A 131,183-nucleotide genomic window follows, 5' to 3' on the forward strand; every position below is an offset into this window, starting at 1 on the left:
AAAGATTTGAACTCCGAGCTCCTTTAGAGAAGAAGCTGGTGTGTACACGTTGTCAAAAGACCTTCCACCACTGAGCAGGATCAACATTTGTGGCACGCCATCCAGGCGCCGAGAACCAGAGGAAGGGGTGAAGACGTTGTCTCTCACATACTGGAGAGCCGCTCCAGTGTTGAGAGGTCTTCCCCCTTTGTGTCTCAGACCTCTCACCGTGTCAACAATATCTTGTTTCTTTTCGTACGTGTTCAGATAGAAATGAACCTCTGGTTCTCTACTGTACTGGACCACAGACACACGGTCTTTGTTCGCAGTGATGTTAAGCTTTTCCACTAGTCGTTGAATGAAATCCTTCATGGCTGGGAATCCATTCCGGGTTCCATCAGTGCCATCAAGCAGGAACACAACATCCTTTTTAGCCGTGGCAACTGGCACTGAAGAGGAAGTGATGTCATATTATTTAAGAAGGCTTGAGTAAGCACATCGTCTAATTAAATTTTCAAGCAAATATGAAAGGACTAACATGATTTTGCAAGAAAACGTGACTCTTAGTACTACTGTTTCCAGAAACATTTGCTTGGTTAAATTGAAGCTCAGACTAGACCAAGCACATTCACGCAATGAGATAACTGGCACATGGCTGGCTAGGAAAGTACATTAACAGTAGTTTGCTTTAAATGTCTCAATTTTTATGGAAATACCACTGCTTAATCCTGGACAACTAAAGCGACGCATGGAACATGGCATACGTAATAACATACCCAGAACAGTAGGTGTCTCCGGTCTGGTGGTAAAACCAGCCAAAACCAACAGTTGCTGCTGAACGTTGGGCAGATCAGTGAATTCAGAAACTGCGATGGCAGAGCTGGGGTCCTTGGAAATTCTTTGCAACTCAGTGCTGTCTGCATTTCTTGATCCAATTGTAAATATCTGCACTCCAAGGTCTCTCAGAGAAGTAGCTGGAGTGTACACGTTGTCAAAGGACCTTCCACCACTGAGCAGGATCAACATTTGTGGCACGCCATCCAGGCGCCTAGAGCCAGAGGACGGAGTAAAGACGTTGTCTCTCACATACTGGAGAGCTGCTCCGGTGTTGAGAGGTCTTCCTCCTTTGTGTGTCAAGCCTTTGACCGTGTCAAGGACATCTTGTTTTCGTTCATACGTGTTCAAATAGAAATGAACCTCTGGCTCCCTACTGTACTGGACCACAGCCACTCGGTCTTTGTCATCAATTACATTAAGCTTCTCCACTACTCTTTGAACAAAATCCTTCATTGATGGAAATCCATTCCTGGTTCCATCTGAACCATCAAGTAGGAAGACAACATCTTTTCTAGCGGTGGAAACTGGTACTGGGAATGAAAACAATAGCGTTTAAATCAATGCCATTTTGACCAAAAAACCTCTTTGGCAAACAAACATCACATCATGACGAAAAACATCTCACACACAAAGGTAATGTATCTGCTGTCATTCTCACAATCTAATGTGGAAAGACACCCAAAGAACATTGTACTGATAGGGTCAACTGGGTTTACTTTGCAGGTAATACGCAACTAACGGAACAAACTTGCTTACTAAGCTGTTTTAAATGCACCTCTACAATTTCCGTTAACCCTTTCTTTAAGACTAGATTGAAGCAGCAGAAATGCGCCTCTACAATTTCCGTTAACCCTTTCTTTAAGACTAGATTGAAGCAGCAGAAATAAAACAGACAGACATACCAAGAACAGTTGGGGTCTCTGGTTTGCTGGGGACTGCAACTGACTCAACTGCAGCTAAAAGCTGCTGCTGAACATTGGGGAGATCTGTAATTCGGAAACTGAGACTGCAGAACTGGGATCTTTCGAAATTCTCTGCAGTTCTGTGCTATCAGCACTTCTTGTTCCGATTGCAAAGATTTGAACTCCGAGCTCCTTTAGAGAAGAAGCTGGTGTGTACACGTTGTCAAAAGACCTTCCACCACTGAGCAGGATCAACATTTGTGGCACGCCATCCAGGCGCCGAGAACCAGAGGAAGGGGTGAAGACGTTGTCTCTCACATACTGGAGAGCCGCTCCAGTGTTGAGAGGTCTTCCCCCTTTGTGTCTCAGACCTCTCACCGTGTCAACAATATCTTGTTTCTTTTCGTACGTGTTCAGATAGAAATGAACCTCTGGTTCTCTACTGTACTGGACCACAGACACACGGTCTTTGTTCGCAGTGATGTTAAGCTTTTCCACTAGTCGTTGAATGAAATCCTTCATGGCTGGGAATCCATTCCGGGTTCCATCAGTGCCATCAAGCAGGAACACAACATCCTTTTTAGCCGTGGCAACTGGCACTGAAGAGGAAGTGATGTCATATTATTTAAGAAGGCTTGAGTAAGCACATCGTCTAATTAAATTTTCAAGCAAATATGACAAGGACTAACATGATTTTGCAAGAAAACGTGACTCTTAGTACTACTGTTTCCAGAAACATTTGCTTGGTTAAATTGAAGCTCAGACTAGACCAAGCACATTCACGCAATGAGATAACTGGCGCATGGCTGGCTAGGAAAGTACATTAACAGTAGTTTGCTTTAAATGTCTCAATTTTTATGGAAATACCACTGCTTAATCCTGGACAACTAAAGCGACGCATGGAACATGGCATACGTAATAACATACCCAGAACAGTAGGTGTCTCCGGTCTGGTGGTAAAACCAGCCAAAACCAACAGTTGCTGCTGAACGTTGGGCAGATCAGTGAATTCAGAAACTGCGATGGCAGAGCTGGGGTCCTTGGAAATTCTTTGCAACTCAGTGCTGTCTGCATTTCTTGATCCAATTGTAAATATCTGCACTCCAAGGTCTCTCAGAGAAGTAGCTGGTGTGTACACGTTGTCAAAGGACCTTCCACCACTGAGCAGGATCAACATTTGTGGCACGCCATCCAGGCGCCTAGAGCCAGAGGACGGAGTAAAGACGTTGTCTCTCACATACTGGAGAGCTGCTCCGGTGTTGAGAGGTCTTCCTCCTTTGTGTGTCAAGCCTTTGACCGTGTCAAGGACATCTTGTTTTCGTTCATACGTGTTCAAATAGAAATGAACCTCTGGCTCCCTACTGTACTGGACCACAGCCACTCGGTCTTTGTCATCAATTACATTAAGCTTCTCCACTACTCTTTGAACAAAATCCTTCATTGATGGAAATCCATTCCTGGTTCCATCTGAACCATCAAGTAGGAAGACAACATCTTTTCTAGCGGTGGAAACTGGTACTGGGAATGAAAACAATAGCGTTTAAATCAATGCCATTTTGACCAAAAAACCTCTTTGGCAAACAAACATCACATCATGACGAAAAACATCTCACACACAAAGGTAATGTATCTGCTGTCATTCTCACAATCTAATGTGGAAAGACACCCAAAGAACATTGTACTGATAGGGTCAACTGGGTTTACTTTGCAGGTAATACGCAACTAACGGAACAAACTTGCTTACTAAGCTGTTTTAAATGCACCTCTACAATTTCCGTTAACCCTTTCTTTAAGACTAGATTGAAGCAGCAGAAATGCGCCTCTACAATTTCCGTTAACCCTTTCTTTAAGACTAGATTGAAGCAGCAGAAATAAAACAGACAGACATACCAAGAACAGTTGGGGTCTCTGGTTTGCTGGGGACTGCAACTGACTCAACTGCAGCTAAAAGCTGCTGCTGAACATTGGGGAGATCTGTAAATTCGGAAACTGAGACTGCAGAACTGGGATCTTTCGAAATTCTCTGCAGTTCTGTGCTATCAGCACTTCTTGTTCCGATTGCAAAGATTTGAACTCCGAGCTCCTTTAGAGAAGAAGCTGGTGTGTACACGTTGTCAAAAGACCTTCCACCACTGAGCAGGATCAACATTTGTGGCACGCCATCCAGGCGCCGAGAACCAGAGGAAGGGGTGAAGACGTTGTCTCTCACATACTGGAGAGCCGCTCCAGTGTTGAGAGGTCTTCCCCCTTTGTGTCTCAGACCTCTCACCGTGTCAACAATATCTTGTTTCTTTTCGTACGTGTTCAGATAGAAATGAACCTCTGGTTCTCTACTGTACTGGACCACAGACACACGGTCTTTGTTCGCAGTGATGTTAAGCTTTTCCACTAGTCGTTGAATGAAATCCTTCATGGCTGGGAATCCATTCCGGGTTCCATCAGTGCCATCAAGCAGGAACACAACATCCTTTTTAGCCGTGGCAACTGGCACTGAAGAGGAAGTGATGTCATATTATTTAAGAAGGCTTGAGTAAGCACATCGTCTAATTAAATTTTCAAGCAAATATGACAAGGACTAACATGATTTTGCAAGAAAACGTGACTCTTAGTACTACTGTTTCCAGAAACATTTGCTTGGTTAAATTGAAGCTCAGACTAGACCAAGCACATTCACGCAATGAGATAACTGGCAGCATGGCTGGCTAGGAAAGTACATTAACAGTAGTTTGCTTTAAATGTCTCAATTTTTATGGAAATACCACTGCTTAATCCTGGACAACTAAAGCGACGCATGGAACATGGCATACGTAATAACATACCCAGAACAGTAGGTGTCTCCGGTCTGGTGGTAAAACCAGCCAAAACCAACAGTTGCTGCTGAACGTTGGGCAGATCAGTGAATTCAGAAACTGCGATGGCAGAGCTGGGGTCCTTGGAAATTCTTTGCAACTCAGTGCTGTCTGCATTTCTTGATCCAATTGTAAATATCTGCACTCCAAGGTCTCTCAGAGAAGTAGCTGGTGTGTACACGTTGTCAAAGGACCTTCCACCACTGAGCAGGATCAACATTTGTGGCACGCCATCCAGGCGCCTAGAGCCAGAGGACGGAGTAAAGACGTTGTCTCTCACATACTGGAGAGCTGCTCCGGTGTTGAGAGGTCTTCCTCCTTTGTGTGTCAAGCCTTTGACCGTGTCAAGGACATCTTGTTTTCGTTCATACGTGTTCAAATAGAAATGAACCTCTGGCTCCCTACTGTACTGGACCACAGCCACTCGGTCTTTGTCATCAATTACATTAAGCTTCTCCACTACTCTTTGAACAAAATCCTTCATTGATGGAAATCCATTCCTGGTTCCATCTGAACCATCAAGTAGGAAGACAACATCTTTTCTAGCGGTGGAAACTGGTACTGGGAATGAAAACAATAGCGTTTAAATCAATGCCATTTTGACCAAAAAACCTCTTTGGCAAACAAACATCACATCATGACGAAAAACATCTCACACACAAAGGTAATGTATCTGCTGTCATTCTCACAATCTAATGTGGAAAGACACCCAAAGAACATTGTACTGATAGGGTCAACTGGGTTTACTTTGCAGGTAATACGCAACTAACGGAACAAACTTGCTTACTAAGCTGTTTTAAATGCACCTCTACAATTTCCGTTAACCCTTTCTTTAAGACTAGATTGAAGCAGCAGAAATGCGCCTCTACAATTTCCGTTAACCCTTTCTTTAAGACTAGATTGAAGCAGCAGAAATAAAACAGACAGACATACCAAGAACAGTTGGGGTCTCTGGTTTGCTGGGGACTGCAACTGACTCAACTGCAGCTAAAAGCTGCTGCTGAACATTGGGGAGATCTGTAAATTCGGAAACTGAGACTGCAGAACTGGGATCTTTCGAAATTCTCTGCAGTTCTGTGCTATCAGCACTTCTTGTTCCGATTGCAAAGATTTGAACTCCGAGCTCCTTTAGAGAAGAAGCTGGTGTGTACACGTTGTCAAAAGACCTTCCACCACTGAGCAGGATCAACATTTGTGGCACGCCATCCAGGCGCCGAGAACCAGAGGAAGGGGTGAAGACGTTGTCTCTCACATACTGGAGAGCCGCTCCAGTGTTGAGAGGTCTTCCCCCTTTGTGTCTCAGACCTCTCACCGTGTCAACAATATCTTGTTTCTTTTCGTACGTGTTCAGATAGAAATGAACCTCTGGTTCTCTACTGTACTGGACCACAGACACACGGTCTTTGTTCGCAGTGATGTTAAGCTTTTCCACTAGTCGTTGAATGAAATCCTTCATGGCTGGGAATCCATTCCGGGTTCCATCAGTGCCATCAAGCAGGAACACAACATCCTTTTTAGCCGTGGCAACTGGCACTGAAGAGGAAGTGATGTCATATTATTTAAGAAGGCTTGAGTAAGCACATCGTCTAATTAAATTTTCAAGCAAATATGACAAGGACTAACATGATTTTGCAAGAAAACGTGACTCTTAGTACTACTGTTTCCAGAAACATTTGCTTGGTTAAATTGAAGCTCAGACTAGACCAAGCACATTCACGCAATGAGATAACTGGCGCATGGCTGGCTAGGAAAGTACATTAACAGTAGTTTGCTTTAAATGTCTCAATTTTTATGGAAATACCACTGCTTAATCCTGGACAACTAAAGCGACGCATGGAACATGGCATACGTAATAACATACCCAGAACAGTAGGTGTCTCCGGTCTGGTGGTAAAACCAGCCAAAACCAACAGTTGCTGCTGAACGTTGGGCAGATCAGTGAATTCAGAAACTGCGATGGCAGAGCTGGGGTCCTTGGAAATTCTTTGCAACTCAGTGCTGTCTGCATTTCTTGATCCAATTGTAAATATCTGCACTCCAAGGTCTCTCAGAGAAGTAGCTGGTGTGTACACGTTGTCAAAGGACCTTCCACCACTGAGCAGGATCAACATTTGTGGCACGCCATCCAGGCGCCTAGAGCCAGAGGACGGAGTAAAGACGTTGTCTCTCACATACTGGAGAGCTGCTCCGGTGTTGAGAGGTCTTCCTCCTTTGTGTGTCAAGCCTTTGACCGTGTCAAGGACATCTTGTTTTCGTTCATACGTGTTCAAATAGAAATGAACCTCTGGCTCCCTACTGTACTGGACCACAGCCACTCGGTCTTTGTCATCAATTACATTAAGCTTCTCCACTACTCTTTGAACAAAATCCTTCATTGATGGAAATCCATTCCTGGTTCCATCTGAACCATCAAGTAGGAAGACAACATCTTTTCTAGCGGTGGAAACTGGTACTGGGAATGAAAACAATAGCGTTTAAATCAATGCCATTTTGACCAAAAAACCTCTTTGGCAAACAAACATCACATCATGACGAAAAACATCTCACACACAAAGGTAATGTATCTGCTGTCATTCTCACAATCTAATGTGGAAAGACACCCAAAGAACATTGTACTGATAGGGTCAACTGGGTTTACTTTGCAGGTAATACGCAACTAACGGAACAAACTTGCTTACTAAGCTGTTTTAAATGCGCCTCTACAATTTCCGTTAACCCTTTCTTTAAGACTAGATTGAAGCAGCAGAAATGCGCCTCTACAATTTCCGTTAAACCTTTCTTTAAGACTAGATTGAAGCAGCAGAAATAAAACAGAAAGACATACCAAGAACAGTTGGGGTCTCTGGTTTGCTGGGGACTGCAACTGACTCAACTGCAGCTAAAAGCTGCTGCTGAACATTGGGGAGATCTGTAAATTCGGAAACTGAGACTGCAGAACTGGGATCTTTCGAAATTCTCTGCAGTTCTGTGCTATCAGCACTTCTTGTTCCGATTGCAAAGATTTGAACTCCGAGCTCCTTTAGAGAAGAAGCTGGTGTGTACACGTTGTCAAAAGACCTTCCACCACTGAGCAGGATCAACATTTGTGGCACGCCATCCAGGCGCCGAGAACCAGAGGAAGGGGTGAAGACGTTGTCTCTCACATACTGGAGAGCCGCTCCAGTGTTGAGAGGTCTTCCCCCTTTGTGTCTCAGACCTCTCACCGTGTCAACAATATCTTGTTTCTTTTCGTACGTGTTCAGATAGAAATGAACCTCTGGTTCTCTACTGTACTGGACCACAGACACACGGTCTTTGTTCGCAGTGATGTTAAGCTTTTCCACTAGTCGTTGAATGAAATCCTTCATGGCTGGGAATCCATTCCGGGTTCCATCAGTGCCATCAAGCAGGAACACAACATCCTTTTTAGCCGTGGCAACTGGCACTGAAGAGGAAGTGATGTCATATTATTTAAGAAGGCTTGAGTAAGCACATCGTCTAATTAAATTTTCAAGCAAATATGACAAGGACTAACATGATTTTGCAAGAAAACGTGACTCTTAGTACTACTGTTTCCAGAAACATTTGCTTGGTTAAATTGAAGCTCAGACTAGACCAAGCACATTCACGCAATGAGATAACTGGCACATGGCTGGCTAGGAAAGTACATTAACAGTAGTTTGCTTTAAATGTCTCAATTTTTATGGAAATACCACTGCTTAATCCTGGACAACTAAAGCGACGCATGGAACATGGCATACGTAATAACATACCCAGAACAGTAGGTGTCTCCGGTCTGGTGGTAAAACCAGCCAAAACCAACAGTTGCTGCTGAACGTTGGGCAGATCAGTGAATTCAGAAACTGCGATGGCAGAGCTGGGGTCCTTGGAAATTCTTTGCAACTCAGTGCTGTCTGCATTTCTTGATCCAATTGTAAATATCTGCACTCCAAGGTCTCTCAGAGAAGTAGCTGGTGTGTACACGTTGTCAAAGGACCTTCCACCACTGAGCAGGATCAACATTTGTGGCACGCCATCCAGGCGCCTAGAGCCAGAGGACGGAGTAAAGACGTTGTCTCTCACATACTGGAGAGCTGCTCCGGTGTTGAGAGGTCTTCCTCCTTTGTGTGTCAAGCCTTTGACCGTGTCAAGGACATCTTGTTTTCGTTCATACGTGTTCAAATAGAAATGAACCTCTGGCTCCCTACTGTACTGGACCACAGCCACTCGGTCTTTGTCATCAATTACATTAAGCTTCTCCACTACTCTTTGAACAAAATCCTTCATTGATGGAAATCCATTCCTGGTTCCATCTGAACCATCAAGTAGGAAGACAACATCTTTTCTAGCGGTGGAAACTGGTACTGGGAATGAAAACAATAGCGTTTAAATCAATGCCATTTTGACCAAAAAAACTCTTTGGCAAACAAACATCACATCATGACGAAAAACATCTCACACACAAAGGTAATGTATCTGCTGTCATTCTCACAATCTAATGTGGAAAGACACCCAAAGAACATTGTACTGATAGGGTCAACTGGGTTTACTTTGCAGGTAATACGCAACTAACGGAACAAACTTGCTTACTAAGCTGTTTTAAATGCACCTCTACAATTTCCGTTAACCCTTTCTTTAAGACTAGATTGAAGCAGCAGAAATGCGCCTCTACAATTTCCGTTAACCCTTTCTTTAAGACTAGATTGAAGCAGCAGAAATAAAACAGACAGACATACCAAGAACAGTTGGGGTCTCTGGTTTGCTGGGGACTGCAACTGACTCAACTGCAGCTAAAAGCTGCTGCTGAACATTGGGGAGATCTGTGAATTCGGAAACTGAGACTGCAGAACTGGGATCTTTCGAAATTCTCTGCAGTTCTGTGCTATCAGCACTTCTTGTTCCGATTGCAAAGATTTGAACTCCAAGCTCCTTCAGAGAAGAAGCTGGTGTGTACACGTTGTCAAAAGACCTTCCACCACTGAGCAGGATCAACATTTGTGGCACGCCATCCAGACGCCGAGAACCAGAGGAAGGGGTGAAGACGTTGTCTCTCACATACTGGAGAGCTGCTCCAGTGTTGAGAGGTCTTCCCCCTTTGTGTCTCAGACCTCTCACCGTGTCAACAATATCTTGTTTCCTTTCGTACGTGTTCAGATAGAAATGAACCTCTGGTTCTCTACTGTACTGGACCACAGACACACGGTCTTTGTTCGCAGTGATGTTAAGCTTTTCCACTAGTCGTTGAATGAAATCCTTCATGGCTGGGAATCCATTCCGGGTTCCATCAGTGCCATCAAGCAGGAACACAACATCCTTTTTAGCCGTGGCAACTGGCACTGAAGAGGAAGTGATGTCATATTATTTAAGAAGGCTTGAGTAAGCACATCGTCTAATTAAATTTTCAAGCAAATATGACAAGGACTAACATGATTTTGCAAGAAAACGTGACTCTTAGTACTACTGTTTCCAGAAACATTTGCTTGGTTAAATTGAAGCTCAGACTAGACCAAGCACATTCACGCAATGAGATAACTGGCGCATGGCTGGCTAGGAAGGTACATTAACAGTAGTTTGCTTTAAATGTCTAAATTTTTATGGAAATACCACTGCTTAATCCTGGACAACTAAAGCGACGCATGGAACATGGCATACGTAATAACATACCCAGAACAGTAGGTGTCTCCGGTCTGGTGGTAAAACCAGCCAAAACCAACAGTTGCTGCTGAACGTTGGGCAGATCAGTGAATTCAGAAACTGCGATGGCAGAGCTGGGGTCCTTGGAAATTCTTTGCAACTCAGTGCTGTCTGCATTTCTTGATCCAATTGTAAATATCTGCACTCCAAGGTCTCTCAGAGAAGTAGCTGGTGTGTACACGTTGTCAAAGGACCTTCCACCACTGAGCAGGATCAACATTTGTGGCACGCCATCCAGGCGCCTAGAGCCAGAGGACGGAGTAAAGACGTTGTCTCTCACATACTGGAGAGCTGCTCCGGTGTTGAGAGGTCTTCCTCCTTTGTGTGTCAAGCCTTTGACCGTGTCAAGGACATCTTGTTTTCGTTCATACGTGTTCAAATAGAAATGCACCTCTGGCTCCCTACTGTACTGGACCACAGCCACTCGGTCTTTGTCATCAATTACATTAAGCTTCTCCACTACTCTTTGAACAAAATCCTTCATTGATGGAAATCCATTCCTGGTTCCATCTGAACCATCAAGTAGGAAGACAACATCTTTTCTAGCTGTGGAAACTGGTACTGGGAATGAAAACAATAGCGTTTAAATCAATGCCATTTTGACCAAAAAACCTCTTTGGCAAACAAACATCACATCATGACGAAAAACATCTCACACACAAAGGTAATGTATCTGCTGTCATTCTCACAATCTAATGTGGAAAGACACCCAAAGAACATTGTACTGATAGGGTCAACTGGGTTTACTTTGCAGGTAATACGCAACTAACGGAACAAACTTGCTTAATAAGCTGTTTTAAATGCACCTCTATAATTTCCGTTAACCCTTTCTTTAAGACTAGATTGAAGCAGCAGAAATGCGCCTCTACAATTTCCGTTAACCCTTTCTTTAAGACTAGATTGAAGCAGCAGAAATAAAACAGACAGACATACCAAGAACAGTTGGGGTCTCTGGTTTGCTGGGGACTGCAACTGACTCAACTGCAGCTAAAAGCTGCTGCTGAACATTGGGGAGATCTGTGAATTCGGAAACTGAGACTGCAGAACTGGGATCTTTCGAAATTCTCTGCAGTTCTGTGCTATCAGCACTTCTTGTTCCGATTGCAAAGATTTGAACTCCGAGCTCCTTTAGAGAAGAAGCTGGTGTGTACACGTTGTCAAAAGACCTTCCACCACTGAGCAGGATCAACATTTGTGGCACGCCATCCAGGCGCCGAGAACCAGAGGAAGGGGTGAAGACGTTGTCTCTCACATACTGGAGAGCCGCTCCAGTGTTGAGAGGTCTTCCCCCTTTGTGTCTCAGACCTCTCACCGTGTCAACAATATCTTGTTTCCTTTCGTACGTGTTCAGATAGAAATGAACCTCTGGTTCTCTACTGTACTGGACCACAGACACACGGTCTTTGTTCGCAGTGATGTTAAGCTTTTCCACTAGTCGTTGAACGAAATCTTTCATGGCTGGGAATCCATTCCGGGTTCCATCAGTGCCATCAAGCAGGAACACAACATCCTTTTTAGATGTTTTTACTGGGACTGGAGAGAAAATTATGTTGTTTAAAATACATTTTGCTTTAGCACATTGTCTTGGAACCTTATCATTATTAAGAAACATAACTTCATATTTTTCCTTATCATAAAAAAATAATAATTTCAACAAAAATCCTATTCTTTTTTTTTTTACATGTCTTTTCTGATCAGTTAATCAGAATGTATGCAAAATTCAAAACTGAATGTACGCAACCAGCTTTATAAATCTTGAATTATTTTGGTCCAGAATTTAAGATGGAATATTTTTCAAATAAACTTTGAATGTTTATTGGAATAAATATGTTGTTTTTTTTTCTTACCTATTACTGTTTGTGTTTTTCTTTCCATTGTTACAGTATTTATTGCAGAGAGAAGCTGCTCCTGTATAAGTGGAAGGTCATTCAGTTCAGACACAGCTAGTGTAAAACTTGAGTCAAATGAAATGTTTTGCAGTTCTCTTTTGTCAGAGAGTCTTGTTCCTACTGGAAAAATCTGCACGCCAATGTCTTTTAGAGCAGATAGTGGTTCATCAATGGTATCCTTGGATCTGCCACTGCTTACTAAAACCAGTATTTGTGGAACTTTTTCTTTGTATCTGCTTCCAGAAGATGCAGTGAAAATATTGTTTTTCACAAACTGAAGTGCTTTTCCAGTGTTCAAGGGTCTTCCCCCTTTATGGTTGAGCCCTTTAATGGAATTTAATACATCTTCCTTTTTCGTGAATGAATTAAGGTAAAAATTCGCAACAGCCACATTACTGAACTGAATTACAGATATGCGGTCTTTTGCACTTTCCACATTGAGTTTTCCTGCAACACTGTACAGGAAGTCTCGAATGGCTTGGAATCCATTCCTTGTATTGTCAGAGCCATCCACAAGAAAAACAATATCCCTTTTTGACAAATCAGGTTGCTCTGAAATTGAATTGAAGATAGCAAAGCAATTTAACACAATATTACAGTCTAATATTCAGGAATTCCATTTCAGACCTTGTACTTCAATTCTATTGTATAGTAACTGCACTTTAATTGCACTCTGTCTAGAAATCTATAAAATATTAAATTCATCACACACTCAATTGTACATTAATTAATGCATTTTATTAAATATACAAGGTCTAATTATATAGGATAATACAATTTTTTAAATTCCTTACCATCAAATGTTACTTTTTCCTGAGGCTGTACTTGAGAAAGTTTTGTCAATAAATTCTGTTGAATGTTCTTCAACTTTTGAAGGTCAGTTATTGTGAATGCATTATCGGTCTGTGACGCAATTCCTTGAATTTCTGCATTGTCAGTCAACCCAATGGCAAAAGTCATCACTCCCATTGTTTGTAAAGCACTAGCTGGACCATGAACAGATTCTCTAGATCTACCACCAACAACCACTATGAGAATTTGATAGGCCCCATCCAGGTGTCGACTTCCAGCATTTTGAGTGAAGACATTGTCTTTCACAAACTTTAGGGCTGTACCAGTATAATACGGTCTTCCTCCCTTTGGTTTCAGATTCCTTATGGCATTTGATAAACTTTCTCTTGATGTATGAGTGTTTAGGTAGAAGTCAACCGCTGGAGTGCTGCTAAACTGGACAACAGAAACTTGATCTTTCCCCTGATCCACATGAAAAGCCTCAACCATGCTGCCAACAAACTCACGTATCGCAGCAAATTTATTTCTCATATCGTCTGAGCCATCAATAAGAAACACAATGTCTCGTCTAATGCTTGAGTCTGGAACTGACATGAAGAAAAGAAGACCAACAAAGAGACCATCAAAGAAAATGTAACATCCAAAAATTGCATTGTGAGATGTCTACATGTGCAATAATAGTTCCATTCAGATGAATAATTGTGTATACAATGTTTTTTCGGTGCAGTGTAATGTTTATTTTGTTTCTCAATTCCTATCACAAAAATCAAACTGCCAAAATGAGCAAATGTAATAAGTCTTACCAAAGTCTGTAGGCAGAATTTCTGAGGGTCCTTCAGTATGTGCAATTAGAGTTGTTATTTTCCCTACAACACTTTCAAGACTCTGGAAATCACGAACAGAAGCAGCATGTGCTGGTGTACTGGACATAGTTTGTAATTCCAGGGTGTCAGCATTCTGGGTCCCGATAACAACAGCTTTGATCTTTCTTCTCCTAAGTGCTTGTGAAATAGCTCTGACGTCATCAGCTGATCTTTCGCCACTGAATATAAGTAGAATCTGTGGGACGCCTTCCGAACTCCTGCCTCCAGATGAGGCAGTAAGCACTTGATCTCTTACAAATTCCAGAGCTGCCCCAGTCTTGAGGGGGCGTCCGCTTTTATGTTGCAATAATTTGATTGAATTAAGAGCATCAGCCTTTGTTGAGTATGAGTTTAGGTAGAAATTTGCAGTGGCATCACGACTGTACTGAACAAGTGCAACTCTGTCACCGTCTTCGTCAATATTAAGATTTTCTATTAATTTAAACAAAAAGCCACGGATTCCTTCAAAACCAGTTTTAGAATCGTCAGAGCCATCAATTACAAATACAATGTCCCTTTTGGCAAAATCTGAAAAGGGCAGAAAGTTCAAATGTTGAATAATAATTTAAAGTGAGTCATGTTTCATTTATCATCTTCACAAAAATAGACACACATACAGACACACTGCCTCTTACCAAGTACATGTGGTGTCATTGTTGGTCCTTTTTGAGGTGACATTCTTTTAACTAAAGACAAAACACTCTCTTCAACGGCAGGGAGGTCTTCTGAATCATTTATCATGAAAAAGTAGTTTGGTTTATGAGAAATGGTCTGTAGCTCAAGGGTGTCAGAGCCCACAGTGCCAATGCTGATTGGGATCACTCCAGTCCTTTTCAGCTCTGCCGCTGGGCCTCTGATATCATCCCTGGACCTTCCTCCATTCAGAAGAATCAGTATCTGTGGAACACCCTCAAGGTGCCTACTTCCAGTAGCCTCATCAAATGTGTTGTTAACAACGTACTGAAGAGCTGCCCCCGTGTTAAGGGGCCCCCCACCTTTTTTGGTTAGAGTTCTTACGTTATGAATGATGTCGTCCTTCTTTAAGTGTGTATTGAGAAAAAAGTCTGCGGCTGCTTCGCGACTGTACTGGACCACTGCAACCTGATTCTTGTTTGACCCAAAGTCAAGGTTTTTTACCACTCTTTCAATGAAATTCTGCATTAATTCAAAATTCCTTGATTGGTCAGAGGCATCAATTAAAAACACAATGTCACTTTTTCCAACATCTGTTATAAGAGACATGGACAGGGTATTGGAAAAAGTAGAGAAAAAGTGCAGTAGTCATGTAGTCATCGAAGTCATGTCATATACACATCTGATGCATTCATTGAAATTAGTCCTTTATTTTAAAGTAGAATGAATCTTACCTATAACAGATGACGAATGCAATCTTGGCTGGCGAGGCGTATGCTTTAAAAATGACACAAGTGTCTGCTGAATGTTTTGAAGGTCCTCAAATTCAGATATAGATACTGTGTAGCTAGGCATATGTGCAACAGTTTGAAGTTGAATAATATCTGCCTTTTTTGTCCCAATTGTGAAAGACAAAATATTTTCTTGTTTAAGACTAGAAGCGGGGTGTCTGATGTCGTCCTGGGACCTTCCACCAGTCAGCACTATAAGAATCTGAGGTACACCGTCCAGGCGTCTGCTTCCAGAGGAAGTGACAAAAACATTTTTTCTAACATAGTCTAGAGCCATCCCCAAGTTTTGGGGTCTTCCCCCTTTCAATCGAAGACTCCTGATTGCATTCAGCACATCTTGCTTTGCTGAATATGTATTCAGATGGAAATACACTTGGGGGTCACTGCTGTACTGGACCACAGACACCTGGTCACTGTTGGGGTTCACGGTGAGTTTTTCCACCACATTTTCAACAAACTGACACATAGCTGGGAATCCATCCCTAGTGTCCTCAGAGCCATCCAGGAGAAAAACTATGTCTCTTTGTGCTGCATCCAGTTCAACTAAAACACAGGTAAGGTAACTATCAGTAACAGAAAGACATTCATGGAGGAAATTCAATGTTACATACATACATTTTGCTATTAATATTTTCAGGGATACTTTGGTGTAGTAGTGGTAACTAGTTTTGAAAGTCAAAAGAAGCAGTTTGGAACACTGCAAGACGGATTCTAGATAAAAGATATGTTACCTCTGTAGGCTGAAAATGCAGGAATCCGTTTTATTTTTAAGAAAACGGCAATGATCAAGAAATCATTGGCTCAAGGAAGAGCAAAAGCTGAAAATCAAATCTTGGTGCTGAAGGGTCCTCATGGAGAGAACAAGCAAAAGCAGAGCAAACTTCCTCACTGTAACATTATGGAAGCTTGGTTTCAAATAGCAAGAAAAGGTATTTTGAAGTAAGCAAATCTGACTTTGGCTTCAAGTCGTATTAAAGCTCAGTTTCACATAAGATGAACAGGGAAGGCTTAAATGCAGACAGGAAAGCCAAGTTAATAAGTTGGTGGTAGTTCTTACCAACAACGGTAGGAGGCTCCTTCTCCATTTTAGATTGGAAAAATGTGAGAATGTCCGATTGAATGGATAAGAGTTCACCAAACGAAGGTAGATTGAAAAGAAACCTAGCGGAATATGCAATCTTTCTGAGCTCCTTTTCCTCTGCGTTCTTCATGCCAATGGCAAACGTCAGAATTCCAAGTCTTCTGAGATCAGCGGCAGGGCCTGCAACGTCATCGCTGGATTTTCTACCAGTCAGCACAAGAAGCACCTGTGGAACACCCATGTGATGTCGATTGCCAGAAGTGGGGACGAAAACATGGTCTCTAACGTACTGCAAGGCTGCCCCAGTATTGAGGGACCCTCCTCCTTTGGGTCGAAGACTTCTTACTGCATAGATAACGTCTTTCTTGGTTTTGTGTGTAGTAAACAGGAAGTGTGGCACAGCGTTATCACTGTACTGCACAACAGCAACTCGGATCATCTCCCCATCGATGTCAAGCTCGTCGGTTATTCTTCGTATAAATTCTCGGATGGCAGGCAATCCATTTCTAGACTCGTCCGAACCGTCAAGAAGAAAAACTATATCTCTTCTGACATCTGTAGTGTTAACTAAGACGTCAGAGAAAACAGAAATGACAGACAGGGATTTTTACCATTGACTGTGACTGATTTAAGGACACTTTAAATGCTGACCAATAAAATGTAGAAAGATGGTTGAAGCAAAGAGGAAATCGTTACAATATTAGTTTGCCAAAGCAAAGCTGGGAGGACAAATTAAAACATCTTTTCATGGGAAAAGATGTGAATGTTTACAAGGAATAAAAAGGACCAAGCGTCAGAAAGAGTTATTTCACTTGCCGAAACAAACGTATGAGTTTTATTTTGCCCAACGTACTATTCTTCATTTCTGCATTCATCTTAATAAACTGTTATATGACTGTATCAAATCACTTATAGCGTTCTTTATGAGCTATGAGCCAAACAAAGGAAATGCAAACAAATGAAGATGCCTATATTTATGGTCCAGAAGATTGTATCTCCAGCCATCTATATTTTTAAAAGCTTATAAGCTGAGAAGCAAGCTGTGTCACAGTGAAGCATAGATCAGGGAACCCAACAACCTTGTACGCAGGACAAGGATGGTAGAAAAGTCATCTTTCAGTGCCTCGGCAGGCCAGTCATTGTAAAAGAGTCCAATTATCAAAGTCAAGATGTGAATATATTGTGTCTCCTCCATTCAGAACAGCATTTAGTTACGGTAAGTATTGAAATGCTATTTGAGCAAACGTGGACATCAATCATAAGATTTTCCACTTTCCATCCGGCAAGAAGACAACATCGTTCCCTGTGTCAGCGGAGTGAGCCGACAGCGGTCAGAAACAGCGCAGGCCGAGAAAGAGCAGACGTATTTTGCCTTACCTTGCACCAGAATTTCTTCTAGCTGTTCATTTGGAAGGCTGACGAAGTTATTCAGTCTCTGATGCACCGCACTGAGCTGGCTGAATTCTTTCACGTTAAACGCAAAAGATGGGTTGTGGGAAATCGCCGCAATCTGCTTTGGGTCGGCGTCTTTTACTCCAACCCCGAAAGGTACCACTCCTTGTGTCTTTAAAGCACCAGCTGGATCCCTTACATTGTCCTGTGATTTGCTGGCAGTCAGAAAAATCAAGAACTGTGGAACGTTTTCTCCTGCTCTACTGCCATATGTTGGGGACAGGATGGTGTCCTTCATGAATTTCAGAGCAGCACCAGAGTTCAGATTCTGTCCCCCAGCAAGGGTCAGACCATTGACAGCCCTCAGCACTTCCTCTTTGGTTCGGTATGAGTTCAGGTAAAAACTTGGCTTTGGTGTCTCACTGTGCTGGACAACTGAGATTCGAATCTTGTCAAGGCCAATATCAAGGGGCTGTATGACCTTAATGAGGAAGTCCCTTATAAAATTAAAGTCTGATCTGACGGCATCAGAGCCATCGATCAAGAATGCAACATCTCTTTTCAATCCATCTTCTTCCACTGAAAAAGATGACAAAGGAGTGTTAACTCACTACAGTGAATCATTATTAAAAATGTCTTTGTTATATGCATCCTACTCAATGACTATATAGAGCACATACTTATCTGTCCCACTCTACACCGAGTAAAAATATTCCATTTATAATGTAATATACAGTAAATCTGCCTCTCTCCAAGGATGTCCAAAATGTCCTGCCATTTGTGTATGTACTCTGCATTCCGATATTAATGGCAGGATTGTGTCTCTGGAGATCCACTGTTCTCATCCCACACTGTTTTCAACCTTCAACACTTATTATTAGCCTATTAAGGATCTGCATTTAATTCAAGTCAGGATCTATTAAAAAATATTCTGGCATTCTTAAATAATAGCATTAAAGCATTTATACAAAATGCCAATATTATTAATATGATAATTTGATGTGTAAAGTCAGAGAAACTTGTCAACCATCTACTTTTCTTTAAAAAAATACATATATATACTTACCAATTATTTCCGGTGCAACTTGATCTGTATCTCCTACCACGGTGATCAAAGGTGTCATAATGCGTTCAACGACAGTAGATAGTCCACTAAAACTCTTCTCATGGTAAGCCAGAGTTGGGACAAATGCAATGGTGCGCAGGAAGCTTTCCTCCACCTGGCCTGCACCAACTGTAAAAGTCAGGACTCCAGCCAGCGCTATTCTGTCTGCCACTCTTTTGACCTCATCTTGCGATGGACCTCCAGTGACCAGGACAAGTACCTGCTGAACGCCCTGTCTGATGCGGGACCCAGCAGATGCCTGGAAGTGGTTGGCAAGGGCATACTGTAGCGCGGCACCAGTGTTCAAGACATTTCCTCCCACCAACTGCAGCCGTGCGATGTTGGCTAGGACCTCTTGTTTGGTGCTGTGGGTGTTGAGATAAAACTCTGTCTTTGATCTCTCAGCGAACTGCATCAGGCCAATGCGCACACGCTCGGGTCGTACGTCTAACCGATTTACCACCTCTGAGATGAAATTTTGGACAGCTGGAAGGTTTGCATTCCCAACATAGTTTGAGCCGTCCACTAGGAATACAATATCTCGGATTACCCTCTGCGTCTGGACTGTAGTCACCTCAGTCACTGTGAAAGAGAGAAGAGGAGACAGATTTGTTCTATTGGTTCTAATCACAATGAACCCTCACTCCCCCTTCATGGGCAAATCAAAATGATCTATAAATTAAATAGTGGTTGGTTTTACCTGTCTCTGTGGGTTCCTCTGAGATAATAACTCCAGTCAGTGTTGTAAGTGGGGAAACAATCTGTTTTAGATTGTTATTAAAAGAACGGATGTCCTTGGCCATGAACACCAAACTTTCATCGAAGGCAATCTTCTTCAGCTCCTCTTCATCCGCTGCTCTAATACCTGCTGCCACGGTCAAGACACCCATCTTTTGAAGGGCCTTGGCTGGTTGGTCTGTGCTGTCACTTGACCTCTTGCTAGTCATCAGCAGCACCAGCTGGGGCACACCTTCGCTTATCCGGCTACCCTTGTCTTGTCTCAACATGTTGATTCGCACAAAGTCCAGAGCAGCTCCAATGTTCACAGTTTGTGACGGTCTGGGGCGAAGTCTGCCCAGTGAAGCAAGAAGTTGTTCCCCGGAGCTGAATGTGTTCAGGTCATTTAAGGAACCAGCGGTGGTGGTAAACTGTGCCAAACCGACTTGCACCTGGTCGGGTCCTATTGGCACGGAATCAATAAATTTTTTGATGAACTCACGGATTCCATTAACAACGCCGGTACTCATACTGATGTCAACGAGAAAAATGATGTCCCTCTTCCCAACTGCCAGAACTGAAATGTAAATACACAAGAATTTAATTCACACAGTGATTCCCAAATAATGTATGATTGAGCACTGTAAAATGTTCTTATTGAGACAAAAAACTGGAATGAATATTGAATGAATATCTAAACCAATGGCAAACGTCCAGCATTTTTTGTATTGTAAGTAATTATTGAACATTAAATGCCAAACGTATTCATATTTTGTGACATTGTAGATCTTTTATTGATTAAAAAAAATATGTGGTGGAAGTAGCTTAGCGTAACACACTCGCCTATGAACCAGAAGACCCAGGTTCAAATGCCACGTCTGATAAATGCTGTAAATGTGAAATATAACAGTCTATAATAACCAATATAATAATAATGGTTGTGACTAAAATGACGCTGTGCAGCTCATCAACCATAATCCAAATTGTACACTAAAGATAGAACCACATAAAAACACATCCAATGTATGATTGAATTTAATCATAATATGTTACATTCACATGTGCACTGTGTATATAGATATTTTAAATGTGTATATAAAATATGACATCATACATATGTCACTGTTTTTTATTTGTATAGACTGATGTTTAATATTTTTAGCTTTATAGTATTTCTTTTTATCATTTTATGCATAAAGTTGAGGTGGCTCTGAGAATTTCATTACAGTAACAATGTTGCACTGAATTTGTATATGACAATAAAATTGAACTTAAATATGCTCAAATGCAGAATTAAGTATGATATCATACACCATTCTAGGGCCAGTGTTCTTGCCTTTTTTTAGGCTTAGTGGCTCAAACCCAGATGTGAGGAACCAGAAGTGTTTTTAAAAAAAATGTATATACACATACAATGTTACACCACTGCATTAGGAAATAAACGTAATGGACATGTCAGAATCAGGAAGCAGAAGTCCACACTAGGATTCCGTTTAAAAAATCCCAGGGGTTCCAAATCCTGGTTTAGAGCAGCCCCTTGCAGAATTTTGAAAGCATTGAGGGTTTAAATTGAACTTTCTGCCCCTGCTTAGCTGAGACAAATTCTGACTTCACACACTATCATAATGTGAGGTCAGTATAAATATGTAAGACCTAATTTAATTTAGAATGATTTCCTCCTTAGTAAAAATGCTAATTTTAAAGGACAATAAAACTTAATTTCTATAATATAAACATAACATATGAATGTGAAAAGCAATTATGTACCATGACTGTTCTGATATTTGAGGTCATTGGATATTGTTTTGTGTTTATTTATTTTAACATGTCAGTGATGACAAGCTATTTCTAATTTTTTGTAGATAGTTACTATCACATTAATCGTAAAGTAGCATGGATTCATTGCGCAAAAGTAAGTATAAGTGTAATCAGATGATAATTAGAGAGTCGTATGGGTACCCCGACCTATGAAAGGCTGTGATGGACAAATGGTCAATTCTCAAATAAACTCTACCCCTGTGTTCATTTAAAAGTCAAGCATGTGATATGTACATACCTTCAGAAATTTCCCTTTGCAGAGTAATGGTGCCCTGGATAACCCCTCTAACATATGGCAGCAGTTGGTCACGCATGCTGGCCACATTTGTCAGATCAGGAGTTTTTAATACGAAGCTTGAATCAGATACGACTGCCTCCAAACTCGCTGCTGCCTCGTCACCAATGGCAACCCCAAAGGTGTAGATATTTGCCTCTCTCACCGACCTTTCTCCTTCACTGAAATCATCAGTGGACTGCCCTGCACTGATTACCACAAGAATCTGGTTCACCCCCTCCTCTGCTCTGCCTCCTGCGTTTGAACTCAGTGTGCTTTGAACCACCTCCACCAAGGCAGCACCCAAATTTGCCTCATCTCCCCCGGGGAACCCGAGCACTTTCACTGCATTCAGGACGGACCGCTTGTCACTACTGAGATAATGTGTGATCTCAGGGGCGTCACTATACAGCACCACTGCCACCCGGATGGCGTCCCTGCCCAGGTCGAGCCCTTCGATCACTCTCAGGGCCAAATCACGGGCGCGAGGGAAGTTGGCAGCTCCAATGTTCTCTGATCCATCAATTAAGAATACAAGGTCAGCGGACTCTTGTGCTTTAGGAAGAGAGGAGAGGGAGATAAACAGAACGTGAGTGTTAAAACACAGACAGAGAAAGAGAGAGAGAGAGCAGATATGTAATTTGTTGGAGAAACAAACACATCAATACAAGGATTTTTCATTCTGCATGTATAGAAAACCAAGGAAGATGCCGTCCAGTCTCATGCTCATTCATTAATGACCTAAGATTCTGGCGTGACCATCTTCATCTTGGGTTTCATCACATGCAGACTCGTGTTACAGAAAACAGTGATAACAGTACCAGTCATGACTCTGTGTCTCATCCATGTTGCCAGATTTAGTACCTTTTGAACTACATTGGTCTAAGCATCAACACTTCAAAAGTGTCATATAGATAGATCCTCCATATTGGTTATACTTTCATGTTTCATATTGCATATCATGCATGCAAAATTTAAATGCATGCATTCATTATTTCAATTCTACTTATATCATTCATGTAAATTGATGTAAATGAAGTCAATTACAGTAGAGCTTATACAAATTTCCTGTAGTGTGAGGCAACATTGCAAAGATGAGTCCAATCAGGTTCATCACCGTATAAATTATAAAATGCTATACACAGATTTTGTATAGATCCATCAACATTCAAAAACAAGACACACTGTGTTCACGTATGCAAGCAACGGTGGGAAGTTAAAAGCTTAGAGTGTTGTGAAATGCCTTGTATGATTAAATGTGCTTGTAATATATACACTACAGGCCAAAAGTTTGGACACACCTTCTCATTCAATGTGTTTTCTTTCTTTTCATGACCATTTACATTGGTAGATTCTCACTGAAGGCATCAAAACTATGAATGAACACATGTGGAGTTATGTACTTAACAAAAAGTGAAGACCTGGCCTCCACAGTCATTGGACCTGAACCCAACTGAGATGGTTTGGGGTGAGCTAGACCAACAAGTGCTAAACACCTCTGGGAACTCCTTCAAGACTGTTGGAGAACCATTTCAGGTGACGACCTCTTGAAGCTCATCGAGAGAATGCCAAGAGTGTGCAAAGCAGTAATCAGAGCAAAGAAACTAGAATATAAAACATGTTTTCAGTTATTTCACCTTTTTTGTTAAGTACATAACTCCACATGTGTTCATTCATAGTTTTGATGCCTTCAGTGAGAGTCTACCAACGTAAATGGTCATGAAAATAAAGAAAACATATTGAATGAGAAGGTGTGTCCAAACCTTTGGCCTGTACTGTACACTGAATGCATATAGGCAAATGTTGTGTGTCAAATATGAAACATGTAGACCCTCTGGCTAATCTGAAAAGTGTTATGAAGTAACATAAATCTATAATGAAGCTAATGCAAATCCCACTATTCTTGTAACACTAATGTATTTGTTAATCTGTTAACAAACATGCAACATGAATGGTTTCATGGTGTGGCCATGAAAACGATGGCTGGTGAAGCAGCGGTGAATAGTTAGGAAGGGTCATTTCTGTGTAGCCATTGTGTTTAATGATCTTAATTGTTAAAAAAAGACAGAGTGCTGAAATTAGTATGTCGTTCATGGAGGGCTTTTTGTGGTACCTTTTAAAAATCCTGTGAAAACAGTCCCAGGACTGACAGCAGGATATCAAAGCCTGAGAGCTACTGTTACAGTCATAGACTAGAGAAAGTGTCTGTGCTGCAATGGCAATGAATGAGGGTATAACATCAACACAAACTATGTAGGTTATGAACTGAGAGGAACAGTTCCAGGTCTCAAATCTGTGTACATCTGAGTCACATCTATGTCTTATAAGGCCTGTCTGTGTATCAACAGCATTTTTCTTTCAAAATAAAATGAATTCCTGCAAACCATCAAATTAGTCGACCTTTAAATAATGGAAGTTTAAGTTTTCAGAACCCTTAAAAAAAAGACCCTTAAAAATCCTTAAAAACTAAAAATGAAATGTTATGGGTACGCATAGTAATAAACTGGAGGTTTACATACAAACACATAAAATACACAATGTTCTCTAACAATGTTCTGGATTTTTAATTTATCCATTTTGTAAAGAATTGGATTCAGATTTTCAGTCAGATGGGTTTTGCTGAAAATGACCGTGATATACCCTAGGGAAAGAAAGTCATGCAGGATCTTACCTTCCTGAGCAGAGAGTCTTGGGGGCAAATCTGAACATATCAGAAGAACTCCGACAAGGGTGCACAGTGGCAACAAGCGAAGTTTTCCCATTGTTGCTATAGCGCCAGGTGATACACCTGAAATCAAAAGACAACACAGAATTATTTTTATTCAGTGTTTAATGATTAAGACATGATTAACAATGTATCAGATAATGCAGAATCAGGGTTAAATGGATGTCGATAGTATCGGAGGTCTCTGTTGGTACTATTACCAGTGGTGGACAGTAACAAAGTAAGTCACAACTGTACTGTACTTTTTTCATGTACTTGTACTTTACTAAAGTATTTCCCTTTGGAGAGACATTTTACTTTAACTCCACTAAATTTCAAATAACAATAATAATGTGTTATTTCTTACATGCAATCTGCACTGCTCTGTATCCAATTTGTGACTATTAAATGGATCATGAAAATAGGCAGAACGAAAAAAAAGACAGCACAACTATAACACATCTCTTCATGTTTAGCAGGTAACACCTACAAACACAGCAAACCCCACCCTATGACATCATCTATTTCTCTTACTTCTGAATCTATACAAACTTTTGTTTAATTTTTACAAACTTTTGTTTACTTTTTTTCAGTGCATCCGTACAGTGTAAAAAGTGAACACTGGCTAAACTTTAAAGAATTGAAGTAATCTGTCGCACTTAAATAAAACTCAACAATGTCAAGCCAGTGTGTCTCTCCCTTCTCCCCGTTCCATGGCATTACATGCAAAGGATCATTTGAATGAATATCAGACAAATGAAAGACATCCTGTTAAAACATAGTCATGCCAGAAGTGACGTTTCATCTAAAATGAGTTGATTAAGCGATACCTCTCTTACAAAAACTAATAATAAAACATTAGAACCTCAATAAATTGCTAGTGTGCTATTCGATGACTGCAACTGCGGTTCACACAAACTGTTCCAAATGCTAACTTTACTCACACAGCGAGACGAACAGACCAACAGACACGTGCACTTAGCACAGTCAAGATAAATATCCAGACCTGCAGTATCACAAATTGTTTAATACTGTGTTAAATATTGCACCATTCCTTTCTTGTTACCTTACTTCACCTTTTTGGTAATGTTACATCACCAGAAATGTCTTTGAAAAAACACAAACACTTGATATACTTCTAGTGGCGGTTTCTGCTATGGGCGACATGGGTGGTTGTCCCAGGGCAGCATTGTGGCAGGGCGCCCATGCTGCCCTGCTATCACGATTGCATGGCCACTGATCGGTTTTCTATCCCCTGTTTGCGGGGAGTAAGGGCGCCTAAGGACTGGCTGGCGCTCACAAAGTAAAACACAATGAGGAATTTAGCTCCTTATTCCAATATCAGTTCCACCTTAAATACTGCTCGGCAGGCTGCAATAGCTGTATTGCGCCTGTAGGGGGTAAAGTTCAGTGAGGCTTACAGCCAGGAAATCTGTTTCAGAAATGAAGAATGTTTTAAATCTGTATATGGTGATGATCTCTGTGCCCACTCCACATCCTGAACTATTAGAAATGGTATCATTTCTAATGGATTTATGATGAATATGGACAATTCAGTGTAAAATAACTAGTATTGCGGGCAGCAAAACTAGTTTTGAATAAGGAGCTGTAAATAACGGGCTAACTTCGGCGTCTTTGTATACTCTAAATTCTATACTTCTAAATGTGTATTGATTTACATTCGGGTGATCCTTGGTTTACAGTAAAATATTTCTAAATGTTCTAAATATGTTTTATATTGCTATGTGTGTGTTTGGTCTTGCGGGGAGTGCCAGAGGGGAAGTTCGCCCAGGGCACCAAACAGGCTAGGACCGCCCCTGCATACTTCATTTGTAAAAGCTGATTAGATCTTTACTTTGTAAAAACTGGGAGGAAAAGTGTATAAATGCTTCACTGAAATCCAATCCAATTAAGCCAACATGCATTACAAAATGCACATGCATTAAAAAATTCACCAGAACTGATATGCAAAATATGTTCTCTTAAATTTAAAAGGGGACAACTGATAGACAGCACGTGACAGGAGGAGAGAGGTCTTAAATGAAAGGTATGTGAAGGTCAATCACCCCTAATTCACAAAGGTCACTGACATTTTTGTTTCTGTGTAAAAAAATCAGTTAAAATAGAAAATAAGGGTTAGGGCATGTATAATAATAAAAATTTTCAATTTTGTAAAATTTGCTGTGCATTGTGTCTCTTCTTTATTTTGAGGGCAACCCTAATTCTAACACTAACCTATAACAAGAAAAATATGTGTAACCCTAAAATATGTGTAACCCTAAAACCTCTTCTGCAAAATGACTCTTTCAGCTTATGCTGGTATCAACCACGGGCTTCCTCATAATTCCAAAATCTTTCATAACCCGCACCCCTGAATTTATTTACATTTACAGCATTTAGCAGACGCCCTTATCCAGAGTGACTTAAAGTCAGTAGTGACACTCAGGGTTAAGTGTCTTGCTCAGGGACACAATGGTAGTAAGTGATGTTTGAATCTACCACCCAAGACCCACATTTGACCTGCCTGCTGATATGATTACTATGATATGCTATAGTACACTTCATTGCCATAGGCTGTTAAATTAATGGCATTTTCTCTTCTTCTTTAACATGACTGTACAGAGAACGGTAGAGGTGAACAGCTTTTTTTATGTAGTGACATAATTCATAAAACTCACAGTTCGTTTAGGAACAGTTCATTAATCTGTAACTGCTCACGATTTGTGCCTTGACTTTGTTTCCTGTCCACAATTGTTGGATCATATCTGGATGTAATCAATCAAACACAATGGAATACAATATTATCTAATACACCAATATACCTGATTAAAAAAATTCAGGTTTACTTAATCAAACTTAACAAAATTATGCAAACAGTGCAATGCCCCATTTGGCTTACACAAAAAAAGGTTAATGACTGATGTTGTTTCAGGCCATTCTAAATGTTCTCTGATGCATTCAAAGTATGGTTTGTTAATTCCAATCATTCTCACTTCCGCTTGATTTATTTCTATGCTTCAAATAGAGTCATAATGTTTAATGGGCCTGATGGGTTAGAGATGAACCAGGAGACCACAAAGTCCCAAGTTCAAACCCCACATTGTCTTAAGCAAGACACTTAACCGTGAGTGTCTCCAGGGAGACTGTCCCTCTCATTAGTGACTAGAAAAAACTCTCTGGACAATGGTGTCTGATAAATGCCATAACTGTTATGATATGTAATATGGTATTTGGTGGTCAAATTATTAATTGTCATATTATTGTAATTGTTCCGGATATAACGTTTCTCTGTGCCGGTTCTCTATATAACGGTTCTCTGTTTCTCTGTATGCTGTTGCATCTTGTAATCTAGAGTAGGTCTCCACCTGCTGGTGCAAAAATAATACTGCATAATGTGCTGCAGATGTTGAGACCAATGAGTCAGAAATGAGCCAAATCCATCAATCCAGTGCTTAATTGATTGGCTCCATTTGTTGCTAATTATAAATGCATTTTTTGCTCAATTTTCTGCCTAGTGGGTATGAAAGAAAGAAAGTCACAGACACATGTCACAACCAGTCTTGTCCTGGAACCCTCTGGCTCGGAGGAGAAGTAGAATGGCTTTTACCTGCGAGCACATTTGTCCAGGTTGGCCATAAATGTGGAAAACCTTCCTCAGCTCCCTCTGTGGGAGGGTACGGTCTCCCAGTATTGCCCAGAAGTGAACAGAAATACCTCTAACTCTTGAGTGTTCTGCTATCTTACAAAAAGTCCAGAAAATGTTGGGTACGCCGCTGAGGTTTTCCCGTCCTTTCGAGACTTTCCCGTCCTTTCAGTTGCAGAAGGCGCACATCTCTGACCTTATCCCATCCCACTTATCTCTCTTTCCCCTCTCCCCTACAGGCTGTAATACCAAGCATTCTTCTACACCTAAACTTTGGCCTGTGTGTTCTGCTCAGCACTAAAAAATGCTATAAATGACAAAGCTCAACCCCCCCCCGTTACCAACATCTTCAGTGTCCAAAGACACTGCAGTGTCTGCATTATGCATTAGAAAAAGAAACATTCCAGTTAAAATATTCATAGTTCTCTTACCCTGTGTGTAAAGGCAATGTATTCCACAACTTAAAAATCTGCTCGATAACACTCTGTCCCGTGGGGCATTATCCTGCTGGTAACTCCACTGAACAGTCGTGTCAAATGTTTTCGGCCCAAAGAAAAAGGTGCGCCGAGAAGTAAGTCGGAGACTCTTCACAGACACCCTTCCGTTAGCTCACCAAAGGAGCTGTGGCATGGTCTCAAAGGCTGGAGCAGGACAAACTCAGAAACTCCTGGAGAGCTGCCACACTTACTTTCCACCTCCCACTTTCCTCTGAGAAGAAGAAGAAGGAGAAGTAGAAAAAAGGAAAAAGAAAGGGATGGAGTTCTAAATGAAAACCAGACACACAGAGCGCTGTTTGCTCTGGAAGTCGGCACTGGGAAAGATGATGTCATGAGTTTTCTTCTCCTCTCCTTCCACTTTTCCAGTCCATCCAAAGAAAGGCATATTCAAAGGACAACTGAATGGCATGCTTTATTGAAGAATAAAAATGTAAAAATTAAAAAATTCGCTTCCAGAGGGTGGTTGTCAGGGGTTTTTAAAAAAAAATAAAAGCACTTTTTTTTAAAGCACAATTATACTTTTTATGTCATAATGTCCATGCAGTTCAGGTAATGCGAGTATAATTCTATTTATATGGTTTTCATATTATTAGACTTGCACTGCCAGGCAGTTGTAGCAAAACAAACTTAGGCTGAATAAATTTATCCAAAATTCTATTTAAACTGAATTGTCCCCCAAAGGCTGATGTACCCTCGGTAACCTATATTAGCGCCTTTCATGGCCAAAAGTTACATACAGTATGTTCCCAGTAAGTAAACAGTGTATTTACATACAATTTCTAACACAAGTTTAAGACCAGAATCTGGAGGCTTTACACCATCCATCAATATCAAATGACTAAAGAACTAAATCCCTCAGGCTATTTTCTTCTAAAACAGACCAGAGTGTTTAAAAAATATATTTAGACAATGCTAATGTAAAAAGTAATTCTTCATTTTGGTAAACACAATGGTAAAATACATTTGTTGTAATGTATCGTAAAATCCTGTTAATGAATAGTCTGGGTTTTTTTTTTTCTAGAATAATGTATTATTTAGAGTTGGTAACAAAGAATAGAAACTCATTTCCTACAGCAAACTGTCTCCATGAAGAATCCATGAAGCATGTGGTGAGGGCTTTAGAACTTGAGTCCGAGCCATTTGAAGGATTGTCGGATAACCTTCTGTATTGCGCACTGAGAATCAGCAGATTACATTTTCATAAACTTTATTTAGTGGTTTCCCTAAATGGTAGCTGGTACCTGGATAAATTGCAGATGTTCCTGAGATGGTTTAAATATGTACATAAAATGCAGTCACACATTGATTTGTCTTATCAATAAATTCACATTTGTGTACCATAAATGTAAAGGCTGGATTGCCATGTGATTCTGAGAAAGTTAACGTTCCAGCGAATCACATACATGCTGTGTTATGATGCACATAATGCATTTTAAGTGCAAACATTTAGTGCAAGTTTTTGCCAGTTTTCTTTGTCCTTCTTATGTGCACTTTTTGTTCTAGGTGAGCATGATGCAACTGATAAGGGAAGAATACTGTGCATATCTTATAAATTGTGAGCACAGACACTGGCCCATGCATGCTTAAATGTGCCACTCTTGCCTTCTCTGCAAGCTTAACCGTGAGTCTCAGGAGAATTGAGTTTGAAGTTTGCAAAAGCATGCCAAGGTCCAGATGTGAGTTTGTGATGTGAGTGCAAATTCACTGACCTTCATGCATCATGCAACATGTTCTTAAAGCACCACACATTAAAAAAATATTCCAATTCGAAATATTCGAATTTTGAATCAATTAAATCTGAAAACCTGTCCTTTGCAGATGGAATTTAATATTATTAACTGTGCTGTTTTTATTGGTGAAAGAAATGTGAAATTATGAGCTAAATGATGCTTTTTATATTAAATTGTTCTATATTCTATACTGAAGCTCCAAAATTTTATTTGCCATTATAATATGTAATTCAGATACAATTAAAAATATTTGATATAAAACAAACAAATATAAATAAATAGACATAAATAAATAGAGCTTTCATAGGCCTTACAACCTTATTCTGAATTTAATTGTGACAGCAAACAAGTGGACACCGACAGGGCAGCAAAAGTCCATGATGACCCAGTCCAGAACCTCCAGAAGTCCCATCCTGCTCCTGAACGATTGCTCCGCCTTGGTCAGACATCTGGTCCAATGCTCCACTCACAAAAAGGAGATTTCATAAAAAGTAAAAAATAAAAAAAAACGGGCACATGGGCCCACACACAAAACAAGGTAAAATGACAAATATCTGAACGGGGATGGGACACAACAAGGATACATTTATACTAATATCACAGACAAAGTCTTTTCATTTAAAAATTCTCACCTTGGTTATCCAGAGCGAATTACAACGTGCTTCCATGCTTACAATCAATGAAGTGATCAATTCTGTTTCCTCTTCTCTCTGTGTGCCTCTTTTTATTCTGTTGTATTTGCTTCTGCATCCCTCCTTCCTGTACAACAAAGTCACCTTAGTTTTAGAAAATGGACAGCATTCAGTGACTTGAACTGGAAGGGCTGTTGATGAAGCTGATGGAAACATTTTTATATTTTGGTAATAATCAGGGTGTAAATTCCATGCTGTCAAGAATACATTGAAGAATGTCAATCAAATCTTATAAACCCTGTGGAATCCTGAAGGTTGTAATTGGTGGTCACCTGTGGGTTGTCCTTCCCCCTCACTTTCATGTAGGTTAATTAGATGACCAGAGCTCATAATTCTAGTCGACTGAAACTTGACTAGACTAAACTGAGTCTAAAAGTGACTAATAAAGATTAAAATGACAGCTTGACAGCTATGAAAATTAAGACAGGCTGCCAAAAACAATTACACAATCCAGTTCCTATTTCTCTGCGCATAGTTGAGTCCCTTGGCCTTGTTCTTACTAGACTTTCCTGGACAGTAGACAGGCGTACCTGGGTTCCACTGGTTCCTGCCAACCACTGCGTCTGCAATCCTCAACATCGCCCATTTCTTTGGCTCCTTTAAAAGAGCTTGAAACCCCAGCATTTTTTGAAATCTTTGTCTGGGTAAGATGTAGTATAATCACCTTGTACTGTTACCTTGTTACCTTGGTGTATGACCTGTGTCATGGAACTGTCCTCCACAACTGTCCTTGCTAGAGTTTGGCTGTTCCCCAATATTTTGTTAGCGTCCTATTCCTGACTGTGTTACCTTTAAGAAATGATGCTGGATTTAAGGGTAGTAAAGGCAAATAATGATGTGCTTTTTTGTTTTCTCACTTTTTTATTGAGATTATTAGAGCATGAGTGATAACAGTATTATAAGCTCAATCAACCCTCCCACCCAAACCCCAACAATAAAAACATTAAACTGCAAGAGGTGTCCTCAGTTCTCTTCTTGGTCCGAGCTGGTGTGATTGTGGGAGTTCATAATGCGCTCTTGAGACTAATGGCAGAAGTTCAATTTAATATGGTCCTTTTATATTCTCATGCAATCTATTAACATTTTTTGAAACAGACAAGGAGGAAAGAACCAAATCTTTTCCAGATGGACCCAAAGCCCCTCGTTTATTCACATGGAAATTCTGACTCTGAACCTTTAGCACATGGAACAGTAGGGGGGGAAACGCCACAGCTCCATGACTCAGTTCAACATTCGATTTTTCCCAACATCAGTCCGCTTAATAAAGCTTCTTTCTAAGTCCAATAAATGTGGGTTGTTCTGTCACTATGAGCGTAGTTTACCATGTTCCCAGGAAAGAAATGTGCTTGATGGAGTCTGCATGGGCTGTGACTATGGTTACAAGGCAAAGAACTAATAAACAACAGCTGAGTCTTCGCTAAAGTTTCAATGGCGGCCATTGTTTTAGTAAGATGTGTGACTCAGTGAAGCTGCTGATGCGGCTTGGATGAAGGAGAGCAGAGATGTGCTGCACAAGACGCGTAGAGACAGGGCACCAGAAGTCTTATTACAACGGTTGCTTTAGAAAGCAGCGCGCTTCCATGTTTACAGGAGAAAAAGCGAATTGATTTTAATGTTCACCACAGGGGCCACTGGAACACACTCAGGGACCTCACAAGACTTAAGTAAATGAATGAGTAAGAGCGTGGTAAAACTTTCCTCAACTCACCAAATACTTAACACCTTGTTTACACATACTAAATTGGGAAATATATTCCTATGGCATTTTAAATCATTTTGGCTTTGCTTAACCTTGTCTCAGTACTGCATGTTCCAAAGTTCTCAGTACTCTCACTGATGTGTGGGACACGATGGACACCGAGGTAGAGGAAAAGTCACACTGTTTATTTGGAACACATTCAGCCTCGCACTGAATCAAGTTCTCGTAGCTGCTGGTGTGTGTCAGCCCAGGCTGCCGGACACGGCTTCTTTCTTGTCAATCTCCACAAGTCCTATGCAGTCGTAGAGTTGATGAAAGTCCCAGCTCACATGGGGAAAACACACACTCACAACACAGGTCAGGACTTCAGGGGAACATGGGAGCACATGGGGAACACCTCGGGCTGGGTGTTTGACAACCGCTCTACCCATCTGATGGACACCATCCCTAGCTCCCCTGCTCAGAGACCATCGTTGCCCACCATTACCAGCAGACACAGCTCGCCAAGGTCGGAGCAGTACAAGCAACCTGGTCACCTCAGTGCGCCCGTGGTGGATGAAGACCCACAAGCTGGGAGAGATCCGCCCTGACTCATGTGTGCAGGTTGCCAGAGGGGCCTGAGCCAGCGCCATGCCTGATGACAGAGCGGTTCTGGTCCTCCAGAGCCACGGAGGACCAGCAGTGCTTGCAGTGCCAGAGCCCTTGAGGAGGAATACTCTGATGCCCAGTGACCTCTGGGCACACACAGCCGGTGCGGCGGAACCTGATTAAGGAGCCCAGAGGAATTTAAGATGATTACTCAGGACTCCTTTAAAAGCAGTGCAACAGTTGTTGTTTCAGACACACACATTCGGGTTGGTTTTTATTTATCGCTCTCTGGCCCACTCGCTGTTTTTCTTGTGATTATTAAAATCCCCTTATCCTCATGTCCCGCTTCTGAGCCTCATTCTCTTTTTCACCCCGAGTCATGACAAATGCGGACACTGGGGACCAACCCTGGTCCTGAAGGGTACTCATCCTCTGATAAATGCTGTAAATGTAAATCCGGCATATATTTTAGTTTAGCCTTACTTACAGTTCATGAAACGACTCAGGTTTGTTGGAACATGGAAAGAGCTAAGATGTGCTGGGTTGGTGCCCTCCAGGACCAAGGTTGGTGACCCCTGCCTTAAAATGACTCACCTCCACCCATTTGCACAGACACTTTTTTTTTTTTATATTTATATATGGTGTACATGGTGTGTGTGTGTGTGTGTGTGTGTGTGTGTGTGTGTGTGTGTGTGTGTGTGTGTGTGTGTGTGTGTGTATAAACTTCACAACAATGTCAATCTTACATTGCTGTCAGATAGAACAGTGGGGTCTATGCAAGTGCAAGAAAGAAAATGACAATTTTTAATATGTAGGGGGAATGAGGAACAGCTAAACACATATCAAACAATTATGGGTGTGTCTATATGTACTCCAGCAAGCTAATAACACCATAAACCCAATGAAAACCATCTTCAAATGGAGAAAAATAAGAGGGTAAAGACTGTAAAATCAGAGATTTTATTTTATCAGAGATACAGCTGTCAGAACATGATGCTTTTCAAATAGCCTTTCTGTCTAATCAAAGCGATTAGTGGTATACACCAAACGACTGCTCTGGTGACATTCATTATATTTACAAAAAAAAACCCAACCCATTTTAAATGAGTGTTTTACATTATAAAATGTTATTGTATTTTTGTATAGATCCGATTAATAAAATTAAACAAGCTCATCATGCATAAACCATAATGCCAACATAATGCATTCAAACTTTGGGATCCTTCTTCTCTTCTGTGGAAACAGTGGCAAATAATTTGCTTTTAACATTTTCAGATTTTCTTAGTGTTGCAGGAAGCAGAGTTGATTTCCTGCTTTGGCCTTTAGCTGCTACACAGGACTTGGCATAGGACCTCTCACTTCAGCCAATAAGAAAGAGTGTGGAAGAAGCCTTTTTCCATGCAGGAGAACAATCATTCCAAAAATCCTGCAGCCATATTGGCACTCCACGCATCAGGCTCTTCACTACAAGAGCACTGTTGGAGAATCGTGTGCAAAGTATGACTCAGAGTAAAAAAGTAAATGGGAAAAACTTAAGGCATGCTTGGAGGCATGCTCTCTGAGTCCAGTTAGAGTTGGAGGATGCACATGAGTCCAGTTAGAGTTCCGATCAATGTCTACAGCAGAAGGGCCAAAACATTAAACAGTCTCATTTTAATGAGCCATTTTTTATAGTTCAGAATATTTGTTCTTTCCACATTTAGATAATTATCCTTCAACAAACTGCTATGTAAATTGTCATGTGTGAGAGTGGTTTTATTCTACATGACTCTGAGATTTCACACTTCTGCTAAACCTATGTATAATAACAATCATCCAAAAACCAATTCTGTTATAACTTACCATAATCATAATTTAACAAACTATCTAATACAATTCCACACACTATATATATATATATAGCTAATTAAATGCAAATTCAATTCAGGCATTTGGAGGGCACTGCACCCTTCTGCCTCCCTACAAACCCCTCTTGTGACTAGAACATCCTGTTACAGGGCCGGTTCTAATGCCCCCCGCCAAATGCTCTGCCGGCTTCACAAGCAATAAATTCTACATGGCAGCTGCTGCTAAAAGGGAGGTGGGTGTTCTCAACAGAATTTATCGTTCTTATATCAACAATAATCGAGGGTGCAAGTCATCAGGAAGAGGAAAACCACCTCCCAAATCCCTCAGCCTGCTGCTTCATTTACAAGGATCAAAGACAATCAAGCAGAAGACTAATTAGACGTGGAGAACCTAATGTAGAAGGGTACATTTTCCTGTTATGCCGTTTAGTTTTCATGCTTAGTTCACAAAAGCTCTCCTGCAACCTTTGTTAATGCTTCAGAATTTTGACAATAAATTACCTCTATTAAGTAAGTCGCTAGTGTTTGATTTTATTAAACAGAGAAATAATCGAAACATATATGAATGTATTTTAGCCACACAACAAACATGAACATGAGCGTCATTGGCCTCTCTTTTTACACATAAAAATGCTTTATTGTGCATTGATGTTTTTTTCCATATTTTCACAGACTTAGAAATGGGTGCGATTTATTTAAAGGATCTGTCACGGTTCCAGGCTTTTTTTCTCATTTTCAGGCCTTTGTCGCCCCTTGCAGGAGCAGTTGTGTCATGAATAGTTTCATGAACTCATAATGCAGCCATAATGTTCACTGATGTCATGACAGATGTCGGAACTTCCAGTTTGCGTCAACATATTCTAACTTCCAGCAAGGTGTTTGATTCTCATGCACACTGAGATGTGCATAAATCTCAAATTAAATACTGTGTGTTCATTTTCAAATAATCTTCTGTTATTTGATCCTAATCAGCCAAATATTGACACCATTCTGCCTCACTGAAACATGGCTCCTTTACAGACAACCTGGACCTGAAAGAATTTGCTGACTTTTTATTTGAAATAGTTATTTCTACATCAAAGTTAATAATTTTAACACAAACATTTGACTTGTTTGACTACTTTCTTTCATATGTGAAATAAAACTCTCTCATTGTTACAAAGACCTTATAGATAAACTAAAATGACACATTCGTAGCTGGACCACATAAATGATTACAATCTTTGCAAAAAGTTTGATAGCATGGCACCAATTCAGAAAATCATAGATTAAATGAAACTTGATCCCCAAAGGATGGAGTACAAAAAGAAGTTATATCAAACCTAATTCACAGCAATGAGAGCAACAGAAGACTTTTATTTAGCACAACATCAAAATGAACTAGGAGTCCTATTCCACCAACATTTACTACTGATGATTTCATGAAATTCTTCAGTGACAAAATACAATTCTATTAAAACAATGTGACTAATAGCAATGGAAGCATATGTTTAATGTTACAAGTTATACCCATGATAGCTTGGACACCTTCAGCCTAATCACCCCAATGGACTCGCACACTGTAAAATCCTCCCTGCATACTAGACTGCATAGTGACAAAACTATTATTTACATTATAGGGCTGCACTGTGTCATGAAGTTAGTGACATGGCTTCAATGAGCCCTTTGTATTTCTCCTCCGGGTCCTCTGGTGCTGAACCTAGCAACCTCACTTGATCTGGAGGAACAGAGGAAGGTGGGGCCAGGCAATGTGGAGATGGAGCTGCATGGTGCAGAACCTGGCAACCCCACTGGACCTGTAAGGTCAGAGGCAGGCAAAGACCGGCATGGTGCAGAAAAGCTGGTTCATACAATTGTGCTTCAGGGGTATCCAAACGATGAACCGTGGGCCAACTATGGCCTGTGATTTATTTTTATCTGGCCCGCATAATGAAACATATTCCACACATAAAATTTGCTTTCAACATAAAATTTTGTTTCAACACAAGTCAGAGCTAGACATATTCACAAAACAAAGAAAAACTAAAATTATCTATGGAATCTATTTATGGAATCTCTGTATCTATGGAAATTACACATTTACAATTCTTTGCAAGTGGAAACCTTTGAAACTTAACTTACTTATTTTCCACACTGTATATGTAAAACTTCCAACATCCAACCCAACGTTCTTAAGTTCAGACCACACCCTCTGACAAGTTTTTTATTGATAGCGAGGAAGGGCACAGCCTGGGAAGGACAGGAAGGGCTACAGAATTACATTTACATTTAAGGCATTTGGCAGACGCCCTTATCCAGAGCAACTTACAATGTTCTTCCATGTTACCATCGATGAAATGATCAGTTCTGGTTCATTAGAACCCCCAACGCTGAATACAATCTTTCTATTCACTATGTTGTAGTTTCTATACATAAATCAGACAATAAGAAGGTTACAAGTTAATCTAAATGTTCTCTAAAGAGGAAGGTCTTGAGCTGCAGTTTGAAAATACTCAGTGACTGAGCTGTTCTGACAACGAGGGGAAGTTCATTCCACCACCGAGGGGCCAAGACGGAGAAGAGTCTAGATGATTGTCTTCATTTTACCTTCAGAGATGGAGGGACCAGGCGAGCAGTACTGGAGGCTCGGAGTAAACGAGGTGCAGTGCGAGGTGTAATAAGGGCTGTGAGGTAGGATGGTGCTACTCCATGTTTGGCTCTGTAGGCCAGCATAAGTATTTTATAGTAGTAGATGGAGAAGTTCTTCTTCACCAAGCACAAGCAATGTACAAGAAATTTGCTTGCATCTGCTCCAGAGATACAGTTAGATCAGTATACTACAACCACCCACATAATATTTTACAGACCCCCCCCTTTTGCCACCTAAAGAGCCTTGATCCAACAAAGCATGGTCTTCAGAAGGTATGCTGTGAGGTGGTGTTTCCTTGGATTTGAAATTTTCCAGCACATCCCACCCATGCAGAATTGGACTGAAATTTGAACTGAGTTTGAGTCACCATCTCAAACCCATTCTGTTCTGTTCCTCTGTTCCTCAAACCATTCCTAACCTATTTTTTCAGTGTGGCACGGTGCCGAAAACGGGTGTACTTGGTCAGCATGTACTGTAGGTGGTACGTGTAAAGTAACAATGGAGAATGGAGGGTTTCCCAGCAGAACAAAGAAAGTTCTAAATTAAGCCAATTTTACACCTACCCTGACTGTAACCTGGCCAAGTCCACTTGAAAGGCCTGACTGCTCACTTAATGCATCATGTAACCTGTGCCAATTGCAACCAGATCCAAATCAGTTTTATTCATTTTACCTCTCAGTGCTTTTAATGCTGTGGTTGATTTCTGTTTGAACCTTCATCAGACAAAGGTAATCAGTTAGATTAATTGCCACAGGAAATTTGAATCAAATTATCTGTGCTGCCTAAAATGCCAGACAGAATTGACAGAAAGGACAACTTTAATCTCAACCATGATTGATGAATGGAAAATTTGGTCACACTGTGGTTACAGTGTACCCAAGAGGTGACCTCCTTTCACAGCACACACTGTAGACCTGTTAGAAAATAGGTTGGTGCACTTATATGACTGTTATTTAAAGTTTGTTACGGCCCCTTAATCATATAGCCGCAAAGATATCAAAGACAACTAAAGTATCCAATTAAACTTTCACCCGTAATAATTAGTACGTATAGCTGTACAGCAAGTATGCACTCAGCAATTACCTCTTATTCATTGCCAATTTGAATGGATTAGCTGATTTAGCTCTAAAAGATTCTAATGTTGGATTCAGTCACAGATCACACAAATACAACTACAATATCTATAAGTTATATTATAAGGTATATTTGAAGTACTCAAAATCCTAGGGAACAGGTTCAGTTATGGCAACCCTGGTTGTCAAAAATGAGCTAATCAGACTTCTAGAACACAGTTATAATCATATCTTTGTTTGTAAACTGATATGATACATCGGTTCATGCCATTGAGACTACTTAATATGAGTCATTTCTATTGTTGTTTCAGCAATTTTTTATGGGTGGTGCCTCACAGTCAAGTCAACAATGCAATCAAACAAGAGCAGACGTTTCACTCAAATCTTACATAATCACATGAGCCTACTAGTCATTGGCTGTTCCCTGGATGCCCCAAACAATTTAAGGCAAACCTCATCTATGCCAGAGCCGCACCATCAACTGGGCTGAGGTAAGAACATCTCAAAAAATGAAACCTTACCAAGCCAGAAAGTAAAAAAGTAGCTTCATTACCTTTACATTGGACTTAACTAGATTTGAAGGTGTAAGAAACATTATGTAGTTTTAGAATCTTCTCATTGTATGTTATATTGTAGTATTATTTAATTTAAAACATTTTTTATATAAATATTTATTTATATATTTAATCTTATTCAGTTCAAGCTAAGTTTCTAATGCAATACTTCTGTTCTATAAGGTTGTGTTGACCAAGATGAGAGGACCACTGTTGAGCCTTGCTGCTTTGCTCGTGTGTGGTAAGTCTCTCAATCACACATTTTTAAATGTTTTGTAGTAAATTAGGTTTTATTATTTTCTAAAGGAAATAAAACTCAATCTGTTGTTATATGTATACGTATTGAATCTAGTTTAATAACTCTACGCAAATGCTTATACCAAGGGTACAGCTCTGCAGGACCCCCAGTTGCACCCACAGCTCCGGGATCATGCTGGGCCATGGGTGACCCTCACTACCGTACTTTTGATGGCTACTTCTACAACTTCATGGGGGACTGCACGTACACCATGGCCATGAACTGCGATGTTGATTACCATCACCCTCCCTTTGAGGTCAATGTAAAGAACAAGGCCCTGCCCAACTCCAAGTTGACAGCCGTCAGCGAGGTGACCGTTAACGTCTATGGTATTAACATCCAGTTCACTCGGTCAGAATTTGGCATGGTCAAGGTAAGTTTGGCCTCTTTCTGATGTCTCTGTCCATTCAAAATTAGAACGTTCTCCTTAGTGATTACTGATGATTCTTGATTATTTGAATTTTAGCTCAATAACAAGGTATGGAACCTCCCGATCACCATTAACAATGGCCTGGGACAAATCCAGCTGATGCAGAGTGGTCTCTCCGTCATCTTGTCGACAGACTTTGGGTTGACGGTGCAGTATGACTGGGTTGAGTACGTGCTGGTGACTGTGCCTAGCAACTTCATGGGCAGGGTGTGCGGCATGTGTGGGAACTTCAATGGAAACCAGCAAGACGACTTATCCATGCGCAACGGTTCCCTAGCAAGGAACGTGGATGCTTTAGGCAAGAGCTGGAGAGTCCCTAACGTGGCCGGCGAAGCCAACTGCAAAGACGAGTGCACAGGGGAGTGCCAGGAGTGCAGCTTCGGCAAGCGCCTGGAGGCTGACATGTTCTGCGGGGTTCTCACGCCCATCTTGGACCTCCAGTTCCGAGACTGCCACAACGTCATTGATCCAAGCGTCTTCTTCCAAATGTGCAAGTACGACCACTGCAGGGGTGGCGGGCTGGAGAACTACTTGTGCAGGATGCTGGAGGTCTATACTGATGCCTGCCAACGTGCTGGCGTCAAGGTCCACGACTGGAGGAGCATTGCACGCTGTTGTGAGTTATCATTACGAAATCATTAGGTTTATATAGCAGAATAATAGATCTTTGTGGAAGGATATATTAGATAATCGTGGTTATGTTGTGACAGGTTGAGTTAACCATTGGTTTTGCTGGTTCTTCTTTTCACCTCTCAGCCAATCCCAAGTGCCCTGAGAACAGCCACTTTGAACAATGCGGGAACGCCTGTCCTTCCACTTGTGATGGCAGCCCCACGTGCAAAAGCCCCTGCGTGCAGACCTGCACCTGCAATGAAGGCTACATGCGCAGCGGAAACAAGTGCGTTCCCAAAGCCCAGCTCTGCTTGAACAACCAAATCTACTGATCATCTTGCAGCAGTTGCTTATTTCAGATCACATCTGGGCATGCTGAATAAAATATTTCATTCATTTTATCACCCTTGGTTTTTACTGTTGTACACACTCACTCACACACACACACACATATATATACGTGTATACATTATATTCTTATATGTATGGAATGTGTGTCTATATTAACCTATATATGGGTGTATTAGTTGGCAACAAGAGAGAACACTGAAAATATTTCAATATTAAAAAAACGAACACTAAACCATAAGGGCATTAGGTGAAGGGCATTAGTAAAAGTGAAGTGAACGCATTTCAAATAAATATGTTCATAACATCTGCTATGTTCTTCACCATTGCATCAGCTATGCTTGGGAATTAATTTTCAAATCTTCAACCATCAGTTGATCTTGATAAATACAACATTTACACTCTCAAAATGTTCACTGTAGCAATATTGGAGGTGCACAGATAAAGAAAAAAACATACTAAAAAGACATCATACATATTTGTTCAAATAACGAACAAAAAAAATAATCACTGATTTCTGAGTGTTTTAACAGTTAAAAAAGTGGGCCTGTATGACTATATGACATCATATAGGCAGACATCAGTTGAGTGGGCGACAGCCAATGAGCACCGAGGAAGGCGAGAGCGGAACATGGAGTTATTTGATTGACGTCGCACCGCAGCCAATGAGCACCGAGGAGGGCGAGCGCGGAACATGGAGTTATTTGATTGACACGCCACGACAGCCAATGAGCAGCCGTCCTCCCGTCAGGCGGGGGCTGGCACAGCGGCATAATAAATACACAGGTAGACGAACGTCGGTCTTCGGTCACGGCTGGAAGATGCTGAGCGGAATATCTGAAGCCAGCAGCCTGCTGCTGGAGAACACGGTGGGCCGAATGAGCGGCAGCCTGACGTCGCTGGTGCTCGGGGCGTCAGTGTTCACCCTGGCGCTGGGATATTTCTCCAAGCTGGTCCTGAAACCGAGCAAGAGCGGCGGCAGGGAGGCTGTAAGTTCTGATGTTGATATTTTACGTGTTGACAGGTGTCACTCAACTGGGACTTGATGTGAAATGCATATAATGTACAAGAACGTATAGTGCAGAGTGTCAGGAAATGAATTAAAAAATATAGTATAGTATACATGTATTCATAGTATGGAGTATGTACTAACTGATGAAAGTTCAAGTCCATAGGTCAGTTACTCATAAAATACGATTGTATTAGTTCATTATTTAAAAAAATTATATATAGAATTTGTTGTTTTAAATTATAAAATTTTAACCAGTGATATATCCTTTTTTTCCCTCGTTCATCCAGAAATATCCCCCGTACATTCCGTCCAGTATACCGTTCCTTGGCCATGCTATTGCTTTTGGGAAAAGTCCAATTGAATTTTTGGAGAATGCATACGAGAAGGTGAGACATCTCCGTTAACATCACATTGTCTGGCCTCTGTGTAGACCAGTTCAAGTCTAAAATGATGACGATCAGCATGTAACCCGTAGGATTTACGCTTCCTATGATTAGTAGAGAAAGTTCGCTTTAATTAGATTCAGCAAGTGAGGGGTTAACTTCATCATACCTTTTCTAACTTCGCTGGATAGGCGATCGTCCAGTAGAAGACACTTTCCAGAAGACAATTAGGATGGACACGTTCTTTCTTCTCACTTTTTGATCTTCTCATTTTTCACACTGGACTCATTCTCAACATTTTGGTTCATAAATGTTGAATTATTCCTGTCTTGTTACACTACCATTATTGCATGTGGGTTCATGCTTTTTGCCATTACATCGAATTACGTCGACATTGAATTCAAGCAAAGGGATAATCTGGGTGTGAGTGCTGAGAAAAAATGAATAATAATACTTCAGTAAAAGTTCATTTTTCTTCATTCGTACCCGGTTGCGCCTCCGTTTTCACCTCTCTAGGCGAACCTAGTTCTGCGGTATCTTTATGGTACTTTGAACATACAGAGAAAACCCCGTAACAAGTGTCTGATCTTTTTTTTTTTCTTCTTTTTTATATTATCATTTGAATTTAGTATGGACCAGTATTCAGCTTCACTATGGTTGGCAAGACGTTCACGTATTTGCTCGGAAGCGATGCTGCAACCTTAATGTTTAACAGTAAAAACGAAGACCTCAATGCAGAAGACGTCTACTCCAAGCTCACCACTCCTGTCTTCGGCAGAGGAGTTGCCTATGACGTTCCCAATCCGGTAAGTTCCCGAAACAGTTCTCCAGCCAAACTGATGTGATAAAGCTGATTATTGTTTTCACGGTGAAACCTCTTTTGCTCCTGCAGATATTTCTGGAACAGAAGAAGATGCTAAAGACTGGACTAAACATTGCCCATTTCAGAAAGCACGTGGAAGTCATCGAGGAAGAGACAAAGGAGTACTTCTCCCGATGGGGTGAAAGTGGAGAGAAAAGTAATGATCGGTTTCATATAGTACGAATAAGGTTTATTTTATTGACCCATGTCACATCAGTGGTGAAATCCATTCTTCACTGGAGTACTGAAATGTACATAGATGCTGTTTAAAATTGCTCATTGAGCCAGAATTTCATTTAATTGTATATATGTGGTGCAATTGGGATACTGACATTTGGGGGCATGATTGTTGAAAATCATGTAAACGCAAGACTGTCAGATCTGCAAAAAGTTATGCGGGTGGATCTGTAGCTCATCTCCATGTTGGCCTGTCGACCCGCAGACCTGTTTGATGCTCTGTCGGAGCTGATCATACTGACGGCCAGCCGCTGTCTGCATGGTAAGGAGATCCGCAGCATGCTGGACGAGAAGGTGGCCCAACTCTATGCTGACCTGGATGGGGGCTTCACTCATGCTGCCTGGCTGTTGCCGGGCTGGTTGCCCCTCCCAAGCTTCAGGTGCCATAAACCACTGTCGCAATGTACAGGATACTGACATGAAAGCTGTTTATCTGCTTTATGTATGTAGGGATATTAAATATGACTAAATATCAATCCAGTGTGCATCAAGCAAGACATACATGTGAAGGATCAGTCACAGGGCTTAATTTAAAAAATATTTAACCAGAGGGAAATTCTTTTGTCTTAAAAACATGCTCAATGCCATAAGAGGAAATAACGGTAGACAGTACAGTTGTAGAACAGAACAGTACTAATAGTGCAATGTAATCTGAAAAATAACCCTAAATAATAAACCACTATGGCATCTGTAGTAAAGTGACATTAATTTCAACAAGTGACATAACTAGAAAGAGGGAGCAGCATGTCATGAGGGATGAAATCCTTGTGTTATTTAATGATAACCTACAACCAAAAAGAAGCATGCTAATAGCATTTGAATAATGTATTACTGTTGCTTATTCACAGGCGAAGGGACCGAGCACACTTGGAAATCAAGAACATTTTCTACAAAGTGATCCAGAAGCGCAGAGAGTCCAGCGAGAAAGAAGATGACATTCTGCAGACACTCATGGAGGCTACTTACAAGTAGGTCTTTGTGATAGATCACAATACCTAGAACAGTTCTCATCTGCCAAAACGTCTGATGCATCATCATATATTATTACATGGTTTACAATTAGTAAACCCACTGTTAAGAATACTAAGACGGTTAACTATAAAGAAAACGGCAATATATTGTAAACTATTTATAATAGAACTGGAATGTCCACAGAGACGGGCGACCGCTGACAGACGATGAGATAGCAGGGATGCTGATTGGCTTGCTTCTGGCAGGCCAGCACACCTCGTCCACCACCAGCGCGTGGCTGGGCTTCTTTCTAGCTCGAGATAAGCCACTGCAGGACCAATGCTACACAGAACAGAAGAATGTGTGCGGAAAGGAGCTCCCCCCTCTCGTCTATGACCAGGTGAGACCAGGAAAAACAGGAAAAATAAACTCATTTGGTGACCCTGACCGATTTACTGACCCATTGACTGACTGACTTCAGCTTTTAATATAAATACAAAACAGGGGTGTTAGGAAATATCGATACAGCAATATATACCAATATTTTACGTGGTGACATTGTATCAAAAATTTTGTATAGAAATTTAGTCCACTGGGTGGTGATATCAAGCGCTTTCTTCAGCGAGGTCAGAAGAGATGAAAGTCAGTGTGCAACTACAACCTCCACACCTGTAGGTGGCGCTGTACAGCTGGGTACTCTGAATTCCTGCTTGCCATTTCGAGCAGAGTGACAGACCGATCACAGCATCTTGTATTTCAGCTCCATTTTTACATTTTCATTGAACTGTAGAATATCAAAATATATTGTGATATAAACGTATTGTGACCCATGTATTGTATTGTAATAAATTAATCTCAATTCATGTTAAATGCAGAAGACACATTTCATTGTGTATCACTTTTTTGTTTTAAAGCTTTTGTTATTCCTGCTATTCATCATTTTTTCTGACTATTTGTTTAGTTACTCTGTGAATTACTTGTTTTTTCCGATCTATGGCTGTTAGCTGAAGGACCTTAACCTACTCGAACGCTGTTTGAGAGAGACACTAAGACTCCGCCCACCCATCATGACAATGATGAGAATGGCCAGGTCTCCTCAGGTAATTAATAACCTTAATTAGAAATAAATAAGACACACTTCATGCTGATCTAAAAGATTTTATACATCTAGATGAGTCATGCTGGCCTGTTATCTGTGAGGCATTTGAAGTATTTGTTCACCATTGATTCAAATTGCTCTGAAATGTAGACGGCTGCAGGCTACACCATTCCAGCCGGCCACCAGGTATGCGTGTCCCCAACGGTGAACCATCGCCTGCAGGACACCTGGTCAGAGAGAATGGAGTTCAACCCTGGCCGCTACCTGACCGAAAACCCTGCAGCAGGGGAGAAATTCGCCTACATCCCTTTTGGAGCAGGTGAGCCATGAACGTCCACGAACATGAATAAAAATGTCAAGCAAGGTGTCTTTAGAAAAAGATGAGCTCAAATTCAATAAAACGTACGCTGATTGGTTAAGCAATTGGGCAAAGTTATTTCCAGATACCTTCTAAATAATGAAAGTGGTCCTCTTGTTTCCCACTGTGGCCAAGGGTTCTTGAGTTTAAACTCATAAAATGAGTATTTGGAAATAGACCTGCTGGAATCTTGTATGTCATGATCATGCGACTCCCTTTGTAACCTTTTTGTAGGCCTGTCTTGAATCCCATCTAGAGCAGCAATGTCCTTTTTCATTTCATTTGTCCATGGCTGATAAGTGTGGTGCAATAATGGCCAAAACAGAAAATTTGCTGAGAAATTCACCTCACAAAATGGGCACCCTGGCTAAAATACATTTTCTATGGTGACCATTAGGTCTTTAATAATTGAAGTATTCCCACTTGTTTTCCTTTAGGCCGTCACCGTTGCATCGGGGAGAATTTTGCCTACGTACAGATCAAAACCATCTGGTCCACATTGCTCCGCCTATTTGAATTCGAACTTGTTGATGGCTACTTTCCTACAATCAACTACACAACGATGATCCACACGCCAAACAATCCGATCATAAGATACAGGAGGAGGAAGCACTAATGTTTTTTTTTTTTTTTTTTTTTTTTTAAAGCCCCCCCACAGAAAAAGGCTACCCTGTTCACACACATGCATGTGCAGCGAGAGCGTTCATGCACCATACTCATATTGTATGATTATGTATACTATGGTTATTGTGCAAAAAAAGTTGAGCAGGGGACACTTGCTAATGTTTTCATAGTTGAAACATCGTAATGTTTCAACTACATAATTCCAATATATACACAGATCACATTAAGAACATTGCTCAGTTGTAAACGGAAAGTGATGAAAAGAGTGAATGGCACCTGAAAATGGTGACATTGACAGTTCGCTGGATGCTAATTATGAGGTGAGTGAGGAGTAATATTGAGTATTATAGATATTTTTGTAATTTGCCAACAGAGAAAGCTGCTTTTTTGGGAGAGTCAGCTCCCAAAATAATGTCATTAAGCAGCCGCTGGTCCTGTGATTATGTTACCATAAACAGTGAAATGAGGTAGAATGATGATACTCTCGCTCTTCTGTCAACATTCAGTGACCTACAGTATAATCTAATATGTGAGAACCTTTGTAAATACATTTTTCTGTAATAAATTCTGTTAAAAAAAGGAAAACTTGCTGTGCTATTCTGTTCACATAGTTTCTACTGTACTTGAATCACTTGATATGAATGTACTTGATATGAATCAGATTTGTGCCAAATTGTTTAAACAAAACTTTGCCAATATCAAACGAACATCCGCGGTTGAAATGTAAACTGAGAGGTCGGAATTTTGACAGCGTTCATTTTTGCTTACATCTCGCTCTTTTTCCATTTTCCCTTGTGAGACTTCCAGTTACGCTGCTCGTTTTTACAGTTTCACTGCTTTCACAAGCAGAAACGTATGTTGTCAAAATCCCAACCACTTATTTTACATTTCAACGTTGTATTTTCATTTGATATTTTGCCACAAATCTGATTCCATAGAAACGCAACACCCAGAATGCAAAGGTTTTCAAATATTATATTAATCTTTATTTCAATATTGACAAAATACCCATAAAATTCAAAGCTCCTACCTTTACAAAAATATGTCTTCTACTACAAAGGTTCCTCTGTTGTCAGTCTGAGAACCCGCACGGGTAAAACCACAGTGTTGTGTGTTCAGTAGCAGCCTTCTGACATTCCCTACCTTTAATAATCGCCCACCCACACAAAACATACAGCAGACAGTGTATAAATAAGATCAAGTTAAATTAGCATTCCACAAATATACATTTCGAAATGTGATTGTAATTCATCTAAAACAGATAAGCTGGAACTAATATACATCCAATGCAAAAGCAAGTTCAGGCGCTGGCGGACGACGGATGAAGAAAAAATAAAATCCATTTTGGTCCCACAGACTGAACGCATCAAGCTCAGCATGAGGAAGGCAACCAAGTTAGTTTGTCTTTGTTTCTCCAAGCCAGTTCAAATGTTAAGACGTTTATCTTCGTACTCCAAAGTGCAATTGAGCATACGATGAAGAACCTGGAGAGAGAATAGAACATTATTGAAGCATCACCCCCTCCCATAAATTCATTAGACCGATAAACTGGCAGACAGCAGGCTGGACATAAAAGAAGATATCATGCACAAGGCATTGGAAATAGTTGCGAATAGACAGGCTGTCGGAACAGAGATTTTAATGTTGACTTGTACTATTCAGATTGTTTCATGTTCTGTAGTGCTGGGAGCAGCAAAAATATTATATTAAAATACCTATTAAAAGAGAGGAAATAAGTGAAAGTGAAGTGACTGTCATTGTGATACACAGCACAGCATGCGGTGTCGCAAACGAAATGTGTCCTCTGCTTTTAATCAGCACCCTTGGTGAGCAGTGGGCAGCCATGACAGGCGCCCGGGGAGCAGCGTGTGGGGACGGGGCTTTGCTCAGTGGCATCTTTGGTGGATCGGGATTCGAACCGGCAACCTTCTGATTACGTGGCCGCTTCCTTAACCGCTAGGCCACCACTGCCCCATAAATTGATTAATTCACAGGGCCGAACCTGGGCCGCCTGGAATCCTAACCACTACACCATATGCATACCACCGAATCTTTTAGTGGAATGCAGAACCGGAATATTTTCGGCCTCATTCTCTCCTCAACTCTTACAAGCAAACCGGCCTTTCCTCGTTCACATGTATGCATTCCCTAATTTCCTAGAATTTGCACCATGCGCACCGTACGCCATTCAAATACAGGAACGGCATAAAATACCTGACTGCACGCTGCCAAGTCTCCTCTGAAGAGCCTCCAGCCTGGAGATGTAGTCGGTGAGTGCGCGGTCAGGGTCGTAGTTCTGTAGGTGTGAGCAGGGCGACAGGCCTCCAGGATCTCCAGCCACACTGTGGTATCTGCAGGAGCACAGAGAGACCAGTCACACGCCTGGCCAGCAGCCCCTGCACCTCAGGCGGCTAAATATGTGCACAACCAAAAATACAAATGATAAAGCTTCAGTCATCTCGTATAGTACTGACTGTTGTCCAGTTTAACTAAAGTCTTGGTCCCACTCAGGCCATACTGTGCACTTTACCTGCACATCCAAACACATCTCAGAAATATTATGTTATAACCCACAGTTATAATAATGAAACCTGTAACTGAATAATACTGAAGCATTTCCATGATAAAGTGAAGAACCTTGATTCTTGGTTGCTCGTACCTGTGCTGGACAGAAAGGCTGGATCGAGGGGAGTCTCTGCCTGTTCGCCCTCGACTTGTCCCCCTCCTCTCCCCGTACATCTCCGCACTGCTGGGATGTAGGTATGGAGACTCGTTCCTCCCTTCGCCAGCTGAGTCAGGCAAGGCCAAATGGGCAGAGAATTAAATAGACATATTTTAAAGATGCATGTTTAGGGAAATGTTGCTGGAACATAAGTAAATGAATATGGCTGACCTGTGATCTGGCCCATGCCATTTCTGTTCACAGAGGTAGTGGTGATGGAACCAATGCTGGCAGCCTTCTGCCACCTCCTTACCAGGAACCTCATTCTAATGACAGAGCAAAGTTAAAAAAAACTCATAAGGCTACCTGTATATATGTGTGTGTGTATATGTGTGTGTATATAAAGTTTACAGGAGTATAGCCACTCACACACCTTGAAAGTGCAATAGACACTCTGACAGCAGACCGGAAACGAGTGAAGCCTCTTCGCCGGTGTGTGATGGACTCCAGGCAGGTGTGTGTGGGGTGACCTCCCATCCTTGCGATCAAGGCCAGTGTGGCCTCTTCACATTCCTGGAATCCGCCCAGTAACAGCAGCAGGTACTTCTTTTGGTAGATTAGAGCTTTCCGGAAGCTCTCGGCTCTCAGATATTTCCCATACATCCTCTGTGAGGTGGGTGAAAAAAAACTTAATTTAATATGTAAATGAGGCTCGGCCTTTGGTTTAAACAGTGACACACGTCGGGGAGTGCTATAATGAGGCACCTCTGTACTGAATAGCATGACCCGATTGAGCCTGTAACATCAAGTCCAAAACTTAAATATCTAATTAAAAAATAAACTAAAATTAGTAATTTAGGGTCAAGGCCTGGAGACAGTAGAAATACCTGCACCAGCCTGTCTCACAGTAAACTCCTAAATCACTGAGAATAAATAGATACATGGTCCGTAGGTGTTAAATTGTGACGCTATGTTTTACTTCTCAGTCAGAATATTTGTCCTTAAAAAAGTATCACTTACTTGGTATCAAATTAGAGAGGAAAGAAGTGGCTTCGAACATCACTAAACCGCAGACTGATGTTTCATAAAACCTCAGGATAAACTGAGGGCACCATAATGCAATTATTGAGGGATTACGGTCTCTGCCAAGGTTCCTCTCAGCCAATCAAAATGCCAGGTCTGCAATGTGAATGTACTGTGCTATACCAGCATGACAACATTTTCAAATACCTTGAGTGCGGCGTTGTCAGGTTCGGGGCCGCCCATCTCTCGGAGGGCGCTGGTGCGGACCTCTTCTCTCAGGTGTGAGAGCTCAGTCTCCGCCTGCCTCAGGCTCTTCTCCAGCCGGCTCCTCTCTCTGGCCCATGCCTCGCGCTCCGTAGAGAGCAGCCCCAGCTCCTGCCGATCCACATACTTCCTGCTGGACTACACAGGCCGGGACAAACGGGACGAGCGGTGATCATTGGGTCAAGGTGCTCACCGCGGTGGAGTTGAAGAAACAGGAGAAGAAGGTTGCTCACGCTGTCAGAGCCCAGGCCTCTCTGCCTGTGGTGCCGTAGCTCCGCCTCCAGTTTCAACAGCTGGTTGCGCAGATCATTCTTCTCCTCGGTCAGGCGGCTGACGAAGCCTGTAAGCTCGGCGTTCTGCCGCAGCAGCCGGTCAGTCAGCACACTGGAGGAGCCTCCACCCAGCAGGGCGGCGCTCTAACCCACAAACATTTCATCAATTTTATCAAACATTTTATTCTATTTCTTGTCCAGTGTCAAAGTACAATGGGGTGTAAAATAAATACACCCCTATATGCATCTATCTCTGGGAAAAGTTAAAAATGTTGAAGCAGTTCCCACCTCATGAGAAGATGGCATCTGTGGAGTCTGCTGAAGAAGAGACACTACATCATCTACGTTCGTCTGCAGCCATGCCAGACCCTCCCTGTCCAACACAGCTTCTGGCAAACTGCACACAGTACAATCAGGGATTATTTAAAATAATTTTAAAAATAAATAGAAATCTAAATCAAACAAATCTTACATTATGTCACATGACAAGAAAGAGAGCATGCACACCTGCTGGAGGTGCCGCTGGTCATGTTTTTGATTCTGGCTGCAATAAGCTGCAGCCGCTGGATGACATTATCCATCTGTCTGGGGTCCGTTGTTGCGGTGACAGGCGTCTCATGCAGTGAGGCCATGCTGGAGTTCAGCGCGAGACCCTCTGCGCTCTTCTGCTGCAGCACCCAGTCCCTGGTGCGGTCACCTCCTTGGGCTTCCCTCCACAGCGTCTGGGGTGGTTACATCAGCAAGACACAGTCGTTAAGATCCAGAAAAATGTGAGTCAAACAATTCAGACATTAATCTATATTAACCCATTACCTCAACAGGAATAAGTACCATAGACAGATACCCATTTTTATACAGTAATTAATTAATTAATTAATTGAAACCCATACAGGCCAGAAGTTTATGTTATTACAAGAAAACATTATAAATACGTAAAACAAATGCAAGTGACCAGGTTTGAAAACTAATATATCAAATACCAAACACACACTTGATATGTTACCAATCCGTTACAACTATTCATGAATTAATGTTCTAGTGCAGTTCACATTGTTCATTGATTTAAAAAAATAAAAAATAAAAAAAAATAGCCATTCTGAAGGTTGGACCCAAGGCAAATGTATGTATTAATTTTAAATGCTCCTGAGCGCAGTGCTACATCCTGAGTGTGGGGCTTGTTTCATCGTGTAGTGCATCTTCTTTTTTGACAGAATATAAAATGCAGGTGACCGTGTGTTTCTTGGTGGGGATTCCTTTTCTCATTCTAGACCATTTCAACCTACACGCTTCAACACACCATGTGCAAGTGTCATTAAATATCATGTTTCTTTACAAAGGACGTCTATGCTCAAAAATAACCGAGCCCAAACTTCTGAGCTGTACTGTGTATGGACTGGATGTGTTGGTCGACTTTTCAGGGAACATTTGCCTGTGGCTGCTGAAATACTGAATACTTAATGGAGCTGGTAGTTACGTTGCGACTCACTGTTTGGTTGGCAGACAGTGCAATGGCCTCCCTGTCAGCAAATGACTTGCTGAGCTCGCCGACCCTCTCCTGTAGCCCATCCCGTTCCTGTTCTAGCCTCTCCGCCCTCTCCTTCTCCACCTTCAGCTGGTCCTGAATCCCCTCCAGCCTATGCTGCAGACTCTCCAGCTGAGCCTTCGCCACGCCCAGCTCATGGTGGTCATGGGCTGAGCGGCTGGTGAGCGTGCTCCTCTCTTCCTCCCACTGCCGAAGGCGCTGAACCGCCTCCAGCTTCTGCGCCTCCACCTCCCCAAGCAGCTGCACCACCTGCGTGTGTTTCTGTTCCAGCTGCTTCTGCAAGGATTGCAGCAGAGTCTCCATGGAGCCAACAGCCTCCTCCACCTGAATCACATACACAACTTGTAAATAATCAGCAATAATACATTTCTTTTGCCAAAGAATTTCCATGACTTTTCAATGAGTCTATCATGTGATCATCGTTACATCATTATTAATTGCTATTTCTAAATCATTTTCAGTAGTGTAGATATAAAATTACCTGGCTGCATTCCTGCTCAGCCTGTCCGACCCCAGTTACTTGGCCTCCAGATTCTGGCGAATGTCCAGTGGTAAGCGTGAGGCTGGATGAAGCCGTTTTCTGCCTAAACTGGCTACTGAGCTCCCTCTCACGTTCCAGGGCGCTCTGCAGCTCCAGTGCTCGAGCGTGCTGGGTCTCCAGCTGCACACGGAGCTCCGCCACAAGGCTCTGCTGCCGGGAGAGTTGGCCGTGCTGCTGCCTCTGCTCGTCCTGGGCCTCCACTCGAAGCTGGGATGACTCGCGCTTCTCCTGGTCCAGCCTGGAGTTGAGCTCGGATACCAGGGCCTGCTGCTCCACTAGGGCCAGTTTTAGATCCTGTGTTAGAAGAGAGGTAAGAAATATTACAGTACAGCATATACATGCCTATAATCTAGAATCCTCTAAAAACGTTGACTGTGGAAAATGTTTCTAAATTCAGTTGAACCAACCTACCTCAATTTCTTCTCTCTCTCCCTCATCCTTTTTCTCTGATTTGCATTTCTCTTTTTCAAGTGCATGCTGCAGCTCCCTCACTCTCCGTTGTTCATCTGCAAGTTTGTCTGTCAGCACGTCCACTTCTGTGACCTTCTGTGTGACCTCAGTCCTGCCACAAGGAACACACACATCCACGTCTTTATTGAAATTGAATTGAGATTCTCTGTAAAAAGAAATCTTTCCGTGACTGCTAATGGTCATCATTAGCAGCGTCAGCATTTTGTACCTGAGGGTCTCCAGCTCTTTCAGATGTTTGTGTTGGGCCTTCAGTGTCGTCTCCAGCTCCAGTTTGGTTTGGGATAACTCGCTCTTTAGATCCTCCAGTAACAGTTGATCCGAACTCGAAGTTTTTGGCTCCTGAGGGTTGCCAGCTCTCCCCTGCTCCATTGAACATGGGGCTATAACTACAGATTAATCCACAGTGAGAAAGATCCTCTCAAATCTTCGATTAACCATAAGCATCAACAGCAAAAATGCTACTAAGCATAAGATATGCTGGTTTTGTTAAGTGAAATACAGCTATGTTCATACCTTAATATATCAAGTGATTCATTCCCGGAATGTATCTGTTTATAATCTAGAAATATTTACATCTGTTTAATCCCTGTGAAGCGGTTTAGAGCGCAATATCTCAGGATGGTGTTGTACCTGGGCTATGACAATCCCGCTGCTGCCGTGGAGACAAGGTCTCCTTGACACCCGTCTCCGTCTGCAGATGCTCTAGCTGCACTCGAAGCTGCTGCACCTCCATCAGAAGACTGTTCCTGTCTGCGGTGTGCAGCGTACCAAGGGCCTCCCTATGCAGTGCATCCTGAAAATAAATTATATTTTCTTAGTTTAATTTGTTTCAGGGGGGTCATTATAAAATCTAAAAAAATTTAATACAAGAAAACCAGAGCTACTCGGAATTCAATGACAAATGGAAATTAAACCCACACTAAGATATATAACTGCATGACAGTACATCATGTATGATATCCAGCCTTTATTTATGATGTCTTTATTAAGTAATGTTGTTGGCATGATGTCAATATTCCCAAACAAACATCCTTTATCTGTGCTGATATTGGCCATGACATCTGTTATCATTATTATTACAAAGCCTACTTACATGAAACTCACTGGCTGACTACAGAGAATGTACAGCAAACGTGTGTGTTTATGTGTGTGTGTGTACTAACCTGCTCTCTGAGCCTTTGCTCCAGTTGATTTAGGTGTATGACTGCGTCGCTGGTGTCCAACAGCTCCAGGCGACTGTAGAGGGCGCTCCTGAGCACATCCCGCTCATGCTGGAATACCTGCCGAACTGCACCCAGAAGCTCCACACGCCAGTCGGAAACGGCCTCCGTCTGTTGGCAGGGAAAAATAATTAAACCACAGGGACGTGTCTGTGACTAAGCCACAGGGAGTGTTCGCTAATGTCAATTATGCCTTGTGCCACAAAAAAATAGAAAGAAAGAACCGATTACTCATCAGAATCTTTTCAGAAAAGACTAATGACATTATTAACTTAAATATATGAGGAACCCATAGCAATGACTCTTCTAATGTACCATACTTACTTATTCAACATAAATAAACCCCCTCCTATCCATGTCAAGTGTAAGGCAAGCAATGATGCCAGATAGATAACTGTTTCATCCCCAAATTACCCAGAACCCACATAAAAAAAATCTGCAACAACATAGTTAAATGTGAACTAGATTAATCAATATGTATTCTCAACAAGCATTTCCTGAAATACTAGATTCAAAACCACCTGGCAACACTGAGCATCTCCTCCCTTCCGTCTCACTTTGTTTACCACTTTTTCACGGCACGATCATAGAATAATTTTAATCATTTGACCTCAAAACTCTCACATACACAGAAGCAACTATGCACTCAGACAAACAGACAGATGCAGATATTTTTGGACACCTGCTGTGCTCAATATACACCAGACATGTATATCATAGTGGTGATTAAATTAAATCTGAATTTTATCGGATGAGAGGACCACCTTCGTCTCCAGCTTCCTGATAAGAGTCTTCAGGGACTCCACTGTGGCCATCAGTGCCTCTCTCTCTTTGGCCCAGCCCTGAGCAGGCGGCTGGAGGTTAGTCTCAGGCTCCTCACCAAAAGGGAGTTCAGAAAGGGAAAGGACCTGCATTCCTTCCTGATGCACCTCCCTTAACAAGGACTGTTGGTTTGAGAGAAGAAAAAAAAAAAAAAAACATTACAACCAATAAATTAGATTGCTTAATAGTTTCGATCTGAATATGACTTGGGATCACTGGAAAGTGGAAGTGCCACCTTAATTCTGTCCGGAAGCACATCTGTATCTGTGTCCCGTCTGGCCCCCTCCGGCGTGGTTCTGTAGTCCAGGTGCTGGTGAGGCAGGTCATATCCAGTGCGCTGGCTCCAATCTGAGCTGCTGTCTGTATGGGAAATAAATAAAGAAATGTACACACAATAGAATGATGTTTGGTTTATTCTTTCATATATGGTCACAGTACTCCATAATAAAACGATTATTTCCAGTCATGCTTCTCTGCTTAATACAGCTATGACACCTCACTGGACACCTTGACATATGAGTGTATAATCAGTGCAGCTCACCACTCGCATAGTCATCTCTGAACTGAGAACCTGGAGGATGTTCCATCCTGGACGACACAGCCTGAAAGAGATTGACAGTTTATTAGCCACAAAGCACAGGGTGACACAGGGTGAGACACAAGTAGGGGCGCAGCATGATAGCGGGTGTCAATAATTTTTTAACTCGTTGGAATGAGGTAGACTACATACATATCTACACTTTTTGGTCATGTGTTTTGTTTGTAATGAGTGTTATCATGGCACCTATGGCTATGACAAATATGCCATCTGCATAACCATCTGATCGAAAGGAAAATGTGACAATTAGCAGATTACGGTGCTTTAAGAAATGTCCCAGGATGCAAAATAATTCTCCATAAACTCCCTGTGGTTCACTGTATGGTTTAAACAATATGTAATAAAAATTTGGGCAACGGGAGAGATTTTCAGAAAGCCTGCCACAGAAATATCTGCCGCTCGTCAAAATGTGGATCACCCATGAGTCTTATCAGCCTCGCAAAACCACGCCTACTTGCAGCATGAGCATGGTCTTAAAATACTGCAGACCCAATAGATAAAATAAATCAAGCCTTTTATCTGTCAGTAATCTCCCGGTCACTGTGTACTGCGTGTTTATCAGGCCCAATCTGTACTATTTGCAAAATCGGAGGGACTGCATGATAAAATATGAGCAAGCATAGCGTTAATTAAGTATTTTTTGAAAATATTGTTAATATAAACTCTATAGCTGAATACAGAAGATCCAAAATTTTTCTATAATCACTCACATCATACAAAGACCTGGTATTTCACTGGCCTTACAGGTGTGACAGAAAGTCAACTTTCAGTAGAATTGCCCAGATATTGTTTTATCTGCTATATGTTGATGTATCTGTAAAGAGTTTATTGTAAAACTTCCTGCTGCAGTGCCTTTGCTATGGACATGTTACATTTTCAAAAATAACATTTAAATGTAACTTAAATTAACTTATCATTTTATATACTGCAATATATACTAACTATGGCTCAATTTATATCGCAATATGAATTTTATATCAAAGAACACAGCCCTAGGTCACACCTCCATTTCACAGCAACCATCCAGTATTAGTGAATCTCTTATTATGTCCTGGCGACATTTCACAGCAACCATCCAGCATTAGTGAATTTTAAAAAATTAGGCTCACCAGTGCAACAAGTTAGTCTAGAGCCCTGGTAGGGGAAAAATGCAAACTGGCATCTTTCTGATGTCAATAAAGAGAATAGTTATACTCTGTATATGGATGTGCTGTCAGTAATCTGTTAGGGATTTATTAATCCATGCAAATACAAAAGTACCTGACAGTGTAGGCTTCAGGGCACGTGTCAAACATCTCGCGAGATCACTTTATATAGATCTGTTATTATGTCCTGGCGACATTTCACAGCAACCATCCAGCATTAGTGAATTTTAAAAAAATAGGCTCACCAGTGCAACAAGTTAGTCTAGAGCCCTGGTAGGGGAAAAAAATGCAAACTGACATCTTTCTGATGTCAATAAAGAGAATAGTTATACTCTGTATTTTGTGTAGATCCAGCCACAGAGGTTACTTTAAAGAAAGTCAAAGTCTATTGTTTTGCATCTCAAAGACCGGCAGAAATTTTCAACAAGGTTTACCACACAAGTTGTTGCAATTGTTTCTGTAGGGAAGAGAATGGAAGTGAAGTGTGAAACCTACAATCAGTGACTGGTGATGTACAGTGCACAACAATGACCTAAGAAAACACAGAAAATTGGGCGTAGTCAGGAATCTTAATCTGCTTCTTCAAAGTGCTTGAAAAGTGCTTATCCAGAGCAACTGTAGTTACAGGGACAGTCCCCATGGAGACACTCAGGACTCAGAGTCTTGTTCAAGGACACAACGGTAGTAAGTGGGGTTTCAACCTGTGATTTTGTGGTCTTATGGTTTGAAGGCAACTAGGTCATAGTTATGCAATATTGCAATATTGTACTGTAAATTGTAGGGCTGTCAACAACAAAAAAGCACATTTTGCAAATAATTACTAACAATAATCATGACTGTGTGCAGTAATTGATAATAAAAAAACTATTACATAATAGATTGACCTGGTCATATATATATATATATATATACAAAATGGGAATTAAGTGCAAATTAAGTTGGTTCTGTCAATTTATCAGTTTTTTTAAACATTTTTTTTAATCCCCACTATTTCCAAGGGCTGATTCAGACGATGCAAAAGACAGTGTGAGCAGTGTGCCGCATGGTACTACTGGTATTTCTAGTCTATTTGAGGATCTGCGTGACGCTTTAGGTCATATTAACTTGAATGTTTTCCAAAAAAACTTCACAATCCCTGGATGGATATGGATGTGCTGTCAGTAATCTGTTAGGGATTTATTAATCCATGCAAATACAACAGTACCTGACAGTGTAGGCTTCAGGGCACGTGTCAAACATCTCGCGAGATCACTTTATATAGATCTGTTATTATGTCCTGGCGACAACACACAAACTACAGATCCCATAATGCAGTGCACACTTTGCTGACAAACTGAGCAACCTTTGCACAGCGCTTTGGTGACTCTGAAGCACAGAAAAAGAATTTTGAGCTGCTTCACAACTCATTTGCCGTCGACATGGAAACTGCTCCTGTAAAAATTTTCCCTGCAGTGTAAAGATCGTGTTCGGCAAGGAAACTGAGCACAGTTTGTGTTTTCAGCGCTTCATTTCGCCGGGCCATAATAATCGCGAGATCGTCACCCCTGTCTTAGGGTAATGATAAAGCATGCAGGACCTCTCTTTATGCTGTAATGATTATAATGATTATGACTCCCTTGTTAAATTGCTTTGTATTAAAATGAGTGATTCATGAATAATCATGTTGTCATGTGACTCACCTCTAATCGCCTCAGTTTGTCGATGACCGCTTTAAGGGACTTGCATTCGTCTTCCAGCAACTGCACGTCTCTCCTCAGTCCCTCGCTCTCTGAGATGTGCCTGGCCTCCATGTCCAAGATCTCTGCAGCATGGAGGTCCTGCATTTGCCCAATCTTCTCCTGGTATTCCCCGATCAACTCTGCCATGTCTTCTGAGGTTTCTGCTGACCCCGGCAACAGAGTTCCCAGTTCTACCTGCGTCGCCACATCACTGCAACCCACAACCTGAGTCCGTCCGCCTCCATTCCCGTTGAATGAAGAGGAGGAGGATTTATCTGACTGGGCACTGGAATTCTTTCTGGACAGAGAGGGTTTCTCTTTACCTCCACCTCCCTTGTTTTTACCCACATGGTGTTCCTGCTTTCCTTTCTTTTTTGGCTGAGATGGGTCCTGCTCATCCCCAGGTCTCTCTAGAGCAGAGCGGAGTTTTTGTAGCTCCACCTGCAGCTGGCTGATGGAGACGTCACGCATCTGAAGCTCCTCTCGTAGCTTCTCGGTATGTTCTCGGTAGGAGCTCAGCTCCTCTTTGGTGGAGGCCGCAACATCTCGTGCTTCCTGCAACTCCTGCAGGAGTTCCGACAGTGAGGTGTCACCATCGACCGATGGGTCCTGCTCATCCCCAGGCCTCTCCAGAGCAGAGCGGAGTTTTTGTAGCTCCTCCTGCAGCTGGCTGATGGAGTCATCACGCATCTGAAGGTCCTCTTGTAGCTTCTCGCTACGTTCTCTGTAGCAGCTCAGCTCCTCTTTGGTGGAGGCCGCAACATCTCGTGCTTCCTGCAACTCCTGCAGGAGTTCTGACAGTGAGCTCTCACCATCAACAGATGGGTCCTGCTCATCCCCAGGTCTCTCCAGAGCAGAGCGGAGTTTTTGTAGCTCCTCCTGCAGCTGGCTGATGGAGTCATCACGTATCTGAAGCTCCTCTTGTAGCTTCTCGCTACGTTCTTGGTAGCAGCTCAGCTCCTCTTCGGTGGAGGCCGCAACATCTCGTGCTTCCTGCAACTCCTGCAGGAGTTCCGACAGTGAGGTGTTATGATCCACAGATGGGTCCTGCTCATCCCCAGGCCTCTCCAGAGCAGAGCGGAGTTTTTGTAGCTCCTCCTGCAGCTGGCTGATGGAGTCATCACGTATCTGAAGCTCCTCTTGTAGCTTCTCGCTACGTTCTTGGTAGCAGCTCAGCTCCTCTTTGGTGGAGGCCGCAACATCTCGTGCTTCTTGCAACTCCTGCAGGAGTTCTGACAGTGAGCTCTCACCATTGCCACCTGCAGTCTGTGCATAAGGAGGTGAAGAAGAAGAGTAAACTGCAGTTCTGCTTTGCAATTATAGCAAGAAGGACAACTTACCCGGTGGAGTTTGTCCTTGAGCTGAGCAATTGTCATCTCCCTGGCCTGCATTAGTGGGAAAAAAAAAAAAAAGTTTACTTTAGCACAAATCACTCCACATTTGTTCTTTTTATACATTCCTTGCATATTTGTTGGACATATTTGGAAAGTTGGTGGATGCAGACCAAGCGGTCTTGCTCAGGGACACAATGGTAGTAACCTGGGGCTGTGAACTACAGACACAGAAATGGTGCGTCCTGGGGAAAAATCATTGTGGGACTGGATCAAAGCGACTGTAATTCTGCACCATGTTGTAGGGCCTTTAATAAGAATTAATTTATACAAAAGGTGTGCATCAATATGCCAAAGTAATCTTTCCCTTCCTGTTTAAAGAAGCCCTTGTCCTGAGATAGCAGAGAGAAGCACAGACAAGATCTCGGCAGCTCTATGCTGATCCTATGGTTTCAGATTACTGGCTGTGTAATTCCAGTGACCTACTGACCCATAGGGCCTTGACCGGGTACGTACCAACACTTCCTCCTGAAGCTTGGCGCTGCGCTCCTTGAAACTGTTCAGCTCCTCTTGGGTGGAGGCCAGCTCCTCTTGTGATTCCTGCAGCATCTGAGACAAGGAAGCATGAGCCTCAATGCTGCTGCCAGATGAAGCCTAGCCAAGTTCAAGGGTCAAGGTAAAAGATTTTCTCTAGCAAATTATTAATCAGTTCTAAAGTTTACAGAACCTCTGATGAAAAAGCCACAAAGCTTTGTCTGACTTAATAAAAAAAAATGACTGTTAATCTTTAGGAGGTTCTCTGCAACTGAGCAATTGATAACTCTTTGATCGGCATATTAAAAAATGTATAAGATTGAAGAAAAGAGAAAATACCTGATACAGCAAATCACCTTTACAGATAAATAATTGAAAGTTCACTATGTATTTACATTTATTTAACTGTCCCAATTTAAATGGTCATGTTCCAATTACATAAGCACTGCCCACATCCTGGGAAAAACATGATGATCCAGATGAAAGCATCCGTACCTGCATCTCCTGCGCTAATTTGATGCTGCGCTCCCGGTAGCTAACCAACTCCTCCTCGGCAGCGGCTGCCTGATCTCTTGCCTGCTGCAGCTCATGGTAGAGCTCAGAAACCTCAGTTCTGGGTGCCTGAGGTGAAACATTACAAATCCAAAATCATGTAAACTGTTGTCAATGAAGCAGCTCCACCTACTGGTGCTTCCTTGTATGATGATTAATTACAACATGACCTTGCTTGCTAGATAATTAACAATAATTCATAATAGACAGAACTGTTTTAAAATATTCTATTTTAAGTGTAACCTCACATCAGCTGAAAACAGAGCTCTCTGCAGGACTGGTTTGGTCCTCATCTGGTTGAGCAAGTCCATCAAGACAGCCAGCCGCCTCTCATACTCAATCACCTCTTCCTCTGAACTGGATAGCAGTTGCTTCTGGAGTTCTTGATCCTTCTGCATGCTGCTCAGGCCTTCCTCTAGCTCCCAGAGCTTCTCAGTCAGAAGGACAACTTTTCCAGTTGGAACTTCATGCTTGACCCCCCTCTCCTCTGTGGTGAGGCCATGAGCCTTTAGTTCCATGGAGAGGTCCACTAATGTTAGTTCGCCTTGCTCATCTACAGAGGCTCCATGCTGGAGCTCTTTGGTTTGGGTCTGGACAGCTCCAAGTTGGGCCTGGCTGACCAGTGCAGCTGCCACATTCTCCCTGAGTTTGTCCTCTAGCTCAGCAACCTTATGATGGAGATCTGTGGCATCAGCCTGGACCTGCTCCACCCTGAGGCGACAGGTGGAAAGCTCAGAGTCCTTCTCCTCCACACAGGTTTGCAGCTGCTCCACCCTCTGGCTGAGGACCTCCATTTGGGAGCTGGCACTCTGCTCCAGGGCCTGCACCTGTGCTTGAGCCACCAAAAGGGCAGCAACCTTCTCACTTAGGGCCTCCTGGAGATCGGAGGACACTTTCTCAGCATACACCCCTTCTTCCCGAACACACTCAAACCTCTCCATGAGAGACCCATGTTCTTCCTTCAGAGTGTCAAGCTCCTGGGTAACCTCGTCAAGATGTTGCTTCAGCTCATCAAAGTCCTCCCTGTGAAGGTCTGCATTGTCCTGCTTGTGCTCAATGTTTGTAAGCTCCTGTTGAAGCTTCTCAATGACGGCGTGAAGCTGCTCCACCTCCTCCTCGCTGTTGTGCTTCAGCCTTTGCTGCTCACTCCGAAGGTACTCCACCTGAGACTCCAGTTCTCGTAGTTGCTCACTCTTCTCCTCCATGTCCTACAGGAGGTAAGGGCATGAGCTTACAGCCTTAAACTTCAGACACGATCTTTACACAGACACACAAAGGCGTACACACCATGAACAAAAAACACAAAACCGCAACAAGTTGCACGGGTCCCTTAACGAAGCACGCACAAAGGAGACGGATGTCACACCAGGGTCACTTCACAGCCACGGATTTAGCCATACATATACACTCATGACAGGGCAAACACCTGCACGGTGCCTGTCACGGCGTGTATATGTATTCAATTTTACCTTGTTGTCAGGTGTTGCTTCGCTGTGTTGAAGCTTAGTGAGTTGTTCTTTAAGTAGTGCTATCTCCCTGTCCTTCTCCTCCATCACCTTCAAAAGTTGTAAGACAATGTAAAACGTTGTATTCCTGTGTTTTAGATGGGCTTTTATGGTTCAAAGTAGATGCATGACAGATTGCAATTACTAAATCAATTTCTTATTACTCTTCTTTATTATACTTAAGACATATTATAAGGTCAAACGAATCCACATGTATAAGATGGTTGAAAAAGTACATAAGACATTAGCATCTTATTAACAAGCGATGAAGCGATTTGAGTATGTCTCAAAAAAGAAACCAAAGAACATATGTGCCTGCCACAGGTTAGCCTTTCAAATCCATATTTTTCTCCAGCAAGGTACAGACTAGGCAAGAGTCTTACCTGTAACAGGCCAGCCTTGGCTTCAAGTTCCTTACGCTGGATCTCCAGCTGCATGTGAAGCTGCTGCACCTCCTCGCTCTTGTTTTCCAGTTCTTCTCTGAACTGTTCCAGCTGCTCCTCCAGGTTACAGATCTGTAATGGAGAGAGAGGTGGAACAGAGTAAAGAGCAGGCTTATTTAAATGAATACACAACGCAGAGGCAGATGTCTCATGTACATCTGATAACTTCATGTATGAAAAGTTCAGTAGCTCTATAGCTCTTTTGCTTGCTAGTAAATTAATACTCAAAATAGCTAAATACTGGTATTCACATTAGAGCTGTAATGGTCCGAGCTGGCTCAGGTCAGGTTTGGGCTTGATTTTTTATTTTAGTTGGGCTTGGGTCTAGTCAGTTCGGGTAGGCTTGCGCGGTAAATGAGCGATCAGCAAACACAAATTTCCAGTCTATAATACATTATCCTTTCTGGATGATTCATTGCTTGTAAATTTGTTGCAGAGATTAGTAAGTGTTTGGCCTGTTGTAAATTTGTTTTATTAAATGTTTATTTTTTTTTTTTATTAAATGTTCATTTGATTCGTAATTCTCAGCCACCATTAGGTACTGCGTCTTTAATGGATGCTGAGAAGGTGAAACTGAGGTTAGACTTTAAAACCCACTCATTTCGTCATACAGTTCCTTTGCCCTTAAATCTAATGCTTGTAGCATGAAAAGAAAGCCGGGCTTTTAAAAAGCTGTACTTGTCAGTCGGATTCTTTTTAGGCCTGATTACGGCTCTAATTCACATTAAAAGGGATGAAGGGATTGAACTACCTCCTTCTCTTTTCTGTCCAGCGCTTCCCTCTCTGTCTGGAGCTGTGCCTCCAGCATGCCACTCTCTGCTGCAGCCATGGGGGCATCCTGTCGAGTCTCCTCCACCTGGCACAGACAAAAAATATGACAAAAAATTCTGACTTCAGATGCTCACACATAAGGAAATATATTGGATCAATGTCTTTGTAATATACCTATATCTATTTTATGTCTAAAATGTATATTTTATTATCAATATATTTATGCATAAATATCTGTTCTACATGTGTAATATATATAACACATTAATAAACAAATCAGTCATTATTATCAGTAATTTGTGTATTATTTACATTTACATTTACATTTACAGCATTTATCAGACGCCCTTATCCAGAGCGACTTACAATCAGTAGTTACAGGGACAGTCTCCCTGGAGCAACTTAGGGTTAAGTGTCTTGCTCAGGGACACAATGGTAGTAAGTAGGATTCGAACCCGGGTCTTCTGGGTCATAGGCGAGTGCGTTAACCACTAGGCTACTACCACCCTATATTATCAGCAATTTGTCATATAAGGATGAACCACTAGAAGGTGCAGCCTGAATGTCAACATTAGTTGTCAAGTTTGTGTACAAGGTCTCAAATGAGTAAATAAAAATGTATTAAATGAAAAGCCAATTAAAATTATTTTAAAGTGCACAATTCAGATGTCTAAATTAGAAAGTTGACCAATTTTAGTGCATTTTAAGGTATCAAAAAAACTTTTGTATAAATTTCATCATTGCAATCATGAGATGAAGTAATCATTGTTAATAGCTGCAGCATAGACACATACCTCGTAAAACATGCTTGAAAAACACAAACCCCCAACCACTCCGATGGTGACACATTAACAGAAAAACAAGGGGACCGTAGCCATGCCTGCAGACAGACAGGGAGCTCCACAAAGGCAGCGCAGAGCAGACCATGCCATCATCATCATCACACCCGTGCGAACAGACCCCTCCTCCCACCTCACACACAAAAACCATGCCTCCCCTGTGGAATAACCTTGCAGCGGCCCCGGCAACAGACACGATCACATGGTTAGGCGAGAGGATGTGGAGGAGGAGGTGGAGGACCCTCACCCTCTGCAGTGATTCTGAGCTGAGAAGCAGTGCCCGTTCCAGTTCTCTCGCACGCTCCTCCAGCTTCTCGATCTCCTCGTTGCGCTCCGCCACCTCTCTCCTTAGCTGCTCGGAGCCCAGCTGCAGCTCGCTGCACCAATCAGATTTCTCCCTCAGCTGGCTGGTCAGCTGTTCCACCTGCGCACAAAAAAGGGAGCGGCCTTGTGACGTCAGAGTGGAGAGAGTGGCTCGCATTGCTAGCTGCAGCACCAAATGTCACATACCAACTACACACCAAGACATTATGTTGACTAATATTATAGTATAGTGATTAATAAAAGCATGTATTCTCTTAATATAAGAGATCATTATAGAGAATTTACATTATCTATTTACAGCAAGCGAGGTGTAAATTAGTAAGAATTCCCCTAAAAGCAATAGGAGACTTTGTTTTGTCTATTTAAATTAATCAAATTTTTGTGGTAGAAAGCAATTTTATTTATGAATTGAGTAAATGGCTGCTAAAGTAAAAAAAAAAATCAGTTTGTAATTATTATTGTATTATTGAACATTATTGTAATTGCAAAAGGATGATCAGTCAGTACTCTGTCATATAAAGAAGCATCACTAGAAGTGAATATATAAAGAAATGTGGTCAAGGCAACAACTTGGATATGAAATAGAAGTTCCAGGTTCAAACCCCACCTAATACCATTCGTGGCCCTGACCAAGACACTTTTGCTCCGGGGTACTGTCCCTGTCACTACTGACTAAGGCACTCAGGATAAGGACATCTGATTAATGCCATAATGGTTTGAAGACTGCAATGTCCACTAATACACAGAGTATAGTATGGGGGAAATATCAGGTGGCAGTTAAGACACAGCACCCGGGGATGTTGGATTAACTAGATTGTCCATCAGAATTGCTCATAATTTATAAGTCATAATCTGATATCTATCTATGTTCATGATTGCCTTGGAAGTGGGCGTGGTCCCGAATTGACTATAAAGGACATGCCAGTAAAAAGGTCTAGGTGGGTAGTTAGTTCCACCACTAGATGAAACATTTAACTATCGAGCGGTCCACCCTTGTTTTGGTTTGTTTGTTACTGTAAATCGTAGACTTTATTGATCCGAGATCTGTCTAATACAACGCCGTACGTGTTCAGATTTTAAAGGTTGTTTGTCTAATGTGCAGAACCAGTCCGCATACTATGAGTTCCTCAAAATAAACCTATAAAAAGGTGTGGGGATCCAAATGAGTTACCCCAAGGGAATGAAACCATAAATAAAGGTTATAGAATATAATATAAATAGGTTTCTTTTATTAAGTGATACACATCCTTACCACCAGTTCCTGTTAAACAAGTCGGATATCATATTCTGTTTGCACAAGTAACTTTATCTCTGTATTGTTCACTAAGACACCCAGCCTCTTGTTGAAAGAGGTTATTAAGAATATTTGTGCAGGGTGAGGAGCCCATCAGATGATCCTTCTATTGCGAGAGTACACAAAAGAGGGAAGAAACTAGCTTTTGGTTCCCTTAGGCAACTCAGGTGTTTCCTCCTGTGGCCATTCCTTCATGTTTATGAGTGCATCTCACACCAATTCATTCGCTGAAAGGTGTCAGCTACCGGGGTTCTTGCTCCTCTAGGTATAACGCCTGTGTAAATCTGGAGTAATAAATGTCTCTCTCTGTCTCACGTATCTCGCTGTAATGGCTGATGAGAACTCTTGAGATCTACCTGTTGATTTCTTTGCTCGCTGCTGAGCTGCTGCTTAGGGAGGCTCTTCAGCTGCTCCTCCAGTTTGAGGATCTCCTGTTGGAAGACGTCTCTCTCATGCTCCCGGTCCATTGCCTGCTCCTGTGTATGTGAGACAGGCAAAGAGCAATACAATCTGAGCATGTGATATAATTTCTATAATGCTTCAAGTGATCTGAAAATTGAACATTATTCAAGTAGCAGTAGCTCCACCAATAAAGTACAACGATAAATGGTAACCTTTGGAATGCATGTTGCTGGCAAGACTTCACATTAAAAAACCTGAAAGCAGCCTGACACATATTTAGCTAATCAGCTTTAACCTTTGTACAGCCATATAATAGATAGAAATAAGAATACACTCCCTAGGTGAGGAACCCAGTGGATTTTGCAATGCATCAATGTCAAGACACAATAGAGCCAGAGATAGCACCACTGGAAACAGTACTGTAATGGAAGTGTTAGCTGGTTACTGTGTATTAACTGACTTAGTTTCCTCTGATAATTACAAAAATAGGATAAAAAGTGATAGATTGCTAGCTGTGGGGTTCTTACACATTTTTACAAAAGATTTTCCATGACTTCTCAGTTACTTGATTGAAGCACCGCACCAGGTGACGTGGTTCACTACATAAAGCCAGCAAAGACACTACAGGCTTGCTCTAGTTTTAAACATTGTAGCTTTAAAGGAAGAAAAAACGTTTCTTGCCCAGTCTTACGGAATTATGTACTTCATTATACATTCATGTGTTCAGAATTTCAATGAACTTTCCAGAACTTTACATGTTCATTCCAACTTTTCAAGGCCTGGAAAATTCTCTTTTCAAATTCCATGACTTTTCCAGGTTTTTAATGATCATTAAAAAGCCTTGCTTTGCAACTTGACCACAAGTTCAAGGATTATAAAAATAAATTCCATGTGATCGTGTCAAGTTAAAAAGTTATTGTAACACAGTCCTAGTACTGAAGGTGACTGTACTTGCAAATAGCATATTTAAGAATGTCAAATTCACTAATTGAATAGTTGAATGACTATGTGGAGGTTTGGTAGTGGGCAGGGTGAATTAAAAAAGTGAGCACTCACATCAAGAAACCTCCTGTTCTTCTCCAGCTGTTTCTCCAGGGCCTGTATCTGCTGACTGAAGTCGGCAGTCTCTACGCCGTGAGCCTGCTCCATCTCTGTGCTTCGGCTCACCTGCTCCTCCAGCTCGGCCTCCAGGTCCTTCAGCTGCTTCTGAAGGTCGCTGCTCTCTTTGGCTGCCTGCCGCTGCACCTCCACCTTCTCCTTCATCAGTTTCTCTGTCTCTTCAAGGAGGTCTGAGATACCCAAGAACGACGTCAGGACACTTTGCTTGCATCTCATCCGATCACAGCTCAGGATACAGAGATGGTGCAGTTTGTGGTGGTCTAACCAAGAACCATCTATAGTTGACTGATGAATTAGTTCAGAGGTTTGTTGGGTTAAAAATCAATGGATGCACACAACACACACACTTCAATGCCACTTTTAACAGGATATGTCATGTCTTGATATTTTTGCCATAATACTTGAAACTGGCAGACCACCACAATCTTCACCCATTTCTATATCCTCAAAGAAGTTCATGCAATCTGATTCCCATTTTCCCATCAATTTCCAGTGTACCAATCACCAAATAAATCAATCCACAATACTCCCACTGAATAAAAAAAAAGAATTAGTGTAACAGAGATCAATCAAAAACGAATAAACCGCCACGTAACCAAGGTGCAACCAAACTTAATTATAATGCAACAGTAAAGTATTCATGCCTAAACATAAAAACAAAAAAGCATTCGTTGGCAGAGGGAAGTTTACTGGATCAATCATCCTACACAGATAAATTGATCTTAAATGTCATTTGCAATCTAGCTAGCAATTGGGTTTTGTATCACACCAATTATGTATATGCAACATCAAATATGCAAATAAATTATGGAATTAATAAGCGAGCTCAAGCCAGGATGTTAGTGAATGAGGGTGCGAAGAGCAAGCAAGCTGAAAGCCACTGTGAGACGTCTGGGAGCTGCAGTGAATCGGCCACGTTGTCAGAGACGATTAAAAATGTTAATGAGAAGAGAATGCACTGGCCATGCTGGACCGTGAACACACCTGCTTCAGGTGCTGCAACGACTGCAGCTTCAACTAGGCCTAGGAAAATAAGACAGCACAGTTCATACATGCTCTCTGAGAGGGCATAGGTGTACAAATCAAGTCATTCTAATCTTCAAAAGGAGTGACGGTAAAGGAAGGTAAAGGGAGTCTGAAGAAAGATGGCCAATGTGCAGAAGTCTCGGTTAAGTGAACTGAAGATCAATCCAGATGCATGCAGACTTACTCTGCTGGGGGAGTCAGGCCTTTTAAACATAAGGAAGCTTTTAGCCAATAGAGATTCTTTTTAGTATTTTCATGCATCATAAACCTGCAAAAGCTGTGGAACGAGCCTGAAAATGAACATCACAGTTTGTAATGACTAATATTGTTTTCACTAAGAGTAAGAGTCTGTTGATAAAAAAAAAAAAGTAAAAATAAATTTTTACATGTTCCTAATGTTTGTATTAAGTTATTTTAATTTTTAATGATTTCAAATATTTATTATAATTAACTGACAATTTTATTACAGTAATAATTATAGCAATTGCTCGAATAATGAATGAGGACATGCAACCACAATAAATAAAATTTGCTTTCATCTTGTGTGGATTGGGCACATCGGGCAGACGTCTTGACTTTAGGTCAATGTGCCTCACTGATAGTGGAGGACAAACCTGTTCAAGCCACCATTGTTCCATGCAGTTTTTTAACGTCCTTGCTAGAGTCCAGGCACAGTTTATTACCCAGCTATTTCAACTGCCAACCTAGTTGGAGGGGTTGCCAGGTTTATTTTCTGCCTCAGTGAACTGAAACCATGGTTTACTGCACTTAGCTGATAACAAGGGCAACGATCCTGGGTCACTACGGCACAGTTCACCAGGCTGAGCAGGCACACTTCCCAGAAATAGAAACATTTCTACACATTCAATGGATTCTAGACATGTTTTAGCTAATTTACTGTTACTGGAGTTAAAATACCATGTATATTTTACATTATTTTCAGCCCTTAAGTACGTGTTTGTACAATATAAGCATATGATAATACATTCTGAAACATAGCATGTAAAAAACTTAGTTTAGTTAGAATTCGCTTAGTTAGTTTAGAATTTATGTTTTCATAAATCTGTATTACTATTCGTTGGTGGTTCTAAAGGGTGTCTGTTTTGCAGTCAACAAGAACAACCTTGATACATACACAACTCACGAGGGCCTGCCTCGTCCTTCATGGCGCCCTGTTGCCGTGACAGCAGCTCCTTCTCGTGCTGCATGTGCTGCCTCTCCTGCTCCAGCTCCTGCAGGCGGCTGCTGGTGACCTGGAGCTCCAGCTCCAACTGCATACGAAGCTCCTCCTTCAGGTGCACCTGTGCCTCCAGCATGGCTCGCTCATCTGTATAGCCATCAATCACACCTGACAACAAGAAAAAAAAAAAAAAAAAAAAAAAGAACAGAACCACTGTCGTGAATAAAGACTCGCTGAAGATGCATACCTCAATTATTACAGCAAATGATTTTTTTCCCAGTTAGCACTTCCCCTTAAAACACAGCATTGTGGGAGTTCAAGCTCAGCCGCTGGCTGATCTCTCAACCATGCAGACGTCAGATGAACACACATTGTCATAAAAGGGCATGGTTAAGCTTGGGAATGAAGTGATTGACAGCCTTGGCTGGAGGAGCCGAGCTACCGCTCCTGCATCATGTGGAAGGTGTAGCCAACATCGAATCTCACCTCTACGGCACAGAATCCAAATTTGAAAATCAGGTGGATGTCGCCTCTTTTTACCTTCATGGCTGCTTCGTTCCCTATTGTAATCATCGAATGCTGCTTTGTGAGATGCTCATTAACGTGAGTGAATGATAAGAAAGTGTTCACTGTCCCCGTGGTCCAACTGAAGGTGGCGGGGAGAAGACACAAATGTGAAATGCTGCCATCCCTGATTTGGAGAGACGCAAATCTTCAACATTTTGAAACTAAATGCTACCCCAGTGTGCCTTATGCAACATACCCCAGTAAAAAGAAACAAATCAGCTGCCCACTGAGGAGCCCCATTCAGGCCTAGTTTAGCTGCTGGCCCTCATTCATTACAGGTCAGTAGACACCACGCTGCACACCATTCATTACATTTACAATTTTTTTTAACCCAAAGGCCGTAAACTATGGCATTTAAACAATGATGATCATTTATGAATGTACATACAAAAAGTTTACTACAGATGACCATAGCAACACTTCTTTCTAAACAGATGGGCTTGTGCCCGTGGATATACCAGGGTATAATTCTGAGGCATGATTTAAGATGTTGCACATTGGATGGGAAAGAATTCTTTATTAAAACTGCATGCATGAGTTGTCTATAACAGGGATCAAATTTATGATGTCAGCCACAAGCCATGAAGCCTTCTTTTTATGAGGTGGAGGTTCAGTAATATCTTCTATATTTACTGGGTTACCACAATTAGCAGAATTTGTGCCAAACACATTTGTGTGAAAAAGGACACCTCCAGAGACTGTAGAAAAAGCTGAAGCTGTCAGTCAAACAGGCCCAGATAAATCTCTCCCACACACAGTCCTTCATAATAAAAAGGTGTGCTTTTACCGTGCATACAATGGGACCTGCTGCTGGAAACCACATCAAGGCAGTGATTTGCGTTAATCAGAGATATTGGATGCTTGTTGTTAAATGCTGTTAGGTGTCAGTATCAATGTGGAAAATTACAGCCTTGAAAAAGTGTTGAAATGTTGCTGCGGTTCGATGCCAAGGCTTTTTACAGTGATGCTGCAATGCGCCACCTCTGCGTTTACATTAGTATAGATCTGTTGCATTTGATTTTTCTGGTTCAGTGGCAAAAAGCTATTTTACATTAGAGCCTGTCTGAGGTTTTTAAATCTTATGTTGCTTTGAATAATTCCGCTATAAACAATGACTGTTGAGACAGAACAGAAAAAAGTCAGACTTTATTTCATAAAGGGGGACTTTTACTGATCATGGAACTTTCAGATTAATCCTTGACTCCGACTATACCATACATATATCAGTGCAGGGGTTAGAATTCCTCTAGAACGTCATATATTCATTAATATATGATACTCATTCATCATTGAATAAGTTCAAGTATATTCAATAAACCAAGTCTGTTGCATGGCAACCAGAGAACCAATTTTACTGGATGTCCTGAAACATAAGCAACGATGGCATGACGCCCTACACACCCAGAGCAATTGGAACCAGCTCCAAAAGGACAGCTGATTACCTCCTTCTGAACTTATTTGGATTCAAATATTTGAACATATGTTTGATGGAACTGACATCCAAGAAAGGTAAACGACGGTGAGCAAACACACTCGGCACAAGAAACACAAGACATAAAAAAAATGATCAAATAAAAGTCCACCACACCCAGGTCACAACAACTTATGTGCGAATATATATATTTTTTTAGCACTGATGACATGATACATAAAAAAGATCAGACACTAACGTATATTGAGTGGTATTATCTCTGTGTGTGTGTGTGGTTTTTTTCGCCACCACAGCTCCCACAGTGGGGTGCATAATGTGGCCTTTGTTCACGCACCTTCAGCTTTGTGGAGCTCCAGTGCCAGCTGCTCCCGGGCGCGGGCCTCCTCCCCCAGCCGCTCTTGCAGCTCCTCCTGCTTCCTCAGGAGCTCCTGCATCTCCTCGTTGTGTCGGAACGACTCGCGCATCAACTCCGTCTGGGTCACACGCGCATGCTCCAACTATGAACAGAGGGACAAGGGAAAAAAAAAATCACGCTTAATGTGAAGTTTAAATTAATGAGGGGGAGAGAACGATGAAGGGCGGGAATGTGACTGGCAGGGTAAACAGGTGCTGTACGGAAACATCTGGAATAATGGCCGTAAAATATTTTGAGATCACAGAGTCATTGTCAGGCAACCCAATTTTTGGGTTTGAACATAAGGTCTGAGACTTGACAGGTATGACAATTAGGATTCTAGCCCATGGCTACCACACTGGCCATTTTCATGAATTCTGGTTTTGAAACCCTTCATTTGCCGTTTTATTGAAAAAGAAAAAAAACGTTCTATATGGATAACTGCATTTCGGTACACCCATGTTCTGACAGGCCTCCCAAACCGAATTAAGTTTGCTAACGCAGGGCTGGTCTGTCTGTTGAAGGATTCACGATCCACGTTAAAGCTGCTGTTCATTTGCAGGAGGAGGAGGAGACTGATCTACTGTGTTCTGGCCTTATTTCTCATGCTTTGCTAGGCCTCAGCTATCTTCGCTGTTTGGGTGGGTCACTAACTGCTGCCATCTTTTTAAAGTGCTCACATGATTGTACTGATTGGACCATTTTTTCTAACTATGATTCTGATCATATCACACTAAGCCTTCCAAACAAAAAACTTTAAATACTAAATATAACAATGAAATGATTTCATCTATTTGAAGGTCATCAGTAAGTTTGCTGATGTAGAAGGTCTTTGAAGCCCCGCCCAGTAATAGTCTTGCTCGGGGGCGCGCTGGCAGCATTTTTAACACGGACTTTGTGGGTTGTCTTCAGTTACAGTAGTACATTAGCATGACAGGTGAAAAGTGTGAAGCACAGAAGTATTCCTGGAGGTGCGAGTCTTTTACATTTTTATTTAACTATTCAACGGTTCTCTTCAGCAACAGGTTTTCTCTCCAAGTCGTATCAAATGAAAGTCCCGTTTTCCCTGAACGTTTCTGCTTTAATACTGTATTAATACTGATTCGTTAATTACAGATTGGAGACGTAGTTCTGCTTGCTGGGGTAGTATCCGGGAAGAGAACTTTATTTAGTTACTGAGCTTATTTTATCTATAGGCTTTTATAGGCAAATCTTTCACTTTCTCTCAGAAACCTTTACAGAACTAATTATTACTGCTAAAAAATGACTGACACCTAACAGCAGTTTAAAAAAAAATGATATTACTAAACACCACACCTCAGTCTGTGAAAACAAAGGTCGTGGTGATATAATCCTCAGAAGCTGTGTACACACGGCTGCCATTATTATTTCACGGTAAAACTCCCAACGTCTGGCCAAAGCATCTCACGTCTACCTCCTAAATGTGCTTACCGTGTAGGGGGGCGTGGGCAAAGAAATCTTTGAAACCACCTTCAAAAGATGCCCATTGACCCTGTGGCTAACATGGGAGATCTGGGTCTGCACCACCACGGCGTTCTTCTCGTTCAGGCTGCTGGTGAAGGAGAACGGCCGGGGCAGCGGGATGCGAGACTCCACCTCGTACACGTCCTCGTCCTGACCTTCCACCCAGCCGTTGCCCAGCATGCTGGCCTTGCAGTAATTCCGGAACGAGTCCATGTTGGCTTCGCGAGTGGTTCTCAGGGAGCGGAAAGTCCTGGAAGTGGGGCAGGCAACATCGCAGGAGGTGTTGCCGCACCGACACGCTCTAGGGACCTGTTACTGCTTCCACACGTGGGCGACAAGGTCCGGGTGGAAAGTGGGAGGATCCCAGTCCTTCAAGAAACCGAAGATCCGTGAACTCCTGAACTGTGCTCTTCCAGCCCTGAGACCCTTCATAACACACTTCTGAGCGCTTGTTCAGCCGTCCATTCAGCGCTCCTCCGTCCCCCCCCCGCCGGGTCCCGCTGGAAACTCATTAACGACTCCGCGCTTCCACGGCAACGAGAACTCGCAGGCTCATTAACCGCTCTACACAACAACAAACCAGACCAGGGCAACCAGAGCGTGAGGTCACGGCTTTCCAATCCTGCCTCCTCTGACGTCCTCCCTCTCACGACGTCTCCATTTCTCTAAAAAATCCCGTCTCACTGGGAAAGCAGGAGCAGCAGGAGCGGCGCTCACCCGACTGAGCGATTCCTCCACTTCCTGCTCACTGAGCATGTGCATAGTGGGCGGGGCCTGGTAGGCTGGGACCCGTAGGCTAGAGGGCAGGTGTAGCAGACACACACACACACACACACACACACACACAGAGAGTACACGCCCTGTGCTCAAGAGCTGGTCAAACTGGATTTGTATTCCACGTCACTGAAGATGAGCCGAGGTGTTGGTACAACTCAGCAGCTGATCACATTTTTCCCCACGCGCTAACCACAGACACACACACACACACAAACACACACCGATTAGCTCTATCAACATGGCATGTCGCTGCTTCTTCCTGTGATCTATGGTGGAAGGTTATTGATCAGCCATTAATTTAAACGCTCGTTGCAGCGAGTGGTGTGCAGAACCCCGGCCTTGTCAATCCTTGTCCAGAGATTCACATCTAATTGAAGCGTAAATAATTAATCCAGAAGATACAGAGCGGTTCTCACGGCAGTTAAACGGCAATTGGCCTGATGTCTAATCTGCCAAACGGCACGCAATAACAATGAATGACATTTTAACAGAGGTTGGTGTATTTGGTTACATTTAAAATTCCAAGTTCTATAAGAACCCAAAGGGGCCAGGAGAAGAAAAAAGTGAATTACAGAAACCAGAAAAAAACACAAAAAAAGTGCATTAACATGCACAAATCGATGAGGGTTTTAGCAGAACATGCCTAAAAGGAGCAGACGGTGCTAACAAAGCTTTATGCAAATCTGCTCGTATCTAACGGCAACCAGGGGGAATGTGCTAGGCCATTGTGGCCATTTATTGTGGCTGTCTAGGTAACACAAACGCTCATCACAGCAGTGGCTGGGGAGCACCAAAGAATAGGAAGAGGGTCTCTGCAGACAATGAATTTTCTATTTTTTTTTTGCATTTTTTAAGTATTATTATGTATTTAGTGTAAGCAGAGATAACCGTAAAAAGGGCAATTTAGGACCCACAAATCCCAAAATGAAGTTTTACTTTAGAAAGCCTTTTTTTATGCTACCATAACATTGTTTTCTGAGGATAATTATTTGTTGCAACTGTCGATTGTTTTTTATAAATCAGCTAACAACCCCCCCCCCCCCCCCCCCCCCCAATAATCAATTTGAAAAATCAAGATTAACATTTAAAGACAATTAGAGGATCACAGAGAGAGCACGTTAATAAATATGGGTGAATCCTCAATAATAATATTACCTGTTATTAATCAGTTTTTTTTTTCTGTGAGAAATGACCACTTAGACTACAGATCGGTGTCCAAGAAGATGGCCAATTTTGAAAAGACATAAATTGTGTCATGACATCATCACACTAACAAATCAATTAGTAAATGAGTTGGCAACCATTTTATTAATCAATTCTATAGATTGGAAGATTGGACTCATGTGCTTGCTGAGACGAATGATGTTCTCATTTATTAATGTAATGGAATTAAGTGCTGGTGCGTCAAGAAGATTGTTGCTATGGTGTTAAAAACTGAAGTCAATGAATCAACAATGACAATTTCTGCTGTATAAAAAAAAATGGAATTGTATGAAATTCTGGAGTTCTGTATGATTGAAGATCATGCCATGGACAACAGAGTACTACTGAAAATATCTTATTGCTATCACATTGCAGCTCATTCTTTGCTTTACAAATTGCAAAGAATCCTGCAATAAAATATTACAATACCATCAAGTCTCCAGTACTGTAGTGATTGTTTAATAGATCTATACAATGTTTTGTATGAGTGTAAGTTAGGTGGGGTGGGGGGTAAGTTTCTTACACTCAGGTGTAAGTGTTCAAGTATTCCTCCTAAACACTGATATAGATTGGAAACCAGCATAGTTGTAAGAGACATCCCACCTCTGCACACACACACACACACACACACACACACACACACACACACACACACACACACACAAAAAATGAATTAGCAACAACAGTGTGCAATGTTGGATCCAGAGCCACCGCTGTACCTGGCTGGATGTCTCTGTAATGGCTACCAACAGCTTCTCCACGGCTGCCTGCAGACGTGTGCCGACGGTTGTTAGGCCCTCTTCATTCTCCACCAGCAGCTGATGGGACATTTCCAGACCTTCGTCCGTTTCCCCTGACCACAAGCTCACGTCATCTGGGCCGGTTTCACTCTCCAAAGAGCCATCTGCAGCACGGTCAAATACAAATACATTTATTCATATACTGTTCTTAGAAATAAAATATTATCTTTAAAATTCCTCATGAAAACGGCAGAGCAGCATAAATGTGGAAGACCACAAAACCATTTACCATTTGCATACGGCAAATGATTAAAAAAAAGAATAAGCCCCTTTATTGTTATCCACAAAAATGCTTTTCTGCCTTTTACAATTTCCTATTTGCCATGGTGTGTTGGTCCCAAAATTCATAATGGATGTTTTAATTAATTCACTGACATTTGTTCATGAGCTTAATCAGAAAGCTCCTCATATTTATAACCTGACAAGCAAGTCTACACTGCACGACAGCAGTAGTGTTCCGTTTATGAAGATATGTATCTAATATCCACACAATACAATATTTAAATAAATTGTGTAGTCCCTAGTGTAGTTAAAAATAAATATAAAAATACCCTACTGACCCCCTCTGGGTTGAGCGCCATACAGCCTTAAAGGCTCAGCAGCTTCTTCCTGCCAGGTGTCCCCGTGAGGAACGGACAGACCCCGGCGGCTGGAGGCCTCAAGAATGCCTTCCACATGACGACCAATGGTCTCCTCCGCTGCAGCAGTGGTCTTCAACACGTCACGGAGGACCTGCAGGAGGCTCTCGTTTGCCTTCCGCAACAGGTTGCTATATTCAAACAACATAAACATGTATAAGTTTTCCAACCTACAATGAAAAGAAATGCACCAGTCAGCTCTGTTCTTGGAAAAACCCAGGTCTCCCTTCCGTCACATTTCAACCCTTTGCCCTAATGTCTAGCAATTTTATTGGTCATTTCTTTATCTCAGTCATTAGTTGCCTATACAGTTTCTTCTTTATGTAATAATTCAATGTCAAAACTTCACACAAATGCAGCACAGCACAGCAATTTCCGAAAACTGCACTGACATCCTGTAGCTGAGAGAAAACTCTCGGTTTAAGAAATGTGTCTGCAAAAAATTAAGAAGGTTTCTAGAACTTGTTTTATGATAGATATTATGACAATAGTCACATTTCAGCTGTGTACAAGTACAAGGATTTCATTCACCGCAGCTCAACTGGTGAAATGACCACTAATTAAATAGCATTAAAACCAGACTGTGTGGCCCAACCTGCTATGACCTAGACTAGCCAGCAGTAGGGTCCCATGTATGGTCTAACTGGGGACTAATACAGAGCACAACCCAGGTGATAGATCAATATCATGTCACATTTTGATCACCCGTCCCACACTGTCCCACTTTTTATTTCTCGTATGTTAATAGTGTTTTTAACTCTGTCTTCCCATCGTCTGCTGGTAACATGCAACCTTCTGCACAAAAAGAACTTCATTGGAGCACTTTCATGTTTGAACTGCAGCCCCGGAGTACGAGTGGCTTTCTTCGGGACGACGCTTCGCTGTCCCGGTTGCAGGACACAGGGAAGGAGAGCAACCATTTTAGACTTCTCTTCCATCCCGCATCCCTGCACTTGTCCCTCATACAGTCCTTGACCCCACCAAGTCCACTACTAATCCCCCCCCTTCTACATATTTATTCTGGTCTTATCTACCTGATTGCAATTTTGTACAGCTCTGTATTTGTCTCTTGAATTTGTCCTATGCTGCTCCAATATTTGGTCTGTTTACATCTGGTAAGCCAATTCGCCATGCATATCAGTCAACGGATCCTTTAACCTGACTTGCTATGTGGCAGGAAGGAGGTATTGGTACAGGGGTACTGCATAAATAATATAAATAATTTAAAAAATGATGATCCAGGTAAAATAAGAATCACACATCATATTGAAATACAGAACATTAATACTGTAATGAAAGTTTTTGTGGCTTTTTAATATCAAAATGTCTGCTGTTACCATTCAGTGAGATCATCTGAGTGGTCCGGGTCCTGTGATGATGTTGCTGCTCCCACTGCAGCCAGCCGTCCCACCTCGTCCTCTTCCCCCCTTGTGCTCAGCTGTAGGTTGCGCACAGGCAGGAGGGAAAGCACAGACAGCAGCCCTGTCATTGAGGAGGCTTCGAACCGAACTCGCCCACACGCCACTTTAACTGCACTTCAACAGACGGAGACGGGCCGATAATAAAAGCGTATTCAAATTCAGACTGCGGCCACGCTCACAAGAGTCACAAAGGGCACAAACATTGCCATCAGCTGGGCTGCTATGGCAACGCGTGCACCTGTGCCCGCCTGCTGTAGCAAACCAGCGCCACCTTTTGGCCAAAAAGAAGAATAAAAACTTCAGAGGAAGTTGCGAACCAAAAGAGACAAGGAAACCGCATACTACACAAAATAAAATTCCACACAATTACGACCACATGAAACCCAGTGATGTAGTTACCAGCTCTGTCTGCATAGAAGCACACTGCATGCTCGGCTTCATCACCGCTGCGGCTTTTCCTCCTCTCTCTTCCACTTCTTCGTCACTCTTTTAGAAGGAGATTAAAAAAAATAAAATAAAGGATTTAAGCATTCCGCAGGGCCATTTTAAAGTACCATCCTCCCAACTTTACTAAAACCCAAACATGAGCCTAATTTAAAATTGTAGAAACATGCCATAGGGGTAAGACAGACAATGATTTCCATTTTTTTTTTTTACATTTAATAATTTTGAGCAGTTTTTGAATCAGCCCACATCACACTTCCCTGTGGTCAATTGGTCTCATTTTGGATTGCAGACCTGTGTCTGTGAGCAGTGTGAATTGGAGTGAATGTAGAACACACTGCATTACCTCAGAATGCGATGTCATTCCTACATGTAACCTGACACTTTCACTTCATAGCCTAAACCCATTCCCAAAATCCTAGACTTGCAATTTCAGCATCCGACCAGCAGATCACAACCTTAACCAGGAGGCTTTTTGTCAAGAGTGGAAAAAACAACCCATAAAATGGGTTCTCTTCTCTTTATCAGGGTTAAACCTTCACAGCCACAAAAAAACAACTCACTCCAGATCTTAAGACACTACACAATTGATTCCAGTCACTGGTTGATACAGGTCCATAAACCTGTGGATGGAATGTGTTTGAAATTGTCTAATGAGTTCAGTGAGATCATTGACTTGATTATGTTAATTGTATTATTTTAATGTTCATTTATTTGTCTTTTCAAAAGACTGGTAAATCATTTAGAATTTGCTCTGCCCTGCCCAAAGTTCACTACAACGACTGTCGAAATGGTCTTTCCCTGCCCTGAGTACACTCACACTAGAGCACCTCCGACAACACGACAGGGAAGATAATGTTCTGAAAATGGAGCACCTCTACATCAAAGTCTCAGAATGTCAGGGCAGAACTGACCACAAGGAGCAGACGGAAATTTAGCCTGCTTACCATGTACCTGCTGTAAAAACAGATAACAAGGTACGAAAATGAGGGTTTTTACTGTGTGACACCGGTCATAGTATTCAAATGGCCAAGACAATAACTGCTCAAGGATCCAAAACCAACTGGCCACAAATGATCAGATATTGGAGCAGTAAAAAATGAGCATATTTTCAGCTCTCATACACTCCTCGCTCTGCACCTCGATCTCTCCGAATCCTCCAGCACTGGCATCACCATCTCAAGGCTCTAGGAAAGCATTCATCTAGACTTTTCTCTGTCTTTTCTAATGCAAACTAAAAAAAAATCCCCTTATAGGCAATTGGGTTGTGAGTTAGGTGAATGATATCTACAGATCAGGTCCTAGTGGACCACATGAGGGATTACAAGGATGGACATTTTAAAGCACTCATGTAAATCGCTCTGGATAAGAGCGTCTGCCAAATGCTGTACATGTAAATGTCATATCAAATCAATTATCCATCCATCACCTGTCTTGTAGTTGACGCAAAATGTGAATGGAGATACTGTATCAGTCCACAGCACAGGGGAAAGAATTAGACCATCATTGTTAAAAACTCTCTCTCACACAGTAATGGTATTCAACACTACTGAAATGGGATTCAACTTTGTTATCCACATAATAAACAACATAAAAATTAAATTAGCTAGGAGAAACATTAATCCTAAAATAATTTAAATAATCTTAAATGACATCTTATTGATGAAACATGTGTTTGCTTTATATATTCAAAATATTCCCACTGCTATTCCTTGTGACCATTTTCATGTGTCGTATGAATAACACACTTTGACTATTTTTCTGCATGTGTGGTTCATTACACTTTGATGGGTGTCCAGAATTAAAACCCTTGCAGCATAAATAGCAAATTGCTGCTATTACGCAGACCTAAAACCAAAGTACAAGTGTAGTAAACTGTAGGTAACATATACAGATGGATTAAACAATTATACACTATCTTTACAGTACGTTTTTAAAAGATTATAACGCCGAAGTGTCTAGATATGGACCTTCAAAACATGGTGTCTTTTTCATCGCAGTGTTGGGATTTTAAGATGAATCCTAGATTCCAAACCACATGAGAGCCAGCAGACAGGAGGGACAGAGCTCACCTTTGTCTCTGCATGCTCCTCCCGTCCCCTGGCACCAGAGTCGGTGGCGTCCGCTCCTCTTAACTCAGAGAGACGCAGCTGTTCTCTGAGGTGGGACAGCTCCTCAGTCCTCTCCTCCAACTGCTCCTCCAGTCTCACCACCTCCCCTCTCCACCTCCTCTGCAGCTCCTCGTCGGAGCTGGAGGGGGGACGGTCCTCCGACACCCCACCCTGTTCCTTCACCTCGCGCTGGGTCTGTACGGCGGACGTGGTCTCCCGCGACTGCTTGGCGATGCGGGCCAGTTCAGTCTGCTGAGCAAACTCCACAGACATCTGTACTATGACCTGAAGAACCAAAATGAATTTTTTTGGGATTAATATAAACAACTTTTAATCTTGGGTGTCTCCTGGGGTTACTGTCCCAGTAACAAGTTAAAAAAAAAAAAAAAAAAAGTGCTGCATTCTGGAATTAATGCACAAGAGGCTTTACCTGAATCACAAATCCAGATGAATAACTTGATTGACTTATATTTTTATTTAAATGACATTTTATTAAAATGTTTAGGGTTTTCTGCTATTGCATTGTTTAGCCTGATTCTGATTGATTTTCTGTTCATAACTGAGCATTAGTTCAACGTCCCATACCCTGGCAACCTCCTCCTCCATCGAGGATGATGACGTCTCTTTGTGTCTGTTCGCCACGGCCACCCCTCCGTTAATGCTGGACTGCTCCTCCTCCACCTCCTCTCCCTCGGTCTGCCGCCGCTCCGCTCTCAGCTTCTCCAGCTCTGTGCGGTGCTGCTCCTTCAGGGCTGTAACCTCCTGCAGGTACTTGTGGTAGAGCGCTTTGCGCAGCGCCTGCAGCTGCTGGGTCAGGCCCACGGACTTGGTGGGGGGGTGGAGCTCCTTGTCCAGACCCAATTCCGTGTCTTCCTCGCCCCACAGCTGAAGACGAACATAGAAGAGTCACAGTTCAGTCCCATTTGTTCAGGGGGTCTGAAGAGAGAGCTTTATTCTTTTTTGTTAAAATCAGTAGCAGCCGCCACGGTCACCAACTAACCCCCCGCCTTCCTTCACTACAAAAAAATGAGTGTGTTTGTGCCTTCAGGACAACAAGACAAAGTAACCCTAACATCACAGACATCTCTGTCCTACAGTCAAAGTCAAATGACTGTTTCATTAAGTCATATTTATATTTCATTAAGTCATATTTATATTTCATTAAGTCATATTTGGATTCATTTTGTCTTTTACATACACAAAGCCATTCAAAAGTTTAGCAGGTCCGGCAACAGACGAATCCTGAACCGCCTAGGCGCCACTGAGCAGAGCACCGTCCCCACACGCTGCTCCCCGGGTGCCTGTCATGGCTGCCAACTGCTCACCAAGGGTGATGGGTAAAATACAGAGGACACATTTCATTGTGTCACCGTGTGCTGTGCTGGAGTGTTGACAATCAATGACAATCACTTCACTTTTGATAGAAATAATGTCAGCTGGAGGAAAAAACCCACAGACAAATTTTAACTTTTAACAAAATTAGAAATAGTTCTGTGATATGTTTTATATATCGGTCTCGAAGCGCCTGTGATGACAACACTACCACCCTCGCTCCTCCATTTACATCTTTCAGGCCCACCAGCTCTCAATTTCATGTCATTCATTCCCTCCCCCACCCTTCTCTCTCTATTCGTCCTTGTTCATGCCTCAGTTTAAGTCTCTCTCTCATCTCATCGCCATGTCCTTCTGCCAAGCGAGGATCAGCAAAGAATAAAAATGAAGCAGGTCACTCTAGCTGGGGCGGGGAAATCGACTTTTCATCACGACGCATTCTGCTACTAGTGTGATGTCTTACGCAACAAAGAAAAAAAAGCAGCACCTTCGCTCTCTCTCCTCTCCAACCGTATCAGCACGTGTGATTGAGGCCTTGACTGCGCGGAATATTCCGGAGCGGGATCTGGGACAGGCTCTGGCCGGGGGCAGTGCTCACCCTCTCTCTCTCTCTGACGCTCCGTTGAGTCACTTAATTTAAATTAGTGTTCCTCCCTCACAAAAGAGGGTCAGCAGGGGAAGGCGAGGATTCAGAGAGAGAGTGAGAGAGCGAGAGAGAAAAACCACAAACCTCGAGCTCCTCTCCTGCTCCTCTCTGCATGGAGTCTGACGTGCTGCAAAACAAGAGGAGGACGAATGTTAAGCAGCGACAAGTCAGGCCCTGCCAGGCTGACCACAAACTGGCAATTTACTGGTTTGATAGTGTAAGGCAAGGCAACCTCGGGATTTACAGAAATAAATTAAACAAATGAATCGGTGTAGAAATTACAATTTTTGGCATATAATCAAAGTTTAAAACATGATCTTAAATGGTAAACAGTTTAAAGTGAGAAGAGTCTGATGATTGACCACTACTTTCACATTCTTACAGTCAGTAGTTACAGGGACAGACCCCCTGGGGACACTCAGGGTTAAGTGTCTTGCTCAGGGACACGATGGTAGTAAGTGGGGTTTGAACCTGGGTCTTCTGGTTGATAGGTGAATGTGTTGCCCACTAAGCTACTACCACCTTTTCCAACCTACACACACATGCCAATGTACTCAAGCTTTTCCAGTACCTTAAACCAATGGAATGAGCTCCTGGGTGTGAATGTGATTGCGGCTGTGTGAGGTCATTTTTAATTGCTGAATGGTACATGCAGATATTGTGTCTACTACGATAAAAAGATGGCCTACAAAATATGTTATTGTCCGAACATGGAGGATGTTAGACGAAGCAGGATGCCTGGTCATGCCAGGTGAGGGGAGAAGTGGCAAATAATTTTTTTGTGCTGTCCTTTGTGCACAAACTTTATAAAGTAAATAATAAATAAATAAAACATAATGTGACAATCCTCTGTACAGCTTAATGTACAATAGGTATTTGAATAAATTGCGTGTTAGTCCTCATTTTTGGTTGCAGTAACAATTCTACTTTGACTTACTGCAGATTTTATTGCAGACAGTATGAATAAATTATATAGTGTGTTTTGCCTTCATTTAATTTGTTAATATGCAACCTAACTATATTTTTAAATTCCAATTTATTTCACATAGTCCCAATTTTACTCAATTTACTCAAATAGGTTTATATATAGGCCAAACGTATTAATGCACTTTAGTGTAAATGCAATAATTGGCAAATTATTAGTTATTCTAGTACTTAACCTTTAATCTGGATTTCCATTTGACAAAAGCTGTTTTTATAAAATTGACCACACTCTTTAAACAATTGCAATTTGATTGCCAAAAATACGATTCCAATTCCTATTAATGCCTAGGGTACTCTAATGACTTATTATATAAATGACAAAGCAGTATAAAGGGAATTAGCACATTATTGCCCAAATTGCCCAATATCTATGGTTATATAAATAATTCCAGAGGTGTCTGATTATGCCTTTCTGAACCTCACATGCAAAATCGACCTGGAACAAAAGAGGTTTCTGGTTACCCCACATGCTACCAGTAGGTGGCAACAATCATTGAGTGACATGAACCTAAAAAAAGGTTAAGGTTTTGTGGGACACTGAGTCCAATCTTCATCTGCAGATCCTAATGCATAATCGCACTTAAGCATGGTATGCAGAGAGGCGGGTATTGTAAAACACTCTCAACTCCTGCTGGTCAGAACGGTTCTTCTAGTTGTGTTGGTCACTCGACAGGTGAACCACGAGGCAGACGTTTTCACCAGACCCCCCGCAGCAACAGCTGTCCCAGACACAAGCTATCCTCCATATGCTGAGATTAAGCAGCCTGAAGACCCAGACCGCAAAGAAAGAATAAATTACTTTATTTATATGTCGGCAGGTTGTTTTATTAGTAAAAATTGCCTGAGATATCCCAAATAGTTTAATACCTGATAAAAGGTATGACTGGGGCATAGATTTCATTTGAAAATGTTTCTTTGAAATTTAACATTGGTTCTCAGAAAAGCATTAACACAGACAAAATGACTTCAAATGGCCCTTGAAAACAATTACAAAACACATTTCAGAAAATGTAAGTGCCTTTCCAACCAGCCACAGAAAAACATGAAAGCAAACAGATTTAGGAAGCAACTCTGTAACGGCGAACATCACTCTGTCATTAAGGCCATCATTTCATGTCGCACATCTCCAACAGGCCCTGCTGCTCTCTTTCAGCCTAGTTACAAAGCAGCCGCCATGCAGCCAGTGCCCTCATCAATGTTTCAGACGCTCGCGCAGCAGGACGGCTGGGGTACAGAGCTTGCCTTTCAAACGCTTAGATCCATTGGCGTTTGATGTCTGCACACGTGCTTATGTAAAATATGTAAAAGGACATGGAAAAATATACTTTCGGACCGTCAGTTTAGAATTATTATTAATATACTGAATATATTAATGTACTGAAAGTCTCTTATGAAACTCAAGTTATGAAGATTATGGTAAATCCAGTGTTTTCTCTGTGTCCCATTACGCCTACATCATGCCATATGTAGTCAGTCTAAAGTCATGAGTGGGAAATGAAGCATTCATTTTCTGTTATTAATTATTAATCCTTATCCTAACAAAGCACACAAAGTGGAACTTAGAATAAGAATTAAAAAAGTAATTTATGTTATAGAGTAGTGAAAAGAGTCATTCTTTGGGGTAATTTATTTAAAAAAGGTAAAAGTTCATATAATTAATATAACTAAATGTTGTTTGCTTTATGTTGATTATGTCTTTATTTTCTTTATGTTGTTCTGAAATACCAATTAAACACTATTACTGAAAGGTGTCTACATTTATAAAAATAATATGGTTGGGGCAGAAATTTGACATTAAAATAATAATAATAATAATCATTGTTTTTATGTAATTGTATAGTATGTTATTAAGCAATATATAGATCTTAAAATCTGGGTGTACAAAATTTGTCAATTTAAAACAATGTTCAAAATCATGAGAACCAATACATGCAGGCCTATTAATAAAAATAATAAAACAGTCAAAAGAAAGCCATTCATCAAATGAAGCATTCAATGGCTTTCTCCTGAACTGTGTACTGACCAAACAAAAGTGTGTATGCTAGATGGTGAAATCCTGGAAGGCCATTGCATGTAACCTATGGAGATATTTACTACGTCATAACTGACCTTACTGTCAAAGGCAAAGCTGGCAATAAAAGTTGATTCAAGGCCATTCAACAGCATAAAAAATCTATGACAGAATTCTAGCAGCTCTTGTTCCAGGACGCCTGTCTGTCTGAGCTGTACCTGTACTGGGCCTGAGAGCTGGTGGTTTCCTCCAGACGCTGCTGTAGTAGTATCAGCTCGGTGGTGTAACGCTCCTCCGTCTCTTTGGCCTGCTGCTGGTAGTAGGCACGCAGGTGTTCGATCTCCTGTCGGTGGCGCTCCTCCAGGTGAGCTTTCTGCTCCTCAAACTCTGCCTTCAGCCTCTCACTTTCAGGCAGGCGTAACGAGATTGCCTTCAGCGGCTCTAACGACGCAGAAACAACGTTAGGCAATGTTAATGAAGCTCAAACATGGAAATATTGCTGCCTGTAATAATAACAAATCTGAAACTAAAAATGTTCACATTCCAGTGAAATCACTGAACTCAATGCTAAATAACATTCAATCAAGACTAACAAACTGAAATGTTTCAAATACGTCAGAAAGACATATACACACACAGGCAAGTGCATGTTGAATAAGAACAAAATCAAGTGGTACTAAAAACATTAAATGAACGATAAGCACAAAAGTTTCCACCAGAAATGAGTGTCTTGGTGGAAGTGGCTTATTAAACGGGGCATTTCAGATCACCGGAAGCTGATCCTGAGGCGTGGATCTGTGTCCGCAGGCCGGCGATCTCCTCCTCACTGCTGAGCTTCAGCTCCTCGTAGGCCAACTGCAGCATCTCCACCTGTCAGTCAACAGAGAAAAGGGCCGATTTTGTGCTTTTGCCATGTAGTCACCTCCATCACCATCATCATCTATGCCCACCGAGTCAGCCAAAAAGTACGCTATTCTAAACACAATTTTTTTTTTATTAATATTTTTTATATATTTTTACAGCAATTTCATACTAATACATATGCAAGTAAATAAACATTGAAGGGAAAACTCCTTGTCCTACCTTATCCCCATCTGCTTTCAGCGCCGAATGTACCATTGTGAGCCGACGGTACTCCAGTTCAACCTCTTCCTTGAGTTCCTTGAGACTGCAGCACACTTCTGAAACAAGAATCAACCGATCTTCATTAAATACGTACAGATGTCCGATCATGATTTTCATTTTTAAAGATTGCAGTGTTTTGCCAATTCTTCTGATAATCTAATCCTATACCTCTAGCTTCATGCAACATTGACACAGGATCTGTAGGTTCGTCTGAGTGGGCAGCAGGACTCCGCTCGCCCTCTTCACCTTGCGCTCTGGTTGGAAGGGATTCAATAAGCTCCTGGCCGAGAAGTTTGACAAAGGACTGAAAACAAAAGTTAACAAACAATTATGGCACCTTCATTGTCTGTCTTTTAATATTATTTATTTCATATAAAATGTACAGAATGTTCATACATACACAGTTTATGCCATTTAAATCCAGTTGCACTGGTATCTTATTGCTGATCAGTTTGTTTCAAAAACATTTTACACTGCTCCACTGTGCCATTTAAATTGCTAACAGGGACAAATACAAATATGCAAAAAAAAATATATTTTACCTGTACAACTTCATTGCATTCTTCAGAAACTGCTTGAAATACATTTGCAATTTTTTGGGATTTGGTTTCTTCTTTGTGATCTAAAAAATAAAGCAACATAATTGAACTGGCTTTCCGCATGAAAAGGTGAATTCTCTTCTCTGAGCACTAGTTGTGAGGTTTGATGTGGTCCCCTGTCCATGTGAGCCCGCTGACCTTTCCCACCCATCTTCTCCCACCGGTGACCCTCCAGAGCATGGCTCTCCTGCAGCTCCTGGCCCAGCCTGCGCAGATGAGACTCGGCCTCTGCCTGCAGCTGCTCTCTCTGCAGCTCCAGCTGCGCAGCATGGATCTGAGACAGGCTGATTCGCTGGGCCTCCATCTGAAGCATGAACTCCTCCTGCCGGATAAGCGGGATAGTGGGGCAAATTTGAGGAAAACTGCAGGGTGGACACTGGTGATTTTGATGCCTGTCTTAATTTTAGTTTAAGGCTAGTCTTTGCATCAAGCTGTCTTTTTAGTCTTTATTAGTCAACTACGTCTGAATATTTTAGTCTAATTTGTCAATGAAAATTGTATTTTAATCTCTATTTAATATTCTATGTGACCCAGTCAATAGTACAAGCACCTAGTAGAACAGACAAAAACAACATTTTCTTTAAGTCAAACCCGTTTCATAACCACACGTACGTTTTTCTTTTCCACTTCATTGTAAAGTATGAATGTGGTAGGTCACTTTTTTAAAATGAATCAATGTTGCAATTACCAAATTCAACCCTATGAATTCATTGAGACCTTTGCAAATCTGTCAAGCTGCAACATTTTGGCAAATTTGATGGATATGTAATACATAAATTGTGGTGATGGCGAAATTCTGCACGGACTGACGTGTGTGTGTGTGAATAAGTGAAGAGGCCTAGCTGAAGTACATGGAGAGAAAGAGACACGCACACATCAAGGAAAGCAGGAATGAACACCTGGTCTCCAGAATATTCCATGGGTTGGAGGGAGGACTATTATACATAATTACAAAGGGAGCAGAGAAACAAGCCATGCCTCCTATCTGAAGTGTTAACACAGTTCCCCGCAGCAGCATGAATTTATTAATCCGTTGAACACTGCAAGTTGTTTAAATGTGGTCCACCTTAGTCGTTTAAGGACAGACATGCTACACTTAAACCTGACAACACATTTTGCAGGTGCTAATGAGGTTGCCTGAAGATGTTACCATGAATTAAAAAAAAAAAATACAGCAAAGTACTATACACAGGGTGGAAATAAGTCAAATTAAATATAATTAATTTTATAAAATTAGATAACTGTTAAAAAAACATTAATGCACAGCTTCTACTCAACATTAATTGGTCTTTATATATTACAGTAAAATTCCTGGTAATGGGAAATATAACCAAGATAATTACAGCAGCACCATAAGCACATTATGAATCACTGTTGTACCAACAAAGACTGTTCAAGTGACACCACAATAAACCATAATCAAAATGGCAGGTGATTATGAAAAGATTAGACTATTCAATCAAGTTTTGGCAAATTAAGAAATAACAAATCTTGCTTGCAAAATCGAATTTTGCTGGAGGACCTGTTAGATCTCCTTGTCAAAACCAAGGGACACATCAAACCCCCAGCTGAGAACTTCTGTTCAGGAGTCTAGCGGTAAAAATGTGGAAAATGGGCAAAACTGAATATTTACATGGTCGATGGTGCCTGCGATTCCATGGCCAGCCTCTGCATCCCCTTGGATCACTGTCTGGGTTTCAACATCACAGCTTTCAATTCCCCCATCCTACGGAGAAGGTAACAGGTAACAGGTAAAATTCTCAGCATAAAAAAAAAAAAAAAAAAAAAAAAGAAAGCACCTATAACGAAAGTGAAATATTTTGGGTTTTATATTTATAAAAAGAAAAAATATATATCTTAATGTATTAGAATACTGACTACAACCTTTATCAATGTTCTAAAGCAAAAATAACCAAACATTTAATGCTTGAGGCAATTTATTCCCTGGTTTGCAAGCAAATCAATGGAGGATTCAGAATTCACGTCATTCTCTACAGTGTGAGGGCTGCCATTACAAATCAGAGAGAATCTTCTTCTGGCACAACGACCCGACACCTATGCAACCACGGACCCAACACTGCTCGCGTTAAACAGCACAAGTGGCCGCGTTAAAGAGCACAAGTGGCCGCCTCAAGCCACTCAACCCCCCCGGTCCTAATTCCGGCAGGAAAAAGCCGAATGGAGCCTCTCTGCAGTCAAGCCCATTTCTGGAAGGTGAGCAACAGATTAGTCAGATCGCAAACACTGTGGACGGTGCCTCCAGAAATGCTAAGTATGGTAAACTCCGCCAGGCAACTGAGCTACATCGAACCCATCAGGCGCCTTCGGCGGGCCCATGGGATCAATTCACCGCGGGATCAATTCACCGCGGGACGGCCGGAAAGTTCCGGGCCGCTTATTCACCCGATTTCACGGACCGCGTCTCCCAGCTGCCACTCACCTGCTTCCCCACGCTGGCGACTCCGTGGCGGCGCAGTGGCGTGTGCCGCATCCCCCCGCTAGGCGCCTGCGCGTCTTCCCCTCCTCCACCTGTTATTCCGTCCTCCGGCAGACGAGAGCTTCCCTGCGATCGCTGCTGCTGCTGCAGCTGCTGCCGCTGTCGCCGCCGCTTCGGTCTCCGCTGGCGCGGCTCTGGCGGAACGGTGGGGGGTGGAGGGGGGGACGAGGATGGAGAGGAGGAGGAGGAGGCGGACGGACCTTCAACAGGTGCGTTGCTGCGCTGGCGCGGCTCGGACTCCGCCTCCTTTCCCGCGACGTGGAGGGGCGGGTCCTCCTCGGGTCCGGCTTGGGTCACCGCGGCCCTCGCCAGGTCCTGATGGCCGCGCCTCAGCTCCTCTTCCAGGTGCACAAGCTCAGCCTGGCTTTGCTCCAGACGGGCTGTGACTTCCGACAGTCGAAGTGCCAGGATCTCCTTCTCCTGCTCTGACGTCTGCAGCTTCTCCATCAGCTCTGTGGTGTCCTTCTCTACGGCTGGTCTGCCCTGGTCACCATCTTGTTGCTGTTGTTCGACGATCTCATGACGCGAGACATTGAACTCCATTTTCTCACTGAGCAGCTTTTCGTTCAGAAGGGAAGAATGCTCCTCCTTCAGCTCCTGGTAGTTCGCCTCAAACTCCTTCTCAGCTAACGAGAACGTGTTCTTCTGCCATTCAATGTCGTCTTCTAACTTGTCGATGCATTTTTGCAGCTGTTCATTCTTGGTCACAACGGAGTCCAATTTCATGCCGAGCTCGTCCCTGTCCTTACTGAGGAACCCGATCTCCTCTCTCATTGACGAGATTGATTCTTCGAGAGCGCCGTTTTCAGACTCCAGATCTTTCCGTTCATTTTCCCAGCCTTGCTCTCTTTCTTTCGTCTCTTTCAGCAGCAGTTCATATTCGCTTCGTATCTTTTTGGTCTCTTCCTCCACGTCGACCCTTTCACTCTCTTTCTCCCGAAGTTGCTTTACTTCAAACTGCAGTTCCTTCAACTGCATCACCAGCTCTTCCATTTTCAAGCTCTCCACTGATTGGCTGAGAGCATCTTTAAGTGCTGCAATCTCACCCAGAAGCACATCCCTCTCCTCAGCCAGTGCCTCTTTTTCGCTGGCCGTCAGACACAGATTACCCTGGAAGGTCTTCTGCAGCTTGTCCAGAGCCTCGGTGTGCCTTCGTTCCAGCTCATCCCGCAGGTTCTGCACATTGAGCTGGCTCTCTCTCTGCAGGTCGTCCCGCAGCCTACTGAGCTCCTCCTCGTGGCTAAAGAGGAGCTGTGTCCTCAGCCTCTCCAACTCGGCCTCCTGAGATTCGGCCATGCGGTCTAAAACCGCGTCCTTCTCTCGTTCCAGCATGTCCAGCTTAATCTTGTAGTTGGTCACCTCTGACTCGTGCTTGGCCTCCAGCTCTCCTGTAGTCAACTGTGCTGCGGCCAGTTTAGCCTGGAGATCGCTGATGGCAACGTGGAGACGTTTCATCTCTTCCTGATGTTGCTCCTGAGCATCTCCAAACCCTTGAGGGACCAGATCCCCCCTGCCATTTGAAGAACTAATGGTATGGAGGAGGTCCTCCACTTGGTTCTGTAGGTTGAGCTTCTCTTCGGATACCAGTGTGAGGTCTTGTCTGGCCCTCTCGCGTAGCACCTGGGCCTCCTGGAGCTTCTGCTGAAGATCGATGATGCGGGCATTTAGCTGATTCACCTCACCACAGCTCTGTGCTGATTGGCTGCGCAGTCGTTCTGTCTCAGCGTTGTGCTGATCAACTAGATGCGCCATGTCGGCAGTGTGATTCTCAACCAATCGTTCCATTTCTGCTATCTGCTGAGATCGCAGTTCCTGCTTCATGTGGACAATTTGCTCGCCGTACATCTCATCAAGCTCAGCCCGAAGATGGTCCAGTTTGCGCGTGGCGTCCTCCTCGACATGCCGCAAGGCTTCGCTCTCTGACAAACTGCCCTGGTGGCAACGCTTCTGCAGGTCCTCCACAGTGCCCATCAGCTGCTGAATCTCCCCAGAAGACATCCTCTCCTTCTGCTTCGATGCTGACAGTTCTGTCCTGCAGCTCTCAAGCTCGATCCTCAAGGAATCTACTTCCACTTTCTTAGCATCAAGTTCAGCCACGTTACTATCCAGTTCTTCTCTATGGTTCCTGCTGCTCTCCAGCTCTACTTTTACACCCTCCAGCTCCTTCGCTTTGGAGGCCAGTTGCAGGTTCAGGTTTTTCAGTTGCTCCTCGGAGACCAAAAGCTCCGCTTGCAGTCGTACTAGGGTCTGCTGATGCTCAGAAATCTGCTGCTTTTGCTCTGTAATCACAAGCTCCTTTTCTTGCAATTTCATTGCAAACGATTGTTCCATGTTCTCGCTCACCTGCAAAGAGCAAATCCCTATTAATTTGTCCAAACGTACTAATAAGGAATAACGAAACACTGAAGGTAGACTTTACTTCTATGGAGCACAGAATCATTTAAAAAGTGACTTGCGATGTACCCTGTAGGCTTCACTCAGCTGGTGCCGAGTCTGTGTGAGCTGTAACAGATGCTCCTCGCCGTGCTTCTGGTGATCTCTGACCTCTTGATCCTTCTCCTCAAGCTGCTGCTGGCAGTGCAAGATCTGCTGCCTGGCCTGCAGCAGGTCTGCGGCTGTACTGCTGTGGCTGGTGTTCCTGAGAGACTCTCCAGCCTGAAGCTATGGCAGAAAGAAGAAAAAACAAACATTCTTATAATGAAAAATCTCCGCTAAAAAGATGTAGTGACAGGACGGCAGCGGAACCTGCTGGAACTGAATCTGAAGCTTGTGGCTCTGTTCGGTCAACTCCAAGAATTCCCTCATGACCTCATCCTTCTCTTGACGGGCCAGCTGTAGGTTGGCCGTGAGCTTGGTGATGATGCCATCTCTCTGTTTCAAAGCCGCCTCAAAGTCCTGCAACTTTGGAGACGTCACATCTATTAGACCAGTCAGGTTGCCATGGCTCCTCAACTTTTAAGAGAAATAATTACAGAATGGTATTTTCTGTCAAGAGTTTTAATGTTCAGTTCCACTAATGAATTTGTGGAAATGTTTTACTGTTTCTGAGGAGACAAAAAGAAAGCAAGCATAACGCAAGCTCCACTCTTCATGGTTGCACATCAAACAATAATCCTCCAACAGAACCACAAAACCAGGGTCATGACAGCATATAAAATTAATGAATCATATCAAAAGATCAAGGACGTTCTCGTCACCCACGACTCATGACTCAGAATTCAGAGGCTCTGCAAAGCTGATTCATCTTATAGCGTGTGGGACCGCAGAAGACGGAAGGAGAGGAGCAATACCTGTTGCACTCCCTCTTTCCCAAATGCGGCTCTGATCCCTTCCAATTCTCTGGTCAGGTCCTCCAGCGCCTGGTTCTTGGCGTTCAGCTCATCCTCCATGTCTTGCAGCTTGTCAGGAGCGCCTCCTAGCAACTCGTCTTCAAGCTGGGCTTCAGACTGCTGGACGCCCTCCTCCTGAGAGAAAGCGGCGCGTACTTAGACCCAGAACAAGGTGCAATAGTCCTTCTCTTACTGGTTATAAACGCTTTTGTAATTGCCTGGTTATGTCCTCTCCCACCCGCTGTCTCAGCATAATCTACGCCTATAAAATGTCAAGAAGCCCCACTCTACCCCGAAACTCGCTGTGAGTGATGAGCGAAGTTAACACAGCACTGCAATGCGCCGCCCTCACATTAGTAAGCAAAAGCCCCAGATTAGTAAATTAGACAGAAAATCACAGACACGAAGAGCAGGAGGTGATGTGTGCGGGACATAAAAAGAGAGGCGAGTTTGCACAGCAGCCAGCCTAAATGCAAATCCCGAGTGCATCGTTTTCTTTCATTTTCTCACATTACTGTACCCTGTAAAAGTCTTCAGAGGACTCCAGTGCTTTTTCTGTCATCTCATGGCACCCATTAACCTGTTAATTCACAACATTTAACATTCGCAACTCATCTATTTAGAATTTCTTAGTGTTTTGTTAAAAAAAAAAAAAAAAGGAAGCAAGGAAAGATTATCTGAATAAAAAAATAATAAAATGTGTGAAGAGTGAACAGGATTCAATAGAAGGGACTGGGGTTGGCACTCACATTAGCATCACTATGACAATGATTACCATAAATTGGACACACGCGTACAGAGGAGGATGCTTAATGCCTCCTAAGGGAAATGAAATCCCCATTCGCCTCTGCACGCTCTGCATCTGCATTAGTGACACGGTTACATATGTTTCTGACGCTTACCTCCGACGAGTAGTCTTCTGCCGTGGTGGACACTTCGCTTTCAGGCTGAAATAAGGGAACATTTGAGAGGGGGGGGTGTCAGTCATCTAATCTAAACTCTTCAGTACCTCTGGGTTTGTAAAGACAAATACAAGAGGCCAGCGTTAAGGAAATGTAGAGTGTAAATGGCATCTACCCCACTGACCTACATCCAGCAGTGCTGAATTTTTTAGACCACAACAGACGTACGACTTCGCTTAGTAGTGGGTGAATGATCAGTACTGTTACACTCCAGCTATTATAATGTGAATAATTACAACGTGTATGATTAGCATGCTATGTAGAAGCCTTCGGGGGAACTGTGTCTCCCGGTGCTGATGAATAATTTATAGCACGCATGATATCAGATCCTGCATATGACTCTGCAGTGAGGAGGCAGCAGAAGTCAAAACGGCCCCAACATCGGAATCCCAATGATCTGTGTGTGGCGAGGACATGCAGATAAAAGCAAGGGGGCGTGCTATGGCATTTAGTGGTCAGACGGTAAAAGAGGTTAAAAATAATAATAATAATCTACAGGTGAGCCTTTCGTGGTGGAAACGGACAGCAAAACACGCTTGCAAAGGCTTTCACTGCGGCATGTGCGCTGGAGAGCAGGAGCACTCTCAAACCGCGTTACCACAGCAACCACAGCCGGCGTAAAGTTGCACGGCTACTTAGGACCATCTCTGGTGGTAATTTAATTGTGTGCCGGCGCCGACCTTTTCCCACCCAATCTTCTGTTTTCTTCTCAGAAAACCAAATTACAAGACCTGGGGACATCAAAAAAAAAAAAAAAAAAAAAAAAAAAAAAAAGAAATTCCAGGAGCAGCAAAGTCTCAGGCCTCATAAAGAAGGAATTTTGAAGCATTTCCGAAGCAATACGTGGTAGAATCTCATTCATTTGCTGCAAAGCTGGGAGAATTCTCCATACAGACGAAGGCAGCGGGCAGCCCGACCAGTTAAAGACATAGTCGTCTGTTGCCGAGGCAACCGCTGATTTTGCAGTCATCTATAAGAGCAAAGTCACAGGCCAAAACTCTAGCTGCTGATTAAGCTTGCATATTTATTGCACCTTTAAAGTGAAAGTGAAGTGATTGTCACATTTGATACACAGCAGCAGAGCACACGGTGCACACAGTGAAATTTGTCCTCTGCATTTAACCCATCACCCTGAGTGAGCAGTGTGTGGGGACGGTGCTCTGCTCAGTGGCACCACGGCAGATCGGCATTCAAACCGGCAACCTTCTGATTACGAGGCCGCTTCCTTAACCACTAGGCCACCATGGCCCCATTCCTGTGCTTAATCGCAGGGCAGATGCAGAAGCAGGCGCAGACCTTTCAGCTGAATAAACCTGCGTATGAACTCAAGGCTGTGGAGGCTCTGATATTGTTGGTCAAAAGCTGGAAAAAATATATATTTTTTCCGCAGAATGCAAAAAGCTTTTTGTCCTTCTACACCCACACAGAGAAACGAGACCCTGAATTCACGGACAATTTATGAAGCAATAATCCAGACAAGGTATGCTCAAAACCGTCCCCATCCCCGTGTTCATCAACACAGTAAAATACTCAATAAGCGGACTCAAAGTAAAAATCAATACACATTAACAAAAACTCCAAAGATGACTGTTTTGCATGAACCCAGAGGCTTACAAATACTGACAAATCATGGTTAAGAAAATAACAGTGCTAGCCCTTTGGTTTTATGCCTGTATACGTCTATGTGCTGATGTATGTATGTATGTGTGCATGTATGTGTGGTTTTTGTGCTTGCAGATTGGCTAGAAAAAAAAAAGGTCATCACAGGACCTCATTAACTTAAACCCTTTATTCGGATTTACTTTTATTGGCAACACGGTCATATTTAAGAGGAGTTGAGCTTCAGTGTGGGCATGGCACATCATTCAAAGCAATCGAGCTCTGGACCGTCTTCCTTCGTGTCACGGTGATATTAAATGGATTGACATTAATTAGCACAAGGAGAGAGGAGCACTTTTCCTTCAGTTCGCTAGAACATTTAAAACATGGATCATGAAGGAAAATGGTCCGACCATTGTTTAATCCTGATCTTTATACATGAAAATACGCCGGTCTGCATTAAGCAGTGCAACAGGACGCTTTCATTCATACGACCATTGTTGAACATATGAAACTGTTTCCCCACCATCACAGGAGTCACCTTACATTTTATTACCCTCCTTACGGGAATGCTGTACGCATCGTTTCAAATCCTTGCTGCTACAGCAGGAATTATTTCCACTCTCCCTAGTCCCTACTGGGGTAAGGCATTTTATTACCTTACTTGCCTCTAAATTTGATTTAAATCAGCATTAGATCATTGAAACCAAATGAACGAAGTTGATGAACACACACGCTTTTGGGGTAATAATTCATTCCACCACACATTGGCTTCGGACTAACCTCTATGGTGTAGGTTTGGTCGTGCTTCACAGTCTCGCCGCTGCGCAGTGTCCGAGCGAAGGTGAACTCGGCGGGCGCCGCCTCGGTCCTGCCGCCGCCTACCTCATCCCCGCGTTGCTCGTCTGACGGAGCGTCCTCCGCGCCTTCTCTCTTTTTCTTCTTCTTCTGCTTCTTCTGCCGGTCAGCATGGGCTTTCCTCTGCCGGTACTCGGCGAGCTGGGAAGGGAACAAAACCGTTACTAAAAGCAGCAGTCACACAAATGATAAAAACACCAAAAACACGCGGCCTTAAAACAACTTTTATTTCTTAAAAAAAAATGAAAAATTAAGTTGTATGTAAAACCTACAGTGATTCCAAAAAGCTTAGAAAAGCTGATACGAAGCATGATGCCAGCGTGCTCCCCGGCTGGCACACAACTACTCACTCAACACGCTGCGTTCACGGCCGCAATCACGGCGCTAATCTTCCAAATACCTCCTGAACGGATTAAACGTTAAAACTCCCGGACGGAACCCCACATCACCATTATTTCACGCTTTTCTTTTTTTTTTTTTTAATTGACACAGACACGCGGAAAGACAGCGGCGAACGGCTTTTCAAGGTTCACCAGGAGTTTGTGTCACATACTCAACGCAACAGAACAAAGAAGAAGGAGAAGAAGAAAAGTGGATTCGACTTCTGGCTCTGACAGGCAAAAGGGCAAAATGCCAAAATGCAGAAGACAGGTTTAGGTCAGAGTGACAGATTAGGGATCACTGATGCCAGTCCATCTGAACAGTGAATTCATAATCAATGTTGATCACTGGGATTAATGGCTCCAAAAAATAAAATCACTTCAAATTCAGCGAGAAGAATGTGATTTGCTGGCAAAGAAAAGGCTGCTTTGTAGTTGCTTCCGTAACCATGGCGATTGACAGAGCTTGAAGTGAAGTGATTGTCATTGTGATGCACTGCACATGGTGACACAACGAAATGTCCTCTGTATTTAACAATCACCCTTGGTGAGCAGCCACTGCTCAGTGGCCTTGCTCATTGGCACCTTGGCGGTTCAGCATTCGAACCGGCGACCTTCCGATCACGGGTCCACTTCTTTACCCGCTAGGCCACCACTGCCCCAAGAACGTGCCCTTGGCCATGATTTTGGCGAGTTGGTGCATGCAGACTTCTTTGTGATGACAATGCTACATATTATGGTCCAGCCTGGCCCAAAAAGCTGCATGAAAAGGAGGCAAAGCCATAATCTTGTGTGGATGTGGTCATCTAGAAATGAATAATTGTGCAGATGAAGCCTCTCTCGGGTCAGGGCAACTGAGAGCAAATAAGATGTCAAGTTATAACTCTAGGTAGTCAGGGCTGTCACGATTTTAGGTGATGGTTAGTCATACAAATAATTTCTCTTAGTCATCCTACCATTATTTCTGATTATGCCTAATAATAGTTTAATAACACACGCCCTGGAACATATAAATAAAAAAACAGCTTATGTTTTTTTTGCCTTTGTAATATGGTTATTATCTTGTTGCATCCTGCTCACGAGTCCTCTTGCTGAAAGCAGGAGAGGAAAAAAAAGATATCAGGGTATCCTTATAGGATATCAGAAATGATGCTACTCACTACTCAGACAGTTAAACACAAGAAGAAATAAAGAAATAAGTGTGAACTCTCAGTGTTTATTTCTATAAATTAAGACTCAGAAAGCCTTCTGAATAAACTAATTTACCAACTGTCCCTCTCACAAAGCTAAAAGGGACACTTGCATTGGTTATTATAACCATTATAACCATTCGGGATCAATTCAAATCATTTTATACCTCTGATTTCTGTGATTTTATTAACATGGTTCCAACAATATTTTTTGTATTCCAGGTCTTCCTAATGTTTATTTTATTTGATACGGTTTTATGTTGATTTCAAAGGTAAAGGACTTATTTTACAAATGGAAGAATGTGTAATATTGTGAAATAGTTATTTGCATGAAATGCAGATATTATTCCGTCATCCACTCTATAATCAGTTTTTAGGTGAATAAATACATTTATAACAAAAAAATGGAATTCAGAAGAATTAAAAAGAAAAATATGCTGAATATAAGACAAAAAAATTACAGATTTCAAAGGTTCCTAGATTTAGGTAAATGTTCAGTCTGCAAACACGGGTCAGGCTTTTTCAGACCTGATTACAGCTCGACATGCGGATATTTTTCACTTCTGCAGCATGAGAAGCGACGAGTGTTTTTGTTTTTTATTCATTAATTCATTCATTTGTGTATTGGTTTATTAATTTGTTGAGCAGTTTATTTCTTTATGTAGTATATACCTGTGTTCTGACTTTTTAAATATCCTAAAAATAAAAAAATAAAAAAAAATCACTAAAGCGTTCCTGTGTTTGTTTTTCCTCCCCCTGCAGTTTCGAAAAGCATCCTTGGTATCAGTATCGAGTTTGACATTTCAGTATGGTGACAAGAGAGTGAGAGTGATATTTACGGCGTTTTAGCAATATACAGGTAGGATATTAAAAGTTCAGTGTGGAAGACACTCAGTGTTTGCTGCAAAGGCAGAATAGCTTGAACGTCAGCTGTTAGAGCGGGCGTGGGTGAGAATCACGCCTTATGTTGGCACCTACACAGCGGGAAATCAGGTCCCCTGTAAGCAGTTTACTGACTCAGACACATGGGCCTGTGGCAGCTGCTGAGACGATCAACAGTTGGCACTTCAGCGTACACATTCAAGAGCCGAGCCAAGTGGGGAGGCATGTAACACACACACACACACCCAGAGTAACCTCATGGGAGCGTGAAATTCTTCACCTATTGAGCATTTTAACCCTAAATAACAGAATCAATTCTGTTCAGAATCAATTGAAGGTGTGACGCTGATATATAAGCGCAATACGTTATATAACACAAGGGCAACTGGCTGGAGAGAAAGCTGGGGAAGAATGCAGTTTAAAAGAATTATAAAAAAAAAAAAATCTGCTGGTTGTCATGGTAACCAGAGTCTCATGTGTCAGATGTTGTGAAGGCACAGAGATGTACGCACTGCAGAAGGCAAGGCTACTCATTCACAGAAAACCCTCTGACCCAGGGGATACACACACACACACACACACACACACACACACACACAAGCCCACACCTGTGGCCAAGTTAGAATCAATCCCTTGGGCGGAGGACCCATAGAAAACCAACACCGGAACACCTTGCAGACAACCTCGGAGGTGTGAGGTCACGATCTCGATGCCCCTTGTTTCTCCTGGACGGTGTTTTTTTTATGCAACTAAGCTTTGCTGCTAGGCAACCCAGTGCGACCCGCAAATATGAATTTAGCGGGTGTGTGATCTGGCGGCCTAAAATTGACAAAATAAAAAATTCAACGAATGAAATAAATACAAGCACAGCAGCGTTGAGAAAATTCAAATCACCAAACAGGGTTTATTCACATCAAATATAATCTCAGAGCATGACAGAAATGAGAATTGTACTGTAAATCATTACCATTTGTAACTTTCTGCCCCAGCATCCTAAAAAATGATCAGTGATGTCGGCGGCAAAATAATTATTACAGTCAGAGAGCATTTTGCCATCCGAGTATTTGAATTGTGCACACAGGGACGTCCTCTGCACTGCAGCTCGGGGAGAGTGGGTGCTGAATAAACATCCACGTTTTTACGCAGCGCAGGGTCAAGCAATTTGAAGCCATGTGAAATTTTGAAATGCACTATTATAAAACAGGAAAAATGTATTTTATGCTGTAGCACAAAATTGCAAACATTTACATATTCTATTAAGTGCCCACGCAACACCTTATATAATAACCACTGGCTGAGCATGTCCAACAAAACAGCATAATTCACAGGGCCATTCAGGATTATATATTCTGTCAGCACCACTTATGCCTTCACAAATAAACTAAAATTCATCCAATGGGTATTTCAACACGGCCCGATTTCCTCTAAAATCGGATCAAAACGCACATGCATCCGGACAACGAAATGCAGGCAGGGGAAAGACAAGAGTAAGAAGCTGCGGTTTTACATGCTGCCACAACTTAATTGAATTATAAAAAAATGCTTTGTCACCTCTGTCTAATGACTCGACCAGTGCTGATAATATGAGTGTCAGTCAATGAGAGTCAATGCTTGCTGTGGCTAAAATGAGCACTAGCCAAAAAGAATCATGGGGATTTATTCGAGGTTCTTACACATTTCTACAAACTACTTTTCAATGACCACTTGAAATGTGAAAAAAAATATTGCAAAAGGTCAAATTTACCAAAATATTGTTAAAGTAAATTTATGACAACTTAATCGAACATGTTTCGTCCTCCAAGTTGGCGCAGCCCGAGTACATAGTGGTTCTCTACATTTACGGCATTTATCAGACGCCCTTATCCAGAGTGACATATAGTCAGTAGGTACAGGGACAGTCCTTCCCCCCTCCAAGACACTCAGGGTTAAGTGTCCTGCTCAAGGACACAATGTAAGTAAGTGGGGTTTGAACCTGGGTCTTCTGGTTCATAGGCGAGTGTGCTAGGCTACTACCAACCATCACTACGCAAAGCCAGCAAAGATACTACAGACCTGAACTAGTTTTAAACGTTGCAGTTGTTAATGACGAAATAACGTTTCTCGCACAGTCTTACGGGAATGATGTTTGGTAGGGTGGTAGTAGCCTAGTGGGTAACACACTCGCATATGAACCAGAAGACCCGGGTTCGAATCCCACTAACCACCACTGTGTCCCTGAGCAAGACACTTAACCCTAAATTGCTCCAGGGAGACTGTCCCTGTAATACTGATTGTAAGTCGCTCTGGATAAGGGCGTCTGATAAATGCTGTAAATGTAAATGTAAATGTACTTCATGTTGTACGTTCACATGTTAGTCAGATTTCAATTACTTTTCCAGAACTTTTTATAGTTATTTCGTTATATGGAAAATTCCATGACTTTTCCCGGTTTTTAATGACCGTAGGAGCCCTGCTTATAAACTGTATTAATTGGCAGGGCAGGTCCGGCTCATGATTCATCTCTGATCAGACGGGATCCAGCTTTGAAGCGGAGTAAGCTTGTCAAGGGATTGCACAGATCGCCTCTGCAAAGGTCATATCCTGGCCGGCCCTCCTGCTGCACGCACGTAAATCGCGCCAAAAGGGAAAGAACGAACAAAAAAACGTTTTAATAGAGACCCGGACGCCCCTGCCTGCCCTGCCTCTGCAAGCACTTCGCAGTTTTCAAGCTCGGCTGCCAAGCACCTATTTTTACGCTCCGGCGTCCCTCGCGCCCGGGTTATCTTCTGAATAATCAGGTCACCAGTGTGCCTGTGGGCATCGACCACTTACAGCAAACCTGAAATAACACATTATTAAAAAGATAAATAGAATTACTTAAGAGAATAATGACATATTATTACTTATTACATGGCAACTTGATCCCAATAGAAAAGTGACACCTTAGTTCCAACATGTGAACACTTCTTTCATCAAATGAACGTGTCAGTATGCAGCCATGAGCCTTTATTTGATGTTTCGTTAAAGTATTCTCTCTTTATTAGAGGGTTTTGCTAGTGAAATGTATAATGTGCTGAACAGGCCACACGAGGCTCAGGCGCAAGAATGCTCGAGCTGTTTGAGCTGAAAATCCTGTCCCGTCGCAATTTCTTTCTTTTTGTGTGTGTGTGTGTGTGTGTGTGTGTGTGTGTGTGTGTGTGTGTGTGTGTGTGTGTGTGTGTGAAGGAAAACGGGACACAATATGTTAAAAGAAGACGGTGTTGGTTTCGTGTGTTGTTGCTTTTTGTGGAGTGGTTATTACTGCTAGTCGCTGACGCGGAGCTGTCACTGGACGGCGGGGGGACGCGGAAGCGACCCTCCTGTACACGCGTGACAGGCTCCACATTTTAAAATGAGAGACGAGGTGTTTCTCGAGAGAACAGATGGTTGCTTGTTTTTTTCGTGTTTTTTTTTTACCTTGGCTTTGCCGGCCTCCAGCTTCTTCTGTCGCTCCTCGTCTTCCATAACCGCGGTCCCGGTGGCTGGAAGAGGGAGAAGATTGCTTCATGCGCGGTGGTCGGGCGCGACGTGAACACGAAGCGTTTTTTTTATTAACCAACTGTGAATAAACCGCCACTGAGCTGCCGCGCTACGGCTGAGTCGCTCCCACGGACGGCATAGTGGCCGCCATGTTCTCCACGTAAACACACGAAGCGGGCCGAAGTGGCATCACGTGGTCCGCGTCGCCTGTTCGGCTGGGTTGCCAGATACGGTGACAAATAAGCGACTTTTCGCTCCTGAACAAGGCAAAGCTTCGTTCCAGTTCAGTTTACTTGTCACAAGTATAGACATACAGATGTACCTTTTAGACTGTGCAATTTTAACAATGACCAATTTAGATTTGCTTAAATCACGTAAAAATTCATTTAAGGGCCAGTTTTAAAGTGGTTGCATCTAAATGGTTTTCTTTATATTTCTGTATTTATGTTTCTATTAAGAGTGTTTTCTGGAGGATGTGCATTTATTAAATATTCTATTCAGTATGAAAAGTAATTAAACTCAAAAATTACCCCAGGACTGCACAGAATGACATTTATCATTAAAAGTTGTGAGTGTCAAAAGAATTCATGCTGATACAAATGAAAATAAATCCAAGGCTTCTACAAATTGAAAGTCTTCTCAACGCAGCTTATTACAGCAGGGAAAGTGTTGCGCTCAGTTCTCTTCTGAACAGGTCCCCCGGCTGACTTTTTACTTTTTATAGATCCCCGGCGCCGTTTTCACACCTTATCATGCGAGAGTCGTCGAAATTTATGCGAAACATCTAGCGCCTCAAGGCCTGTGGAAGGACATGGTGTAATTACAGTGGTTTCATGTGAGCTCGATGCACCTACCAGCAGAAGATGAAGGTCCTGGCCTTCGGCTGACAGGAGCCGTGCAGCTTATGGTCTGGCAGATTTTGAATTCCACCCATCGTTTTTTGGACATCCTTACCTGGTCTGAGTGTGAGGTGTTCCGAGCCCACCTGTGGACTCACGCTGCCTTGAAAGCACTAGCAGCAGCCTGAGTCCCACTGGCCATCTGCAAGTCTAAGCCATGTATTATTGATGCATAAGGTGTCAGCTACAGTAACTCAAGCAGCACATGCACAGCATTGCTGTAGTTATCAGCATTCAGATGACAGCAATTTGCATTGCCATCCATGTATTTCCTTCCTGTCATTACAACGTGGATGTGTTCGTTTCACGTACAGTGTATTACTGGGAGGTGTATGTGTTGGAAATTGGAGTAGCAGTTTAAAATGGGAGGAGATGCCTGTTGTTTATGAGCATCTTCAACTGGTGGAAATAGGCTGTTGTGTTGCATCGATTCTGACTGCTGTCCTTGTCCTAGAAGCACAGAGGGCAAAACCAGAATTGTTTATCACCATCAAGGTGAAGTCATACAAAACTGACTTAAAGTTTGAGAAAAGAAACATTTTTGGAATGCATTGTCCCTTCTATTATCTATTTCCATTTATTGTCTGCATTTATTCATGGCTTGCATTAAAGTCTGCTGCAAGGACATGTCTAAATATTTTATTGCAAAACAGGAACATGTGACCCTGTCACTTGAATACATTTGCCTTAAAAAGATGATGTTGATGTCGAAACCTTGCCATCATTTTCATATTTTATTTATCCTAAAATGTGCTATTTAGGGGAACATTCATCGTGTAAATCGACAGCCCATCCCCTGCTCTACAAAGCACTAGAGCAAATTAAAATAAAATACTGGAGACTGTGTTAAAGTCTATGGGCTCTTTAATTATGCATAGACCAGGGAAAACAGGGAAACTGCTATCTGGTATAGGTGTCAGCTGGAGGTCGTGCCAAGAAAAAAATTGTTCAAAAACTGATGTTTTTTTTATATTTAAAAGGAATAATGTCAAATGTACTTGTCATGCAGCATATTTGGATATTAATGGCATTTTTATGGAAAAAGATCTTCATTGGGTTTAAATGGGCTGCAAACCAAAACCACACCTGCATATGTAGGATTACAGCCTTGGACAGAGTGGCCCACAGAGCCATGAATGTTAGCTGTAACGTCATCTTTATTGATTGAATACGCTGCGCAGGATTACATTAAAACGGTAAAAACGGTACACGGGGTTTTTATTACTCGCCTTCTTGGTCAGAACAAGCATTTTATGGCAAATCGTGCGCTGCCATCTATTGGTAGTGAGTGCAATTGCATTTTTAACGATGCCGTTTTTACTCCGGAACGCTAGGTGTCGCCACACACCCACAACGAGGTCGCATCGTTTGCCTTCGTTTGCAGTTCAAAGGGCGAGACCCGAGGGGACGCGCTCGGTTGGCACCCACGTGAGTAGCGCAGCGACAGCCAGTCGTCTTTCACGTATATATACAAATATAAAATAAAAAGTAGTGACAATGCATTTGCAGCAGTTACTTGATTCGTTAATGGGCGAACGACTTATTCCTTTTTTGATAATTGTCCAATACATGTAACGTTAGACCCTGAGGTTTGTTCCTTAACTTTATTTTCACTCATCGTCTCCAATATAACCATGTAAAGCAGTCTTGTGCACAGATGAACCTGTATGTGCATAATGTATGTGTGCTTGTTTATGTAATGAATGCGCTTTAGAAATGATGCCCGCTGCCTCACCTCAGATTTTCAGAATAACAGTGCTCATGGTCTGTTATGTAAAATCAGAGTAGCGTTGCTCTCACAGCGGAGAGAATTCGTGAACTTGCTCTGGTTACATTGCTTTCTGTTTCCATGACGGCCGTTCCATGTCCACTGTTCAATTTGAACACCAACACACTCCGCTTCGTGCATGTTAGATGGTACATAGTTACACAAAACAACGTTTCTCTGGAACCAGGTGCTACACGTAACATTTAAACAAGGTTAGACTGACATAAAATGCAGGTATGCACTAGGATCTCACGATACGATTATATCACGATATATTGTGATACTGTACATTCTGCGATATTCTACAGTTCGCTGAAAAAAATACAAGATGCTGTGTTCGATCTGTCATGTTTTGAGATTTCGCTCTGCCCGAAATGCCGAGCAGGAAGTCAGAGTTCCCAGCTGTACTGCGCCACCTGCAGGAGTGGAGGCTGAAGTGCAAACATGGAACACAGCAACATTCAAAGGTCCCATGACATGAAATTTATATCGATCTTAGCGGTCACCTAATACTGTATCTGGGGTCTCTTTCCGAAACTCAGCCGCGGTGCAGAATTACAGCCACTTTGATCCAGTCCCACAATGAGATTTCCCCAGGACGTGGTGTTTCAGTGTCTGTAGCCTTTAAATGAGGAGGAGAGAGGCGGGAGGAGGAGAGAGGTGGGACGAGGAGGACGAAGCAGAATGAACAGAGCACTCTTTACACCTATCACCATTTCTAGCCACTGCAGGACCATAGATGGTTTACAACTCATATTAATGTTAAATAATCTCACAAAGTCAAGTTTTCATAATAGACATTTACATTTTACATTTACATTATTTATCAGACGCCCTTATCCAGAGCGACTTCCAATCAGCAGTTACAGGGACAGTACCCCCTGGAGCAACTTAGGGTTAAGTGTCTTGCTCAGGGACACAATGGTAGTAAGTGGGATTTGAACCTGGGTCTACTGGTTCACAGGCGAGTGTCTTACCCACTAGGCTACTACTACCACCATAGGGGACCTATACGGCAAAAACATGTAGACAACAAAGAAGACAGACAGCGCTAAACCAGTGAAACGAATAACGGAAGGTGCCAAATACTGCTGTGCAAAATGGAACAGTGGAATAACAGATTATATATTCTAACATGAAAGAGGTGTTTTTTGTTACTGACAACCCAAGAAAGTGCTGGGGTGTCTTGTATTGCTAGATGACCTTAAACTAGAAGATTGCGTTAGACTTTATGCTGGAATGCTGTTACCACTAGTTAATTTGTAGTGTTGGTTCTTTGTTCTCAGGTGGGCTCCTTGTTGGAAAAATAGGTCTGCCATGTGCAGCGTAGAGACTGGTTTCATCTGGCAACAATGCCACTGCTTCTTCTGAAGGTCCAGGGAAGGCCGATTCACCTGGGGTGGTTGGTGACCCTCCGGAGTCTGCCTGCGTTCTTTACTAGACTGTCCAGCGATGACAGCCTCGCAAGGCCAGAGAACGAGTGCTTGCTCAGAAACCTCAGAATGCTGGGCGTCGACCTGAAGATGGCGCGGAAAAGGCAGCCAGGTGTCTTGAGGAAGTCAGTCACCAATGAACACGGCCTCGTTCGTTTCCTGCAGGACAAAGGAGCCAGCCAGGCGATGATCGCCAGCATCATCTCAAGGTTCCCCCGGTCCATCACCCGCACCGAGGACCACCTGAAAGAGCGCTGGAGTCTGTGGCGAAGTATCTTCCAGAGCGACAGCGAGATCATCAGCATTCTGCATCGTTCACCAGAGTCCTTCTTTCGATCCAGTGACAATGACAACCTGGAGATGAACATTGTCTTCCTCAGTTCGATTGGAATTGAAGCCAAGGACCTCCACCGGCTGCTTACCACAGCACCTCGGACCTTCTCCAACAGCGTGGAGCTCAACCGGCAGATGGTGGAGTTTCTAGAGGATGTGTGCATCAGCCTTGGCGGAGCCCATCCGAATCAGTTCGCCAAGGCCATCATTTCCAGAAACGCGTACATCCTGATCCGCAGCACCAAGCGGGTCAAGGCCAACATCGAGTTTCTCCAGGTGTCCCTCAAGTTGAGCGACTCAGAGCTGCTGAATCTACTGCAGGGCCACGGAGCTGAGATCCTGGACCTCTCACATGAGAACCTGAAAAGGAACTTCAGCACGTTACAAGACAAGCTGCTGATGCTCGGGTGCGGCGAGAACGACACGAGGAGGCTGATCCTCACCTACTCACAGGTGCTCTTCGTGTCTCCAGCCCGGATCAGTAATAAACTCGACTGCTTGACAAAGGCAGGGATTCAAGTCAAACAGATCCTGCACAAACCAAAGGTCCTCGACTTCAGCGTTGAGAACCTGAGGTGGCGGTTAAACGAGTTAAGCAAGATTGATTATGATTTTGGCAAGAGTGGCATTAACATTTTGGACACTAGTCGCAAACGTTTTGAAGCCAAGTTGGAGAAACTAAGTGCTTGTGAAGAATGAGTTTGTTGTGCCTATATTAATGCATTGTATTGTTGCTTGATTTGCATTAACCTCATGTCAGCTGTTCGCTCTCTCTTTTTGTTCCCACCAAGAAGTAAAAAAATATTTCATGCCCAGGTTAATACTCTATATATACTTTACAACCCTTCACCATTTATCAATCAAGCTGTGTGTGCCTGAGGAAAACAAACAATAAAACATTTTTTTTGTTACATTCATAACTTTAGAAACATATTTCTAAATAACATGTTTATGTAAGATAAAATTACGTAATTACAAATGCTTTCTATTATTCATTTAAAAGTCTTACAACTTGGGCCGTGGCTAATTAATACTGACAAGTAAAATATGTACAGTACAGGCAAAAAGTTTGGACACCTTCTCATTCAAAGTGTTTTCTTTATTTTCATGACCATTTACGTTGGTAGATCCTCACTGAAGGCATCAAAACTATGAATGAACACACGTGGAGTTTCGTACTTAACAAAAAGTGGAGACCTGGTCTCCACAGTCACCGGACCTGAACCCAGTCCAGATGGTTTGGGGTGAGCTGGACCAACAAGTGCTAAACACCTCTGGGAACTCCTTCAAGACTGTTGGAGAAGCATTTCAAGTGACGACCTCTTGAAGCTCATCGAGAGAATGCCAAGAGTGTGCAAAGCAGTAATCAGAGCAAAGAAACTAGAATATAAAACATGTTTTCAGTTATTTCACTTTTTTTTTTAAGTACATAACTGTGTTCATTCATAGTTTTGATGCCACATTTGGCGAAAGAATATTGCGGATTATTTCAGGCTGTTTATTAAGCAGGTGTGGGTGTGCTGTTGTAAGTCGTCCGTGCAGGAACTGCAGAGTATACGCCGGTTCCGCCGGCCGGACAATTTATCGCGCTGCACGCCGGGCTGTCACGCTGGCGTGCTGGATGTGGTGGTGAAGTCGGTTTCTCGGTTTTTCTCGCCCCTGGTCAGGATTATTCGTTCCGTCGTGCCCGTCTCTATTTTTAATCGCCCAGTTGTGTCTTTAGTTGACGTCTTTTTTTTTTTAGACTGAGCGTAAGTTGTGCAGCTTGATTTCGTTGTTTACGTTACAGGTTGTTGTTAAAAATGGAGTTGCGCGTTTACTAGGTGAAATGCGTGCGTTTGTTTGCTCTGTGTATTGATGAATGCGTGTGGTGCTGCAGTGGGGATGGAGACCCGCGTGGAAAAGGCTGCCGAGAGCCCCGAAGAGAACGGAGCCGAAAAGGGAGCCGCCGCCATCAAGTCGCAGTGAGTGGAGCATGAATGATCTAAACGACGGCTTCCCAGTTAAAACGTCTCTCCATTACTACCAGGAATATGATTTAAATATTTTTTTTGTAGATACCTCACATCCAAAGAGAAGTTCAACGAGATTGTCAGCTCGGGGTGGAAAGAGAGGAACAAGGAAGCTGAAGAGGAGGGAAGAGATGCCCCGGAGGAGGAAAAAAGCGAGGAGCCGGCGGGGAAGAGAATAAAGCTGGAAGATGCGAGCGAGAAGAAGAAGATGCGCGGCCAGAACAAGTCGAGGCCGCACATGAAACCTCACACTTACGACGGCAAGAGACTCTGCCCGTCAATAATCAAGGTGGGAGGACGGCGGAGCGCCGTATTATCGAGAGAAATAAAAAGACACAAACGAGAAATGACACGTATCTGGGAGAGCTTTGAAATAAGGAGATCTAACAGCGAGCTCTTTTCCAAACCCCCTCCGTCCGTGTGTCACACACGGTTAGAACTACTTCGTATACTGAAATCATGCTTGGTTTGGGAATTTTGTAGCTTCTTGAACACTCCCCACGTGCTATGTCTCATTTACATTTACAGCATTCATCAGACGCCCTTATCCAGAGCGAATTACAATCAGTAGTAACAGGGACAGTCCCCAACTGGATACGCTCAGGGTTAAGTGTCTTGCTCAGGGACACGATGGTAGGAAGTGGGGTTTGAACCTGTGTGTTACCCACTAGGCTACTACCTCCCATAATAGACTAATAGAGATTATGCTTTTTTTCTTTCTTGCTCTGTGTCCAGGAAAAACAGTCCAAATGTTTTTATGGCGATAAGTGCAAGTTCTTCCATAATGTTGCCGAGTATATGGCCTCAAAGCCACCGGACCTCGGGGACCAGTGCTACCTCTTTGACACCCTCGGAAAGTGTCCCTACGGGGTGTCCTGCCGCTTTGCCAAAGCCCACACAGACGCTGACTTCAAGAACCTGGTGAACGAGGAGGTGCTGAGAGCGAACGGAGGCCGGACGACGGTCAAGAACACCCTGGACAAAGAGCTGCAGTGGCGTCTGCGGAAAAGACAGGTGCCGTTCAAAGCCTCCGAAGCCTATCTGAAGAGCATGGAACGAGAAAACGGCGGGGAGAAACGTGGCAAAAGCACTTCCACTGAGGACAAACCAGCGGAGACGCCAACTGAAGCGCAGCAGACAGACTTGCACGTGGAAGCTGCGGTGAAAACCGTCGGCGCTCTGACCGATGCCGATCTCGTCAAATTGCGTCCTTGCGAGAAGAAGCAGGTGAGGATAACTTCAGCTCTCTGAACACGTTTAACCCACCATTTATTATTAGGATTAGGATTTTTGTAAATCTGATCGCAGATAAAATCATGTCACAAGTGCACAAAGCCCCACCCACAACAATGTCTGCCTGGTTATTGCTGCTCCCATTGGCTGTAGCAGATCAGTTTGACGATATTTCTGAATCGTGTGTTCAAGGGGTGTGCATTGGCAAGGATATGATATCCTCGATATGATACGAATCACGATAGAATTATATCACGATATATACCGTACCTATTGCGGAAAAAACAGAGCTGATATAGATGCTGTGTACGATCTGGGTGGATCACATTACATTAATAATTCAGCCCAAGCAACATAAGTCAGAACTGAATGATGTCCCTGTATCGACACAATATCATCACGTAAAAAAAATTGCAATATATTACTGTATCCATATTTAACACCCTTAGTGTGTTTAGTCGTCTCATTTGCGAACATAAATTCGAACTTCTTGTTTGGCTCTTCACTTCCGGTTATTTAAATGTTCATTGTTCTGTTTTTTTTTTTTTTTTTTAAACCAGGTGGATTTTAGAGACAAGCTGTATCTGGCTCCCTTGACAACGGTAGGTGTGTAAGGTTAAACACATTGACCTCTATTTTGCAATCTGCGACGTGGCCCTGCGTTAGTATAATGCTAGGCCCCAGAGTAAAAACCACACCCTGGAGCAGGGTATGCCGTAGAAAACAATGAACGGGGTTCTGCGTATAGTGCTGCGTTTGCGGTGTGCAGTGAGGGAGAGCCATGAGGATTGCTGACTGCTGATTTGTAGGAATAGCAATCACATTCCAAGTCTTATTGTTCAACTCGTTCTGTTTTTTTATCACACTGGTCTTTCTTGACCGTTCACCTTTTATAATAAGGGCTGGTAATCACAGAGAATCATGTGATACAAAAAAAAAATTTGATGCATCATCAGCAATAACTATGTTATTGAAATACTGTCAATTCTACAATACAATCATGATATATTTGTAACGGATGATTATTTGAAAAACCTTTCATGAACTTTCATAAGTCATTGCATTTTTGTGTAAAGGGGAAAATATTTAACATCACTAAAAATTTCTTCAATTACTTTGCTTTTATAGCAATAAAAATTTTTTTTTGATATACACAAGTGTTCAGCCTTAACTTCAAAACTGAATGAGGGTAATATATGACAGTTCTGTATCAACGGTGACCCCAATCTTACTGTAATATAAATGGGTCGTCTGAAACATGAAAGCGAACCTGCTTGATGTAAAAATGATGATCACACAGAATTCGGTTCACAAAAGAACTTGATGCACCTTCATTCTGCACCCACAGTCTTTACTTCACTTTATTGCTGCAGTGTGGAAATCTGCCTTTTCGGCGCATTTGCAAACGCTTTGGTGCTGACATCACATGTGGGGAGATGGCCATGTGCACCAACCTGCTGCAGGGCCAGGCCTCAGAGTGGGCTCTGCTGAAGAGGCATGAGAGCGAGGATCTTTTCGGAGTTCAGGTCAGACCATTGGGCTGCAAGATGCATCGGAAACCCACAATAGATCAGATGAATAAGCAAAATTACATACAAGTGCTGTAATTGTTCTATTAACATAAACACAATTAATTAACCCCTGCCCTGTAGTACCTTTATTAATCACCAGGGGGAAGCAGACAACACTTACGATCAATACAACTTAGAAACTATTTTTATAACATTATTTATATAACTCTTTTTTTAAATTGTAATACGGCATACTGTGGGATTTTCATAGGTTATATCCCTTATTCAATAATTATTATTGTGCATTTGTTTCCTTTCTTTAGCTCGAAGGCTGTTTTCCAGACACCATGACCAGATGTGCTGAGCTGCTGAATGACAACATTGAGGTGGACTTTGTGGACATCAACTCTGGCTGTCCAATTGACCTGGTCTTCAAGAAGGTAATTGGTGTGATGTTTTGGCTGAACAGGATCCTATAAAAAATCTTACAGTTTACAGCAAACGACAAGTATGATGACCCGTGTGCTCATTTACATTTTGTTATGTTTGTTGGCCTCTTCCTAGGGTGCAGGCTGTGGACTGATGATGCGTACCAACAAGTTTGAGAAGATCGTTAGAGGAATGAACTCTGTATGTACACACATAACACTATTACAGAATTTTATGCTTTTAATTAACTGACAGGAAGTGTAAAGATCTTAAATATCAGCTTTCAACATCTCTATCTTACAGAGAATTCCTAGGTTTACATCAAGATGGTGCAGATTATCATGGAACTTGTTTTATTCCACAGGTCCTGGACGTGCCGGTAACTGTGAAGATCCGTACCGGTGTCCAGGACAAAACCAACATTGCCCACAAACTCATTCCAGAAATGAAGAAGTGGGGTGTATCGCTCATCACGGTATGACTGTTCTGACGTGTAATTATCTACCAGTGTGAACGTTCACAAATAAAATGAGCCTTTACTGTTGTTGTCTGTTCCGTTCCATTCGGTGTGTTGCCCAGTTACATGGCAGGTCGCGTGAACAGCGCTACACCAAGCTGGCTGACTGGGAGTATATCGACGTGTGCTCTAAAATCGCCAGCCCCATCCCACTCTTTGGTAAACAGACCTGTTGTATTATCTCTGCTGAGTGCCTATACACTTGTGTGCTTTCGCTCTCGCTGTGCTTTATCTTATTAGCACTGGCGTGCCCTGTATGACGTGTCGAATTCAGCTGTTTAACAATCTATTGTACTTTTCAAATAATTTTCTAATTAGTGCAGAGAGGTTGTAGTTGCGTACTAATGAACCACTTACTACCATTGTGTAGTCCCTGTATCTACTTTTTTATTTTTGTTCTTATTGCTGTTTTCTTACTTTTCACGTAGGTAATGGAGACATACTTTCTTGGGAGGATGCAATGCGAGCTAGAGAAACTGGAGTATCAGGGCTTATGGTGGCAAGGTTTGTTTTTAAAATATAAAAAATGACTTAAAATATTTAAAAAATATATAAAGAGTACACACATCAAGGAAACATGGCCGTTTCCCCTTTTCTGCCTCTCAGAGGTGCCCTGATCAAACCCTGGATTTTCACTGAGATTAAGGAGCAGAGGCACTGGGACATTTCCTCCAGCGAGCGCCTGGACATCCTTCGCGACTTCACCCATTTTGGCATGGAGCACTGGGGGTCTGACACGCAGGGTATCGAGAAGACCAGGACCTTCCTGCTGGAGTGGCTGTCCTTCACGTGCAGGTGGATTTTTGACTTGAGAGTGCACACCTTCCATTGTTTCACTACACTGGCACTGGAAACATCTCCTTATTTGAAGAAAAATGTTTTTGTGTGTTTTATGTAATGAGTAAATTGCCTATGTAGTGATGCACATTAAAGTTTGTATGTCAAACAGGAAAAATCCTTCCATAAAACCTCTGTGGTTGATTTTTTATTTTTTCCCCCTCACTATAATTTTCCCCCAGATATATTCCTGTAGGACTGTTAGAGAGAGTGCCCCAGAAGATTAATGAGCGACCACCATTCTACATGGGTAGAGACTACATGGAGTCCCTTATGGCCAGTCAGCATGTGGACGACTGGGTGAAGATAAGGTCAACACAAGACACCCACCTTTACAATTGTAAACTAATATCATAATAATTAAGTGGCAAATGAACATTTGCCATATACATTTTATGTGCATTGCTTGCTTTTTTTAAGAAAATCTTTTTTTTTTTTTTTTTTGCAGTGAAATGCTGCTTGGACCTGTCCCCAAGAACTTCAGCTTTCTTCCAAAACACAAAGCCAATGCATATAAGTAACCTATTAAGTATCAGAGTGGCAATAAATTGTAGTGTTATGTTTTTTTTTTGTTCTAGTTTATTTTAATTAAATATTTTTAAATGGACCATAAGCCCATCCTCCTGCAATGAATTTGAAATTGTATCAGGAAATCACTAAATTGCTTAAGGCTACATATTTTAATATGATGCATCAGGTAATTTTTGTTCTGTAATTAAAAACCTTGGATTGGTGAAAGGAAGTGGGGCCTTTTGTGGTTTTGTTGGAAATTAGGTGAGAACTGTGAGAGGAAGCAAGTGTCATTTTAACATGAAATGTGTTTGAAATAACCATACAATATTGGGGACAAGCCATATTTACATTGTTTAATGAAATGCACATAATTGTCCAAAATGTAAAAAGTATACTACATAAACAGATTAATATGACTTAAATAAAACAGATTTTATTGCACCCTGTAACTGTCATTTGTTAACAGATTATTTGATCTGCTTAACTACCATATTTGACATTCTAAGTCTAACTACTGTTTTACTCCTTTTTAGTGTGATTTAAATAGAATGTAGTCTGATCAAAAGGTCCATTTTGAACAGCATTTCTCAATAGCTGTAAAGGAGGGAAAAAATTGCATTTTAATATTTTTATTATAAAACAAGCATGTGACCAAGACCAACTACAGAGGATAATATTATTCTTGAACGTACCAGGTTGGAAAGTCAGGTGCCAGCCACTTATCCATGTACTTCTGGCTGAAGCCAGCCTGAGGAAGGTAGCTGAGCAGATTGGCCTTGGCGGTTTTTCCACAAGCGCCGCACACTTTGTCTGCAACCTTCTCACTGACTGTTACTGTGAGCTCAAGCGACTGGCTGTAAGTCATCTTAAGGCCATTCTTCTTCTCAATTACTACTTTTTTCTCAGAGACTTGTACTGAGATGTCTTTTTCCAGTTGGCTGGGTAGGGAAACCTTCTTGCCATTGACCTACCAGTAAAAGAGGGGAATGCTGGTTAACAAACATGGTCTAAGAAACCTGAGCTTAATAATGTAATGTCTGTAAACACGTTTACCCAGCTCTCAAACTTGTCATTCACGGTGATGATGTGGTCTTGGAAGAAGGCATAAATAGCCACAGCTTTCATCTTGCCGGTGTCCTTACAGGACTGCAGCTTCACCACGACCCGGAAGTACAAGTCATCCTGGCTCTCGTTGCACACTTTCACTATCTCATATGCCCCGCTAAGGTTGACTTCGCTATCCAGCCCATTAAATGTGGTGACCATTCCATTGGTGCTCACTACGCACTCTTTAGGGAAGCAGCCACGGACTTCGTTCCTAACTTGGCAGACCTCGTTGTCGCTACAAATTAAGGGCTCGATCAGGCCTACCCCTGATGCCTGGCAGATGTAAATGAAGTGGCAATCTTCGGACACAATAGCTTGTCCAAGCTGAGAAAAGAGGTCAAATTATTATAACATGGTTACCTTCAAAGCCTACCTGACACTGAAAGCATGCTGCCTGGCATATTCTCCAGAACATCAGGATTCTTTGGCGTTTACCTTGACGGAGTATCCGTTGATGTAGCAGCTGCATTGATCCAGTGCAACACAGGCACTCCCGTTGAAGTAGTAGCCAGTGTTGCAGGCGCAGCCTTCAGCACAGGTTTCGGTGCAGGCAATGCCAGAGAGGCCTGGGCAGGGTGTTGCACAGGTCTCAGCACAGGTTTCATAGTGGCTGTTGGCTGGGCAGGTTAAAGCTGAGGACCAGAGAGAGATGTTTAGCCAGTAATCTGCTTTCGGACCTTATTGAATGAATAGTTGGTTTGGCGGACCTTTTGGGCCTTTGAATACTTACGACAGAAGTTGGCAGACCTCCAGTTCTGAACTTGCACTCCAACGTTCTGGCAATCGATCATGTAGGCTGCTATACTATGGCAGAGCATCTTGGTGTTTCCTGTTGATCCCACAATGCATACATCATAGACGCAATCTCTGAAATATGGTGCAGGGTCTATAATGGACTGGCAGGCGGCAAAGGGATCGTTGGGGTTTGTGATGATAGAGCAGTCGGACTCGATTGTGGGCTGCTTGCTCGGGTCGCACTTGGGGCACACATCACCACTGCAGCCATTGTCACACACAACTCCTGGCACACTTACTTTCCATGCTGCCCCAAAGGCATTTAGGTCTTTGGTAGTTTTGCCATCAGGCAGCTGAAACTCGTCACCCTTTTTACCATTGAAGTTGCCACAAAGGCCGCACGTTTTGCCATAGTAGTTACTGGGCACAGTGATGGTGACATGGTACACAAGGTCATAAGTCACTTTCAGCCCAAAGTCAGTCAAAATGACATCATTGGTTCCATCCTGGAAGACCTTAATTTGTCCATTATTCAGGTTGAGAGGCAGGTTTGTCATTGCACCATTGACCTGAGGAAGAAAACCGGGACCCATAATGCCTCAAGAATCTGCACCATAGATTTACTGTTAATGTCATAGCTAGGACATAGTAGGACACGGAATACCAACCATAACCAGTCCAATTTGATTCCTACGCAGGATAATGATCATGCCGTAAACCTCCACTGCCACCAGCTTGGCAACGGAAACATTTGGGTCGTCAGACATGGCATACCACTTCTCGTTTTCGACCACCACGGAAAAGGGACTGAGGTGAGTGCCTTCCAGGTGACAGCCTTCGGCGGCTATGTACGTACAGGTGCCCTGGAAAGTGAAGGTGTCATTGTCGAAAGTATTGTAGTGGGGGTCTCCAGATATGGAGCACACGCCCTTGGCAGTGGGCTGGCAGGATCTGACGCCGTTCTTCACTTCACACTTCTCCTGGGGGCCACAGGTGAACTGCTTACATGACACCTGAAAAACATCAAAGATCAAAGACATGACCTTTCTAGGACTGGCAGGACTGTAATTCTGGGTATAGGCTTTGAAGTATCCTCTTACCCCATCTTTTCCATTACAGACACACTCCTCCGCACATAGGCCGTCTGGATAGAAAACCTGCCCGATTTTGTAGTATCTGTCTTTATACTGGCAGCCACACTGTGACAATGGGACACACTGGACCCCACTGACAACGTAGCCACTGTCACAGGTGCAACCTTCCTGGCATGGAGCATTGCAGCTTTCATATATAGTAAGATTCTGGCAGTTAGTGGGACATCCACTAACACAAATGTCATAGTGGCTGTTGGCTGGGCACTGGATGCCTATGGGGAAAACAGTTGAAAATTATTATGGATTTCTTTGTGTTCTTTATTCATGGTTGATTGCTAGTACACATTGCACAAATGATGAGGAAGAAGTTAAAAATTTATGTGGACCACTGAGTGAAAAGAATTTTCTTTTTGCATGCTGCTGCGTTAAAGGTCCCTTATTCTGAAAAATGGACTTTGTGAGATTATTTAATATTAAAATAAGATCCCCTAGTCTGCAGCTGCTAGAAATGGTGATAGGTAAATGGTAAAGTGTGCTCTGGCCATTCTGTTTCACAGAGAGCAGCAGCTCAGATTTACATTTACATTTACAGCATTTATCAGACGCCCTTATCCAGAGGGTCTTGCTCAGGGACACAATGGTAGTCAGTGGGATTCGAACCTGGGTCTTCTGGTTCATAGGCGAGTGTGTTACCCACTAGGCTACTACGAGCTCAGATGGTCGAATCTGGATGGCGAATGCCATCTCAACTTCTATAGGCTGCTCTTTACTTTACTGTACTTTACTTTACTTTACTTAGCAGACGCTTTTACCCAAAACGACTTACAAGAGGAAGACACCAGCAATTCTCGTTCAGTTTCGATAGATTTTGAGTTACAAAACTAAGAGCCCTGATAAGGCCTAACTTGTCAAGAATAGAACATGCTAGGAAATTGTCTCCTCCTCGTCCCGCCTCTCTCCTCCTCATTTACATTTAAAGCCACAGACACAGAAACAGTGCATCCTGGGGAAATCTCATTGTGGGACTGGATCAAAGAGTCTGTAATTCTGCACCACGGCTAAATTTAGGAAAGAGACTTCAGATACAGTATTAGGGGACCAATAAGGCCGATATAAAAGCATAATGGGGGACCTTTAAGGAGTACAACTCTAATAGCTTTTCAGCTGTAGTGCTCTTACTGCAGAATGAAGATGTTCTCCAGGGGTACACAGTGATGCCTTTAGCTTGGCAGGCAGTGGTGTAAGCAGTAAGGCTCTTGCACTGCATGCTTCCTTTGCCCTGGTACAGACAAACATCATAGAGGCAGTTTTGGAAGAAGGCGCTCGGATCAATCCTGGAGACGCAGTCGCGGAAAGGACCGGAAGGATCTTTCAGCATGCCACAGAACTCGTTGGTCTCGTACTGAATTTTCTGGGTAATGTCACAATCGGGGCAAGGACCCTTGCACCCATCGACGCAGCCGGGGATTTCGGCCACGCGCCAGCTTTGACCCAGCTCCTGGGCGGTGTTTGCTTCCGTCCCATCCTTCATACGCAAGTCGTCAGTGGCATTGTGGTTAAAGTTCCCACACATGCCACACATAGCGCCCATGTACGTGTTGGGAACCACCACATAGGCCACAGCATTCCAGTCATAGGACACTTTCACCCCAAAATCAGTCTCAATGACCGCAAAGAAGCCGCTGGCATAGATTTTCACCTTGCCGGAAACTGCTGTTACAGGCATGTTGGTCAGTTCACCGTTTATCTACAAAAGAGGTTAGAACGTTAAAAAAACAACCACAACATATTTTTCCAGAGTGACAAATTACATGGAACCTACCATAACCAATCCAGGGTGCTCTTTGGTGATCACAAAGGTGTTTCCGTAGACCTGGAACTCCACCAGCTTTGTAACGGATCCTATCTTCTTATCTCGGCCATCATTTTGGACAAGCACGTTAAAGGGCTCCAGGCCAGCTTTCTTTGTGCAGACCCCGGCCATTTGGTACACGCATGTGCCCTGGAAGCTGTACGTTTCCCCATCAAACGTCATGTAGTGGGGATCACCAGACACCATGCAGGTGGCGTATGTTAATGGGTAGCAGTCCCGGATCCCATTAATCACCTCACAGGTTTGACCCAATGGGCAACTGGTCTGCTGGCTCTGGAGTTTGGCCCCTGTGGTACATGTCATCTTGACGGTGCACTGGTCATCGCCCCAGAAGGACTGTCCGACCTGGAGGTAGCGGCCGTTGTACTGGCAGCCACACTCGTCCTGGTGGACACATTTCTTTCCACTGCGCACATAGCCGGTGTCACAGGTGCAGGTCTCGACGCATGGGTAAGTGCATGAAGACGGTGCAACTGGGTTGCCACAAGTACTAGGGCAGGCATTCCCACACTGTTCATAGTGGCTGTTGTCTGGGCAAGTGGGATTGGCTATGGATTGAAGGAATAAAGTTAGATTAATTCAGTGGCTCTTCGAGGCTCGAGTTAATACACTTCGATGGAATCTATGTTACAGCCATTTTATTTTTTGAGTTGCAGTTTTACTTACGACAGTGTGCAAGGTGTCTCCAGTCAAAAACTTTGACACCAGCTCGCTGGCAGGCGTCTGTGTAGACCTGCAAGGTGTCGCAAATGTAGTTCTTCATACTTGCACCCCTGCAGTAGTCAAACTTGCACATCTCCAGAAGGGTCTTTGAGTTGATGAGGGAGTGGCAGTTTCTGAACTGGAAATCCACAATGGGCGTCAGGACACTGCAGAAAACGTCGGCTGCCAGGCGCTTAATGAAGTTGCAGCCTCCACACTCGCCGCTGCACTCATCGCTGCAGTAGGCTTCACCGGGCTGACCTGGCACCCTCCAGCTATGGCCAAAGTCATCCACATTGGACGAGGGGATGTCATCTGTCTGCTGGCCGTTGAAGTTCCCGCACAGACCACACATCATTCCCATGAAGCTGCTGGGCACTGTGACCAAGACGTATTCCTCCCAGTCATACTGGACTGTCAACCCAAAGTCTGTCCACAAGACTACAGACAGACCACTCTGGATCATGTTAATTTGCCCTTGACCACTTTTCAGGGTAACAGGCAGGGACCAGACATCATAGTTGACCTGACAATTACACAGAACAATAAATCAAGGAAACAATAATAATAATTAAAAAAAAAAGTTTTGAACAATGAGCAATTGCTGCTAATTTACAATACAGTGCAGTGAATGAACTCACCCTGACCATGCTGAACTCAGAGCGCACCATTTGGATGACATAGCCATAGACCTTGATGGTCACTTCACCAACTGCAGTGAGCATTGAACTTGTATCTTTGTAGTTCCTTGCATCCACTTCAAAGGCAGGATGGGTGGCGTCCTCGTGGCAGTTTTTCGCCAAGATGTAGCTGCAGTTGCCCATGAAGTTGTAGTACAGGCCGTCAAATGTGTGGTAGTGAGGGTCGCCCATGGCCCAGCATTTGCCCGTATCCGTAGGAGCAATTGGTGACCCTGCTGAGCTCAGCCCTAAAATGGTCAATTGATTAAGTGTCATGCTTCAAAAAAGCACACCTATCGTCTTATCAGTGTTCTGTGTTTGCATTGCAAATAAACCATTATCAATGTAATTGCATGCCACTGATAAAGAGAAATTATATATTTAATAACAGTCATGCACGGCCTGCACAGGCTCTTTGTGTTGCACTTTGACAAATGGGTGTGTTACAGTCATTCTATATATGTGAACTGCATAATGGCTACAGTCTTTGTTACACTTAATGCACTTGAACACCCAGTCTGATCATGCAATGCACTTGTGAAGATTCTGAAGCATACATTGTGATTTTCTGGCACAGAAATAGTAAAGTATATCACTAAAGTTTGTCCATCAGAATGGGAAGGTATTCACTGCCAGATCCGGATCGGATGACTATTGTTGAAGGAACGACTTGCTAAACGGGCCCCATACCTGTCTTTAAAATAGACACCATTGTTCTACATTTCTGAGAAAAGAAATTCGCCCTGTCTGCTCCAAACCAATGTGCACAAATGTTACTGTTTTTTTTCCCCCTCTGGTAATTGTGTGGAATGCTGATTTTAACTAAACATTTTGAATTAATTCCAGATCATTTTTCATTTATTCGCCTCCATTTGAATATTTTCTATATAATGTATGCAAATACACATCTTTTAAAAAGTAAAAATCAATACTACATGATAGTCAGGTAATTAATGAGAACAAATCAGTACAATCCTTTTGTTTCATAAAATAATGCAAAGTCTGTGCTATTTAATTTTACTGAACATATTTTATCTTCCCAAGCCGCATTTGTTATGCTGATGTAATATTAACGTAATATACTAAAATAAATATTAAACCATTTAAGGTCATCATCATTGATGCTTACACTGAATGGACCTTTCAGTTTTGTTGCCTGAATGGAATGATGTAATGATTACTCGTTACATTTAATTTATGTTTTAAAACGTACATTTGTAATATTTGTTTATATTTGCAATATTTGCATATTTGTAACACTTGAATATTTGCAACATTTGTAATATTGAGGTCAATGGCAGTCACACAAGCATTTCACTGCATATTATAACGTGTATGACTGTGTACGTGACAACTAAAATCTGAATTTGATGGTTAATTCTAAGATTAACAGTTTGATCATGGAGAATTAGGCTTGTGATTATTGTGATCAGTACTTATGCACTGATCTTCTCTTCTGATAGTTCATGGTATGAGCCAACTTCTAATGTATTAGTGTTAAATTAGAACATTATTGTGCATTATTGTTAGTATACCTCACTGAAACTCAAACTGACACTCAAATTGTTATAATATCAACATTTTAAAGCCCTTATTAGAAACTTAACAATTAGAAACAATTTGGTAGGTGTTACTATATATTATGATAGTAAAACAAAATAAGTTAGTCGGTATGATATTTTAAGATATGCACTGCTGATGTGGTATAATACTACTATATTAATCTATTAAATCACTGTCTAAAGGAATTTTTAAAAACAAAAAACTTACCACACAGGAGCATAGCTGCAAAACAGCACAGAATCCCTCTCACCTCCATGACTACAAGCAAAGGAAACAGAGAGTTACTGCCTATAGTATTAGTGTTCCAGTACAACAGAAAGCTGATGATCCATCAGGACTTACCTGAGCCTGGCATGGGGACTGAAGGGATGTCCAGTGGTCAGGCTTTAAATTCAGCTGGCCTTCCCCTTATCAACCAAGTGCCAGGTGGCACCTTTTTTGGTTTACCCCATGGCCAACTACACCCATGCATGGTAAATACTTTTTTGAAATAGGCAAACACGGGTGTGTTTGCACAACATGTGTTTCATTGCTGTCCAATTAATTCAATAATTCATAAGAGGGCTAAATTATTTATAGAATTATATGGCTAATGACAAATCAGAATTGCAGGTGTTTATCTCATTGTCAAGGCTGCAATTGTATGTGGTGCATGTGAGAGTGAAGCTTTTGAATAAACAGCTACCTTACTACCTAACCATCAAAATAAGCCTTTTTTATTATGATTTTAATTATTTGATTTGATCTTTTTAAATCACATCTTGTTCTGAATCCATGTGATCCATAAAACCCCTCGGATCTCTTAAGATTAGACCGTTGACTCATCAATAGGTTTACATGTCACCTCCCCAAAGGTTAAGAAACTAGAGTGTACTGCATGCAAGAAACAGTCACGCCTAAAATGTCAAGTGGTCACACACAATTATATCATATCAGAATATATTCACCTTGCTTTGTTGCTTAAGGCCATTCTACTCCCTGTAGGATTAAGTGGTCATAACCACTCAGTTTCTGCAGCCAAGCCCCGTTTTTCATCCTCTGCTCCTTGTATACATTTGTCCTTGTTCCAGTTCTGGTGACTTTTGAGTATTAGTACATATTTAGTCATTATGTAGGCGATGGTGGGGTTATTTCTGATTTCTTATGGGAGTTACATTTGCAGAGGCAAAACAGAAAGACTGTATATGTGTACAGCTGTATGCGTTGAATTTGCATTTGGTTTTGAACATGTTCCTTGTCCCATTGTGGTTCAAACCTTTGATAACAGAAGCGTGTAGAAATGGTTCTAGTTACTTCAGGTTAAGTGAGCATTGTTGATTATCCTGTTACAGTGGCACATGAAAGTGGTGATATATATTAGGCAGCAAGTGAAAAGTTGTTGGAAGCAGAAAAAAGCGTATGGATTTCACTTTAACAGGGGCTAAACTGTACAAACTAAAAGAGTCATAAAATCTCCTAAACTTGTGGGAGGTTCCTGATCTGGAATATTAAGAGATCCGAGGAACCACAGCGAACCTGCAGCAGGGTGTTTGTTAAGTTCAAAGAAAGAGCTTCTGTAGCACAAATTGCTGATAAATGGTAAGGCCCTTTAGCCCATTGAGATATACTGTTTGTGATTTTGGCCTATATAAGAAATAAATGTTGTAATGCTGGGTCTGATTTAAAAAAAAAAAAAGGCTGGTCCAGGTGCCCATGCCGACTCGTGTCCACCACTAAAAGCACCTCCATTGGGCACGTGAGTAATTAAAACGCTGTCATTATAGGCCAACAGTTGCACTATTCATTACATACAATCACAATCAGATAACCAGACACTGAAATACAGGCACACGCCTAATCATGAGACTGCAAGAAACCATTTGATGTGATGATTAATGGATAACATTCAAAACCAATTTCATGCAATGCAGCTTGTAGGACATGCAAAGTTTGAATGATTAAAAACTTGAATTAATTCATTAATGGCAAACAGGGCAAAAATACTTGAATACCGGGCAATGGTGGCCTAGCGGGTAAGGAAACGAACCCATAATCAGAAGGTTGCTGGTTTGAATCTCGAGCTGTCAAGGTGCCACAGAGCAAAGTACCGTCCCCACACACTGCTCCCCGGGCGCCTGTCATAACAATCATTTCCAGACTCTTTTTCTAGTTTTTTTTTTCTCAATACTCCATTTGATGCATTTTTATGAAACAGGTCAGCAGGCAGCACTCAGCATCAACATCATGGAACCAGACATTGCCAAATTGTGCAAAGGCAGGTTCTTATCTGAGGTTTTAAAGGTGAAGCAGCAGCTTCTCAGAAAAGATGTTGAAGACCTGGGTTCTTCCAGTGGAAGGAAGGCAGCAGCTGCTGGCCATGGAGGCCGATTTTGAATACATGTGGAGGCAACACCTCAAGCACATTGAAGAGGCTTTCATGGTGATAAAATATGTTTATGGGAAGATAAATCTGAACCTGTTCTTCACTGACCATCGCTGCAAGTTTTTTCTTTTCTTGTGTCTCCCGTGACCTGGCACAATGTGGAATCTGTATAGAAGTGTCTGCTTACAAAAGTAAAAAACCTTACAACTACATTTACCTAAAAGTACCCCATAGCCGAGCGCTTACGTTACTTGTCTTTGGCACAGGCAGCCCCGGTTTTGAGTCTCACCTGAAACACATCCATCCTTCAACCGGCCCAGTAGCTCACCGTGATCGTATAGTGGTTAGCACTCTGCGTTGTGGCGATACGGGTCACGGCAGGGATCCATCCCTGGCACAACAGTGGGCAACTTTTGGGCCAGTGGTGGCCTAGTGGGTAAGGAAATGGACTCGTAAGCGAAAGGTGCCACTGAGGTCCCCTTGAGCAAGGTACCGTCCCCACTCACTGCTCCCCGGGCGGCTTTCATGGCTGCCCACTGCTTACAAAAATGGTGATGGGTTTAAATGCAGAGGACACATTTGCTGCACTGTATCACAATGACAAAAACAATCATTTTCATTAATCCTATAAATTGTTCACTCCGCAGTTCACTAGGCAGTGGTGGCCTAGCAGTTAAGGAAGCGGCCCCATAATCAGAAGGAAAGTGGCCCCGTAATCAGAAGGTTGCCGCCAAGGTGCCACTGAGCAAAGCACCACAAACTGCTCCCCGGGCGCCAGTCGTGGCTACCCACTGCTCACTCAGGATGATGATTAAATGCAGAGGACAAATTTCACTGTGTGCACCGTGTGCTATACATACATCACAAGTGACAATCACTTCATGATATGAACACACCATACTCACTAAAAAACGTCATTACTGGTTACATGTGGCAGGACAGGTTAGGTGGCGGGGTGTCTCCGTGATTAGCGTGGGAGGAAGTAATGATGCTGCCTCATCCTACAGGTTCTTCAACACCTGATAATGCCGGGCGAATGATACGCTTCAGGTGATTTGACTGCATTCTGACCCCTGTCCAAGTTGGAAGCACATACAGCACCAGGAGCATTATGGTTCCATGAAAAATTGTTTGTATGTATGTGTGTGTGTGTGTGTGTGTGTATATATATATACACACACACACACACACACACACACACACACATATATACACACATACATACACACACAATTCAGTAGGTCCCTGCTGTTAAATTCAAATGAAACGACCAAGATGGAGCCAATTATGAGTCACAGTGCCAGAACAGGGTAAACCTGTTTAGCTGATAATGGCCAGATTTGAAAAACAGGCTGTTTTCTTTTCTCTTCATTTACGAAACATTTTTCCCTCTGTAGTTTTCTGTTTAATTTCCTTATTTTTGACATTGACAGTTTCACTCATGCCATTCCTCAAAACCATTTGCTTGTGACGTGAATCTTTCAATACTGGACCAGTTATACTGGTTATGCACAGCAAGGGTGAGGCGGCCCTTCTTTCAAAATTTCCATTTTGTTCGTTGGTGCAGCATGTGGTGATGGAGTGAGCAGCTGTGAGGTGTTTAAAACAAAAAAAAAGCCTTGAGCAGTTATCTTCATGAGATAAGAGAAGCCGGAATATATATCTGTTTTTTTTTTTTATTATTCCTCCGAATTCTCATTCTCGACCATGAAATCTGCAGTCTGGGTGGGTCTCTCTTTGCTACTGACAATGGGACTGACTCTCATCGTTTTTGGCCAACGGTCAATGATGGACAGGCTGAAACAGGATGGCTTGAGTCTGGACATAAAGCTGAAGGCGCGGGAGCAGTTTGCCAAGGAACAGACATTCCTCCAGCATCTTCTCATCAAGCAACTGGAGGGCAAAACAAATGCCGTGGCGCAGAGGGAGGAGGAACTGAAATCGGTGGTTTCAGAAAAAGACACGAAGGTTAAGGAAGCGTCGGACTGTCAAGGGGAACAGGTGAGGTGCAAATCGTGTCCTGTCAAGAGGAGCAATGTTTAAATAGCACACCAACATACACGTTCATGGGAATACACAGCCGTAAGCAAGTGGAGTGTGCAGGTATATATGCAAGACTGGCATAAACAGGTAAGACATCTTGATTCTTCTAACACAGGGAAAACTGGGAGAAGAAGTTCAGACTATGGAAAAGGAGAAATCGGATGCTGAAGGTATGAATCCTTAAAGTTCCTTAAAGAAATGCTCCACTAAAGGGTATGGACATGTCATGAATTTACTGAAGAGCCTCACCATAGAGAACGCATGGATATATTTACCAGTCCCTCTAGGAGTTTTGCACATGGTTTTGGTAGTGACATTGGTCATGTGACAGAAATTGTCATTAATTTTAGATTTGATTCGACACACAGACCAGACCAAAATTGTCAGTCAAACGTTTTCACATTCCACTAAAGCTCGAATTGCCGTTAATTTTTAAGGAATTATTAATAAAAGACTGCAACAATCAACCATCTAAGCCCCCAAACTGAGCGTCAGATTTACGGTTTCTCTATACGTTTGCTATGCATTCTTTTTATGGTAAGGTTTTGGAAATAGTTCCAGATATTTTATAGAATTTTCAGACAAAAACTCTATGGTCTTATACTGCTGATATTTCAAGTATGCAGTGTGAACTATGTGTGTTTTTTTGCAACTTGCAGCAAACTTCGGTTCCTTGAAGACCCAGCTGAGTGGGGATATCAGTACACTTAAACAGCAGATGGAGCAGCGCAGTAAAATATGTGACTTTGTGAAGAAGGACTCTGATGGATAGTAAGTGAACATTCATCCCAGATTTCACTCTCAGACGCAGGGCAGGACAGGAGGACAAGGTCAAAAAGTTAACAGCGTTGAGTTTTGCAATCACCGTACAGTGGTTGACACACCCAAGAAACATCTTTGGTGTGCCGACAAGCTTCTCTCATGATGTGCCTTTGTGCTGCTTCTTCTTTATTGAGGACAGAGACACATGAGTGTCATGTTGGGGGATGGAGGACCCAAGAGCAGTTATGCACAACTTAGAATTATTTAATACTTTATTCATTTATATCCATATATAACCATTTATTCATTTGCTGTTGTCCTTTACTCATTTTATTCCACTATATTTAACTAATCAGAATATAATCTTAATTAAGCATCTTTTCATATATGAGAGTCACATTAACTGTATCTGGGTCAGTCTGAACTTCTGAAGATTTCAGGAGTGTATTATTGCAGACAGGCGACGCCGAAGGTCTCAACTGATACAACTGAACTTGTTGACAGATATGAACACTGACGCATGATGGAAAGTTCCCCTCTCTGTACTAATCTAATATCTACTGTATAAAAGGTACAGACAGCCTGTTCCTCTTCAGACAAGCCTGTACCGCCGTGCTGACTTGTCTCCTTGTACAAGAAGACCAGAGCTTTCTCAGCTCTGGTCGAACATCTCAACGAGAAGAACATTTCCATAACAATAAAAAGAGTTCTGAGCTACAGACAAAGAGCCCCAGCCCCGCCATGAACAAAACCAAGCCCTTAAATACACCGCGGTGCTGCAGGGTAACTCAGGGGCAGTGCAGGTGACGATACCTGTGAGCTGAGACAGAATACAGGCAAAGACAGAGAGATCAGGAGAGCCGAGGGCGTGACAAACGGCGAGGGCCGACAGGACCGAAGAACTGAGGGCGTGACACTGAGATAAATGACACGTGTGGCAGCATGTTTAACATCGTTCAGTGACACCTGGAATATTACTTATTCTTTTTTTCACGTTGACACTTTTCTCTTTACAGTAAACAATGCAACCCGAATGATGGAAGTCCAACTCCGGAAAGTACGCAACTGGCTTAAATTTACCCATTGCTCCAGTGTGACGGCAACTTGACTTTCTTCATTTTGTCATGTTTTACGAGGCTGAGCTGCATGAGAATTGCAAGAGCATATTTATTTAGACAAGAGGGTGACTTCTTAAGACAGTGTTGACTTCCATGTAATAAAACAGGCTTTTCTGGAATGCCAGTCAGTTTGCTGAATGTGTCTCATTTACGGTTTTGAAGAGGCTTATGCCAGGAACCAAGAAAGCAGGAGACATGCAGGTGCAGGATGAGCACACCCACCAACGATAGGTATTACCAATTCATTGATTGTTGATAGTTAATCTATAGGAGGGAGCATGGCCACCGAGCGCAACCTCACCCGAAAAATGAGACGAACCCAAACCAGCAGCATTTATCGCAGTGCTGGGGTATAATTATCTAATGGAACCACATTTTGTGTGTGTGAGACTTGACCATTCATTTTCCTGCTTTGATTTGGATGTATGAGGCCCAGTGCAAATAGATGTGGTGTTTTAGGGTGTTTTTACAGAACGTCCGAGAGGAAAACACCACGGTCGTAGAACTGCTTTGATATGACGTTTATTGAGCTTATATGTGAAATAATGTAATGGAAGTATTAAAGATATGGGCAACGTTTCTGTCTACGTTTTTTTTTTGCTCTTGGTGCCATCAACATATAGATTGGCCTCTGTGCTAGTACTGTGACCAAGTACAGTTTGCATTATGACACAGCTATTTCTCTTTGGGGTGTATCTGACATTAATGAGGACAAATGAACGTCACACTCGTTGATGGGTGTTGTATAATATAACATAGATATGAACTCACGGGCCATGCAAGCTTTAAGATGAATTGTCTTAACATGATGTTGGTTTGTCACATATTGTCACAGGCAACTAGCGCAATTACAGAAATACCTGAGATGGTTTGTGCATCACTCATAACACACTTCAGACACATGGACCATGGCCCATCAACAACAGATTTACATTGTTCATTCACACAAAGGTGTAGGATGATTGCTGATTTATGTATTAATGTCTACAAGACTCATCAAAATGTCTTTTGTCCCACACATAAAAAAAAAACCAAACAATTGTTCCTTCTTCAGTAAATTTCAAGAGGTGAAAAAATGATTTCAGACATGTCTGCCCCCTAGAGTATGTAACTGCCAATACTGCAGATTAAAAATGTATACGGACAAATGCACCACGGTCCAGCAGTAATTTGCTGGTGTTTAGGAATCTTCCGGAAATTAACCCAACTTTAAGGTTACTTCATGAGAACAAAGTACACATGAAGATTGAATAAAATGTAATGTAAAATGTAAGAAGATGTAATAAAAACAATGACGCACCAGTGGAATATTTTCACATTCGATGTACGGTATATCATAACGCTGAGCAGGGTTGGGGTTCTGAGTAGGATGCTGTTCTGAAGGTGTGATGTGGTGTTAGCATCAGATATCGGAGACGAGTTCATTTCCAGCACATCCCACAGACCTCAAGCTGTTTGTAGTTTTACTCAAACCATTCTTGAAGCAACTTTTCCATCATTTTCATGAAGGAGAGTACTTGGTGAGTAACAATGTTTAGCTCAGCATTACATAACAAAGTAACATTCTCACTTTTTACATTTACAGCATTTGGCACACATGCTACCAATGTTAATCCAGATTAATTTACATAAGTGTTTTACAATGTCATTGTAATCCCTTTGGTTCACTGTCTGCAAATACCTTTAGTTTAATAACTCAAACTTTATCATTGGTCACTGGTCACTAAGTTACACATGAATGTGCCATGTGACCCATGTTGTCTCACGTTAATGGTTAGGGGGATGGGCTGGTATTTGTGTCAGTAGAAACAAATAAAAAATATTTGAATCTGATACGCAATATAAAGTGTACAAGAACACAAGTAGAAATCATATGAACATTTTTTCAAAGACATACAACTTATTACATGGATTCTTCCAGGATTCTGTGTCTGTGTATGCTGTTAGACCAGACTGAAATGTGACCGAGACAAGTTAACATGTCCTGACAGAAGTAGGATCTGTCCACACAGCCCAGATTTGTTCATTTCTTTATCGGCCAGTCTGTGGCACAGCGGTACAAATCGCTGCTTTGACACTTAAAAAAAAAAAATCACAGATATTTAGCCCCATTCAAGATTTGTGTTTAACATAATGCCAGTTGGCACACGCTTGTCCCATAGAAAATGTCAGAGGCCAATCTGAACCATTCGCACGATCGGTTCCATGCGTAATGTTACGGCCTAAACTTAACCCTAACCCGTTGCGCAGGTGCGGTACGAATGGAGCAAGCAGCACGGATTGGGCACTGACAGAATAGTCCAGCCACTTGCAGGGCTGTCGAGGAAATGAGCTCTGTTGTCCTCCCACTTGCATCACATTTTTAGGAATGTAAAAATGTAGTTTCAATTTCATTGGAATTCAGATTCTAATGAATACATTCAGGTGCAGA

The 131,183-nt window shown here is 42.3% G+C and overlaps 6 protein-coding genes across 15 annotated transcripts; 4 read left to right on the top strand and 2 right to left on the bottom strand.

The window, feature by feature from the left end:
• Positions 1–1,772: 1,772 nt before the first annotated feature.
• On the bottom strand, positions 1,773–28,734 carry col6a3 (collagen, type VI, alpha 3). The gene is made up of 21 exons (XM_028964676.1): positions 28,374–28,734; positions 24,267–24,383; positions 21,560–22,150; positions 19,487–20,080; positions 18,748–19,368; positions 17,667–18,251; positions 14,420–15,010; positions 13,725–14,312; positions 12,905–13,508; positions 12,088–12,659; positions 11,174–11,773; positions 10,211–10,801; positions 9,283–9,876; positions 8,320–8,910; positions 7,392–7,991; positions 6,429–7,019; positions 5,501–6,100; positions 4,538–5,128; positions 3,609–4,208; positions 2,646–3,236; positions 1,773–2,317 (listed from the first exon to the last, which is right to left on the bottom strand). The coding sequence occupies exons 2-21, from the start codon at positions 24,355–24,357 to the stop codon at positions 1,773–1,775; spliced, it is 11,331 nt and encodes a 3,776-aa protein (XP_028820509.1). The 5' UTR covers positions 24,358–24,383; positions 28,374–28,734.
• A 10,415-nt stretch (positions 28,735–39,149) lies between these two features.
• Positions 39,150–40,923, top strand: LOC114770633 (alpha-tectorin-like). Its single transcript, XM_028964677.1, has 5 exons — positions 39,150–39,188; positions 39,435–39,492; positions 39,636–39,922; positions 40,016–40,595; positions 40,736–40,923. Exons 2-5 carry the CDS (start codon positions 39,450–39,452, stop codon positions 40,921–40,923), a joined length of 1,098 nt encoding a protein of 365 aa, XP_028820510.1. The 5' UTR covers positions 39,150–39,188; positions 39,435–39,449.
• A 795-nt stretch (positions 40,924–41,718) lies between these two features.
• On the top strand, positions 41,719–46,878 carry LOC114770553 (lanosterol 14-alpha demethylase-like). Its single transcript, XM_028964577.1, has 10 exons — positions 41,719–41,928; positions 42,239–42,337; positions 42,964–43,140; positions 43,227–43,353; positions 43,639–43,813; positions 44,282–44,401; positions 44,589–44,784; positions 45,389–45,484; positions 45,634–45,802; positions 46,279–46,878. Exons 1-10 carry the CDS (start codon positions 41,761–41,763, stop codon positions 46,455–46,457), a joined length of 1,506 nt encoding a protein of 501 aa, XP_028820410.1. The 5' UTR covers positions 41,719–41,760; the 3' UTR covers positions 46,458–46,878.
• A 550-nt stretch (positions 46,879–47,428) lies between these two features.
• Positions 47,429–103,393, bottom strand: LOC114770548 (A-kinase anchor protein 9-like). 6 transcript variants are annotated; one of them, XM_028964562.1, is made up of 54 exons: positions 103,166–103,393; positions 97,204–97,419; positions 94,762–94,806; positions 94,380–94,439; positions 93,821–93,994; positions 93,276–93,431; positions 92,994–93,191; positions 90,474–92,873; positions 89,667–89,759; positions 88,172–88,355; positions 87,977–88,056; positions 87,603–87,738; positions 87,393–87,490; positions 87,080–87,179; positions 86,528–86,750; positions 83,399–83,441; positions 81,922–82,221; positions 81,298–81,621; positions 79,181–79,267; positions 78,698–78,798; positions 77,283–77,491; positions 76,642–76,826; positions 72,398–72,560; positions 70,020–70,232; positions 68,843–68,881; positions 67,796–68,028; positions 66,694–66,813; positions 64,967–65,143; positions 63,861–63,965; positions 63,050–63,181; positions 62,631–62,717; positions 61,410–62,369; positions 61,105–61,230; positions 60,592–60,684; positions 60,085–60,129; positions 58,706–60,010; positions 55,825–55,885; positions 55,519–55,643; positions 55,226–55,405; positions 54,405–54,572; positions 53,872–54,034; positions 53,450–53,627; positions 53,182–53,332; positions 52,711–53,064; positions 52,173–52,553; positions 51,194–51,408; positions 50,975–51,083; positions 50,648–50,830; positions 50,358–50,552; positions 49,561–49,793; positions 49,359–49,453; positions 49,125–49,254; positions 48,680–48,816; positions 47,429–47,949 (listed from the first exon to the last, which is right to left on the bottom strand). In XM_028964562.1, the coding sequence occupies exons 1-54, from the start codon at positions 103,211–103,213 to the stop codon at positions 47,906–47,908; spliced, it is 12,360 nt and encodes a 4,119-aa protein (XP_028820395.1). In that variant the 5' UTR covers positions 103,214–103,393; the 3' UTR covers positions 47,429–47,905. The 6 variants fall into 6 exon arrangements, with proteins under 6 accessions (XP_028820395.1, XP_028820391.1, XP_028820392.1 ...); XM_028964558.1 differs by having other exon boundaries at positions 60,592–60,729; XM_028964559.1 differs by lacking the exon at positions 103,166–103,393 and adding an exon at positions 97,551–97,651 and having other exon boundaries at positions 60,592–60,729.
• A 2,130-nt stretch (positions 103,394–105,523) lies between these two features.
• On the top strand, positions 105,524–108,578 carry LOC114770557 (transcription termination factor 1, mitochondrial-like). 3 transcript variants are annotated; one of them, XM_028964586.1, is made up of 3 exons: positions 105,526–105,555; positions 106,281–106,362; positions 107,182–108,578. In XM_028964586.1, the coding sequence occupies exon 3, from the start codon at positions 107,248–107,250 to the stop codon at positions 108,358–108,360; it is 1,113 nt and encodes a 370-aa protein (XP_028820419.1). In that variant the 5' UTR covers positions 105,526–105,555; positions 106,281–106,362; positions 107,182–107,247; the 3' UTR covers positions 108,361–108,578. The 3 variants fall into 3 exon arrangements, with proteins under 3 accessions (XP_028820417.1, XP_028820419.1, XP_028820418.1); XM_028964584.1 differs by lacking the exon at positions 106,281–106,362 and having other exon boundaries at positions 105,524–105,555; XM_028964585.1 differs by lacking the exons at positions 105,526–105,555; positions 106,281–106,362 and adding an exon at positions 105,565–105,716.
• Positions 108,579–109,261: 683 nt separating this feature from the next.
• Positions 109,262–115,154, top strand: LOC114770551 (tRNA-dihydrouridine(47) synthase [NAD(P)(+)]-like). Of its 3 annotated transcripts, XM_028964574.1 has the most exons (15): positions 109,290–109,323; positions 109,406–109,412; positions 109,541–109,625; positions 109,719–109,962; positions 110,409–110,900; positions 111,467–111,508; positions 112,280–112,432; positions 112,741–112,857; positions 112,982–113,047; positions 113,211–113,321; positions 113,426–113,522; positions 113,792–113,867; positions 113,970–114,158; positions 114,383–114,540; positions 114,649–115,154. In XM_028964574.1, the coding sequence occupies exons 3-15, from the start codon at positions 109,546–109,548 to the stop codon at positions 114,786–114,788; spliced, it is 1,965 nt and encodes a 654-aa protein (XP_028820407.1). In that variant the 5' UTR covers positions 109,290–109,323; positions 109,406–109,412; positions 109,541–109,545; the 3' UTR covers positions 114,789–115,154. The 3 variants fall into 3 exon arrangements, with proteins under 3 accessions (XP_028820408.1, XP_028820407.1, XP_028820406.1); XM_028964575.1 differs by having other exon boundaries at positions 109,262–109,412; positions 114,383–114,511; XM_028964573.1 differs by lacking the exon at positions 109,406–109,412 and having other exon boundaries at positions 109,295–109,323.
• The last annotated feature ends 16,029 nt before the right edge of the window (positions 115,155–131,183 follow it).

This window comes from Denticeps clupeoides, chromosome 20 (genome assembly GCF_900700375.1).
Source record: "Denticeps clupeoides chromosome 20, fDenClu1.1, whole genome shotgun sequence".
NCBI lineage: Eukaryota > Metazoa > Chordata > Actinopteri > Clupeiformes > Denticipitidae > Denticeps > Denticeps clupeoides.

Bases quoted from the DNA above. Each gene is read 5' to 3' on its own strand.
- LOC114770548 (XM_028964558.1), bottom strand. From the start codon at position 103,213: ATGGAAGACGAGGAGCGACAGAAGAAGCTGGAGGCCGGCAAAGCCAAG. The intron at 94,440-94,761 runs GTAAGCGTCAGA...GTGAATTAACAG, and splicing joins CAGAAGACTACTCGTCGGAG to GTTAATGGGTGCCATGAGAT. The intron at 51,409-52,172 runs GTGAGTCGCAAC...TAACCACCCCAG, and splicing joins CACTGTCTGCCAACCAAACA to ACGCTGTGGAGGGAAGCCCA.
- LOC114770557 (XM_028964584.1), top strand. From the start codon at position 107,248: ATGCCACTGCTTCTTCTGAAGGTCCAGGGAAGGCCGATTCACCTGGGG.
- col6a3 (XM_028964676.1), bottom strand. From the start codon at position 24,357: ATGGGAAAACTTCGCTTGTTGCCACTGTGCACCCTTGTCGGAGTTCTT. The intron at 19,369-19,486 runs GTAAAACCAACC...TCTCTTTCACAG, and splicing joins AGAGGAACCCACAGAGACAG to TGACTGAGGTGACTACAGTC. The intron at 5,129-5,500 runs GTATGTCTGTCT...TTTCATTCCCAG, and splicing joins AGAGACCCCAACTGTTCTTG to TACCAGTTTCCACCGCTAGA.
- LOC114770553 (XM_028964577.1), top strand. From the start codon at position 41,761: ATGCTGAGCGGAATATCTGAAGCCAGCAGCCTGCTGCTGGAGAACACG. The intron at 43,141-43,226 runs GTAAGTTCCCGA...TTGCTCCTGCAG, and splicing joins CCTATGACGTTCCCAATCCG to ATATTTCTGGAACAGAAGAA. The intron at 45,803-46,278 runs GTGAGCCATGAA...GTTTTCCTTTAG, and splicing joins CTACATCCCTTTTGGAGCAG to GCCGTCACCGTTGCATCGGG.
- LOC114770633 (XM_028964677.1), top strand. From the start codon at position 39,450: ATGAGAGGACCACTGTTGAGCCTTGCTGCTTTGCTCGTGTGTG. The intron at 39,493-39,635 runs GTAAGTCTCTCA...GCTTATACCAAG, and splicing joins TGCTGCTTTGCTCGTGTGTG to GGTACAGCTCTGCAGGACCC. The intron at 39,923-40,015 runs GTAAGTTTGGCC...TTTGAATTTTAG, and splicing joins CAGAATTTGGCATGGTCAAG to CTCAATAACAAGGTATGGAA.
- LOC114770551 (XM_028964574.1), top strand. From the start codon at position 109,546: ATGGAGACCCGCGTGGAAAAGGCTGCCGAGAGCCCCGAAGAGAACGGA. The intron at 113,322-113,425 runs GTATGACTGTTC...TGTGTTGCCCAG, and splicing joins GGGGTGTATCGCTCATCACG to TTACATGGCAGGTCGCGTGA. The intron at 113,868-113,969 runs GTTTGTTTTTAA...TCTGCCTCTCAG, and splicing joins TCAGGGCTTATGGTGGCAAG to AGGTGCCCTGATCAAACCCT.